Source organism: Budorcas taxicolor, chromosome 22 (assembly GCF_023091745.1).
Source record: "Budorcas taxicolor isolate Tak-1 chromosome 22, Takin1.1, whole genome shotgun sequence".
Taxonomy (NCBI): Eukaryota; Metazoa; Chordata; class Mammalia; order Artiodactyla; family Bovidae; genus Budorcas; species Budorcas taxicolor.
Window position 1 is genome coordinate 22,338,530 of NC_068931.1, and position 144,179 is coordinate 22,482,708.

At 41.6% G+C, this 144,179-nt stretch overlaps 3 protein-coding genes and 3 pseudogenes across 3 annotated transcripts; 3 read left to right on the forward strand and 3 right to left on the reverse strand.

The window, feature by feature from the left end:
• The first annotated feature begins 5,799 nt into the window (after window positions 1-5,799).
• Window positions 5,800-11,628, forward strand: LOC128067259 (zinc finger protein 396-like; annotated as a pseudogene).
• Window positions 11,629-30,761: 19,133 nt separating this feature from the next.
• Window positions 30,762-37,482, forward strand: ZNF24 (zinc finger protein 24). Its single transcript, XM_052660491.1, has 4 exons — window positions 30,762-30,824; window positions 32,687-33,185; window positions 33,418-33,565; window positions 35,485-37,482. Exons 2-4 carry the CDS (start codon window positions 32,766-32,768, stop codon window positions 36,021-36,023), a joined length of 1,107 nt encoding a protein of 368 aa, XP_052516451.1. The 5' UTR covers window positions 30,762-30,824; window positions 32,687-32,765; the 3' UTR covers window positions 36,024-37,482.
• A 12,785-nt stretch (window positions 37,483-50,267) lies between these two features.
• On the reverse strand, window positions 50,268-69,992 carry LOC128067261 (zinc finger protein 271-like; annotated as a pseudogene).
• Window positions 53,929-95,185, forward strand: ZSCAN30 (zinc finger and SCAN domain containing 30). Its single transcript, XM_052660490.1, has 4 exons — window positions 53,929-54,133; window positions 86,449-86,976; window positions 87,252-87,390; window positions 93,999-95,185. The coding sequence occupies exons 2-4, from the start codon at window positions 86,569-86,571 to the stop codon at window positions 94,928-94,930; spliced, it is 1,479 nt and encodes a 492-aa protein (XP_052516450.1). The 5' UTR covers window positions 53,929-54,133; window positions 86,449-86,568; the 3' UTR covers window positions 94,931-95,185.
• Window positions 95,186-98,712: 3,527 nt separating this feature from the next.
• ZNF397 (zinc finger protein 397) lies at window positions 98,713-107,559 on the reverse strand. Its single transcript, XM_052660488.1, has 4 exons — window positions 107,522-107,559; window positions 105,464-105,956; window positions 105,054-105,195; window positions 98,713-102,329 (listed from the first exon to the last, which is right to left on the reverse strand). Exons 2-4 carry the CDS (start codon window positions 105,875-105,877, stop codon window positions 101,284-101,286), a joined length of 1,602 nt encoding a protein of 533 aa, XP_052516448.1. The 5' UTR covers window positions 105,878-105,956; window positions 107,522-107,559; the 3' UTR covers window positions 98,713-101,283.
• Window positions 107,560-139,762: 32,203 nt separating this feature from the next.
• On the reverse strand, window positions 139,763-141,779 carry LOC128067262 (high mobility group protein B3-like; annotated as a pseudogene).
• Window positions 141,780-144,179: the final 2,400 nt, after the last annotated feature.

A 144,179-nucleotide genomic window follows, 5' to 3' on the forward strand; every position in this document is an offset into this window, starting at 1 on the left:
TGACACCTAGGATCTCTTTTCATCCCCTCTTGGGAATTTCCTTAATTTCACCTATGTTGAATCCCATATCCATATCTTCTTACTTGGTTTACTCTCCGTTTGGTAGACTTCCAATAGTCTCCTGAAAAAGGATGCATGGGAGGTAAACTTTTTTATATATTCAGCATGCCTGAAAATGTTCTTTTTCTCACTTTGAATAATGATTCAGCAAAATGTTTATTTTAATTTATTATTATTTTAGCCACATCATCAGCAAAGTCAAGGACCTTTAGTTCCTTCTCAAGGGCTATCAATATTCTGAGCCGTCTCTTGTGAGCTGGAACCCCTACCAGGTGGAAGAAGTTAACTACATGAAGACCAGAGTGTACCCATGACATAAGCTGCCACAATTCTAAGAATTTGCCTCAAGGAAATGGAAACAAACTGACCCTGGAAGAACTGTACCTAAAATAATCAAGATGATGCTGGTCAGACCACCAGTGACCAATTTCAAGATCACTGAGCTGTGCTGTGTCTGCATGTAGCCCCCTCCCTCTGTCTTTAAAAGCTCTTACTCCCTGCTTGTCAGGTGGGGAGTTGGCTTCTGGATAGATGTCCACCCTCCCCCTCAGTTGCCTGCACCTGAAATAAAGCAAGTTTTCCTTTCCATCAATCTGACCTGTTTATTGGCTTTTGGGCAGCAAGCAGCCAGATCCCACCTTTCGGTAACGTATCCACCACTCTCTGGAAATCGTAGTTCCACTGGAAGCAAATTGCTTTTTATTTCTACAGCTAAATATCTTGATCTAACCCTTACAAAAATATGGCAGCTTGTCTCTCACATACCTGGTTAAGAAAAAAAGCAGGTATGTTCACAGATGGACACAGAGCCACACCACTAAAATCTCCTAACCAGGTAGAAAGCAAATATTCTGGGATGAAGGACTGTCATGATGAAGGCAAATAGGACGCTGAGGAGTGACTGTCTCTAAATGTTACTATAAAGGGATTTCTCTCTTCCTTCACTGTGTTTCAGTTCAGTTCAGTCGCTCAGTCGTGTCCGACTCTTTGTGACCCCATGGACTGCAGCATGCCAAGCCTCCCTATCCATCACCAACTTCCGGAGCTTACTCAAACTCATGTCCATCGAGTCGGTAATGCCATCCCACCATCTCATCCTCTGTCATTCCCTTCTCCTCCCACCTTCAATCTTTCCCAGCATCAGGGTCTTCTCAAATCAGTCAGTTCTTCGAATCAGGTGGCCAAAGTATTGGAGTTTCAGCTTCAGCATCAGCCCTTCCAATGAATATTCAGGATTGATTTCCTTTAGGATGGACTTGTTGGATCTTCTTGCAGTCCAAGGGACTCTCAAGAGTCTTCTCCAACACCACAGTTCAAAAGCATCAATTCTTCAGTGCTCAGCTTTCTTTATAATCCAACTCTCACATCCATACATGATTACTGGAAAAACCATAGCTTTGACTAGACAGACATTTGTTGGCAAAGTAATGTCTCTGCTTTTTAACATGCTATCTAGTTTGGTCATAGCTTTTCTTCCAAGGAGTAAGCGTCTTTTAATTTCATGGCTGCAGTTACCATCTGCAGTGATTTTGGAGCCCCCCAAAAAAGTCTGTCACTGTTTCCATTGCTTCCCCATCTAATTGCCATGAGGTGACTGGATCAGATGCCATGATCTTCGTTTTCTGAATGTTGAGCTTTAAGCCAACTTTTTCGCTCTCCTCTTTCACTTTCATCAAGAGGCACTTAAGTTCTTCTTTGTTTTCTGCCATAAGTGTGTCATCTGCATATATGAGGTTATTGATATTTCTCCCAGCAATATTGATTCCAGCTTGAACTTCATCCAGCCCAGCATTTCTCATGATGTACTCTGCATATAAATTAAATAAGCAGGGTGAGAATATACAGCCTTGACAGACTCCTTTCCCGATTTGGAACCAGTCTGTTGTTCCATGTCCAGTTCTAACTGCTGCTTCTTGACCTGCATACAGATTTCTCAGGAGGCAGGTCAGGTGGTCTGGTATTCCCATCTCATTCAGAATTTTTCCACGGTTTGTTGTGATCCACACAGTCAAAGGTTTTGGTGTAGTCAATAAAGCAGAAGTAGATGTTTTTCTGGAACTCTCTTGCTTTTTTGATGATCCAAAAGATGTTGGCAATTTGATCTTTGGTTCTTCTGCCTTTTTGAAATCCAGCTTGAACGTCTGTAAGTTCACAGTTCAGGTACTGTTGAAGCCTGGCTTGGAGAATTTTGAGCATTACTTTGCTAGCATGTGAGATGAGTGCAATTGTGTGGTAGTCCGACTCTTTGCGACCCCATGGACTATATAGTCCATGAAATTCTCTAGGCTAGAACACTGGAGTGGGTAGCCTTTCCCTTCTTCAAGGGATCTTCCCAACCCAGGGATCGACCCTAGGTCTCCCGTACTGCAGGTGGATTCTTTACCAGCTGAGTCACCAGGGAAGCCCAAGAATACTGGAGTGGGTAGCCTATCTCTTTTCCAGGGGATCTTCCCAACCCAGGAGTTGAACTGGGGTCTTCTGCACTGCAGGCAGATTCTTTACCAACTGAGCTATGAGGGAAGCCCTCATTGTGTTTATCGGTAGCTTATGAAATTTATACGGAGTTTAATATATTTACACATGAGAATCATTCAGACATAGAGTACATTTGATATTTATTTTCACATAATCTCACGAAAGGTCCAATTTTGTGCTGTATGATTGTATGGTATTGATTAAAGCATCTCATTTAGCCTCACATTCAGTCTACTGAAAATACCCCTCAAATGTCCACATAAGCCACTGTCAAACCTACCCATACTGTTTTCTTTAAAAAAAAAAACAAACACAAACTTCCCCAATGACACACTATCCACTCTTGTTAACATCCTCATTCAACAAGCAGCAGCCTCCCAAATGTTTCCTAAATCTGCCTCCATCCTCTCCCACTCTGCATTCGTTTATTCCTCCATCAGTTGCAGCCTGGATCCTTGCAATAGCTTTAGACCTGTGGTCGCAGTATTTTGAGTTTGGTCTCCCCACAAACCATCTTTCACCTTGCCATCAGAGAGGTCTGTCTGATTTGCAGATATGTGTGAGTCACCCACTCAAGACCCTGCTTAAAATTTTACCTGGCCTGCCAAGTCTTTAAAAACTAGACCTCTGCTGACTCCTTTATCTGCATCCTCATTCGTCACTCACACTTTAACATCCTTCAATCCAACAAATTCTGCTTAGGGGAATTCCATGGTGGTCCAGAGGCTAAGACTCCATGCTCCCAATGCAGGAGGCCCAAGTTCAATCCCTTCTCCTTAATTAGTTCCTAAAGGGAAAGAATCTGTACCTTAAAAAAAAAAAAAGTATATATGTGTATAATTGAGTCATTTTGGCATAACTTTGTAAAGCAACTATACCTCAATAAAAAAATAAAAAGAGTCTGTATCTTACATTTGAACTTTCAGTGTTCACCATGCATCTGCTATATAGTTATGTTGCAGGAAGGGGGACCCCTTCCAGGGCCCAAAACTGGGCTCTTGTCTAACACTCGGAAATGAATTGTCTGAGGAGACACATGTGCTGGCAAAGCAAGAGATTTTATTGGGAAAGGGCACACGGGTGGAGAGCAGTAGGGTAAGGGAACCCAGGAGAACATCTCTGCCACGTGGCTCGCAGTCTCTGGTTTTATGGTGATGGGATTCGTTTCCGGGTTGTCTTTAGCCAACCATTCTGACTCAGAGTCCTTCCTGGTGCTGCACACCTTGTTCAGCCAACATGGATGCCAGAGAGAAGGATTCTGGGAGGTGGTCGGACAGGTGGTGTCTGCTTTTGAGTTTTCCCAAACCCTTCCAGTTGGTGGTGGCTTATTAGTTCCAAGTTCCTTACCAGGACGTCCTGTCCTAAAACAACTCATGCAAATGGTTACTATGGTGCCAGGGTGGAAGGTTTCAATCAGTGTGCTTCCCCTAACAGCTTGCTCTACTGGGACATTGTTCTTATTCATTACTTTCTACTCTACCCCCAAATGTTAAAAAAATAAAAGGCAAACAAACAAAAAACCCCTGCCCCTATCAAGTAAACTATTATCAACAATCTTTTACATTTGTTCCTTTAAAAAAAAAAAAAAACCTTTAGCTTCTTGGATCCGGCTATTTGGTAGAATCCTAGCTGATGAACTCACAGCTGACTTCCTGCCAAATCATATGGATTTTCACAGTTTCTTATTCTCCTTGCAGCTTTTGACTGCTGTTCATTTTCTCCTTAAACCACCTTCTATGACTTCACACTATTGCCAAGCACTGCCCTTGAGGAATTGATTCAGAGTCTTCATTGCCTTGAGTTATTTAACCTACCTTCCACCACGATAAACACATCCCCTTGTACACTTTTGGGTTGTCTTTCTATTTGTGTTAGCAGTTATCTCAGCAAAAATCTTATCCCCTGAAATAGCCCTGGAGACGCAGGAATTTCTTCCAAAACATAATTCTTCAAATTTAGTATCACAGTAGGTTAATTAAAATGCAAGTTTCAGAAATTCCTTGGTGGTCCAGTGGTTAGGACTCTGTGCTCTCACTGCCAAGGGCCTAGGTTTGATCCTTGGTCAGGGAACTAAGATCCTGCAAGCCCCATGGAGCAGCAAAGGAAAAAAAGGGAAATTTCTCCCTAAACCCCCTAGATTTGGTATAGATTGAGTAAACCAGCCTTTTGTTCAAACTCCAGTACTAACATACCTTTCTATTTTCTTTTTATTGGCAGCACCAATACCACTTGTGGATCTTAGTTCCCTGACCAGGGATTGAACCCAGGCCCTCGGCAGTGAAAGCCCAGAGTCCCAGCCACAGGATTGCTGGAGAACTCTCAGGTTTGTTTATTGTAATTGCTGTTTTCCTCATACCAAAAGGTTTTTGTCATTTATTTTCAAGCATTGCTGCCCTCTCTCTAATTCCCCACTTCCTTCTACAAGTATACTTCCAAGAGTCCCTACAGCAAGTGGGTGGAAGAGTGAGCCAATAGGTGGGACTATCGCCTTACAAGGCTCATTTAGCCTGAAATTCATTTTTAAATTTACTCAAGATTATCTGAGGAAATATATACATATATATTGATGCCAAAATATGTATGCGCCTGCACGGGTTCTCACCTTTTCAAAGGCCATTGGGTTCTCTTGTCAAAGTGCTACCAGGTGAGGCAGGGAATACGACTTTATTCCAAGAGGCAGCTGACCCAGAAGATGGCAAACGAATGTCTCAAAACAACCATCTTGTTGAGGGCTGGATGTCAGTTTCTTTTATAGATCGGAGATTGGGGGACGTGAGGAAAGGAAGTGAAAAGGCCATTAGTCTTGCAAATATTTCCTAGAAGGGCAAGTGTCAGGCAGGGCATGTGTTAATTTCTTCCTTCCTACCACCTACAAATGGACAGGGATCTGAACAAAAGCCCTTTAGTTTAACAGTCAGGCAGAGGGCCTATATTCTCTGAGGCAGGCCATTATGTATGATTATAATAACAATTGTAAGGAAAAGCAAGTCAAACAATTCCAACAGGGAGTCAGAATTGGTTCTTCTCTGCAAACAAAAGCCTAGGTTGAAGCGGGGGTGGGGGGTTGTCAATCAAACCGATTCCTTACCGGGATGCTTCGGAGAAGGGCATGGCAACCCAATTCAGTATTCTTGACTGGAGAATTGCGTGGACAGAGGACCCTGGGGCTATAGTCCATAGGATCGCAAAGAGTGGGACACGACTGAAGCGACTTAGCATGAACGCACCAGGATATTTAGAGCGCAGCCAACCTCAGGCGCACAGATGGCGTTACAGAAAGTTGTGCGTAGCGCTGGAACGCACAGGAGTCTCCTCTGTGACCTTGGCCAACTCGCAGAAATTATAAAATGGGAATAACCCTACTGGGTTATTGAAGAGCAAAGGAAATGATGTAAGTAAAAGTACTCTAAGAAGTAATAATGCTGGCTTCTTTGAACCGGAGTCCTGAGCAGCTGGGTTCCCACCAGCTGGGAGTTTTGCTCTTCCCTCTCTGGCTGCCGGAGGCGGGGGCCTTCGCTTGTCTCCATGGCAACCACTCCGCATCCGGAGCTCCACCCCATGTCCACCTCGGGACCGGAAGCAACCAGTCAGGCGCTTCCCCGGCTTCTCCCCCAAAACGCAGGGCAGTCTTTCCCAGACCGGAGGTTAGAGTTGAGGTCTCTTCGCGCTTCGAGGTTTCGAGAAGCGACCATCACCCAGGGGGCGGGGAAAGGTCGCCCGCGGGCCTTGGCGCCACCTCCAGACAGCCCCCACCCCCACCCCTCCCACCCGCTCTAACCGGTCACTTCCTCTTCATACCCTTCACAGCCCAGTGTCCCCGGCTACTCCTTCACGCCGCGCTCGCTTCCCCGGGGCCCCCACCGCGTCCCCGCGCTCCCCCTCTTCTTGTCCTCCCCCGGCACCCTGGGGCGCCCGACCCCCGACCCCAAAGCTAGACCTCCTCTCATTGTTATACCCAAGTCGCGAAATCTCCCAATGACCACCAGGGAGCCGGTATCCAATGCAAAAGCAAGAGAGTTTTTATTACCAAGCTCGAGCTGGGGCTCCCACCATTACCCGAGCAGCAGCTAAGGAGAGGAGCCCCGAGTTTTGGGTTACACTGCTTATATAGGGAATATTCAGGTGAAAGGGTAACAAAGGGGGTGTTCAGGCTGAAGGACTACTGATTGGTTACCCTCTTCTATAGGGTTGTGTGTGGATTTCTAATTGTTTTTTTTTTTTTACTTCCACGGTAAATCATTACTTCCAAGGTAAATCACAAATGTAACTCATTACTTCCAAGGTAAATCACAAAGGTAAATCATTATTTCCAAGGTAATCGCAGTGTAACTCATTACTTCCAAGGTAAATCACAAAAGTAAATCATTACTTCCAAGGTAAATCACAAATTCTTGAACTTAAAGTCAGGAGGTTTAACCTAAGGGCTGATTGGCTCGCGCACAGTGGAGCAAGTTTAGGCAATATCCAAAGTCTAAGTCTGTTTGCCTGGTACCTTTGCAAAATGGAGCTCTTTCACTAGAGGGAGTAGCTTAGGGCTCTTCATCATTACCCACCGCCTGCTTACCCGCCTTCCTGCGCACCCTTTTCCCCTGAATCCCCCTCTTGTGACCTCACCGAGTTGGTCCCCATCCGGGACAGGGGAGGAAAGTGTCCGGGGACCATCGGGAGCCGGTTCATTAGAAGAGCTGTTTCCAAGAGAGAGTCGGTCCCTTTGAAAAAGACCCCCGGATCTGGGGCTTTGGGCGCAGCCTGCCCTCCAGGGACCGGGTGTAAGGTATAGTTCAGGCCGAGGCAGGAAAAGGAAAGACGACCTCAACAGAAGTAGGTTACCTTTATTGAGGCAAGGAGGGGCGACAGTCGGTCTAACGCCCAGGCTGAGCGCAGAGAGGGATCAGGGAGGCTCCATATTTGTAGGGAGGTTTGTGTAAGCGGTCAGGGAAACGTTAATCAGGCAGGATGTTTGGGGTAGACTTTAGTTGAGATGGCATTTGTAGTTGGGCAGGGGGTGATAAGTCTTCTGGGCAGGTGTAGGGGGTGGAAGGTTTCCGGACAGGGGGTAAGTCCCAGATAGATGCAACTGGCCTGGAGCATCAGGGCGGGACCTAAAGTTCTGTTTTGTTTTCTCCGAAGTTAGATGATTCAGCAAGGGCCTTTGAAACTGTTGTTTTCTTTTCTAGGCCCAAAAGACTCCTTCACCGGGTTCATTGGGGACCCTTGCGCTGTGCTGAGGGTTTGGTTTCCCTGGTGGAACTGAGAGCAACTGCGCATCTGGCACAGATTCGGCTCCTAGTGCAGGAGACGCAGGGTGCGTCCCAGTGGCCACGCCTTCGACTTCCAGAGGATGCTTTAAGCTTAGGGCCTTCCCCTAGATGGCGCCTGACACGTGGCCTCTAACGCCTCCTGTCGCTCAGGTCTCGACCCAGTTCTGTTCCGGCCTCGTATCATCTGAGCCTGCCGCTCCTTCTCTTCGCCGGGACCTTGGCCACGGGCTCTGGACCCCGCAGCACCGCACAGAGTGTGGATGGCCTGAACTCAGCCCCCAGCCTTGCTCCTTTGCTTTGGTCTCTGTTACCTACCTGAGCTTGCTCTGGCAGGTTCCTCATCTACCACTTGGAGATGAAAAGAACCTTACGGGGCTTCTGTGGGGATTTAAATACTGTAGTTGTTTAGTTGTTAAGTGATTTCCGACTCTTTTGCGATCCCAAGAATTGTAGCCCGCCAGGCTCCCCTGTTCATGGGATTTTCCCGGCCAGAATACTGGAATGGGTTGGCATTTCCTTCTCCAGGAGATCTTCCCAACGGAGGGATGGAACCCAGGTCTCCTGCATTGGTAGGGGGATTCTTTACCACTGAGTCACTGGGAATTTTAATGAATTGGTATTTGTTAAGATTTATTAGAAGAGTGCTTGGCACCTAGTAAATTCTCTGTCATTGTTACCCTTTGGGGTGGGGCATTTCACTGTGTAAGGTTGTATTATTTATTTGGTAACCTCCTTGTCTCTCTCCTGCTAGAGCATAAGCTTTATGTAGCCATACCAGAGGCTTTGTTCAGGTGACTGCCATATCTTGAGTGCTTAGAAGAGTTTTCGGTGAAGTGGGGGAAAAATGGTAAAGAGAAAAAATAGGGGCACATATAATATTTCTAATTAGTCGTCAGTTACTAGTGATACATAGACTAAAATACTACTAAGGAAAGTGTCTCCCCACCCTCTTCCTGCTAACAGGCTAGTGATACTTGGAGCAATTGTTGCTCCGCATACATCACTATGTTGCCAGCAACCTTGTGATTTGATGCATTGTTTTCTATAATTTATTTGATAAAAAATTGTGAGATATTTTGCCACTCTTCCTTTGACCCCAATAAGTCAAGTCCTTGGGACATCTTTGAAGGAAATAATTTGAAAATTAGCATGTTTTTGGAAAATAGGCTATTTTTCTGAAAATGTGCTTCCCAGCATTGTTTATAATAGTAAAAATTAGAAATAATCTATAATAAAGAGATTAAGTAGATAAGACATATTACAGATGAGCAGTACACATGAACATGAAAATACATTAAGATGGAGGAATATGCTTTTTTCCTCTGAATGATTCCTTTAATGCCAAAGTAATATTGTTTTAAAAGTTAGTAACATCAAAAAAAAAATCCATGCAAGGTAATCTCATGAGTCTCTTCCTTTAGCAGGCTAAAAATAATTATTTGGCCCTTTGAGCCTGTCCCAGAGTCATAAATTACCTCAGGCTTTCCTTATTTCTCTTCTCCAGGAGTTCCTTTGCAACCCTGAGTGATCTCTTATTGTAATATGTTGTCAGCCTCCTGGGTATGATTTTCAGAATAAATTGCAAAGTATTCATGAAAGTGAATGCCTCTGAGCCCTTTGATTCTCTTAAAGAAGGAAGTATTCTTTGAACGCGTGGCTTCTGTTAAGATTAAAGATACTTTTGGTACAATCTTAACGTTTCTAATCTTAGCTGTGATGTTCTGAAAAGCATTTATCTTGTTTCCACTTGTTTCTTGAATCATATTGACGGAGTGTCCGTAAGGAGAGTTTTACCTCCTTGAAGATTAAAGCCTAGCGGTCCCGAACTATTCCCAGTCCAGATGTCTGCAAAATTGAGAGTCGTCAAAACTCTTTCCACAAACTTCAGGGGACCCTGACTGCCTTGTGTTAATGAAGGCAGGCCTGTAATATGGCCTCCGGCCGCCACTGGAGCAGCTTCTCCGGGCCCTGAGCCGGCTCCGCGAGCTTTGCTGTCAGTGGCTGAGGCCCGAGGTGCGCAGCAAGTAGCGGATCCTGGCCCTGCTGGTGCTGGACCAGTTCCTGGCCATCCTGCCCGAGGAGCTGCAGGCCGTGAGTAACGCGCAGAGAGCAGAGAGGATGCTGTGCAGATGCTCGAGGAGCCGGAGAAGGAGCTCGATGGGGAGGCTGAACACGTGAGAAGGCGGCTTTGGGAGGGCGGGGCGAGGCGCATCTCTGAGGGCGAGCTCCCAGACCGTACTCCACTCGGCACAACCCGGTGTAGAGTGTGGTGAATGGACTCCCGGCTGTGCCCGAAATCAGGAAGTGCCTCTACTTTTTTCCTTCCCCTTTCCGGTGTCCCAAGATAGTTTCTTCTATTATTTTATCCTCAAGTCCCAGCCAGATTCCCTTCTTCAGCCTCAGTAATACCAAACTGTTTCTAGGTCTTTTTTGGACAAAATGAGGACATGCAAAGAAACTACCAACTTGTGAAATCCCTCAGGAGATACCATGTCACCAACCCAAGCCCGCAGAAAAGCAGCTGTGGTGGGCGTTGAAGAAGCTTTGCTCCTTCAGGTGAAATGGCGAGGGGGGTTGAGGCCCCATCATGTGATTAATTTATCATTCTAACTTCTGTTTAGTGATACTTGTACTAAATCTTGCTTATTGCTACCACCATATTGAATTCCTCTCCTTCAGTGGCTCCTCTGTTCCCATAATTTCTTGTCTTTTAGGCCTCTCTTTTCTTCCACACTTTCCTCAGTCTAAAGTATCTTTTCTCCCCCAGTCACCATTCTACCTTTTGCACAGAGCTTTTCATCTTCATCACTGACTGCCTCATTAGTATGTAACCCTCTTTTGCCTTGTGATCTTCTCAGTGTTTTTTGCCTTACCTTCTCCATCCTCTAAAATCTCAGGTGGCTGCGCAGTAAAGAATCTGCCTGCCAGTGCAGGAGATCTAAGAGACAGGGGTTCCATCCCTGGGCCCGCAAGATCCCCTGGAGAAGGAAATGGCTACCCACTCCAGTAGCCTTGCCTGGGAAATCCCATGGAGAGAGGAGCCTGGTGGGCTGCAGTCCTTGGGGTCACAAAGAGTCAGATATGACTGAGCATGCATGCACAATGTCATGCTCTACATTGATGTTATATTGCAAACATGCTCTCAAAAATAATCCATGCTCCATTCAGATCATTCTATTTCCTTTTCCTTCCCACTGAACAAAAAATGATTACATTTTCTTTTCTGTGTACTATTTCAGATAGAGACACCAGAACTAAAAATGTGAAATCTGCTTTAAGACAAAAGACTTATTCAGGCAAAGAACTGCATTACAAAGTTTCTAGCACTCTTCAAGTGAATGCTCCTCAGAGTTTCACATTTAGAAGAACATGTGAACAAGACAGAAAGTTTGAAAGAAGACAGGGAAACTGTCCTTGAAAAAAACAACACTAAAATGTGAGGTATGTGGCAAAGTCTTTAGTCAGAGCTCAGCCCTTAATCTACATCAGAGAATCTACAGTGGAGAGAAACCTTATACATGTGAAGTGTGTGCAACGTCTTTCAGCTGAAGTACAGTCCTGATTCAGCATCGAAAAATCCATACTGGGGAAAAACCCTTCAAATGTCATGAATGTGGGAAAGCCGTTAGTCAGAGCTCAGTCCTTAACATTATACATGTGAAGTGTGTGCAGAGTCTTTCAGCCAAAATACAGTCCTGATTCAGCATCAAAGAATCCATACTGGGGAGAAGCCCTTCAAATGTCATGAATGTGGAAATCCTTTAGTCAGAGCTTGAATCTTTTCAGACATAGGAAGAAACATGCTGGAGAAAAAGTCCCATCCGAGTTGTGAGGGAATCAAAGCATTTATTGAGAAATTTTTCTCTGAGGGAGAAGGCGCAAGGCACCTATGCTCCTTTAGTATAAATCGGTAGTTTCGGTGGGCACCAGTTTCCTTTCCAAGGTTATTAAAGCCACAGGAGAGAAGGTGGAATATTTTCTGCCAGCAATGTTTACTTCCCTGCTTTTCAGTACAGGGTCAGTTCAGATGTTTGAGATTCTAAAGCTATAGAATTCCATCCCTCAGTTCAGTTCAGTTCATTCGGTCAGTTGTGTCCGACTCTTTTTGACCCCATGGACTACAGCATGCTAGGCTTCTCTGTCCATCACCAACTCCTGGAGCTTGCTCAAATTCATGTCCATCAAGCAGGTGATGCCATCCAACAGTCTCATCCTCCATTCTCCCTTTCTCCTCCATCTCTAGTGCAGCTCTTGAAAAGATACTCTCAGTCACATCCGACTGTTTACATTATTAACACAAATAATAAACTAGTACGTTCCTTTTTAGACAAGTACATTTTCCTTGTTGAGAAGGAATGTGTGAGTTGGCATATAAATGGATATTCTCCATTTCATTACTTGAACATTGGTGTTGTTAGACCAAAGATTAAAACAAATTCCCTGGCCATCAGTGGTTAGGATTCACGTGTTCAGTGTCATGGGCCTGGCTTCAATCCCTGATCAGGGAATTAAAATCCCACAAGCCACACTGTGCAGCCAAAATATACAATAAATGTCCTATTCTATTTTCTGTTTTTGAATTGCTCAGACAGTCATGTCTGACTCTTTGTGACCCCATGGACTATATATAGCCCACCAGGCTCAAGGAGACCAAAAAGAATATGTACCTCAAGACCTACGCTGAAATGTCCAGGGTCGTTGTTAGGAAGCAGGTGAGTAAAGGGACTTTAATCATCTCTTAAGAAAATTCACAAGAACCTACATACTGTTTTGTTTACATTTTAAAAATTGAGATATAGTTCATGTATAAAGAGCCTACATACTGTTTATGATACTAAGGGGTGCTAATATGCTAATTTTTATCAAGTTTAGCCCAAGTCATATTAATTCTCTGGTTAGATAAACTAGCACGTCCTACTTATTAGGAGACCTAATTAAGTGCAAGATAACTTAGTATCCAGTGACACCCTTTAAGGATTTGTTATTCTAAGATAATTCACATCACTGTTGTGGAGAAGTTCCAATTAATTACAATGGAGAGGATGTAATCTTGCAAAGTCTATGGCACAACCAAATGAAGAAGGACACTTCCCTCAGAATACATGATTAGAAAAAAATAATTGTGTAGAATTAAATATTTTTCTTGTGTAGAAAAAATAATTATCTCCTTTACAATTTATATTGGAAATATCTCAGTGAAATTATTAAGATAGCGCTACATGTCTTCAGGGAGTGGCATAACCATAATGAGTGTTCTAATAATGAACAGTTTTCTGTGTGTGCTTCTATAAAGTTGATGATCACCTTAACATAAAAAATAAAGATGAAGAAAAGATGGTCCCAACAAGGCTGACGTACACCCCCGGAAATGGGAACTGTTAACAGCTGATGGCTACCCTGCAGAGTTCTTAATGACCTCTGTTCTGGCCTGAATCAGCTGTGAACGTGTTTCAGGCATCACAAGACAACCTTTTCTGGGCCTTTTTCATCATTCTTAGTAAGATGAGTTTCTAGACAATTTATCATGGTGTAAGACCTGGGATTTTTATGTTCTTGTACAAATGAGGAAATCACTGAAGTTCAATTTAAAGAGTCCATTGAGATATACCACATTTAATTCAATCAGAGTCTCTTGTTTAAATGACAGATATGTTTATTAAATTATTATTCTGACAATATATAAGATAATGTCCCCCTTTCCAGGGATTCCTGATAAAATTCTCTATACATTACAGGAATATATGGACTGGGACTTCCCTGATGGTCCAGCTGGTTAAGAATCCACCTTCCAATGCAGAGAATGTGGGTTTAATCCCTGGTTGGGGAGCTACCGGGATCCCACATGCCACACGCTGCCGGGGCAACTAAGCCCATGTGCCACAGCTAAGACCCAACACAGCCAAATATAAATAAATATATTTTTTAGAAAATACGTGGATTATTTTGTCTCCCATGGTGCCACAGTTACCAACTATGGAGACAACCATGAAAAATAAAAGTCTTTGGAAGGGGAAGGGAAGAGAGGGCTCATGGGGAACTTCTTTGTTCCTCATTAAGTGTAAATGTTTCATTATCAGAAAATCCAGCCATGTTTAGTGCTTGGAGTAACTCTGGAAACAAATGTGGGAGTACCTGCTCTGCTTAGTTAGAATATTGATAAATAAGATTAGTAAGGGGAGAGGTGAATATAAATTTTAATTTTAGAATTTTCTGTTAGGGTCATACTTTGTAGCTCTAGTAAATATGCATAAATACTGAGTTTGTATATTTCCATTTATTAAAAACATAGGAATCTTTATTTGGGTCTCATGCTTTTTGTAATTAAAGAGAGGAACAAGCCATCTATTAAAGCACTGCTTAATCATAAAAAGAGTTTTTTGTGAATAGTACTCATAGAAAGTACTCATAGTACTCATAGAGTACTATGTGAATAAAAGGACAGACTCTAAATCAAGTATTCTGAGGGAAGTGTCCTTCTTCACTTGGTTATGCCATAGGCTTTGCAAGATTACCTTCTTTTCATTGTGAATAATCCGAACTTTTCCACCAGAAAAGTGAGGTGAATTATATCCTCTTAGAATAATGAATCTTTAAAGGGTGTCACTGGGTTCTTTGAGTTACCTTGCTCCTATTTAGGTCTCCTAATAAGTAGGAGGTGCTAGTTTATCTAACCAGAGAATTAATATGACTTGAGCTAAATTTGATTTAAAAAATTACTAGCATCCCCATCAAGCTGATTAATTCCCATAGATAGTAAGCACTCCAAAATGAAATTGGATGTTTTTAGAATTAATTTCACTTCATCTGAGCCTTCATTATTATCTATAATCCTATGTTCCTCCTTCTCCTCTCCACTTCTCTTCAGCGACCAGCTCAGATGTTTGCCACTGCCCTTGAAACTTTCTGTACCAGGAATGCTGGATACAAAATCCAGCAAATCTTCTGGTGGCTTAAACAAATTAGAGTTCGCAACCAGAAATCTGGAAGCAAGCTGCTGCTGGCTGTCAATCAGCCGCTGAACAATGACTTCTCTGGCTGCTGTCTCTGCACTTTGGGCCTTTCCTTCAAGCTTACTTTCTCAGATTAGAGGGGTGCTGTCCCAGCTCTGGAATAGCATCTGGAGTCAAGTCAGGGAGAAAGAGGAAAGGGGGCTCCAGCCATGGCCATCTCCATTACTAGAAAAAAATTAGCTTTCTAAGACGCCCCAACAAAATTCCACGTATGTTCCCCTGTTGCAAGTATGTCTGGTAACGCAAGTGTTTTCAACCCCTAGGATTGAAGCTCCAATACTTTGGCCAACTGATGCAAAGAGGCAACTCATTGGAAAAGACTGTGATGCTGGGAAAAGATTGAAGGCAGGAGGAGAAGGGGACTATAGAGGATGAGATGGTTGGATGGGATCACCGACTCAGTGGACAAGTTTGAGCAAGTTCTGGGAGTTGATGATGGACAGGGAAGCCTGGCGGTTGCTGCAGTCCATGGGTAGCAAAGAGTTGGGCAAATGGGAAGATAGCATGGTAGCTGGGGGTTGGGAACCAATAGTGTTGAAACAGTGTCCGCCATACTCCTCCTTGGCCACTTAACTTTTCCTGAGGACGTGGCTATGATTTTGCCTCCTTCACTACAAAAAAAAAAAAAAAAGAAGAAGAAGAAGAAGCCCATCAAGGTTGTCAGCTTAGCTGCATCTCCCCCATCATCTCCTCTCCCCTTCTTTCAGGATGAAGGAGGGTGTGCTCTCTTCTCTGTTCCCTCACCGTTCCTCCCCACCTCTGAAGGATGTTGGTTGCCATCAGTCATTTTCTCTTATTTCTTCACCCTTTTGCCCCCCCTCTTCTGGATCCATCTCTTCAACATTGAAAACATGCTGAATGAACTCTATACTCCTCCAATGTAATCTTAAAAAGTCAAGATGGTGGCTAATCCCTGGGTGACAGGGAGCAAAATGGCCTTTAGTTTTGTCTCCTTCACGTGCATTCATCTCTTTCAGCCACAGTGATCTTTCTAAAATATAAATTTATGTCCCTTTTTTGCCTAAAACACAAGAATCCCTTTGCTTTATTATAAAGTCAGAACTCCTAAACAAAGTGTTTGAGGCTCGTCATGATCTGACTACCGCTTATCATTTCTGCTTTCTCTCTCTCTCGTTACTACGTCTTTAAATCTCTATGTCAAACACATTTTTTAAAGTATTTATTTTAATTGGAGGCTAGTTACTTTACAATATTGTAGTGGTTTTGCCATACTTTGACATGAATCAGCCATGGGTGTACATGTGTCCCCCATTCTGAACCCCCCTCCCACCTCCCTCCCCATCCCATCCCTCAGGGTCGTCCCAGGGCACCAGCCCTGAGCACCCTGTCTCATGCATCGAACCTGTACTGGTGATCTATTTCACATATGATAATATACATGTTTCAGTGCTGTTCTCTCAAATCATTCCACCCTTGCCTTCTCCCACAGAGTCCAAAAGTCTGTTCTTTACATCTGTGTCTCTTTTGCTGTCTTGCATATAGGGTCATTGTTACCATCTTTCTAAATTCCATATATATGCGTTAATATACTGTATTGGTGGTTTTCTTTTTGACTTACTTCACTCTGTATAACCAGCTCCAGTTTCATCCACCTCATTAGAACTGATTCAAATGTATTCTTTTTAATGGCTGAGTAATACTCCATTGTGTATATGTACCACAGCTTTCTTATCCATTCATCTGCTGATGGACATCTAGGCTGTTTCCATGTCCTGGCTATTGTAAACAGTGCTGTGATGAACATTGGGATACATGTGTCTCTTTCAATTCTGGTTTCCTCGGTGTGTATGCCCAGCAGTGGGATTGCTGTGTTGTATGCCAAACACATTTTGGATTAGAAGTCTTTCTCCTACCTCTGGGCCTTTGTATGTATTCCTTTTAAACTCTCATCCAGCCCTCTATACTTTATCTAACTCCTGTATGTTCTTCAGATTTTAGCTCAGATGCCACTTCTTCCAGGAAGCTGTGACACCTTAAGAGTTGGTTGGGACCACCTCCACACCCTTCTGTTGATTCCATAGCAATCTGTTCTCACTTTGGCATCACATTTATCACATGAAATAAAATATTTTTAAAATATTGAAATGCACTCAGGGGCTTCCCTGGTCATCCGGTGGTTAAGAATCCACCTACCAATGCAGGGGACACAGATTCGATCCAGCTTCTGGGAAGACCCCACATGCCATGGAGCAGCTTAAGCCCTTTTGCCACAACTGCTAAGCCCACACTTTAGAGCCTGCAAACCACAACTAATGAGCCCCTGCCCCACAGCTGAGGCCCGAAGGCCTCGAGCCCACACTCTGCAAATAGAGAAACCACTGCCGTAAGAAGCCCATGCACCCCAACTAGAGAGTAGCTCCCGCTTTCTGCAACTAGAGAACGCCTGCGAGCAGCAAGAAAGATCCAACACAGCCCAAAAAATCTTTTTTTTTTTTAAATGCACTTAGCCATGAAAAAAGAACAACAATGCCATTTGCAGCAACACGGATAGACCTAGAGATTGTCACACTGAGTGAAGTCAGAGAAAAATAGGCATATGAGATCACTTCTATGTAGAATCTAAACAAATGGTACAAAAGAACTTATTTACAAAACAGAAAGAGTCACAGATGTAGAAAACAAATGTGGTTGCTGGGGAAAAAGGAAGGGAGGGATAAATTGGGAGATTGGGATTGACATATATACTTTACTGTATACATTAATAAAACATAACTAATGAGGGCCTACTGTGTAGCACAGGGAACTCCACTCATTACTCTGTAATGATCTATATGGGAAAAGAATCTACGAAGGAGTAGATATATGTATATGTATAACTGATTCACTTTGCTGTCCACCTGGAACTAACACAACTTTGTAAATCAACTGTACATCAATAAAATATTTTTAAGTAAAATATCAAACTGCAAAGATAGCCCAAGGCAGAGGACAGTGAATGATACTTTGAGAAGAAAGAAAGTTGTGAGAGAGCAAAGGAAAGAAAAACTAGAAGCCCTTCTGATCCTGGGAGTGGTGAGACAAAGAGGTCAGACACAGATGTTGTTTCACTTCTGCAGAAGTGCTGGAGGGGGCTGGGAGAGAGCTTGAAAGGGTAGGAAGCTGGTCTTGTCACTGAGTGCACTGGGAAAACAATTGCCCAACAGACTTCCTGTGCTCCAAGGTTGGAACACTGTAAAACAGCCCGTATGGAGTTAGCAAAGGGTCTCTGCCAGCTACCATGTGATTTAGAAGATGTGTTACCATTCCCCATGCCTGATGGGGACCTTGGAAATTAGCTGATCGAAGCACCAAGAGAGCTGAGATCACAAAGTAACTTTGTGGAACCTGTACTCAGAGCTGTAAGTCTGAGCCACTCCTTAGAAGGGTGGCTAGGACCCAAGTGAAGGCACACCACCAAGGAAGAGGTACTGGTCTCCTGCCTGGCCTGAGGAACAGAGCACTTGCTGCTGCAGTTTTGATGAGCAAGCACCACAGCAGACCAGCTGCCCGGAACAGAAGCCAGAGAAAATGGGGAGGACAGCAAGGCCCCCGAGACCCAACCCATAGCATCACCTCTACACAGACCTCCAGATGGCAGAGAAGGGCGGAGGGAGAAATGGCCATGAGAGGGAGTTGAATTTAAAATGGACTGAATAATTTAATTCAACTCTCACCATCACACTCCCTACCCAGTGGGGTGGGGATTCAGGAAGCAAAAACATCAGCTATAAAAGATAAGCTCCATTTTTTTTTTTTGCAATGTGATAGACTTTTATCCACTAAATGGATACTATATCTACTCCTGTATTGACTTCACTATTTTACGTTTCTTGAGAACATGAGCTACTTCATTCACTGGTGTTTCTCAAGTGTCAGACAGAATGCATGGCCCATAATAGGCACTCAAATATTTGTGGAATGAAAATATTTGAAAATCATATATCTGATAAAGGATTAATATCCAGAATGTATGAAGAACTCCTACAACTCAACAGAAAAAGAAAATAACCAAACAACCCATTTCAAAAATGGGCAAAAGACATGAACAGACATTTCTCCAAAGAAGATATATAAATGACCAATAAGAACTGGAAAAGACGTTCAGTATCACTCGTCTTTTGGGAATGCACATCAAAGCCTCAATGACATACTATTCGTACCCATCATGATGGCTGATTAAAAATACCAAAAAAAAAAAAAAATAACAAGGGTTGGCAAAGATGTAGAGAAATTGGAACCCTGGAGCATCGCCGATGGGAATGTAAACTGGTACAGCTGTTGGAAAACAGCTTAGTGTTTCCTCAAAAAGCTAAACATAGAATTACCATATGATCTGGCAATTCCACTCCTAATATAGACTCCAAAGAGTTGAAAGCATGGACTCAAACAGATACTTGTACACTTATGTTCATAGCAGCATCATTCACAATAGCTAAAAGGGGGAAGCCACCCAAGTATTTGTCAGTAAATCAACAGATAAGCAAAAGCATACTATATACATACAGTGGGAAGACTCTTGAGAGCCCCTTGGACTGCAAGGAGATCCAACCAGTCCATTCTGAAGGAGATCAGCCCTGGGATTTCTTTGGAAGGAATGATGCTAAAGCTGAAACTCCAGTACTTTGGCCACCTCATGCGAAGAGTTGACTCATTGGGAAAGACTCTGATGCTGGGAGGGATTGAGGGCAGGAGAAGAAGGGGACGACAGAGGATGAGATGGCTGGATGGCATCACTGACTCGATGGACGTGAGTCTGAGTGAATTCCGGGAGTTGGTGATGGACAGGGAGGCCTGGCGTGCTGCGATTCATGGGGTTGCAAAGAGTCGGACACGACTGAGCGACTGAACTGAACTGAACTGAAAAAGCAATGAAACTGTGACACAGGTATCAAAAGTTTACTTTACATGACTTCACTTTTACAAAAGACCTACATCAGTACAGGTTTCTCCCGCTATCTGAAAGAAGAGTGCTCCTCTGAAAACTTTTCATAGGCTGAAATGGTGTAAAGCAAAGAAGTGGTTACCTTAGACACAGTTCAAAGTTACAGTAGCTTGATGCTGAGATGCTGAGGGTAGTTCTCCAGGAAGGAGCTTCGTGGTGCCACTCTCGCTACTTGGGTTGCTTGCGGCAAAGCAAATGCTGAAAGCTATCACTGCCTTTTTCCTTGAAAGTAAAAATCCTCCTCAGATTTATTTCAATTAGTAAAAACAAGTACAGGTAGCCTCTGTGTTCTGAAAGTTCACTTTATATCACTTCACTTTTATGAAAGACCAATGTTACTACCTGTTCCCTGGTGGCTGGTAAAGAATTCGCCTGCAATGTGGGAGACTTGGGTTCGATCCCTGGGTTGGGAAGATCTCCTGGAGATGGGAAAGGCTACCGACTCCAGTATTCTGGCCTGGAGAAATCCATGGACTGTGTAGTTCATGGGGTCACAAAGAGTCGGACATGACTGAGTAACTTTTACTCACATGGAGACAGCATGCATCCTGAACAGCAAGACTGGCACTGCTGAGCCCCTTCCCTGGAACTATACTCAGCATCTCAGAATCAAGCTGCCATAGCCTTGAACTATGTCTGTGAGCATCTGTGCTTTATCTTGATTGAGTTCATGTATCCCTGGTGGCTCAGTAGTAAAGAATCTGCCTGCAATGCAGGAGACCTGGGTTCAGTCCCTGGATGGGGAAGATTTCCTGGAGAAGGGGATGGCTACCCACTGCAGTATTCTTTCCTGGAGAATTCCATGGACAAAGGAGCCTGATGGGCTACAGTCCATGGGGTCGGTCGCTCAATGTGTGATTGAGCACAGTACACCAAATCAGCTTCCAAAAGATTTCACAGAAGCTCCCTGCTTTGGGGTAGTGGAAGAAATCTGTACATGCTGCAACAGTGCTGAACCTTGAAAACACAGTGAATGAAATAAGCCGGATAAATAAAGATGAATATTGTATGATTTTATTTATATGAGGTATCTAGAATAGGCAAATTCATAGAATAGTGATTACCTGGACTGGGAGGGGGGGAAGAGGATTGAGGAGTTTTTAACGGGTACAGAGTTTCTGTTCGGGGTGATGAAGAAGTTCTGGAAATGGATAATTGTCATGGTTGTACAGCATTATGAATGTATTTAATGCCACTGAACTATACACTTAAAAATGGTTAAAATGATAAACTTTATGTTTATTTTACCACAGGAACATTGGAGGAAACAAAAGGGAAAAGGCTTTTCTATATTTCTGCCCTAATAACATTTATAGTTTATCAAAAAAAAAAAAAGAAGAAGGAGAAACTGTAGATTGTCAAAAAGTAGATCATCTGGCAGATAAAATCCAGACAGGTGTTTGGTGAAGGGACTGACAAAGTGCTCTTTGCCACTAACACTTAGGACAGGCCATGAGGAGACTGTTCCAGCAGTCCTAAAAGATTTGTTTTTACTTGTTTGACCACTCTGTGCGGCATGTGGGATCCTAGTTCCCTTGGCCAGGGACCAGACCTGTGCCCCTGCATTAGAAGTGCAGAGCCCTAACCACTGGAGTACCAGGGAATTCCCAGTCTTGGAAGATCTGAATGGATTATATAAGCATTGAGTCCTGAATGGCTAGTAAATAATATTGGTTTATAATTTCTATCTTGGATACCACATGCTTCCTTTTATAAAGCTATATGCTAAATACCTATAATTACTATTATATGCTAATTATTTGGGCTTCCCAGGTGGCTCAGTGAGGAAAGAATCCGCCTGCAAGGCATGAGATGCAGGAGACGCGGGTTCAATCCCTGGGTCAGGAAGATCCCCTGGTGGAGAGCATGGCAACCCACTCCAGTATTCTTGCCTGGAGAATCCCATGGACAGAGGAGCCTCGTGGGCTACCGTCCACAGGGTTGAAAAGAGTAGGACGTGACTGAAGTGACTGAGCACATGCTAATTATTTACTTTATTGATTCCTGACATTTTAACCTCATGGATGTGTCTCATTATCTGGATCTCTTAATCGTACTCAAGTTTGAATTTGAAGATTGGCTAAGATTAACTTGTTTGTCTTCAGATGGGAGACTGATTTTATTCAAAGTCTATAATGACATGGGGTGGCAGCTAAAATAAGGAACTCTATGGTCAGAGCTAATGATCAGCTGGATAGACATCTACTGTCTTTTCCTATATAGTTCTGCTGGCTCCATTCTATTGAAGAAGGACTTGTCAGGATTGTAGGTAGAATATCTCCACTTGGACGTGTCAGTGAGGCTGAATCAGAACTGAATTAGTCCATTAAATGTTGCTTTTGATTCATTTGACTCTTAGCAGTCTTGCCACCCAGGTGGTTTTAGTTTGATTTCTTGATAGTCATTCAACCACAAATGATTAGTATAGGCCAATAATGATAATTCCATTCCACCTGCAAGTAATTTTGATTTTGTTGTTGTTGTTCAGTCCCCAAGTCATGTCCAACTCTTTGTGACCCAGTGGACTGTAGCCCACCAAGCTCCTCTGTCCCTGGGATTTCCCAGGGAAGAATACTGGAGTGGGTTGCCATTTCCTTCTTCAGGGGATCTTCCCAACCCAGGGGTCAAACCTGCATCTCTTGCATTGGCAGGTGAATTCTTTGAGCTACCAGGGAAGCCCAGTTTTGATTTAGGCACTGGCATATCACTCAATTTAGGCCAATGAGACATTAGGGAAAGCCTGCTGCCTAGCTTCTGGAAAAGTTTGCTTTCTTCTAAAAAAGAGACATAAAAAAGAGACGATACTTTTCAGTCTCCAGATGTTCTTGTGACTGGTTATGATAGCAGGCAGTCCTGCAAGAGCTGGAGGATGCAGCTGACCCAGGTGGAGAGAGGAGCTAAGAATACTACAGATAAGCAGGACTAAGCCCTAAGGTACCACTTTTCATATACTTACACTAGAAGAGACAAAAGACTGTCAGGGTAAAAACCAGAAGATCAACTTAAAACCGAAATAAGTAGAAGAGAGAGAATGATAAAAGTAACAAATAGAGGCTCTGGTTCTAGGCAAGATGGAGTCAGCATCCTCCAACCCTGTCTCTCCCGAGAGAGTCCCACAGTTGTTGTCCAGTCACTCAGTCGTGTCTGACTCTTTGCTACCCCCTGGACTGTAAGCACATCAGGCTCCTGTGTCCTCCACTATCTGCCAGAGTTTACTTAAATTCAAGTCCACTGAGTCAGTGATGCTATCTAACCATCTCATCCTCTGCCACCCCTTTATCCTTTTGCTTTCAGTCTTCCTGAGCATCAGGGTCTTTTTCAATGAGTTGGCTCTTCCCATCAGGTGGCCAAAGTCCTAGAAAATCCCGGACAAAGATCACAGAGTAGCTCCCTGAGGACTCCTCAAAGTGAATAACAGAAAGCAGACTGGGGAAGAAGACTAGAATTTCAAGTTCCACTGAATTTTACCCTTTTTTTCCTTTTTGGTATCACCTGGCCTAGACTCAAAGGAAGCCTGAAACCCAGAAGTGCCCACAGAGAAGCCCAAGGGATGGGAAAGGGGTTCTTCAGGGTCAGAGAGCATAAGGGAAGTTCCATATCCTTCTTTCTTCACTCAACTCCTCTCCCTGTGACAGCGGAGTGATAGGAGCACAGCAATGACACAGGACATGGGGCAGGCACTTTGAGAGAGAGGGGAGCACTTCATTCTGCTCGGAGGAGCTTTGGTCCCAGAAGCTTGGTGCCAATCCCCACTGCTTTTATTTATCTTTAAAATATTTATGTATTTGACTGTACTGGGTCTTGGTTGTGGCACACAGGATCTTTGATCTTCTTGAGACGTGTGGAGTCTTTAGTTGCAGCATGCGAACTCTTAGCTGTGGCACGACGGATCTAGTTCCCTGACCAGGGATCACACCCAGGCCCCCTGCACTGAGAGCTCGGAGACTTAGCCACTGGACCACCAGGGAAGTCCCAAGGAATAAAATTTAAAAATGAATAAATTGGAGTTCATCAAAATTAAACCTTTTTCTCTGTCAAACATTCTATTAAGATATAGAGATATAATTTTTAATCATGATTTTCCAGATTCATTCTTTATGTACAAAATGTTGGTTTTAGCTCAATATTTTTTTTAATTAAAAAATTCAATTTATTCAAACTAAAAAATCATATATATTAGCTCCAGCTGCTATAACAAAATATCATACACTGGTGCCTTAAATAACAAATTTGTTCTTACAGTTCTGGAATTTGGAAAGTCCAAGGTAGAGGTGTCAGCTAATTTGGTTCCCTGTCACCCTGCTTATTAACTTATATGCAGAGTACATCATGCAAAATGCCGGGCTGGATGAAGCACAAGCGGGGATCAAGATTGATGGGAGAAATATCAATAACCTCAGATATGCAGACGATACCACCCTTATGGTAGAAAGTGAAGAGGAACTAAAGAGCCTCCTGATGAAACTGAAAGAGAAGAGTGAAAAAGTTGGCTTAAAACTTCAACATTCAGAAAACTAAAATCATAGAATCTGGTCCCATCACTTCATGGCAAATGGATGGGGAAACAATGAAAACAGTGACAGACTTCATTATCTTGGGCTCCAAAATCATGGAGATGGTGACTGCAGCCATGAAATTAAAAGATGCTTTCTTCTTGGAAGAAAAGCTATGACAAACCTAGACAGCATATTAAAAAGCAGAGACATTCCTTTGCCGACAAAGGTCTGCCTAGTCAAAGCTATGATTTTCCAGTAGTCATGTATGGATGTGAGAGTTGGACTATAAAGAAAGCTAAGCGCTGAAGAATTGATGCTTTTGAACTGTGGTGTTGGAGAAGACTCTTGAGAGTCCCCTGGATTGTAAGGAGATCAAATCAGTCAATCCTAAAGGAAATCAGTCCTGAATACTCTTTGGAAGGACTGATGTTGAAGCTGAAACTCCAATACTTTGGCTACCTGATGCAAAAAACTGACTCATTGGAAAAGACCCTGATGCTGGGAATGACTGAAGGCAGGAGGAGAAGGGGATGACAGAGGATGAGATAGTTGGATGGCATCACCAACTTGATGGGCATTAGTTTGAGCAAGCTCCAGGAGTTGGTGATAGACAGGGAGGCCTGGCATGCTGCAGTCCATGGGGTCGCAAAGAGTTGGACACAACTGAGACACTGAACTAAACTGAATTTGGTTCCCAGGTGGGGGCTCTCTTCCTGGCTTGCAGATAGCCATCGTTATCCCTTGTCCTCACATGGTAGAGAAAGAGAGGAAGCAGCGCTGTGTGTCTCTTTTACAAGGGAACTAATCCCACTCTCATGACTACATATAAACTTAATTACCTCCCAAAGTGCCCAGCTTCGAATACTATTAAACTGTGAATTAGGGCCTCAGCTAGTGAGTTTGGGAAGTGGGCACAAACTTTCAGTCCATAAAATTATATGACCTAGCAATTCCACTTCTAGATATTTACTCCAGAGAGATAAAAACTTATGATCACAAAGCCTGTCCATTAATATTTATAGTGTGCATGTGTGTTAGTCACTCAATCGTGTCCAACGCTTTTGCAACTCCATGGACTGTAACCCCATGCAAACTCAGGCTCCTCTGTCCATGGAATTCTCCAGGCAAGAATATTGGAGTGGATAGCCATTCCCTTCCCCAGGGGATCTTCCTGACCCAGGGATCAAAGCCAGGTCTCCTGCATTGCAGGCAGATTCTTTACTGTCTGAGCTACCAGGGAAACTTTATTTAAAATTGCCCAAATCTGGAATTAACCCAAAAGTCCTTCAATGCTTAACTGGATAAACAAACGATACTACAGTAAAATCTTACTCAACAATATGCAGCAATAAAATGAAATGAACAATTGAGACAGGTAACACCACCACAAATGAATCTCAAAGCTTTTATACTTAATGAAAGTTATATGAAAGGTTAAATACTTTATGATTCCACTTATATTACACTCTGTAAAAGTCAAAACTATTTTGATGGATAATAAACCAGTGGTTCTTGAGGAGGGCATGGCAACCCACTCTAGTATTCTTGCCTGGATAACCCTATGGATAGAGGAGCCTGGTGGGCTACAGTCCATAGGTTCACAAAGAGTCAGACATGACTGAGTCAACTTAGCATTCACACATGCAAACCAGTGGTGCCATGGGTTATGGAGTAGAAAAGTTGTAAGTACATCTTGAGGGAGATTTGTGGAATGATAGAACTAACCTATATTATGATTTTGGTGATAGTTTCATAATTTATACATGTATTAAAAATCCTAGAGCTATCTGCTAAAAGCAGAACTAATTTTACTATTAACTTATTTTAAAACTTATTTAAAAAGAGAAGAACCCCATGAAATAAAAAAACAATAGAGAAAACAAACAAAGCGAAAAGTTGTTTCCTTGAAAGATAAATAAAATTGACAAACTTCAAGGCAACACATATACAGAAAAATAAATAAGACTACCAATTTCAGGAATGAAAAAGGGGACATCACTACTAATCCTGTAGACAGTATATTAAGGGAATATTATGAACAACTTTATGCTAATACATCTGATAGCTTATATGAGTTAGATAAATTTTTTGAAAGACACTTTCCTTTATATCTCATTGAAATATAAATGAGACTACTTTCCCTTATATATCATTGACCATGAACTGAATCATATGACCATCTCTAGCTAGGCAAAGTGAGTTCATGGCAAAGGGAAACAGATAAGTCATGAATGGCTTAGCTCAATCACAACTGATTACCTATGGCTGAGCACAGTGTTGTTGTTCGGTTACTCAGTTCAGTTCAGTTGCTCAGTTGTGTCTGACTCTTTGTGACCCCATGGACTGCAGCACGCCAGGCCTCCCTGTCCATCACCAACTCCCAGAGCTCGCTCAAATTCATGTCTATTGAGTCAGTGATGCCATCCAACCATCTCATCCTCTGTCATCCCTTTCTCCTCCTGTCTTCAATTTTTCCCAGCATCAAGGTCTTTTCCAATGAGTCAGTTCTTCATATCAGGTGGCCAAAGTATTGGAGTTTCAGCTTCAACATCAGTCCTTCCAATGAATATTCGGGACTGATTTCCTTTAGGATTGACTGATTTGATCTCCTTACAGTCCAGGGGACTCTCAAGAGTCTTCTCCAACACCACAGTTCAAAAGCATCAATTCTTAGGGACTCAGCTTTCTTTCTGGTCCAACTTTCACGTTCATATGTGACTATGGAAAAACTATTGCTTTAACTAGACGGACCTTTGTCAGGAAAAGAATGTCTGCTTTTTAACATGCTGTCTAGGTTGGTCATAGCTTTTCTTCTAAGGAGCAAGCATCTTTTAATTTCATGGCTGTAGTCACCATCTGCAGTGATTTTGGAGCCCCTGAGAATAAAATACGTCACTGTTGCTATTGTTTCCCCATCTATTTGCCATGCAGTGATGGGACCAGATGCCATGATCTTAGTTTTTTGAATGTTGACTTTTAAGCCAGCTTTTTCACTCTCCTCTTTCAGTTGCTCAGTAATGGCCAACTCTTTGTGACCCCATGGATTGCAACACAGAAGGCTTCCTTGTCCTTCACTATCTCCTGGAGTTTGCTCAAGCTCATATCCATTGAGTCAGTGATGCCATCCAACGATCTCATCCTCTGTCATCCCTTTCTCCTCCTGCCTTCAATCTTTCCCAGCATCAGGGTCTTTTCCAGTGAGTCAGTTTTTGGCATCAGGTGGCCAAAGTATTGGAGTTTCAGCTTTAGCATCAGTCCTTCCAATGAATATTCAGGACTGATTTCCTTTAGGATGGACTGGTTAGATCTCCTTGCAGTCCAAGGGACTCTCAAGAGTCTTCTCCAACACCACAGTTCAAAAGCATTAATTCTTCGGCTTTCATCCTTCTTTACAGTCCAATTCTCACATCCATACAGGACCACTGGAAAAACAATAGCTTTGAGTATATGGACTTTTGTCAGCAACATAATGTTTCTGCTTTTTAATACACTGTCTAGTTGTCATAGCTTTTCTTCCAAGGAGAAAGCATCTTTTAATTTCATGGCTGCAGTCACTGTCCATAGTGATTTTGGAGCTCAAGAAAATAAAGTCTGTGACTGTTTCCATTGAAAGTTAAAGTGTTAGTCAATCAGTTGTGTCTGACACTTTATGACCCCATCGACTGTAACCCACTAGGCTCCTCTCTCCGTGGAATTCTCCAGGCAAGAACACTGGAGTGCGTAGCCATTTCCTTCTCCAGGGGATCTTCCTGATCGAGGAATCAAACCCAGGACTCAGAAGATGGGGTTTCAAAACCAAGGTTTATAGTCCCTGCTCTCAAAAGAGTAAATTAGAGAAGAAAAACTCATTGTGATTTTTTTTTACTCTCTCAGAAAGAATGAAGAATGATAGAATGAATCCCAGGCAAAGGGTTTTGTTAAATTTTAACATTTTTAATCTGCCCAAGTACTTCTGTTTGATGTGTATGTTTTTAGTTTTCCAGCATTAATTAGATGTAAAAACACTTAAAGCAAGACAAAATAAAACAAAAATGCCTTGAGCTAGCTTTTATTTATTTATTGCTTTTTAAAACTTTATTTCGACATAGCTATACTTACAGAAAACCCAACTGCCAGTGCAGGTGACATAAGAGATGCAGGTTCAATCCTGGGTTGGGAAGATCCCCTGGAGGAGGACATGGCAACCCACTCCAGCATTCTTGCCTGGAAATTCCATGGGCAGAGGAGCCTGGTGGGCTGTGGTCCATAGGGTCACAAAAAGTTAGACAAGACTGAAGCCACTTAGCACGCATGCAAGCATACTTACAGAAATACACTCATACTGGTTAACAGAATGCAATTTAACTTATACTACACAATTTGGACCAAAAAACTTGGTACATGGCTTGCTTTTAAAAAGAAAGAAAAAGGATTTTCAATCTGGTTTATTTTTTATCTATTACAAATGTATATACAAGATCCTCCATCAAATTCTGCTAAAGTACACAGCATGAACCTTGAGAAATTAAATTTTGGTTTGTCTCTGAAAAATAACATGAGCTAGCTTTTTAGAGTCACCAAAGAGAGAACAGTTGGGAAGAGCAGCCAAGTAGGTTGGTGGCAATAGCCAAGTAGGAAAGAAAAAAGTAAAGATTTCAGAAACTTCCTAAACGAAGAGAGACGAGTCATCAGAAGTAGCAGGGGTTTGGAGGGGCAAAGCTCCAGTCAGAGGAGAGGAGTGCTATCCCATCGGCTGCTGACTCGTGAGCTTTCTCACTCACCAGTCCAGCAGACTGAGGGCTCTCTGCAAAGGGAACTTTCCCAAAGAGGCAGAGAGCTGAAGCCTGAGGATCTTGGAATGCTTCTGAAAGGCCGGACCTGCACTTCTAACACAGACCTTAAACAACAGGGCTCTTTCTTGGTGGTTTCTTAGGCCTGACATGTGACTTAGCAAAAGCAGTAATCTGAGCAGCCCACACTTTATTCATTTATTCAACAAATATTTACCGAGTTCTCTAGTCATTCCTAAAGGAAATCAACTCTGAATATCCTTTGGAAGGACTGACACTAAGCTGAGGCTCCAATACTTTGGCCACCTGATTCGAAGAGCCAACTCATTGGAAAAGACCCTGATGCTGGGAAAGATTGACGGCAAAAAGAGAAGGGGGTGGCGGAGGATGAGATGGTTGGATGGCGTCACTGACTCAATGGGCATGAATTTGAGCAAACTCCAGGAGACAGTGAAGGACAGAGGAGCCGGGGTGCTGCAGTTCATGGGCTCACAGTCAGAGCAGACTTGGCAACTGACCAACCACCATGTACCAGGCAGTCAATATCCTGGGATTACTATGTGGAGATACTGTGGTGAATAAGGCAGGCACAGTCTCTGCCTTTATGGGTCTTACGGACAAAAGCAAAACAAACAAACAAAAAAATAGAGAAGTGAATAAATGAGATCGCTTCTACCCAGTGCTATGAGAGAGAGGAGGCTTCCAGGAGGAAAGGTGGTCAGGAAGGCTGAGGATCCAGACCACAATGAGCCTATAGAGCTGGAGAGTAGGGGTGGGGGCAGGGAACAGACTAGTGGGGCCTTACAGGAAAATGTAAGGAATTTTTATGTCATAATTAAGACAGTAGGGGAAGATTCCCCTGAAGGAGGAAATGGCAACCCACTCCAGTATTTTACCTGAAAAATCCCAAGGACAGAGCAGCTTGGCCGGATACAGTGGGTGGCATACACAATGAGCAACTGAGCACAAGCAGGAGTAAGGCAGTTAGGGATCCATTAAACGTCTTTACATAGGGGAATTAAGTTGTCTGATTTCTGTTTTTAAACGATCACTTTGGCAGCTGCTTTGTAATATAAACTGTCAAGCCTCAAGTCAGAAAATGACCATGCATTCTGCAAATTCAGTGTGAGCTCACTGCCAAAGCTCTTGGTTAAAAGTCTCATCTTGTTTCCCTGACAAGTAAACTGGTCATAATAAAGTTGTATGGCGTAGCAAGTAGGAGGCAAAGGTGAAAGTCATGCCTTGGTTTCAAATCTTGCTTCCCACTCACCAGTTATGAGCACTCCGCAAGCTATTTACTTGTGCCTCAGTGATCTCAGCTGTGAAATGGGAATAACAAAAGTACTTACTATCTCAGCGTTGTTGTGAAAATGAAATTACATGTAAAGCACGGTGACAGTGCCTGGTACAAAGTAATTAACATTCATAAATATTCATAATACTTCTTTCAGAGAACTACTGTGACGATCACATGAGATAATGCATGTGAAAAGGCTTATGAAACCGTAAAGACTGTCTTAGTGGCAGAATTCTTTCTTTTCCTTGTCTTTCAAGCGGAACCCAGAAGGCTGGGATACCGGGGGAGGAAGGCGCGAGGCCAAGCGCAGCCTCAAAGCAGTCATTGTCGTCGGACAGCCCTTCCCCCGGCCCAGAGCGCATCTCCATGGCAACGTGGGGCTTCGCCTCCCCCCCGCCTCCTGGGGCCCACAGACCGGAAGCAGTCCGCGCTGGGGGCTGCTGGGAAACGGCTCGTGAGCGGCGTTTCTGCGTCGGCCGAGGACAGCGAAGCGGCTGTGGTTCCCGAGCCCGAGGTTTGCGCGAGTTGGGGGGAAGGGTGTGAGAGACGCTGGCCTGGGGGCTGCAGACTGCTTAACAAGAGTCAGCGAAGAAGCCTGGCGGGAACCTTCCTCGGCTTCTCCCAGAGGCGTGGGGGACAGGCCGCGGTCTCCGTGCCCGGCAGTTGTGGGACGGGCAAGGGAAGACGAAAAGCCAGATCGGGCTTTCAGCACCGTCGAAGAGTCCTCCATCCCTTGTGTCCTTCGCGACCCCCGACTTCCCCTCCCCCATCGGCCGGTTTTGTTCTATTTCGAGGCCCTGGCATCTCGCGGAGAGTTCTGGGATTCTTCTCGGGCGGAGGTGGGAGTGGGCGGGCCTGGCGCGGGGCCTGCCGGGACTTGTAGTTCAGCTGGCCGCGGGCGGAAGTGCCGCGGCTCGTTTGCTGTTGTGGCCGGGTGGCATTCGGTCTGAGGAAAGCCGCCGCCGCGAGTGCAGGGAAAAGGGGCTGACGTCGTTGGGGTGGGGGCGCGGTTCGAAGCGGCACTCTGCAGGAGTGCGTGGGGAGGTCACTTGGGACCGGGCTCTCTGCCCAAAGACGGTCGGGACCGCGGACCTGCGCTCCTCGCAACTCCTCACATCCCACCGCCAGAGTGCTGTTTGAGAACGTAAAAGGAAGAGAAATTTCTTTTCTGTAGAATGCTTGAGCCGTAGAAAGGTAGGGTCTTGGAATAGAAACAGATCTGTAGGCCAAAGCTACGTGTTTATAAGGCCGCCACACTCCAGAGTATTTAATTAAACTTGTGTGTATGTTACCTGATAAGATCTTTTCTGATTCCTAGTTTTGGTAGGGTTACAGGAAGTTTTTGGAAATTAGCTTTCGTATTCTGGGGCCTATATGGGTACATTGAGCAGCTGCGTGGCTCATTCTTAACGGGTGTTGTAGAAAATGGCATGGGCATGACTGTGCAAATACCAAGGAAAGGATCAGAATAGCACAAGGTTTCCATGAACGTAGTAGCTGGGGAGATTGAGTCATTCAATGTCAACGGAAGAATCTGCACCACAAAGGTGTTACGAGAGTTCTTTTTTCCCCTAGAATTTGCTGATTAATGCCTGTCGTTCCTAATTTAAAGGTATTTATAGTGTGGAGGGTAACTGAAAAATAATTAAATTTTATGGCACATAGTGGTTCCTTTTTTCCAACATTATCTATTCCTGACCAAGTGAATTTTTTTTAACGTATATCTAAAGTCCTAGGAGTTCTTAAACATTTAAAAAATAACTGTTAAACGTTTTGTGAAAAAAAATTTTTTTAACAGATAGTAAAAAAGCAGTCCCTGCTTTTGAGATGACCTAAGTGTGTCAAGGAACACCAATATTGAATTGTAGATAATGTGTTCAAGGGTCAGATGCATTTAGATAACACTGAGAAGGGCTGGTTCTTAACTTGGATTCTTTTGATTGTTGAAATAGGTTTTGTTGATCATAGGTTGGCAAACTTTATCTCTAAAGGACCAGGGTAAATATTAGGTTTCTCATGCCCTATAGTGCCTATTGCAACTACTCAGCTCTGCTATTGTAGTGTGAACAAATGAGTAAAATTATTTATGGAGACAGACGATTTAATTTCATGTCATTTTCACATGTCATGGAGTGTTCTTTTGATTTTTTTCCAACCATGTACAAGTGTGAAAACTATTCTTAGTATACGCATTGTACAAAAATGGGCAGTCGGCCAGATTTGGTCATGAGCTGTAGTTTGCAAACTTCTAGTTCAGGTTATTGATTGGAATTTTTAATCTAGTAAAAGAATACATTTTTATTTCCTTTAATCAGTCTGTGTCCAGGTTCTTAGAATATTTAGTCATTTATATATTTTTCATTTCTTGTGCCTCAGGAGTGCCTGTGAAGAAAACTGGGTATTTCCCTAAGGTATCTCGACTTGATTGTCTTTCCTTGAAGTATTACAAATCAGGATGTCTGCACAGTCAGTGGAAGAGGATTCAATACTTATCATCCCAACTCCAGATGAAGAGGAAAAAATTCTAAGAGTGAAGTTGGAGGAGGATCCTGATGGTGAAGAAGGGTCGAGTATCCCCTGGAACCATCTTCCTGACCCGGAGGTTTTCCGCCAGAGGTTCAGGCAGTTTGGATACCAGGATTCACCTGGGCCCCGGGAAGCTGTGAGCCAGCTTCGAGAACTTTGCCGTCTGTGGCTCAGGCCAGAGACACACACAAAAGAACAAATCTTGGAGCTGGTTGTACTGGAGCAGTTTGTTGCCATTCTCCCCAAGGAGCTACAGACTTGGGTTCGAGAGCATCATCCAGAGAATGGAGAGGAGGCAGTGACAGTCCTGGAGGATTTAGAGAGTGAACTAGATGACCCTGGACAGCCAGTAAGTTTCCTGTGTTAGGAGCACTGGCGTAGCACTATTCACAGCTTCTGAATTAGTTCCACTCAACTAAGTTAGAATTATGTTTATGCTTCCCCTCCCCCCCTTCATTATTTATGCTGCTTTGCTCTCTAGGCCTCTGCAGCATATGTTTTGTATGATTTCTTTGGTGTGTGTTTTAGTTTTGATTCTCATCAAATTTCTTCTCAACTGAACCAATTCCTATCATTTCCAGGTTTCTCTTCGTCGACGAAAACGGGAAGTGTTAGTGGAGGAGATAGTATCTCAAGAAGAAGCTCAGGGATTACCGAGTTCTGAGCTTGATGCTGTGGAAAACCAGCTGAAGTGGGCATCCTGGGAGCTCCATTCCCTAAGGCACTGTGGTGAGGACCGGAACTCCCTGTGGGCTGGAGAGTGAGAGTGTGGATCTTTTGTCCAGAACTCTGCTTATTTTTACTGGGAGCAGGGAGGGAGAATAATCACCTTCACCTGATTGCTTAGACATAGACACATTGTAGGATTTCTGTTCTTATGTGATAACAATTGGTTTGCTAACCTTGAGTCTTTTATTCTTCAACATAACATCATCAACCTTTTCTTTGCTTTTATGTCTTTCTTTGAAGGCCTGCCCATTTCTGGTGGGCATTTGACTTACTCTGAGCCATAACCCACTTCTTGGGACCAAGTCCCTCTGTTTTGCTTATTTGCCACCTGTTTCACATCCTTCCAGTCTCCTACCTCGTCTCTCTGGTATAAAAAGCTTACTTCTTCAAATCTAGTTTTTTTGTTATCACCAGAATCTTTTCGTATTTTCAGCCTTTTTGTTTTTTTCTTCAACATAAGTACAGAAAAATTAAATGGAAAGATCGTTCACTAATGCCATTCTTTCCCAGCATCTTGGCAGTTAATGCCACATACTTATTTGATACAATCCTGTATATTCCTAAACCTGCTAGATTTCTTTTTCATTTATAGAAATTAAAATGAAATTTTGTTTGTGACTGCTTTGGGCATCATTTCTTGAGGTAGTTGAAGGTAATGCTAGCACAAGCCAGATGAGTTCTGAGTAGGCTGCCCCTCTGAATTATGGGGTGTTCTTCTGTGCAGTAAAGTTTGAGAAGCAGTATCTTTGGTTGTTGGAGGTGGCATCTTCCTGGGTGGCAAACTTCTCCCTTGCCTGAACTATAGAATAGACTTAATTCTTGCCTCTAAACTGTAGAATAGAATAAGTCTCACCTCATTTTAGCGTTCTGGTCTTTACCACACTTGGGAACTAAATTCTTTCTGTGCCATTTGTCACCTTCACACTCACTCCTCTGTTATTCAAGTCTCCAGACCTCACTAATCTCCTCTGACTCTTCAGTGTCTCTTTGTCAGCCTTCTTTTCTATCTCTTTCTTAATCATTTGTTACAGACTTTCTCACTATGTACAAGTTTTTGAGTGCTTCTGTTCACCCTTTAGTAACTGTTTATTCATCAAAGCTTGAAGTTTCAGGAAGGTCTTATATGAGACTTGCTCATACCACTCCAGCCTATAGGTAGATGATGGTACCTCATGTTGGTAATTCAGGCTGTTTCACTGTGTACATCTAACAGGCCTAGAAGTCACAGCTCATCGTAATACCATGACAAATACCAAATACAGCAAGTTGCTTTTACAGGAAAACTTCAGTCATTAAAAGAGCCTTGAATCTGGAAGTGTCGTGTCCCAAGTTAACACAGGATGCTCCCGGCTTACCTTCAGCTGCTTCTTGTCAGGACTGCTGTATTCTCCTTGTAATCTAATCTTGGCTTTGACCTGCCTTGTCTTGCTCATTTTAGAAAAACTACTGTCTGACAGATTGGTTACTTACACTTTATATTTTGATATAATTTCTCCCTTTTTCAAAGCAAAACAATGTGATTTCCTGATGGCAAATTTTGATTTATTTTTCTCCTGACCTTAGCTGCATCTCTGTGTCTCCTAACAAACTTAGACTCTCTGAAACATCTGTGGTTTTTCCGCACTTTGATTTTTGACCACCATTGTGTAACCTACTCCCTGTGCTACCACTTACTAGGATACAGCCTTTTAATTCCTCATATGTTCCCATGCTCTCATCTCATTAACCTCATAGTCAGTTGTTTTCATTTTTTTCTTTTTTGAGACTAGGCAGTATCATCACCAGTTTCATGGTGCTGTTTATAGACATATATAAGCTATTTATTTATAGTTCATTTTTTTAAAATATTTTTTTTTCTTCTGTTGTCTGTCCTCCCAGAATAGGAAGTAAGTGATATCTACATTTTCTGTTTATTTCAGATGATGATGCTAGGACTGAAAATGGAGCTCTAGCTCCAAAGCAGGAGATTCCTTCAGCAGGAGAATCTCATGAAGTTTCCGGCACTCTCAATATAGGTGTTCCTCAAATCTTTAAATACGGAGAAACCTGTTTCCCTAAGGGCAGGTTTGAAAGAAAGAGAAATCCCTCCCGAAAGAAACAGCATATATGTGACGAATGTGGGAAACACTTCAGTCAGGGCTCAGCCCTTATTCTTCATCAGAGAATCCACAGTGGGGAGAAACCCTATGGATGTGTTGAGTGTGGGAAAGCATTCAGCAGGAGTTCCATCCTCGTGCAGCACCAGAGAGTCCACACTGGAGAAAAACCTTACAAATGTCTCGAATGTGGAAAAGCTTTTAGCCAGAATTCTGGGCTTATCAATCACCAGAGAATCCATACTGGGGAGAAACCTTATGAATGCGTTCAGTGTGGGAAATCCTATAGTCAAAGCTCAAATCTTTTTAGACATCAGCGAAGACACAATGCAGAAAAACTTCTCAATGTTGTGAAAGTTTAAGAAATTAAAAAAAAAAAGTCAGCACTCAGGTCTTTTTCTTCTCAAATGAAGACAAAATTAAAAACATGAAATGACATAGTTTTCCTATAGACTGTTAGAAAATCCACTGGGAAATGTAGAAAATCTTCACCCATTATTATTATCTTGAAAGGAATGGTGTCATACCTGCCTAGAAACTGAAATTTTAAACTTAATTCAGGTGTTAATGCCTAATCTTCCATGTGATATTTCTTATTATTTTTCCTAATGATGAACTACCTGATCTTTGTCCCTTTGTTACAAAGTTTGCTTCTTAGACAGATACATTATTTGTGTTGGTCATCAAAATGTTCTTTGCAAGGATACATTCCCTTCTGCATTGAAAAGCAACATAAGAATTACAAAATCTGAAAACTGAAACCACTTTTTCCAAATTTACCTGTTTCCTTTTACCTAATTTGAATATGAATTTTTGAAAATAGAAGATAAAAGGTGACCAAAAACCAGAGTGAAATGAGCCTTAAAACTCAGATAAGAAGTGACGGTTGATAAAACGTCAAAAAGTCAATGGGACACCTAGATTGGGGAAGACTGACAAATACTTTGATCCAAGAATTGAAGTGTATCAAGAATTTATTCTAGGTATAATTATCTGCCTGCTGGAAAACTCAAAAATAGCTCATCCTACCTGTAATTGAGAAGCAACCCACTCATGAAAATAATGTCTTCTCATGTATCATTAGAAAGTGAACAGTCTAAACAAACAGTTGTAAAGCTTTGAAGGTAGAAATTATAACACTAGGGGAGGACCTGTAGTGAATGGCAGTGTTGAAGGGCAAATGTAAACGAGTAATGGTCTGTCTTGGCTTTTAGAAAACAGAAGACTTGAAGATCTAAGTCGTCGTTATTTTTCCTTCATTTTTGTTGAGGACAGGAAAATCCCTGATAGGTGAGGAACAAGGTATCAGGGTTTTGATTTTACTCTTTTGGTACAAAAGGGTTGAACACCAAGCTAACAGAGCAGCCATGCGTTTATTATTAAATTTTCTACCAACAAGGCACTGTGCTAGGTACTGTAACCCTGCCATGGGGAGGTAGGTATTCTTCCACTGTAAATCACTGGGGATTGGTATAAAGCTGTTTCCTGTGAGTTAGCCTCTCCCCCCCGACCCCAGTCTAAGCAGTCCTGGGATGGGGGGTCACCTCTGAGATTTCTAGAGCCATAGTTCTCTTACCAGGGTGTTGTATTGGGGAAAGGAGGACTCAGCTCAAAGAGCTAGCCAGCTTGTCAGCAGTCTTCAGAGGTGAGTCCAAGATAATATCACAGTTTGGAAGTTTATGGGTCTTTTATTAAAAAAAAAAAAACCTAATCAATCTCTAGTAGTATTGAGGTTGTACTTAACATATTAGGTTGAATGGATTGTTCTATTTAAAAAAGAACTAGGCTATTAACAACTAGTTTATTAATTGTCAGAGTTGGTGGAGCTTTTTTTAATTTTAAGTCTTAACACATTAAAAAAAATGTATAAAAGTAATAACATTGTAGTAGTAGGATTATATACTCCTTGGTTGAGAATCCCAAATACTGTGGTTCTGTTTAGTTGAAAACTCTGGAAGTTAAAATATATAGAATATGAGGAAAGGCTTTTTTATAGTGGGCATAATTGTGTGGAAAATGACCCATGTGAATAAAAATATTACGTATTTCCAGAGTTTTGGGTTACATCTGGTGCTTGGATCAAATTAAAAAATGGAAGGTGTGATTTGCATGAGCCTGTTAAAAAGCAGAGTAATAAATGCAAGGCTAGCTGGTGGAGAAGTGAGGCAGAATGGAGCTTGTTTATAGAATTTTTTGATAATTATAAGAAATGTGCTTTATAGATTAAGATTTATTGAAGTATAAATATGTAGTAATGACATAATTATTTTAAGTTATACAAGAATATGTAGGGACTTTTGTTTGGGTCTTTTTCTCTTTGTGGCTGAGAGGAAACAAGTCAGTGTCCAATAAAGCTATGAATTCCTCTGCTCTAAGATAAAACGATCTTGGGTTGGTTGATTTATTTATAACTGGCTTCTTTCCAAGTAGGTTCTGAAGTGGCATATTTGGAATACTGCTGGGATGACAGAATTCTTTTATCAGAGTAGGTAAGAAAGGAGTAACCTCTTGGTGGCTAGAGTTTCATGGTTTTTTAGATCTTCTGCTTTTCCTGTATACAAAGAAGCTTCCCTGAGGTACATTTGTCATAAATGCCAAAGATGTTTGGTGTAATGTGCGAACTTAGAAATAAGTATTAGAGTTGGCAAATGTGAGTTTGTCTTGTCATCTCTGATACCTGTGTGTTGTTTAAGAAGGATTCTGAGACTAAGGCAAGGCTCTGGGGGTTAAATGGACTGGACCCCAGAAAACTGAGTGATGATACACATTAAAAGGAAATGATTGTCTTTGTAGTCCCCATCTCTGGTTATCTATTCAGTGCTTTATGATTTCATCTGGACTTTCATTTATGTCCACTCAGATGATCATAGTTGGCAATTCTGGGGGGTGCCCAGCCTTTGATGAAGTGGTGATCTAGCATTGCCAAGCAGTGGCATCTGTTGGGTTAGCAAATGAGCAGTCATTATTAACGGCAAGCAGACTGCTTATGCCTGACCAGTAGCCACTGAGCACTTGCTCATTACTGCGAAATTTTCTTTTGATTTTCTTGGAGGTTGAACTCTGCACATTCACACCCAGTTGGCACTTGATCATTTAGCAGTAGGTCTGTCACATTTGTGTAAGTTGCAGGGAGGGTTCTATGTACTGAAATAATCTGCATGCCAGTCATTGGGTTAGACACTACCCATCTCCCTTAGATTTGTAGACTAGGAAAGCAAGATTTAGAGATCGTGTGGCTTGCATGTGGCCAGTTAGAGCTAAAACTCAAATCTAGTTCTGTGAACTCCAGGGATGTATTTTTTTTAACAATGCAATGAATGATGGCTATTAAACCTTGACTGGTAAATTTTATGCTTTTATCTTATGGTTAGCAAATATAAAAGCTATTAAAACATACTTGTTTGACTTTTCTACAGTTCAAAAACACAAAATGAAAAAGGACATTTCTTTTTATGGTCTAAATTGACAAGTAATAATTATTTGGTTTGCTCTTCTTCCAGACTTAGGCAAATACATAATTAAGCAAAAACTTGTTAATAGCTGACACTTGTCACTGTACACAGATACTGTTGGAAGCGCTTTACCATGGATTAACTCTTATTCCCCACACCGACCATATGAGGTAGGTACATACCCCCATTTTACATGTACTGCACTGAAAATTGCCTCCTCTCCCTCCCACTTGGATGTAGACTTTTATTTTTTTATGGCTACATACTAACCCATTGCATCAATAACGCTATAACTGGGACTTCCCAGGCAGTCCAATGGTTAAGACTCGGCACTCCCAATGCAGGGGGCACAAGTTTGATCCCTCATTGGGGAACTAAGATCCCACATGCCACACAGCACAGCCTAAAAAAATATGCTGTAACTTATTAGACAACCCCTATTGGTAGGTAATTTCATTAGTTCCATTTTTTTTTTAATTACAAAGAAAAGTAGAGTTAACATCCATATATATTTTGCTGCCTATGTGGGTATTTCTGTAGCGTAAATAGCCAGAAGCAGATCTGTTGGGTCAGGAAATGTACATATTTAATGTTTGGAGAAATACCATGAGAAAATATTGTACCACTTTGCAACTCCATCACTAGTTAGAGTGCCTCTTTGCCTATATTCCCAACAACCCTGAATCCTTCAATGTGTTTGCTTTTTTTGTTGTTAATAAGGAGAATTATCTTTTTATACTTAACTTGCAATTTGCAAATATACTTTTTCCAGTTGTGAATTGCATTTTCCCATTTTTAATTATGAAAATACAAATGACTACCATCTCAGTGTACAAAATTTTATAAAGGAGCGAAGAGAGACCCTTTTCTCCAGCATTTCCTATCACATTCCACTGCCCACAGTTGAGTATGCATTTATCTAATCTCCTTTACATAATTCCCATGTGAATATGCATATACATATAAATGTCATTTTTACATAAATAGGATATATATATGTATTGTTCTGCAGCTTGCTTTTTTTGTCTCGAAAACCAATCCTGAGGTCTTTAAATCTCCTTAATGGTTGAATAATATTCAGTACTATGAAAATACCATTATTTAACTGTTCCCTTATTTTTTCTTTTGCTCTTACATTGCCAAAGTAAACATCTCTTTCATATCTTTATGCATGTGTGTGAATATTTTTTTAGAATGGAGTAGAAGGTAGATTGTTGGATCTATCAGATTGTTATCAGATTGTCTATCAGGGAACAATCAGATAGTAGACCCACCTTAGCCTTCCAAAAGGCCTTCATGACTTTCTGTTTTCACCAACTGTATGGAAAGTGCTCATTTCCCCATAAAGCTTTACCTGCACTTGATGATTTTTATCCGATGGGCAAAAAAGAAAAAAAGGATCATTTTACATTTTCCTGATTAATGGCAAGGTTAAGGTTATTTTCATATATTTATTGGCCGTTTATAGTTTTATCATAGATAGTTTGTATCCTTCACCTGCTTTTCTGTTGAGTTATGTGGATATATGTTGTTTCTGTTCAGCATCTCTTTCCCCGTCTTGTGATAACAGAATATATATTGTGGGGAACCCATTCCCTGTGGCTTAGGTGAGTACATGACCAGGTCAGGCCTTCCTGAGTCCCACAGCTCCTTAGCGACAGTGATTAAAGAATGGGCATGTAACCCAAGTCAGGCTAAAGAATGCCCTCAACGGAACTTCTGCTGGAACTCTTGGAAAGAACGCTCAACAGAGATCCCATGAACTAAGGACTGTGTAAGCCTGAAAATTTGTACTATGTGGAAAGAGTCTGAGGGGAAACTCAGAGGCTAGCAGAAAGGAATGAGAGCTAAGTTCAGATGTCATTTTTCTGGAGGCCCTAGATCCAGCTGTGCCTAAAGCCTGCCCTACCTCTGGACTTTAACGTTTTGTGAGCCAATAAAGTCCCTTTCTTGTTTAAAATAATTGAATTGGGTTTCTGTCCTGATTAATATAGGTTATTTGTATTTTCTTACTGATTTGTGGGAAAACCTTTGTAATTTTAAATTCTAGACTTATACTTTATGCACTACATAAGTTAATAAAATTAGCATGGCCTTCCATGATTTGGCCTCTGTCAACCTCTGCCATTTGTTACTCTACTCTTGTCTACATCACACAGCACATAAATATACTTTAAATTCCAACAGTAACTGAACACTGGTGTTGGGAATGTCTGTAGATAAAAAACGTCACACAGTCAAGTCCTTGGCATTTCTCTTCCCATCCTTCTTACAGATTCATTAACTTGGGACCCAGACTGGGGATTACACTGCTGAGTGTATGCTCTACTCACCTCCAGCCATCACTCTTAGGGTGTTCCCCACAAGCACCCCCTGTATGTGACTTGGAATGCCTTCCCATGTCCTCCATTCCCCCTCCTCCCCTCAATGTGGTTTTCTGGGGTCCTTTTTAAAAAATTTTCCGGCCTGTGGATTTGAAGTTGCTCAGGCCCAAGACTGCCCTGGTATTTATATCTGTTGCTTTTGGAAACTACAGATGGCAGTAGGAAAAAGAGAAAGCATGTGATAAATGGTAAGGAGAAAATACACTAGGTGAGAAGAGACCACAAAACATCAAGCAGGAAATGGATTGCAATTTAGGTCATATAGGGAAGACTTCGCTAATAGTGAAGTTTGAGAAAAGATACCAGTAAATCTAAGGAAGCACTCAGAGACTCTGGAGGAAAGATATTCTAGGCATGGGAACAGCAAGTGTGAAGAACTTGATGTAGGAGCAATGCCTGATTTGTTCAAGAGACAAGGCCAGTGGGGCTAGAGCAGAGTGAACATGGGTGAATGTAGTGGGTGAAACCAGAGAAAGTAGTTAAGGGTGGAGAGTAGGGCCAGATCATGGAATACTTGGTTAGCCATTGGCGAGAACTATGAATGAGATGGAAAACTCACAGGTTTTGGGCAAAGGAGTGTAGTGAGTAGGTGCTGAGACTAAAGTGTCCCAACTAGTTTCTTTAAATTCGTAAAAAATGTTTCTCTACATATTTTTATGTAAATCTATAATAGACTATTAATATAAACTAATATATAGCTACATGGGAAAAGTGTAGAAATAAAAAGCATTCCAAAAGTAACCCGAGTCCACAACCCTAGTATTATCCCAGTAACAATTTTATGTTTTGTCTACACCTATAAAAATGCACTCTATATACCTGTCCCTGTCTCTACCTATTGTACTGTGTTTACAACAGAAGGAAAAATCTAGAAAGCAGTAAACGAAGTCCATATCTTGGTTTCTTAATCTTAGTGCCACTTTTCCTCTTGACTGTGGATCAACTGTACTTCTGCCTGAGGCTGCCATCTCTGTTGGGTCTAAGCCACCCTCTCAAACCTCAGACATACTGTAGTAATCCTTTCCTCTTGCATTATGAAGTTTTCCTCTCTGAATTTTTTGAATTAGCATGTAAATATCCTTTTATAAAACCATCACAAAATCCTTCAGACCAAGATGACTAAATCTAACCTGCTTGAGCAAGTACAATATTAGACAAAGCAAAGAATAGGAGAGAGGAGATCCCTGAAATGGGAAATGTGAGGCAAATTTGGGGCTTCCCTGGTGGCTCAGATGGTAAAGAATCTCCCGTGCAGGAGACCTGGGTTCGACCCCTGAGAAGGCAATGCAACCCACTCCAATATTGCCTGGAGAATTCCATGGGCAGTCCATGGGATCCCAAAGAGTGGGACACGACTAAGCAACTAGTCACTGCGTGTGGCCTTCCAGGCCACAGCACAGGGAGGGAGAACTCCAGCAGAACCTGGCAGTCTCCCTCAATGAGAAGATGGAGCAGGGGGCCCTGAGAGGTCAAGGGACTAGCTTTTGCAGGGTGGAGTACCAAAGAGAAGTAAACGTTGGAGATCTGCAGAGGGTCCTTCACAAGCATTCAGCTGAGTGAAAACTATCTGAGGTGGAGGAAAGAACCATCCAGAAGAATTAGTGGGGGAAATCACTGGAACTCACAATGGCCAGGAATAGTACCATCAGGCAGAGCAGAAAGCCTTAAAAGTGACAGGACATCTGTTAGAGCTGTGGTTCTCAAAAGAGGGCAGTTTTGGCGCGCACACACCTTCCCTGTCCCCCCACCCCCCACCCCGCAATCTCACAGGAGGCAATTGGTGATTTCTGGAGACAGTTTTGGTTTTCACAGCCAGAGGAGATGAACCTATACCGGCATCTAGTGAGTGGAGGCCAGAGATGCTGCTGCTGCTGCTAAGTTGCTTCAGTTGTGTCTGACTCTGTGCGACCCCATAGACAGCAGCCCACCAGGCTTCCCTGTTCCTGGGATTCTCCAGGCAAGAACACTGGAGTGGGTTGCCATTTCCTTCAATGCATGAAAGTGAAAAGTGAAAGTGAAGTCGCTCAGTCTTGTTCGACTCTTAGCGACCCCATGGACTGCAGCTAAATGTTCTATTATGAATCATCTGGCCTTAAATGTCAATAGTGCTGAGGTTGAGAAACTCTGGGTCCAAAATGTAGTCTTACCTCCATAGGAGAAAAATGAACCCTAGACAACACTGCCTGAAAGATACTTAATAGCAAGACCTAATAGGATAAAACTGTTTAATTTAAACACATCCAAGAACAAAGCTCAAGAATATATATATATTAAAAATACTTAGCACCCAATAGCATACAATACACAATGACTGGCATCCAATAAAAAGTTGGGTAATTCATGTCATGCAAAGAAGCAGGAAAACGCAACCATAATAAAAACCACTCAAATTGATCCAGAAGCGACAATTAGACAAGCTCATTAAGACAGTTATTAAACTGTATTCCATATGATCAAGAAGATAAGGAAATATAGAACATGCTCAGTAGCGACATGAAATCTAAGAAAAACAACCAAATCAAGCTTTTGGAGATGAAAGCTACAATATCAGATTTTTTTTTTTTTTAAAAAAAGCACAGATGGGATTAATTGTGGATTAAACATAATAGAAAAAAAAAATTACCGTAGGTAAGACATAGCAAAAATCACTCAAAATGAAAAAAGGAAAACACAGAAAAAATGAACAGAGCTACAGTACAGTATTGGAAAAGGCAATGGCAACCCACTCCAGTACTCTTGCCTGGAAAATCCCATGGACGGAGGAGCCTGGTAAGCTGCAGTCCATGGGGTTCCTAAGAATCGGACACAACTGAGTGACTTCACTTTCACTTTGCATTTTCATGCATTGGAGAAGGAAATGGCAACCCACTTCAGTGTTCTTGCCTGGAGAATCCCAGGGACAGCGGAGCCTGGTGGGCTGCCGTCTATGCGGTCCCATAGAGTCGAACATGACTGAAGCGACTTAGCAGCAGCAGCAGCAGCACAGTATCAAGCAGCGTAGTATGTACAACGGTAATCAGAGTTCCCAAAGGTGAGGGGAGAAAGGAACAAAGAAATATTTCAACAAACTATTTCTGGCACACAGGTTTTACAGGTAAATTTTTAGCCATTACATATATTAATAAAAGAAAAAAGTCTCGATTTAATTACTTCAGTTCCACTTTAAGAAACCACAATAAGAATAAGCCCAAAGTAAAGAGAAGAAAAGAAAGACTAGATTGGAAATCAATAGAATAGAAAACAAAAATAAGAAATCAATCTCTATACTCTCTTTAAACCAAAAGCAACTTTTTAAAAAGAACAAGATAAACTTCTAAGCCAAACTGATCAGGGGAAAAAAAAAAGATGCAAATTATATCAGGAATGAGAGGTGTGACATTACTGAATATTAAGCTAATTCTCCACACACAGAGTAGTAATGAAGTTTGCTAAACTCCACATGCTGGTTCCAATACCAACTTATTGTTTGAGCTGTCAGCAGTATTTTGCATAATTGACATTTTCATTTGGCTTCAGGAACAACACACTTGGTTTTTCTCTACCTTGTGGGACATTTCTTCTCAGTCTCAATGGTGGTATTTCCTCAACTCTCTAGCCTTCAGTATGTTGGAGTGCCTGAGGGGTCAGCGTTCAAATCTCTGGTTTTCTACCTATGTTCTCTTCCTAGGATCTCATCTGGTCTTGAAGCGAAGCCGCTCAGTCATGTCTGACTCTTTGCGACCCTGTGCACTGTAGCCCGCCAGGCTCCTCTGTCCATGGGATTCTCCAGGCAAGAATACTGGAGTGGGTTACCATTTCCTTCTCCAGGAGATCTTCCCAACCCAGGGATCAAACCCGGGTCTCCCGCATTGGAGGCAGACGCTTTAACCTCTGAGCCATGCAGGAACCTCTGGTCTTAGGTCTTTACAATTAGTACCTGGGATTCCAAAATCTGTATTCCAGCCTTGACCTCTTCTCTGAATTACAGGTTCATAAATCCCTTTGCCTACCAGATATCTCCACTTTGATGCCTACTTTAATCTGGGTTCCCAAGAAAACAGAGCCTAAAATTAAACCTTATTGTTAATTCTTTATTGCATGCCTTCGTGCTCAGCTGTGTCCGATTCTTTGCAACCCCCTGGACTGTAGCCAGCCAGGCTCCTCTGTCTTTGGGATTTCCCAGGCAAGAACTCTGGAGTGGGTTGCCATTTCCTCCTCCAGGGGATCTTCCTGATCCAGGGATGGAACCTGGGTCTCCTGTGTCTCCTGCATTGGCAGGTGGGTTCTTTTCCTTTATTGGGGTGGTGCGATCTCAGAACATGATGACTGAAGGTAAATGGGTAGTGAGGCAGGGAAAAAGAAAGGTACAAGTGGGTGTCACTCTGTGTCTACAGTCAAGGCACAGCTGTTTGCATAGTTTCACTGTCTTCAGAGTGCATGTGGTATGAACTAGGTCATCTCACCATGGGGTGGGAGGAAGGAGATGACTTTTCTTCAGGCTCCCCTCAGTTTCCACCAGAGAACATCAACGCCACACTCCCAGGTGGTATCCTTGAGCCCCTCCAGCAGCAGCCACTGAGAAGTCAGGGTCCAAGACAGCACAGCAGCACAGGGGGAGTGTTGGGCCAGAGATCCAGGGGGAGTCAGTTGCTCCCTCCACTTGCAGCCTGGCGCTGCAACCGCAAGGTGGATGGTGCAGGCAGTCTTCTTAGAGGGTCATCAGTATCAAAAAGCAGAAACCCTGGCCCTGCAAATAGGCTTATAAATGGGGCTTGGAACAGTGATTCATTAGGCATCTTCAACCTAACATGCCCCAATCAATCTTTCAATTTCTCACCAAACATGTAGTTTTCTTGTATCTTATATTGCCATCTTATAAAGTGGCAATTTTATCCTCCCAGTTGCTCAGGCCAGAGCCTCCTCATCTCCCTGCTTTCCTCAGTTCCCCACAAGGCAGCCAGATCACAGAAACCAGACTATACCATTTCTCTGCTCAAAATCCTCTTTCTCCTTGCTATGAATGTCAAAGGAACACTGTGCCTGCAACTTCAGTTCAGTTGCTCAGTCGTGTCTGACTCATTGCAACCCTATGGACTGCAGCATGCCAGGCCTCTCTGTCCATCACCAACTCTCAGAGTTTACTCAAACTCATGTCCATTGAGTCAGTGATGCCATGCAACCATCTCATCCTCTGTCGTCCCCTTCTCCTTTTGCCTTCAATCTTTCCCAGCATCAGGGTCTTTTCAAATAAGTCAGTTCTTCCCATCAGGTGGCCAAAGTATTGCAGTTTCAGCTTCCTTCTCATCCTCTTTTAATTACATGGCTGCAGTCACCATTTGTAGTGATTTTGGAGGCCCCCAAAATTAAGTCTGCCACTCTTTCCACTGTTTCCCCATCTACTTGCCATGAAGTGATGGGACCAATGCCATGATCTTAGTTTTCTGAATATTGAGTTTTAAGCCAAATTTTTCACTCTTCTCTTTCATTTTCATCAAGAGGCTCTTTAATTCTTCTTTGCTTTCTGCCATAAGGGTGGTGTCATCTGCATATCTGAGGCTATTGATATTTCTCCCGGCAACATTGATTTCAGTTTGTGCTTCATCCAGCCCAGCATTTTACATGATGTACTCTGCATATAAGTTAAATAAGCCGGGTGACAATATACAGCCTTGACATACTCCTTTCCCAATTTGGAACCAGTCTGTTGCTCCATGTCCAGTTCTGACTGTTGCTTCTTGACCTGTATACAGATTTCTCAGGAGGCAGGTCAGGTGGTCTGGTATCCCCATCTCTTTCAGAATTTTCCACAGTTTGTGGTGATCCACACAGTCAAAGGCTTTGGCATAGTCAATAAAGCGGAAATAGATGTTTTTCTGGAACTCTCTTGCTTTTTCCATGATCCAGCGGATGTTGGCAATTTGATCTCTGGTTCCTCTGCTTTTTCTAAAACCAGATTGAACATCTGGAAGCTCACGGTTCACGTATTGCTGAAGCCTGGCTTGGTGAATTTTGAGCATTACTTTACTAGCATGTGAGATGAGTGCAATTGTGTGGTAGTTTGAGCATTCTTTGGCATTGCCTTTCTTTGGAATTGGAATGAAAACTGACCTTTTCCAGTCCTGTGGCCACTGCTGAGTTTTCCAAATTTGCTTGCATATTGAATTCAGCACTTTCACAGTATCATCTTTCAGGATTTGAAACAGCTCAACTGGAATTCCATCACTTCCACTAGCTTTGTTCGTAATGATGCTTCCTAAGGCCCACTTGACTTCACATTCCAGGATGTCTGGCTCTAGGTAAGTGATCACACCATTATGATTATTTGGGTCATGAAGATCTCTTTTGTATAGTTCTTCTGTGTTTTCTCGCCATCTCTTCTTAATATCTTCTGCTTCTGTTAGGTCCATACCATTTCTATCCTTTATCGAGCCCATCTTTGCATGAAATGTTCCTTTGGTATCTCTAATTCTCTTGAAGAGATCTCTAGTCTTTCCCATTCTACTGTTTTCCTCTATTTCTTTGCACTGATCACTGAGGAAGGCTTTCTTATCTTTCCTTGCTATTCTTTGGAACTCTGCATTGAAATAGGCATATCTTTCCTTTTCTCCTTTACCTGCAAAGTAAGTTGTCTGCAACTTACTCCTAAACAATCCAGGAAAAAAAATTTAAAAATATATATAGATATATCTGGGTAGATAGAGTAGGTAGGTAGATAATGATAAAACAAATGTGATAAAATGATATTTGGGGAATCTGGGGGAAGCACATATAGGAATTCTTTGTACACTTCTTGCAACTTTTCTGTAAGTTTGAAATCTCAAAATGCAAATTTAGAAAAAACAGTAGCCCTGAAAGAGAGAGAGCAAATTACTAAAAGGAAGTCAGGTAAGGTGCTATTATTGAGAAATTTGGGGGCAGGGAGAGAGAGGAGGAATATTGAGAAAGCAATTATAAATATCCCTTATAGCCGTATTTAAAATGAAGATGTTAGAGCTATGTTTATGATAAAGGAATATTTCTGGTACAACAATGGAAAATTTTTCATTTGCCACTGTCAATATGATTTTTAGAACAAAGTACACATATATGTAGTATGGCACTCATCAAAATACTCGGTCTACTCTTCTCATCAGGTGGCCAAAAGTATTGGAGTTTCAGCTTCAGTATCAATCCTTCCAGTGAATATTCAGGGTTGAGTTCCTTAGGGTTGACTGGTTGATCTCCTTGCAGTCCAAGGGACTCTCAAGAGTCTTCTCCAATACCACAGTTCGAAAGTATCAATTCTTTGGTTCTCAGCCTTCTTTATGGTCCAACTCACATCTGTACATGACTACTGGAAAAACCATACCTTTGACTATACAGACCTTTGTCAGCAAAGTGATGTCTCTACTTTTTACTATGCTGTCTAGGCTTGTCATAGCTTTTCTTCCAAGAAGCAAGTGTCTTTTAATTTCATGGCTACGATCACCATCCTCAGTGATTTTGGAGCCCAAGAAAGTGTCACTGGTTCCACTTTTTCCCCTTCTATTTGCCATGAAGTGATGGGACCAGAGCCATGATCTTAGTTTTTTGAATGTTGAGTTATAAGCCAGCTTTTTCACTCTCCTCTTTCACCTCATCAAGAGGTTCTTTAGTTCCTCTTTGTTCTCTGCCATTAGAGTGGTATTATGTGCATATTTGAGGTTGTTGATTTCTCCCAGCAATCTTGATTCTAGCTTGTAATTCATTCAGCCTGGTATTAGTGTAAGTGATAAATGATATTGTATAGATTCAATCTGCCTGCCAGAGAAATGAAATGAAATGAAAGGGCTTCCCTGGTAGCTCAGAGGTTAAAGCATCCATCTGCAATGTGGGAGACCTGGGTTTGATCCCTGGGTTGGGAAGATTCCCTGAAGAAGGAAATGGCAACCCACTCCAGTATTCTTGCCTGGAGAATCCCATGGACAGAGGAGCCTGGTGGACTATAGTCTGTGGGATTGCAAAGAGTCGGACATGACTGAGCGACTTCATTTCTTCATTCAGCCTGGTATTAGTGTAAGTGATAAATGATATTGTATAGATTCAGTCTACCTGCCAGAGAACTGGATCCCAATTCTTTGAAAGATTGCTTTTAATGTGCCTTGGAGGCTCAGCTGCAGCTCCTTGACAGCTGGAATGATCAAAGGCCTGAAGGGTGTTCCAGCAAGATGTGGAGAGATGGGTGTGTCAACATTCTTGGGAAAGCTGGCCTCTTGTTCTAATTTCAGAAAGGAAATCTTCCTCTGTAAGGAACATAATCCACAGCTTCCATAAAGTTAGTTGGGTAATGTATGGTCTATTACCTTAAAAAGATTGTGTGAGATTGTTTTTTTTTTTTTCATTTACTGTCTGGAAGTATTCCCTGCTGAGATGTCTGGCTTAGAATATTCTTTATAGGAAAATTTTAAATTACAGATAATGTCCTTAATAGAGATAGAGCTATTCAAATTTTATATTGTTAATTTTAGATTAATTTTATTTTCAGGTAAAATTATTAATCATATCCTTCATATTAGCCCTGTAATGGCTGTAGATCTGTGCTGACGGCCACTTTTGCATTCCTCACATTGACATATGGGACTTTTCTCTCTTTCTTGATAAGTTTTGCTGGGAGAATATCAGATCTATTCTTTTCCCAAAAATGAGCCTTTGGCTTTATTTTCTTTTTAAAGTGTTTGCTTTCGAGTTCATTAATTCATGTTCTACTATTTCCTTCCTTCTTTTTTTTTTTAAAAAAACTTTATTTTCCCTCAACTTAATTTCCATGTTCTATTTAAAGTCTATGAGAGAGTGGTTTAAAACCACTCAGTGGTCTTCCCTCCTCATTCCTGAGCAGTGGGAGCTGTGTACTCCAGTCTTCAGGAGGGATTGCTGAGTAGGCACCCATGGCACCTGTACGCTGCAGACCAATCTGGGATCTCAGGTTGAGCAGCAGTAAACTCAGCAGCTAGAGCTGTCCATTCACACTGAAATGCCTCTTTGGTCACAGCCTTTTCAGCAGCAGCCTGCTCCTCCTCTTCAATCTCTTCTGGGTCTGTGTGGACGCTGAGATCAGGTGTGACCTCCTGTGGGTGTTCATGAGAGATGGTGCCATGCATGTGTACAACTTCCTAGGCCAGCACCCGTCACAGACCCACTGAGTGAGCTCCCTTGTTGTTGGAGGAAATGGCAATGCCCACAGAGTGCAGAGTTGAGTCTGAATTACACAGAGCAGTGGTAGGCAGGTTAACATAAGAGGCCTCTGTGAGGCTAGTGCGTGGCCCTAGGATCAGCAACCACTGGAAGTCCCCACTCCCAGAAGACTGCCTGGATCTGGTGAGTGAAATCTCCAGGACTGACACAGTCAGCAACAGGAATGGCCTTGGGGCAGCAGCAAACTTCAGCACAGCTTGGTGGCCAGTATATCTGGAGGACAGGACACGGACATTAGCCGAGTTTTCAGTGGGATCAACGGCATGGCACAAGCTGCCAGAACTTTCTCCCAGATTCTCTTCAGATTTATGAGGTAGACACCATCACTTTTTCCTTCTGTAGATTCACTGTTCCATTTGGAAGTCAACCTAAGTGCCTCCTAAATGGGTTCCTTATGTAAGGATTTTTCTTTTTAAAATAGTTTAATTTTTATTTGGCTGCACCAGATCTTTGTTGCGGTGGCATGCAGGATCTTTAGTTGTGGCATGTGGGATCTAGTCCCCTGACTAGGGTTTGAACCCAGGCCCCCAGCATTGGGAGCATGGTATCTTAGCCACTGCGCCACCAGGGAATTCCCTATGTAAGGAATTTGAGGACCTCTTCTTCTTTCTTTTGCAGGACATAAAGGGCTCTGGATATTGTCAGTATTTTTCTTTAAATTATGATGAGAAACCAGAACAACCCATATGAATCTCTATTTTCCTTTGGGGCTTCCCAGGTGGCTCAGTGGTAAAGAATTCACCTGCAAAGCAGGAGATGCAGGTTCAACCCTGGGTTGGGAAGATCCCCTGGAGAAGGAAACAGCAACCTGCTCCAGTATTCTTGCCTGGGAAATCCCATGGACAGAGGAGCCAGGTGGGCTACAATCTATGGGGTCACAAAGAGTGACTAAACAGCAATAGCTACTTTCTTTAGATTTACTTGATATTCTTTTTCTAACTTCTGGTGATAGAGATTCAAACCACTAAATTTTAGCCTTTCCCTCTCCCCCTAAAACATGCACTGAATGCTATACATTTCTTTAATCAGGACTTTAGTTGTATCTTACTTTATTTCTGTGGATAAAGTTGTATTTCACTTAATCCAGATAAAAATACATTCTAATTTCCATTGTGTTTCTTTTACCCATGGGTAATTTGAATTGTTTTTCTTAATTTTCAAAGATTTGGGAATTTTAAAAATGTTTATGCTGTTGATTTCTAGCTAGTTTTATTGTTTTATGAAAACATATGCTAAGTATATGCTAATAAGTAGTCACTAACCAGATGTAACTGTATAAATTAATTAAAATAAATACAATACAGTTCATTAGTCACATAATTTAAGTGCTCAGTAGCCACATGTGGCTAGTGACTACTGTATTGATTCTGGTGTCTATTGTATTGAACAATACAGATGGAACACAGAAAATTCTGTTGCACAGCCCGACTCTAAATGATTTCGATCTGACCAAATTTGTTGAGGCTTGCTTCACAAACCAGCATATGCTCAGTTTTGGAAAATGTTCTCGGTGCACCTAAAAAGAATCAAGTTTCCTGCCATTACTGGTTGCACTGTTATCTATATGTCCATTAGGTGATTTTATTAATCATATTGTCCAAATATACTATATTCTTGGACATTTTTTCCTGCTTGTTCTCTTTTACTAAGAGATTTGTGTAAGTCACCTACTAAAATTGTAGATTTACCTTTCGCATTTTAGTTTTGTCAATTTTAGCTTTATATACTGTGAAGCAAAATTGTTAGGTGTATACACATTTAGTATATTTCTGTTTTCTTGGTAAACTGACTCATCAACAGTCTTCCGGGAGTGGAGACTTACGGTGGTTACTGATCCTAGGGATGCCCACCAGCCTCTCACAGAGGCCTCTGTTCATTTTATCTCTAGTAAGACATTTGCTTTACAGTCTACTTCTTGTCTAATACTGGTATAGCTATTAGCACCTTCTTTTGGTTAATGTTTGAATGAAGTATCTTTTTCCGTACTTGTATCAATATTTCAAATTTCCTGGATTTTGATAGTTGTGCTTGTGTGTGTGCTAAGTTACTCCAGTTGTGTCTAACTCTTTGCAACCCCATGAACTACAGCCCTCCAGGCTCTGTCTATGGGATTTCCCAGGCAAGAATACTGCAGTGGGATGCCATGCCCTCCTCCAGGGGATCTTCCCAACCCAGGGATCAAACCCTGCAGCGTTTATCTCCTGCATTGATAGGTAGGTTCTTTACCCACTGAGCCCCTTGGGATCCCCTTGATAGTTGTATCTCAAGTAATATGATTAAAAACAATTCTAGTCAAGAATGTTTGTCTTGTGTCCACTTGCATGTAACATGGGCTTCCCAGGTGATGCTAGAGGTAAAGAAACCAATTGCCAATACAAGAGATGTAAGAGACATGGGTTCAATCCCTGGGTTAGGAAGGTCCCATTACTGGTGTATTTGGGCTTACATATCATGCTCCCATTTGTTTTCTATCTATATTCTTTTTCTCTTGCTGCCTTCTGTGGGATTAATCAATAGTTTTTATTACTCCATTTTACTTTTTGTTAAATTCTTAGTTATATTCCTCTTTTACTCTAGAGATCACAACACGCATCCTTATTTATTGGAACCTAATATAAATTAGTACTTCTACCATTTTCCTGAGAATGTACTTAGATCCTGACTTTAGGCATTCTTACCTTTTCTTATAGTCAATATTTGTTTAGATTTACCTTCAGATTTATACTTTCCATGGCTCTTCATTTTTCCTTAAGTGTTCTTCTCTTGTGCCTGAAGAGCTTCTTTTAGTATTTTTTGAGTCTGTGAGCAACGAATTCTCTCCTTTTTATTTGTCTGGAAATATCTTTACGTCGTCTTTACTTTTGAAAATTACACTTCCAAGATATCTCACTATCTTCCGGCTTTATGTTGAGAAGTTAAGCCTCAGTCTAGTCGTTGCTTCCTTGAATATAACGGCTTCCCCCCTTCTTAAGATTTTCTCTTTTCTTTGGTACTGTTAGGTATGATGATATCCCCAGCTATACTTTCTTTGCAGTTTTTGGTGTCTGCGGTGCTCCTTTAATGTATGACTTGATTATTCATGAGCATTGGAAAATTCTTGACCAGTCTTTAAATACAGCCTTTGTACCATCATCTCTTATTTCATTGAGATTCAAATTTTGTGTGTTAGGACTTTTTGATGACTTAGTAGCTAGCTCAGTTCAGTCGCTCAGTCATGTCTCTTTGTGACCCCACAGCTTAGTAGCTAAGTTGTGTCCCATTGGAAAAGACCTTGATGCTGGGAACGATTGATGGCAGGAGGAGAGGGGGTTGACAGAGGATGAGATGGCTGGATGGCATCACCAACTCAATGAACATGAGTTTGAGCAAACCCCAGGAGATACTGAAGGACACGGAAGCCTGGCGTGCTGCAGTTAGCAACTGAACAAGGCCTTTTTACCATAGCAGGTATGATTCCTATGCTCTCTTCTGTATCTCCTATAACTTTTTTTTCTTCCATGTTTCAGCCTTGGTGTTTTCTACTTATGTATCTCTCACTAACTTCCATTTCAGTGTATCCAATCTGCTGGGTACACCATGTAAATGGGATCATAAAATATCTGTCCGTGTCTGGCTTATTTCACTTAGCATGATGTCTTCAGTGTTCCTCTATGACATAGTGTCTATCAAAATTTCCTTTCTCTGTAAAGCTGAGTAATATTCTACTGTATTTATATACCACATTGTGTTTATTCAATGTCTGTCCATGGACATTCAGATTGTTTTCAGCTTTTGGCTATTGTCAGTAATGCTGCTGTGATCAGTGTACAAATATTTGAGTCCCTTCTTTCAACCATTCTGTGTCTATACCCAGAAGTGGAATTACTGGATCATATTGTAGTTCAGTGTTTACTTTTCTGAGGACCCACGATACTGCTGCCTACAGTGGCTACACCATTTTACATTCCCATCAGCGTTGTGCAAGAGTTCCAGTTTCTCACCAACAATATTATTTCCTTACTTCCTTCTATCCCTCCTTCCTTCCTTTCTTAATGGCTATCCTAATAGGTATAGAATATCTCACTGAGGTTTTGGTCTGCATTTCCCTAATGATTAGTGATATTGAGTATCTTTTTATGTGCTTTTTGACCATTTTTATAACATCTTTGGAGAAATGTCTATTCAAGCCACTTGACCAATTAAAAAATCTGGTTAATTATTGTTGAGTTGTAGGGGTTCTTTATATATTCTGAATATTAATCCCTTATCTGTAAATCAATGGTTGTTTCATGTTGATGTTTGGTAGAAATGAATGCAATACTGTAAAGCAATTATCCTTCTATTAAAAATAAAAAAAAATTTTAAATCCATCTGTATATGATCTGCAAATATTTTCTCAAATCCTAAGGATTTCCTTTTTCATTCTTATAATAGTATCCTTTTATGCATAAGTTTTAGATTTTGATGAAATCCACTTAATTCATTTCCTCTTATGTTGTCATATCCAAGAAATCACTGACAAATCCAATTTCCTTCATGTTTTCTTCTAAGAGTTTTGTAGTTTTAGCTCTTATGTTTAGGTCTTTGATCCATTTTGAGTTAATTTTTGTACATGGTGTAAGGCAAGGGTCCAAATTCATTCTTTTGCTTGTCAATATGCAGTTTTCCCAACGTCGTTTATCAAGAAAACTGTCTTTTTACACATTGAATGGTCTTGACACCCTTGTTGAAAATCATTTGAGTATTTATGGGAGGGTTTATCTCTGGGCTCTCTATACTATTCCTTTGGTCTATGCATTTGTCTTTATGCCAGTACGACACTGTTTCTATTACTGTAGTTAAGTTTCAAAATCAGAAGTGTGGGACTTCCAACTTTGTTCTTCCTCAAGTTTGTTTTGGCTATTGAGGGCTCCTTGATATTCCATGTGAGCTTTAGGATGGATTTTTCTGGGTCTGAAAAAAATGTTAGGGTTTTGATAGGGATTTCACTGAATCTGTAGATTTCTTCGGGTAGTATTTACTACTCTCTATTACTTAATGTATTTAACACCATGGAATGTCTTCATTTGTTGGTGTCTAATTTCTTTCAGAACATTTTGTAGCTTTTAGTGTATAAGTTTTTTGTTTCCTTGGTTAATTTTTTAATGTACCTAATACCATGGGATGGCTCTTCATTTATTGATGTCTACTTTCTTTCATATGTTTTGTAGATTTTAGCATGTCTTTTGTTTCCTTGGTTAAGTGTATTCTTAAGTATTTTATTCTTTTTGATGCCACTGTAAATGGAATTGCTTTTTTTCAGGTTGTTTATTGTTAGTGTATAAAAACACAACTGATTTTTGTATGTTGATTTTGTACCCTACAACTGTGCTAAATTGATTTGAGTTCTAACAAGTTGTGTGCGTGAGACTTTTAAGGATTTTCTGTAATAAGATCATGGTATCTACAGAGAGATATCATTTTAATCCCTCCTTTATTTTTCTTGCTAGTTGCTGTGGCTAGGAGTTCCAGTGCTATATTAACATGGCAAAAGCAGGCATTCTTACTCCTCTCAGAGGAAACGTTTTCAGGGTTTCACCACTGAGTACATGTTAACTATGAGTTTTATATGTATGGCCTTTATTATTATCCAGGTATTATTCCGAGATTGTTGAGTGTGTGGGTTAAGTCATGAAAAGGTGTTAAATTTTGTCAAAGAAATTTTTTTTTGCATTGAGATGATCATGTGGTTTTTACTCTTTACTCTCATAATATGATGCATTACATTGGTTGATCTTCATATGTTGAACCATCCTTGCATGTCAGAAATAAATTCCACTTGGTCTTGGTGTATAACCCTGTTAATGTGCTATTGAATTCTGTTTGGTAATATTCTGTTGAGGGTTTTTGCATCAATATTTATAGGAGATATTGATCTGTAGTTTTCTTGTAGTATCTTTGTCTGGCTTTGATATCAGGTTGATTCTGACCTCATAAAATGAGCTTGAAAACATTCCCTCCTGTTTTTTTAAGGAGTTTGAGATGGATTGGTGTTTCTTTAAATGTTTGGTAGAATTCAACAGTGGAACCATCTGGTTCTAGGCTTCTCTATGTCGGGAATTTCCTTACTAGCTATGGTTATATTCAGATTTCCTATTTCTGATGATTCAATTGGTGATTCAGACTGTGATAGTAGATATCTGAATCTTCCAGGGTCCTCTGGTTAGATTTCTTGGCCTTTTGTCTCGCCAGCTTGAGAATCAGCAAATGCCAGGGGAATCAACTGGCATAAAATAGCAGGCCTAACTCTGTTTTCCTTCCTTTTTTACTTTATATACTTCACTACTGTTTAAATTTTTACAAGTAGTATTATTTTTGTAACTCAGAAATGACCTAGTGAGCAAGTAGATTTAGAAAACTGGGGGAGAATGAGGGATGTAGGTTGGCTACCAGTTATTTTATCTGGATGGCAAGGTGTTTAGTAAGGAATTTAGGAGGATGATATCATGTGTGTCAAGTTTATGAATTTTAAGTTTACCTGTAGAACACTAGATAGTAAATGTGTAGTAAGCAGCTGGTTCTTAGTGTTTATCCTCAGGAAAAATAGCTAACCGTCAGATATAAATTTTATCATTGTGTTTTTCTTAACTTTTAAAACTCCCCCCAAACTTCCCCTCCTACTCACTTCTCACTTCACCCCTACTCATTCTCAACCTATCATCATGTCTATGCCATTTAGCTCCTCTACTTCTGGACCTCGTGGTTGTATTTCTAGACTTCCAAAATGGTTTTCCTTTCTGCTCTTCCTTTTTAGACTTTTCTGAACGCAAGATGACGATCATGCCATTCCCTGCTTCATAGATCTTTATAGCTTTTCACTACCTTGAGAGCAATATGCAGAAATATGAAATCTATTCCAACCATACCCACTTTTGTTTTACAGATGACACCAAACTCCAGAAAGTTGAAGTGTCTGCTTATTTAGCATCACACTTGACCGTCTTTTCTCCTACTTCATTTTAATTTCCACTTTATTCTTACTCTTTTAAGTACATGTTTCAGTCATTATTTTCTTAAACACTTAAGCACAAGAGCATCATTCTTTCTTCAGTAGCACTCACTGCAGTGTCTGACACTGAATATTTATTGAATTAGTGACTAAGCACCATACTCTACATCATTTTTTTGTATTTTCTCACTTCTGTGCCTTTCTTGACTATTCCCTCCCAGCCCATATGCCTCTACTCCCATCCTTCAAAACTCAAATCTTGGGAACTCCACAAAGCTTTTCCTTTTTTTCCAATCACAATTGAACCCTCCCTCCTGTGAGCTCTTATAAGCGTCTTGTCTACCTTAATGATTCTATTGAGCCATGTTTTCTACATATGTCAGCCTTTATCACCATACAATTCATGACTTCTGGGGACAGTGTATTCTTTGTGTATACTAGAAAACCTAAAAAAAAAAATGTCTTGCACATAATAATTTAACAATGTGTATTAAAATATTAATTGGATAATTATGGGGGATAGTCAAAGTAAATAACAGTAGCAGAATTTTAACAAATGGCTAATACCAGAAAGACAGCTTTTCTTACTTTTAAAAAACTATTTTTCAGTTGAAAATATCAAGTATACATAGCCTATTATCAGTATGTATGTCAGAAATCAACAAACAAAACAAAGTCTGATGAATGTTGCCATTAAAAAAAGATCAACAGATCTTTTTACTTGCAGACAGAATATGCTATATGAATTAGTCATGAAGGTTATTACTTTAGCCAACATTTTGCTCAATCTATAGATGACAGGATAAACACAGTAGTAATCTTCATACTTTAACATATGGAATTTAAAACAATTATTTCATATATTCAGAAGCTGCCATTAAATGATAGTGTTGAAATAATTTCAAACCTCTACAGTTTATGGATGGGCTGAATTAAGAGGAAAACAAATTCACGTTTGCTGTGAACATCACAGAAACTTGAAAACTTGTGCTCACTAGGAAGAACAAAACTTAGCCACGAAAAAAAAAATCTTTCAGAAAATGGGGCACTAGAGTTTTGTAGTTAAGTTTAATATTAGAATAGCATAGCATGTTCACACGCAGGGAATTTAATAGCTAGAATTAGCCTAAAGTAGAACTCTCCAGCTGTCAGGAGATAAGTGGTATGCCAATTAGCAGAGTGAATGACAAGATAAGGGAAGGGTTTAAGTTTTCCCTACATTCTCTAAAATAACTTCTCTGCCACTGGTGATCTGGGCTCACTAAAGGTGTGAGATTATAACACTAATTAAAACATTTCTTTTTGAGCTCTGATTACACATGCCACCACACTGATTTTTACAATATCTGGTAACATTCTGCATTATTACTGTGAGACATTTCTTATAATGATAAAAACTTTCCTCTTATGGATTGTATTTGATTCAAAGACTAGAGCTTTTCTTACATTACAGCAGACAGAAATTTTTTTCCATTGTTGCTGACATTCAGTAAATTTTTTTCACATTAAAGATTTTCCCTCTACCCACAGGATTTGTTCTCAGAATTTTTTAGTAATGTCTGAGCTCTGAGTTAAACTTTTCATTACAAAAATTGAATGTTTTCTCTCTAGTGTGTGTGTTTTTTTAATGTAGCATGAGAGCTGAACATTGATTAAAACCTTTTTCATAATCAATAGCATTCCTAAGATTTTTTTCTGGCAGAGCATCTCTACGACTGAATAAAGTTGGGGTATACACTAAAGGTTTTCCCACATTCAAAGCGTCTTCCCCAGCATGAATTTTCTCATGATGATTAAGATCAGCGAGCTGGCTAAAACTTCTACTGCATTGAACGCACCTGTGTGGTTTCTCTCTCATGTGGATTCTCTGGTGTTCAGTAAGATCAGTGCATGTGCTGAAGGCTTTTCTACACACATCACATTTATATGGATTTTCACTCGTGTGGACTCTTTGATGGTTAATGAGATCTGAGCGCCGACTAAAGCCTTTGCCACATTGATCACATGGGTATGGTTTCTCCCCAGTATGGATCCTCTGATGTAGGACAAGAGCTGAACACTGACTGAAAGCCTTCCCACACTCATTACATTTATATGGTTTTTCCCCAGTGTGGATCCTCTGGTGCTTGATAAGGTCTGAGTTCTGACTGAAACTTTTGCTGCACTGTGTGCATGGATATGGTTTTTCTCCAGTGTGAATTCTCTGATGAAGAATAAGGTCAGAACTCTGACTGAAAGCTTTCTCACAACAATCACAATGATAGGGTTTTTCTCCAGAGTGTACTCTCTGATGTTTAGTGAGGTCTGAGCTTTGACTAAAACTTTTATTGCACTGATTACATGTGTACGGTTTCTCTCCAGTGTGTATTCTTTGATGTTTCACAAGGTCTGAACGACGACTAAAACTTTTAGTACAATCACTACATGGATAGGGTTTCTCTCCAGTGTGGATTCTCTGATGCAAAATAAGGTTTGAGCTTTGACTAAAGGTTTTCCCACACTCATCACACTCATAGGGTTTCTCACCTGTATGAATTCTGTAATGTTTAATAAGGTCCGATCTTCGACTAAACATTTTACTGCACTGGTTACATGGGTAAGGCTTCTCTCCAGTGTGAATTCGTTGATGATTAATAAGATCTGAAAGTCTACTGAAGGTTTTGCTACACTGATTACATGGATAGGGTTTCTCTCCAGTGTGAATTCTCTGATGCAGAATAAGAACTGAGCTCTGATTAAAAGCTTTTCCACATTCATTACATTTATAGGGTTTCTCTCCAGTGTGGATCCTTCGATGTTTAATAAGGTCTGAGTTCTGACTGAAACTTTTGTTACACTGATTACATGGATATGGTTTCTCTCCAGTGTGGATTCTCTGATGTAGAATAAGATCTGAGCTCTGACTGAAGGCTTTTCCACACACATCGCATTTATATGGTTTCTCACCAGTGTGGATTCTTTGATGTTTTATAACATCAGAACTCTGACTAAAATGTTTGTTACACTGGTTACATGTATAAGGCTTCTCTCCAGTATGGATTCTCTGATGTTTAACCAGGTCTGAGCGCTGGCTAAAACTTTTACTACAATGACTACATTGATAGGGTTTTTCTCCTGTATGGATTCTCTGATGTATAATAAGATCAGAGCTCTGACTGAAGGCTTTCCCACATTCATCACATTTGTAAGGTTTTTCACCAGTGTGGACTCTTTGATGTTTAATAAGGTCTGAGCTCCGACTGAAACTTTTAATGCACCAATTACAAGGATAGGGTTTCTCTCCAGTATGAATTCTCTGATGCAGAACCAGGGCTGAGCTCACATTAAAGGCCTTTCCACACTGATCACATCCATAGGGTTTCTCCCAGTGGGTTCTTCGATGCCTAATAAGGCCTGTACTACAAGCAAAGCTTTGCCCACATTCATCACAGTTGTGCTGTCTTCTTTTAAAGAGGTTCTGATCCTTTTCATTGAATTTATCCCCAAGTCCAGAGAATTCTTTGCATTCAGAATCCTGGAGAACATCGTTTCTAGGGTTGCCAGACTCTTCAGTCAATGGTTCAATTTTTGCTGTAATTTCCTCCTTGGAAGCCATCTCTCCAACACTGGCCTTAGTCACACCATCTAAAACAATAAACAAAATATAGATGGAACATGTTCTCCATACTGTAAGAAACTTTAAGGTGAAAAAGATTAGTATTTTCCTATGAAATGTCACAGTGTAGGAGTACTCCAAAACACTGAAAATTAATAAATAATGAATAACTGTTTATTAAAGTGGCTTCTCAGATATGTTCTGTATGTTTGTCACAAGAAGAGATCTGTGAATACTGAAATCTAATTACAGTAATTAGCAAAGTTTGACTATTTGGAGCTAATACATAAGCAACTTACTGATATATGTAAAGTAGGCAGTATGAATGAAAACTTCAGTGAGGGAGTTGGAAGGAGGTAAAAGGGAAAAAGAGGAGGAGGCAGTGGCAGCCGTCACTGTGAGTGTATACCAACCAGGCTGGTCATGTGCTGTCCAGGGGAAACAAAGAAGCCCAGGAAAGAAGCCTGAATTTTTAAAAATAGGTCTATGTAGTCCTCTACCTCTTTTGTCTTGATTATTAGAAGAAAGTGACCAAGAAAACATGATCCTTTTGAGAATAGCTATATTCAATGACCAAACTTCCTTACTAAGGTGTGTAAACCAGAAAAAGTTTAGGGAGTAGGATCAGAAATCGCTTTGAGTTGCTTTTTTTAGGAAGTTATTCCTATGCTCAACAATACCAGATGTCTGTAATGGTAGACAACATGAGAGCTCCACCCAAATTCTTGAGACTATCAGCTCATTCTTAAGAGGTGTTTACTATAAAAGGTACATCACTGTCAGACTGCAAATGGTCTGTAGAGCTAAAAACATGACAGAGGTTAATTTCAAGGGCTAAAATCCAAAATCCCAAGCCTCCAAGTGGAGGTTTATCCTCTTTGCCACAGGCAAGTGAAAGTGAAGTCATTCAGTCGTGTCCAACTCTTTGCGACCCCATGGACTGTAACCTACCAGGCTCCTCCGTCCATGGGATTCTCCAGGCAAGAATACTGGAGTGGGTTGCCATTTCCTTCAGGCAAAAGGTACTAGAAAAAGTGAGGTACTGGGGTAAATCTAAATGGGCATGATGTCTCATGGAGTTTACAATATATATGTAGAATTAAAATATATGGAAAAAATAGCATGAGAGGAGGAAGGTAAATGGAACCAAAATATTACAAGGTCTTTGGATTATCCTAGAAATAGTAAACTAAGATAAACTGTAATAAATTAAATACATATATTGTGATTTCTAAGGCAGCCTTTTTCAAACATGGTTCCACAAGAAAATATTATGAGTGACTATTTTCTTAATTCTCCCAAAGACGGTAGAGAGCTAGTACATCAATAGATGTATAGGAGAAACATTAATATGTTACAGTGAATGCTTTAGAGCATTTTCTCTTAATCTTCTCACAGAATCACACTTGAGAAAGCCTATGAGGTGAAAGCTATAAGGTGACAGGTAAGTAACAATACAAGGATGTATAAACAATAAGCTGATAGAGAAAAAACGGAAAAACAAAAAAACCTGGTAACGTAAATAACAGGCACATGAAGAGAAAAAAAGAAAAACAAAAAAGAAACAAAAGATGGGATAAAATAAAAACAAAAAAATAAGATGGTACATTTAAATCCTAACATCAGCTATGCTATATGTAAATTAACTACTTTAATAAAAGGCAAAGAAAAACTAATAGCTAACGTCATACTTAATGGTTAAACATTACATGGTTTTCTCCTGGGAAGAAGGGAAGAAAACAAGAACATGTTACCACTTTATTCGATACTGTATAACTTCTATTCACTATTCATAGACAATGCAATAAAACATGAAAAATAAATGAGATATACAAAAAAGAAGTCAAACTGTATTACAGATTATGCAATCACATATACAGAAAATCCTAAAGTGTCTTTAAAAAGTTACTAGAACTTGTAATGGGTTTTATTGCAATACACAAAACCTGACTGCATTTCTGTATACTAGCAATGAACAACTAGAACCTATAATTAAAAAGATTTTCTCAGTTGCACTAAAAACTGAAATACTTAGAAGCAAATTCAACAAGGTATGTGCAATATCTGCATAATGAAAACTACAAAACACCCCTAAGAGAAATTAAAGACTTAGAAATATATACCATCATCTACAGACAGGAAGATTTTATATTAAGAAGATAAATTCTTCCCAAAGTGATCTGTGGATTCAATGAAACCTCAATCAAATTCTTAGCAGGCCTTTTTGTAGAAACTGACAAACTGATTCTAAACTCTGTGTAGAAAGTCAGAGAAAGGTCTAAACAATTTTGAAAAAGAACAAAACTGGACAGCTTATACTACTCGATTTCAAGCTTTATTACAAAGCTATAGTAATCGAGGCAGTGAGATACTGGCAAGGATAGACATATCCATTAACTGAATAGAACAGAGTCTATAAACAGATCTAAATATGTATGTACAAATGACATTTAACAAAGTTGCCAAGATAATTCAATGGTGAAAAAGTAGTTTCTTTTCAAAAACAAGTGTTACAAGTGGATATCATAATAACAAAAATTAACTCTGACTCTGTTCTTTACCTATTGAGCCACCAGGGAAGCCCCTCCTTATATTATACACAAAAATTAACTAGAGAGGCTTCCCTGGTGGCTCAGTGGTAAAGAATCTGCCTGCCAATGCAGGAGACACAGGTTCAATCCCTGAGCCAGGAAGATCCCACATGCCTCAGAGCAACTAAGCCTGTGCACCACAACTACTGAAACCCGTATGCCTACAGCCCATGCTCCACCAACAAGAGAAGCCATGGGAATGAGAAGCCCATGCAACGTAACTAGAGAGTAGCTCCCACTCACTCTAACTAGAGAAAAGGCTGTGCAGCAACGAAAACCCAGCACAGCCAAAAATAAATAAATAAAATTATTTTAAAAATTAACTAGAAATGTAATGTAAACCTAAAGCTGTAAGACTTCTAGAAGCAAAGTAAAGCATATATGACCAAAATTAATACATACAACTGAGAAAATACATTTGTATTGTTTATGCCACCCACTCTATGGTTCTGGTATGGCATCCCTAGCAGCAAAGACAGCATGTTTTTGAACTTTATACATTTATGGAATCATACCACATATATTCTATGACTGTTTTTATGCTCAACATCATGTTTGGAAGATTCACCCACAGTGCATTCATGTTCACCACTATAATGTGACATATACCACAAGTGATCTATCCATTCTTCTTCAATGGATAAGAACATTTTTCTATTTCAAACAATGCTGATATGAATATGCTAGTGTGTCTATCTTGGTATACATACACAAGTGTTTCTCTTGGTTATATAAATTTAGGGTCAGAACTGTTGGGTCTTCAACTAGATTTTTCCAAAGTGGTTAAGCCACTTCACACTTCGCTCAGGTATGTATAGTTCACATAGTGCTATGTTCTAAGCAACATCAAGTCTAGTCTTTTTTAAACTCACTGCAATCAGGCTTTTATCTCTGTAACTCCACCAAAACCATACTTATTAAAGCCCCTAATATGCTCTATCTTAAGAAATCCAATGGTCAATTTTCAGTCTTATTCTTGACTTGACATAGTTGATTATTCTCTTAAATCATTTACTTTCTTTATGCTAACTTACTTTTCTCCTATTCTCCATATAATGGTTAGTGATCTTTACATGTTATCTTGTGCAAAGAGTTCCATTGGTTTCCCGTTTCACTGGAAATAACTTATGATCTGGTCCCTTTTTTTCTCTCTGCCCTCATTTCATTCTATACCACCCCTATCACCTGTCTACCCCAGGCTTGCTCTGTTCCTGCTATATTTATGGGGCTCTGACTTTTGCTATTCCTTCTTCCTGGAAGACCTTTCTCTGTCACATGGCTTATTCTCTCACTTTGGTTATACCTCTAATCAATTCTTACCACCTCAGAGAGGCATAATGCTTGGTGGGCCTGCATTTTCTAGGGAACAGATACCATAGTAAATGAGCTGAAATAACCAATCTAAGTAATTTGTTAAGGTTGCTACTTTTGAGAGAGACTCAGTACTCTTGCCTGGAGAATTCCATGGAGAGAGAAGCCTGGTGGGTTACAGTGCATGGGGTCACAGAGTCAGACATGACTGAGTAACTAACAGTAGAATAAAAAAAGGTTCTACATAAGGACCATGTTGCAATGCAAGCTGTCCTGTCACATGACCTCATTAACCAGGATAACCAACGGTACTGGAAGTGTCAGGAGCAGTTATGGTTGCTGTATGGAGACTCTTGAAAGCCTCTGTAAGAGAACCACAGTGAAGGGACTTCCCTGGTGGTCTAGTGACTGAGACTCCATGCTCCCAATACAGGGAGTCTGGGTTCGATCCCTGGTCAGGGAACTAGATCCCACATGCTGCAACTAAGAGCTGGCATGCCACAACTAAAGAGCCCACATGTTACAACTAAGACCTGGCACAGCCAAATAAATAAAAATAAATATTAAAAAAAAGAACCATAGTGGAATAAGGCCATACTCCCTTCTACCAACAATTTTCTAAGTGAAAAGCAGATCTTGGCTTGCTCTTGAGCACTATTAGAGACTTAATGCTTGACCACAGGGTACCAAATAACTATTATAAAGTGACCACTGTGTACTAGTTGGTATTTGATCCATCAATTCATAGAACTGAACATATAAACCAGTATTCCATTATAAAAGCAAATCTGAAAGTAAATTCCATGTGCAAGTGACTCAGATTCCCATTCCTGTTCCTATTTCTCCACTACCACGCCCCCTCAACCTATACTCACGGTCCCATGGGAGTTCCCTATGACCAGTTAACAGAAGAGGAAAATGCACAGATGGGTCTGCCCAGTGTATGGGCACCAGCTTATACCTCTACTCAGGGGTTGCCTCAAACACGCTGGAAAAGGCAAATCCTTCCAGTGGGCAGAATTTCAGGTATATACCTGGTTGTCTACTTTCCATGTCTACTTAGGCAACATAGCCTAAGATACATGTATTGACGATTCGCAGGTAGTAACTAATGGGTTATCTGATTACTCATTGTAATTTAGTCGCTAAGTTGTGTCCAACTCTTTGTGACCCCATGGACTGTAGCCTGCCAGGTTCCTCTGTCCATGGAATTTCCCAAGCAAGAATACTGGAGTGGGTTGCCATTTCCTTCTCTAGGGGATCTTCCCGACACAGGGATCAAACCCACATCTCCTACATTGGAAGGTAGACTCTTACTGATGAACCACCAGGGAAGCCCATCTGATTACTTAGGTACCTGGGAAGAATAAGACAGAACAAGATGAGAAATAAAGATTCTGGAAGAATATTATGAGGATGAACCAAAGCATGAACCACTAATAAGTTAGTGGCCCATGTGAATCCTACCAAAGGGCATTTTCTGTGGAGAAGCCTCTCAATCAGATGGACACAGCGATCCATATTATGATGTCAATCAGTCTTTTTACCAGTGCAGTGTTTGCCCAATGGATTCATGCACAAAGTGGTCACGGCAGCACAGATGGAGGCTATATAAGGGCTCAACAATACGGACCTCCACTTATGAAGATTGATATGCCTAGAATAATTTCTATGTGCCCAAGAGGCCAACTGCTAAGGCCCTAATAAGGTACCATTCTCTAGATAGAAACTAGGTAGCCACTTGGGGACATATTCAATATACCCTTTTATTATGGAGAGGGCAACCATTTGTTTTCAAAGGACTATATACACAGTCCAGATAAAAATTTACATTGACTTAAGAGAATGCTATATTTCTTATCACAGTATTCTATATAGTATTACCGCCAAAGGAGTCATTTTACAGAGAAGGAAGTTCAGCAGTGAGCTCATACACATATAACTCATGGGCCTTATCATATGTCCCACCATCCAGATTTAAGTGGATGATGATAATGGTGGGATGATTAAATGAAGGTTCAGTTATGGTACCAGCTGGGCAACAACACCTTGATAAGTTTGCAGTTCTGTCATATGGGATGCAATATATGCAATAAACTAGAGGATGATAAATAGCGCTATATACTCCCCATGGCCATAACACATGGATATAGGAGCCAAGGGCAGAAGAGAAAGTAGTAATGTCTCTTACTCTATACCTTATAATTCACTTACATTAGTTTTGCTTCCTATCCCTACAATCTGGGGCTTGGTGGGCTTAGGATTCTGATTTTCAAAGGAAAAATACTTCTACCGTGGGACAAAGTCATAATTTTATTAAATTTGAAGTTGAGACTATTTCCTGCGTCTGTATTTTGGGCTCCTCAAACTGCCAAACCAGCAGGCAGAGATGGGCCACTCTGCTGGCCAGAATGACTGATACCAATTACCAGTAGGGAAATGGTTGCTGCTACTGGAACTCAGAGGACTTCATGGGGGTGCCCATTAGTTCTCTCATGTCTAATAGGCCCTGTCAATGGTACACCAAAGTAACCTGAAAGATCATCTAGGAAAGGCTTATGTTATTTGACTAGATAAAGAACTCTGTGCCACTGAGATGCTGGCAGAAGATAAGGGCGATGTGGATTGGGTGACAGAAGATAGTTCTATCAGCTTAGACTTTGTGTAGACTCTTCTCCATCCCTTGTTGATTTCTATAATCCTGCCCAGCCTCTTCATGAAATCTGAATTATCCAGATTGAATGAGCTATCTGTTTCCTGCCAGAATTCCGATACATTCTCCATAACCATTATCAGTATCTGATACTATACTGTGAAAGTTAAGTAAAAGTGAAAGTCGCTCAGTCGTGTCCAACTCTTTTCGACCCCATGGACTATATGGTTCATGGAACTCTCCAGGCCAGAATACTGGAGTGGGTAGCCTTTCCCTTCTCTAGGGGATCTCCCCAACGCAGGGAACGAACCCAGGTCTCCCGCATTGCAGGTGAATTCTTTACCAGCTGAGCCACAACGGATACTACACTGTATATTTACATATTTCCTTTCCCTGCAACTAGAATATAAACTCCTTGAGGGCAAAGGCTTCTTTGATTAGTTCACAGGTAGTATCCCCCAGGGAAATACAGAATACTGACAGCTTGGTGGTGAGGTGATTATAATGGGAAAAATGGAGGAGAGGAAGGAATGCCAGGAGAATTCGGTTGCAAGAATGTACAATAAAGCCAGGAGCCTGGAACACAAAAGAATGTTTTTTCTTTTGTGAAAAAAGAGATGGTACTGCCTAATACAGGGAAGGGTATTGGCAATGAGAAATACCAACAGCACCGGAAGATACTAACATAGTAAGGTAACCCCAAACCACCCCCTCCCCAACCATTAAAAAGATACACACTGCTTCTCACCTGACAAGTGTTCTTAAGACTCTGAACTGAGTCTCCATAGACTGCAACTGGACATGACACCTCAGGGAGCAACTGAAGAATTACCATTTCCTCAGTGAGCTTTTCTTGTTCACAGAGAAGTCTGGGGCCTGGAGGCAACTGGGCACCATTGGACTTGGAAGGGAATCATTGCAGAGACTGAAGATATAATTTCTGAGACTAGACCAGCAAAAACATCCTCTGGATATAAAAGACGTTAAGGAGAAAGTAAAAGCTCATTTAACTTTCAAGTGCTTTTCTTTCAAATTTACTATGCTTCCTCCCTCATCATCCAGCAGACAGGGTTAGTTAGGGAAGTCCCTTTTGGACTTCCTTTCCATATAGGTTACCACAGAGCATTTAGAAGAGTTTGCTGAGCTATGTTCTCATCACACCTAATTTTTTATTAGTTATCTATTTTACACACAGTGTATCAACAGTGTATACCACCCGTCTTGGACGTGTAATCTCCATTCCAAGTCCAGAGGTTTTAAAAAATAATTCGGGGGTTAATGCTGCCAAACTAAGGATATAATGGGAAACATAAGGCAGGGGAGGGAATTTCAGAATTCTGTCCTAGCGGTTAGCTCTCTGTTATTCGCTGCCCTTCCTACACCCAAATGACACTACTGAGACATCACACTCACACCTCCGTCGGCTGATTCGTGCGGCTACATCCAAGCTTCTGGATTCCACTTGCTTCCAAAGTTTCTAATGCTCATTCAGTAGAACCCAAGCCCGGTCAACGACTGGCCGGGTACCCAAAGCACACCAGGCCAAGCACCGATCAGCTTGCTCCCAGCGCCCAGGAGCCGCGCCTGGGGGCCACGGAGGCAGCCTCGACTCCCTATAGACTCAAGGAACCGTACACGGTACCCTGGCGGGTACCCCAGGGTACCCAGACCGCCCGAGTTCCTCTGCCATCCGTGAGCCGACATCACCCATACCTTGATGTGTTCTCCAGGTCGCCGTCAAGCCTCCCACCCGGTAAACCCGCCATCGCGTCGTCCGCTCTAGGAATCTGGGAGGCTTGCTTAGCTCTATGGCCCGAGGCCTCGCACGCGCGCACGCGCGAGGCGGGAGCGGCGAGGTGGGGTGGGGTGGGGGCGGGGAGTTGCCGAGATTTAACCCCTGAACATCCGCGGAACTGGCCTCAGCTAGGGCCCTGTCTGCCAGTTCCTGGCGTACATGTCGGAAATCAGCTTTCGAGAGAGCTCTCTGGGGCAGGGTAGATTTTCTGACTACATAATGAGCTCTTCCTTAATTATCTCTTTCTCCTTTGTTAATGTCTCCCTACCCCCCCGCTCTCCCCCAACCCCACAGCCTGTCTGGAGTTCCCAAATCTGTCAATCAGATACGCACGGTGAGCTTCCAATCTTTCTTCCTGTCTCTCAGGTTTCCCTCCGCCCCAGAACACTGACATGCCTCTATTAAAATTGATTGCTGGGCCCCACCCCAGCTTCCGACTCAGAAGGTCTGCCGTGGGGGCGCAGGTTCTCAGGTGATCCTGGGGCCACACTTTGAGAACTGCTGCCTTAAAAATAGACAGTGCTCAGGAATTCATCCCTGACTTGCTAGAAAGCTGGAGTTGCATCTACTTTGCTGTTAAGAAAGGCCATGAGTGTCTCTTTCTAAATTGTTTGCTTGCCAACACACTCCTCGTTGTGGCTGAAGGATCAGGGTGAGAAGGACCTGACAGGGGGCGGGAGAGGGCATCAGGGTAGGAAAGGATATTGCTGTGTCCTTGGAAATATCTTGGGAAGTAAGGGCGAGGGCGGGAGGAGGGGGGGATATAGAAATAGGAAATAATAGAAGTATTGGGACCGGTGAGATATGCGAGTTAAGATGTCGGAAGAAAAGGTATAGGTTTGGGAAAATGGTGGTTGGCTGAAGTGATGCTTGAGGTAGAGGAAGAGGACTTTGTCTTTCACCCCTAGAACCTGTTCCAATTTATGAAATCTTAGGGATGTGAATGATGGCAACCCACTCCAGTGTTCTTGCCTGGAGAATCCCAGGGACAGAGGAGCCTGGTAGGAGGCCGTCTATGGGACTGCAGCGACTTAGCAGCAGCAGCAGTGATGTAAATGAGACCCTGATGAAATGTAAGGAACATTATGTAAGAACAAATGTAAGGACTCCTTGTTTGGGTCCAGCACTTCCAAATGTAAGGACTCCTTGTTTGGGTCCAGCACTTCCAAGTAGGGAGTGCAGATGCTTTAAAAAACACACACACACACACACACACACACACAGTGAGGTATAACAGGCATGCAATAATCAGCAAATATTTAAAGTATACAATTTGGTGAGTTTTGTCCTATGTATACAACCATCACCATAATGAAAATTATGAACATATTCCCAAAAGTTTCCTCCTTCCCTTGGTAATCTCTCCCTTTGTTGCCACAGCCCCCAACCACTATTCTGCTTTCTGTTATTATAGTTAGCATTTTCTAGAGTTATTTACGTGGACTCAAACAGAATGCACTCCTTTTTGCACTCAAACTTCTTTCAGTAAGCATTATTATTTTGAGATTTAGCTATATTGCTGTATCAGCAGCCCACTCCTTTTTGTTGCTGAATGATATTCCATTGGATGTACACACCACAGTTTGTTTATCCATTCACCAGTTGATAGGCATTTGGGTTATCTATAGTTTTTTTCACCATTAGGAATAAAGGTGCCATGAACATTTGCGTACAGGTCTTTGTATGGACACAATCTCTTTAAGGCATTCTAGACTTGGTATCATCAATCTCAGGACTCCAGCTTCTGGTCGTTTCCCAGTTTGAAAGCCACATCTACATTTTTAGGTGTTTGTTCAGCACCCCATTTCTAGTACCACAAACTGAGTGGCTTAACCCCACAAAAATTTTCTCTGTCACAGTCTGGAGCTTAAAACTCAAAATCAAAGGTGTTAGCAAGGGCCATGATCCTTTGAAGGCTCTAGGGAAGGACTGGTTCCACCCCCGTCTTCTAACTTCAGGTGGTTGCTGGCATTCCTTGGCCATGCCATGCAGCATTCAGGACTTTAGTCCCCTGATCAGGAATGGAAGCCATGCCCCCTGCAGTAAGTGCAGAGTCAACCAGGAGATGGCCAGGCAAGTCCCAGTCCTTGGCGTTCTCTCCCTATAGAGATTGTTGGTAGAAATATGGACATTAACAGTGACTCTGGCAAGCGCTCAGAGGAAACGAAAAGCTCAGAAGCAGAATCCTCTGTCATCTTAGAGAATACATATATTGTCATGAACAGAATTTTGCTAGAAATAACGAGCATTAAAAATACTTCTGGTGGGGGCAAATTCTCTGGTGGTCCATCCGTTAGGACTTGGCACTTTCACAGCTGGGGCCTGGGGTTCAATCCCTGGTCTGGGAACTAAGATCTCACAAGCCATGTGGTGTGGCCAAAAAAAAAAAAAAAAAAAAACCCAAAACAAACAAAAACTTCTAGTGACATCTCAGAAATGAAGAAAACATTATTGGAAGCTGGAGAAAAAGGTGATACTGTTTATAAAGTAGCAGGAGCTTGACTGAATCATATTCTACTGTTGGACAGAAAATAAAACTTGTAAGTGATGAGCTTGGGTAGTTAACTGAGGATATTATCAAGCAAAAGGTGTAAAGTGTAGATGGATGATTTTCCCTTGCTGATTACAGTAAAAATCTGAGAGGAAAGAGATAAATCGTAAAGGAGTCAGTACTCAAAGAGCTTGTGTGCCACAACTAAGACCCGGTGCAGGTTGCTACCCGGCCCCCCCCAAAATACCAAAATTTTGTTCTTTGAAAATACCAACAAAAATTGGTATTTTTGTTAGTATATAGCTGGCCTTTACTAGATCAACTAAAGAAAAAAAGAGAGATTAACAAAAGCCAAGAAGAGGGGACATCACTACTAACCCTATAAATATTTCTCTCATAGCTCAGTCGGTAAAGAATCTGCCTGCAATGCAGGAGACCTGGGTTTGATTCCTGGGTTGGGAAGATCCGCTGGAGAAGGAAATGGCAATCTACTCCAGTATTCTTGCATGGAAAATCCCATGGACAGAGGAGCCTGGTGGGCTACAGTCCATGGTGTTGCAAGAGTCAGACACGACTTAGCAACAAAACCAAACCAGGGATTATTATAAACAACTTTATGCAAACACATTATACAACATAAGTGAAATGGACAAACTACTTAGAATTATATAAATTACTAAAACTGAAAAAGAAAAACAATAAATATATGAAAAGTAAAGAAATTGAGTTCATAATAAAAATTTTTCTAACAAGGAAAAGCACAGGCCTAGATACAAGTGAAATCTATCAAACAGTTTAAGAATATTGAACGTCGCATCCGAGTCTTTGGGACCCCATGGACTATACAGTCCACCCAATTCTCCAGGGCAGAATACTGGAGTGGGTAGTCTTTCCCTTCTCCAGGGGATATTCCCAACCCAGGGATCGAACCAGGGTCTCCTGCATTGCAGGTGGATTCTTTACCAGCTGAGCCATAAAGGAAACCCAAGAATACCAGAGTGGGTAGACTATCCCTTGTCCAGCAGATCTTCCCGACCCAGGAATTGAACTGGGGTCTCCTGCATTGCAGGTGGATTCTTTACCAACTGAGCTATCAGGGAAGTAAATATTAATCCTTCACAATCTCTCCCAGAAAATAAAAGGGGCCATTAATTACTCTGATACCAAAGTGAGACAAAGATATCACAGGAAAAGAAAACTACAGATGAATACCTCTAATAATATGGACACAAATATTCTCAATCAAATATGAGTAAATTAAATCCATCAATATATTAAAAATTTATACATCATGATCAAGTGGAATTTATCTTAGCAATACAAGGTTAGCTTAACATCCAAAAATAATGTATTTAGAGAGTTAAATACTTCACTCTCAATAATGTTCACCAATAATAGAATGTCTGAGTACTGGCATAATCACACAATATATTCTTACTAGAAATGAGAATGTACAGTGTACATCTACAGAAAGCAATATGAATTGCATACACAGTGTTGAATGAAGGCTGAATTAAGAGAGTGCATATCGAGTTCCATTTACATAAAGTACAAAAATAGGCAAGACTAACCTATCATGTTAAGGGTTTAGTGTATGTATGCTATGCTATTGCTCAGTCGTGTCTAACTCTTTGCAACCCCATGGACTGTAGCCTGCCAGGCTCCTCTGTCCATGGGGATTCTCTAGGCAAGAATACTGGAGTGTGTTGCCATGCCCTCCTCTAGGGTAGTTTCTATCTTTTAGGGCCAGAAGAGGGTAGTGGCTTGATGAGACTGCAGTAGGCACTTCTGAGGATGGATAATATTGTTTCTTCATCTGAGTGCTAGTAACACAGGTGTGTTCAGTTTGTGACAATCCAGTAAACAGTGCACTTATTTACTTCTAAAATGAGCATCACCTACTGCTACTACTTGGTTGGTCTACATTCACAGCATGACAACATAGACTAAATGTACCATCTTTTGTTATAGTGTTTCATCTTACTTCCTGAGACCTATCCAGTCTTATTCTCTCCCCATCAACTATTCCTCTATTCTTCTATCTTCAATTTTTCTCCCCACTCACTCTTTATTCTACAAATATAATTAGGTCTCTAATCTCCTTAGAAAACAAACTCCTTAAAATCCTGTTGCCTCGACCAACGAGTTTTCTATTTCCTTCCTGCATTATCACATTTCTTGAAAGGAATTATTATCTATTCTCAGGGCCTTACCATATACTTCTTAACCCCAGGCAAGGACATTCCATAGGTAACATCTCTTTGGCTCTTCTTCTGTCCTTTGCCTTAATTCTAGCATCATCTTAGCATCTTCTCCAGCTCTCTGTAGCATCTCCTGGTCACTTGTTCCCTCTCCTGAGAGCTCTCCTGGCTTTCATGATGTTTGAACTAGCTGGGCCCAGCTTCCCTGAGAAGCTCCTCTTCTCTACCAGCTCTACCCCTTCATTCCCTCAGATACTAGTATTTTATAATTCCTTGTTTCTTTTCCCACAAGATCTCCCTTGGTAATGTCTCTTCCCTATCTTTAGTCATATTTTCAGATATAAATCTTGCTAAGTTTACATTTTTAACCGCCTGTCCTTTTTCATCTCTTTTGTCCTTTAATCCTGTCTACAAAGCACTGTCAGATACTACCCCAGAATTACAATTCTGGCCATGTCACACGTAAATGGCTTGCACCGCTAACTAAATGCATTCCTGATTCCTTAGCAGGGCATTTGAAACTCTCCAAACCCGATCCCAACCCATCCCTTAGCCTAGGATCCAGCCAACCAAGATGCCGGGCTAATTCCCCAGCGGGCCCTGAGCTCCCCACCGCTGTGCTCTCGCTCCTGAAGCTCCCTACGTGGTAGGAAACACTGAACTCCTAAATCTCCATTTTACTCTGTCTGCGGCAAGGCTCAGCTTGAGTACCGCAGTCTTTGAGAAAATTAGTGACCTTCTACTGCTGAGTCCCGGATCCCCAAGCCCTTGCAGTCGACAGTGGGGTGGTTCTGCACTTTACACTCTCGCCACGCTGGGGTAAGACCCCTTCCCCTACTCTCGCCCTGTAGCTTCGAGAACTGTCCTTGCAGACAGCGTGTTCGCGGTGTGCGAATGTGATCTGGTCCTCTGCCCCAGATTTACAGATGGTCCGTTCTATTTTTATCTCCTTGATGCTACACTAAGCTCTATCGCTATTTCTATCTCTATTTTTCTCTTTCAGTCTCCAGTCAACCGTTTTCGATCTGGGGCTGTCCCCACCAGGTCCCACCCAGAGACCCCTCCTTCTCCCCGGTCCCCTTAATGGTTCTCTGAACCCCGCCGCGCGCCCGCCACAGAGCTGCAGTCCTCCCGGCGGCCTAGAGGGGCGTGCCGCCCCCTACTTCCGGCGCGCGCCGCCCGAGGTCATTCTGCCCTTCACCTGGGGTCAGTCTCTGCCGCCCGCGGAGCGAAGGGTGAGTGAGGCGGTGCGGCCCCCCCGGCCCCGGGTGCGTCCTAAACCGCCTTATGCGGCCTCGGCCTGCCTAGGCCCCAGGCAGAGCATGCGGTTCTACCAAGTGGCCGCCCCTCAACGGTACCGTCTGGCCGCCCGCCCTTCCGTCCGTCGGCGCATCCGTCGGTCGGTCCGTTCTTTCATGGGTTTGTCCGCTTGCGGTTCATCCACCCGCCTTTGCATCCCTGGACTCCGCGAGCACTAACCGAGCGCTTCCTGTGTGCCTGGCCGCTGACGGAGGAGTCACAGGGGCACAGATGGAATCCTTCCCTCCATTTCACTCGCCCAGAGTTCGTTCTTGTGTCCTGTCTCAGCCATCCTTCTTGACTTCCCCAGTCTAGGTTAAATTTATAGGTTAGATTTTTTTTTTTTTAAACCAGCCACTCTCAGAGCACTTCTACTCTCCCCCTTGTAGTTTTTTCACGATTAAATCAGGTAATTCCGTGCTCTTTTTTTTTAACATCTGCCTCTCCCTACTGTATTTCAGTCCCGGGTGGCTCAGTGGTAAGGGCTTCCCATGTGGAGCAGTGGTAAGGGCTCCATCTGCCAATGCATGAGGTGCAAGAGACGCTGGTTCCATCCCTGGGTTGGGAAGATCCCCTGGAGAAGGAAATCCCATGGATAGAGGAGCCTGGCGGGCTACAGTCCATGGGATGGGTGGGGGCGGGGCGGGGGGTGGCCACAGGAGTTGCAAAAGTCTGACACGACTTAGCAACTCAACAACCACAATGCAAGGACATTGTCTTGTTTATACCTCTTTCAGTGCCTAGCCCAGTGCCAGCACAAAGTAGGAACTCAATAAATGTTGTTAGAAAAATGTATGAAAACACAGGCTGTCCTCAAAAGTGCAGTTGGTTTAGTGGAGAAGGCAGATGTGAAAGGGCAGTTCAGCAGGGTACCGGTCTACGAGTATGGACTCGAGTCAGACCATTTGGTTTCAAAATCCAGACTACTTACTAGCCTTGAGACTGAGACAAAGTACAAAACTTCTCTGTTTTTCTTTTGTAAAACTAGAATATAGAGTGCTATAAAGATGAATGAAGACACTAGAACAGGTAGCTGATGCTTGACACTACAGTGAAAGCTCAGTTAGTGTTTTCTGTTACAGTTTAAGCAGACAAGGTAGATACTTTATACTGCAGCAAGCAGGAATGTCCAAAAGTGCCCTGGACTTCCTTGGGTTTCTTGGACTAAGAGCTACTTGAGACCAGGATTTCATCTCCCAGAGGTGCTTCTGGCCTGCAACTGGGTCCCTTAGACAACTCCAAAAACAGCTGACACTTAAATTCACACTTCTGGTCCAAAGGAATCGACTTTTATGCCCCTTGCTGACAAGGCTACTTTCTCATATTTCAGTTCAGTTCAGTTGCTCAATCGTGTCCGACTCTTTGCGACCCCATGAATCGCAGCACGCCAGGCCTCCCTGTCCATCACCATCTCCCGGAGTTCACTCAGACTCACGTCCATCGAGTCCATGATGCCATCCAGCCATCTCATCCTGGGTCATCCCCTTCTCTTCCTGCCCCCAATCTCTCCCAGCATCAGAGCCTTTTCCAATGAGTCAACTCTTTGCATGAGGTGGCCAAAGTACTGGAGCCTCAGCTTTAGCATCATTCCTTCTAAAGAAATCCCAGGGTTGATCTCCTTGCAGTCCAAGGGACCCTTAAGAGTCTTCTCCAACACCAGAGTTCAAACGCATCAATTCTTCGGCACTCAGCCTTCTTCACAGTCCAACTGTCACATCCATACATGACCACTGGAAAAACCATAGCCTTGACTAGGTGGAGCTTAGTCGGCAAAGTAATGTCTCTGCTTTTGAATATGCTATCTAGGTTGGTCATAACTTTCCTTCCAAGGAGTAAGCATCTTTTAATTTCATGGCTGCAGTCACCATCTGCAATGATTTTGCAGCCCAAAAAATTAAGTCTGACACTGTTTCTACTGTTTCCCCATCTGTTTGCCATGAAGTGATGGGACCAGATGCCATGATCTTTGTTTTCTGAATGTTGAGCTTTAAGCCAACTTTTTCACTCTCGTCTTTCACTTTCATCAAGAGGCTTTTTAGCGCCTCTTCACTTTCTGCCATAAGGGTGGTGTCATCTGCATATCTGAGGTTATTGATATTTCTCCTGGCAATCTTGATTCCAGCTTGTGTTTCTTCCAGTCCAGCATTTCTCATGATGTACTCTGCATATAAGTTAAATAAGCAGGGTGACAATATACAGCCTTGACGTACTCCTTTTCCTATTTGGAACCAGTCTGTTCCATGTCCAGTTCTAACTGTTGCTTCCTGACCTGCATACAGATTTCTCAAGAGGCAGGTCAGGTGGTCTGGTATTCCCATCTCTTTCAGAATTCTCCACAGTTTATTGTGATCCACACAGTCAAAGGCTTTGGCATAGTCAAAGCAGAAATAGATGTTTTTCTGGAACTCTCTTGCTTTTTCCATGATCCAGCGGACGTTGGCAATTTGATCTCTGGTTCCTCTGCCCAGAGCACTCCCTTGAATTACCTTCCGTAAATTCCCTGGTGGTTCAGTGCAAGGGGCATATTGGATCCCTGGTCAGGGAACTAAAACCCTGCATGCTGCACACAGCCGAAAAAACACAAAGAACAAAAGCCCAAAACAAAAGGAAAGGGGGAAAAAAAACCCCACCAGAATTCCTTTCTATGGGATAACTGGAGAATCAGGGGACATATGCTCTTTTTACTCACCACTCAGCAAGTTTCCCCAGTGAAGCCTATTCTGTAACCCATGCCTTCTGACGTGAAATTTGCGTTTCCCTTATCCACTATGTTGAGTGCTGTATGCACGATGTGTTGAGAATCTCCTCTGGGCCAAGTGTTTTAAAATGCAACTTTTATTATTATTTAGTTATGGGGCGGTCAACAGATCAGGAGATGATTGGTGAGAAAAGGTGGTTTGTTACAGGTCCCAAAAGAACAGGGGCATGCCTGGCCCACAGAGCCACTTGGGTAAGCACCAGGGTCAGTTAGGAGGTGATATGAGCAGAAAGTGGGCAGGAGCCTTTATTGTGTCTTGTGTGGCAAGAAACAGGGCAAGGTCATCAGGTTTAGGATTGGCTACTTTGAATAATTTCAAAGTAGGGACAGGGCTCTGAGGCATAGGGGTTGTCCCTGATTGTCTGATACCTGGTCCTGGGGTGATTAGGGCAGGGGAATGGTGGTCCTGGATGAGAAAGCCCCCTGGAGGAGGTGGTGGGTGTGTGGGGCTCTGGATTGGTTGCTTGGTATGTAAAAGGCATACCTGCAGGCAAGTTTGCTATCTCTTGAAATCTGCTAGCCCTGGAAAGGACAGTCCCTCCAGTGTTGACAAGGCCCTAGGTGTCAAAGCATCAGAATTTAAAAAATGCTTAATATACCAAGCAAAACTAAATGTTTATGTTATTCCAATTCCTGTAATAACTCTGATGAAAGCATTGTTGACTCCATTTTTAATGGAGAAGAAATGGAATCTCAGAAAGGTTTAGCTGGCGACTAATATCATAGCTTGTAAGAGGCTGCATTATGATTCCACATTGTGGGGTCACCTGATTCCAAAGCTGGTGCTTTTCCTGTGAGCTAAGTTATCTCCTTGCAGTATGAAAAATGGGGACTTTTTCAGATCTAGTTAGGCATTTAACAATGTTGACCACTGCCTGTTTTAAACTCTCCTTTCTTAACTGTAGTGACACTCTTTCTTTTATATATGTAACGCCTACTATGTACCACACATTGGACTGGGTGATGGAGACACAGTTCAGTTCAGTTCAGTCGCTCAGTTGTGTCCGACTCTTTGTGACCCCATGAATCGCAGCACGCCAGGCCTCCCTGTCCATCACCATCTCCCGGAGTTCACTCAGACTTACGTCCATCGAGTCCGTGATGCCATGGGGAGCAAAAATCTTGATGTGGCTTATAATCTCATTGTGGAGGATGATAGGTATTGCTTGAGCTTCCTCGGTGGCTCAGCAGTAAAGAATCCACTTGCAGTGAAGGAAATGCAGGAGATGCCACTTCAATCCCTGGATCTGGAAGATCCCCTAAAGGAGGGCATAGCAAAGGAGGCTGGCAGGATACAGTCCACGGGGTCGCAAAGAGTTGGACATGGCTGAAGCAACTGAGCACACATGCATGGGTATTACTCAAATAACCCACTGAAGTATCAGTTCAGTTCAGTCCCTAGTCATGTCCGACTCTTTGCACCCCCACGGACTGCAAGACACCAAGCTTCCTGTCCATCACCAACTCCCAGAGCTTGCTCAAACTCACGTCCATTGAGTCGGTGATGCCATGCAATCATCTCATCCTCTGTTATTCTCTTCTCCTGCCTTCAATCTTTCCCAGCATCAGGGTCTTTTCAAATGAATCAGTTCTTTGAATCAAGTGGCCAAAGTATTGGAGTTTCAGCTTTAGCATCAGTCCTTCCAATGCACACCCAGGACTGATCTCCTTTAGGATGGACTGGTTGGATCTCTTTGCAGTCCAAGAGACTCTCAAGAGTCTTCTCCAACACCACAGTTCAAAAGCATCAGTTCTTAGGTGCTCAGCTTTCTTCACAGTCCAACTCTCACATCCATACATGACCACTGGAAAAACCATAGCCTTGACTATGGACCTTTGTTGGCAAAGTAATGTCTCTGCTTTTCAATATGCTGTCTACGTTGGTCATATCTTTCCTTCCAAGGAGTAAGCGTCTTTTAATTTCATGGCTGCAATCACCATCTGCAGTGATTTTGGAGCCCCCCAAAATAAAGTCTGACACTGTATCCACTGTTTCCCCATCTATTTCCCATGAAGTGATGGGACCAGATGCCATGATCTTTGTTTTCTGAATGTTGAGCTTTAAGCCAACTTTTTCACTCTCCTCTTTCACTTTCATCAAGAGGCTTTTTAGTTCCTCTTCACTTTCTGCCATAAGGGTGGTGTTATCTGAGGTTATTGATATTTCTCCCGGCAGTCTTGATTCCAGCTTGTACTTTTTCCAGCCCAGCATTTCTCATGATGTACTCTGCATAGAAGTTAAATAAGCAGAGTGACAGTATATGGCCTTGATGTACTCCTTTTCTAATTCAGAACCAGTCTGTTGTTTCATGTCCAATTCTACCTGTTGCTTCTTGACCTGCAGACAGATTTCTCTGGAGGTAGGTCAAATGGTCTGGTATTCCCATCTCTTTAAGAATTTTCCACTGTTTGTTGAGATCCACATAGTCAAAAGCTTTGGCATAGTCAAAGAAGCAGGAATAGATGTTTTTCTGGAATTCTCTTGCTTTTTCTGTGATCCAGCTGATGTTGGCAATTTGATCTCTGCTTCCTCTGCCTTTTCTAAATCCAGCTTGAACATCTGGAATTTCTTGGTTCACATACTGTTGAAGCCTAGCCTCGAGAATTTTGAGCATTACTTTGCTAGCATGTAAGATGAGTGCAATTGTGCGTTAGTTTGAACATTCTTTGGGATTTGAATGAAAACTGACCTTTCCAGTCCTGTGGCCACTGCTGAGTTTTCCAAATTTGCTGGCATATTGAGTGCAGCACTTTCACAGCAGCATCTTTTAGGATTTGAAAGAGCTCAGCTGGAATTCCATCTTTGCATTCCAACTTTGCATTCCAGGATATCTGACTCTAGGTGAGTGATCACATCATCATGGTTATCTGGGTCATTAAGATCTTTCTCTTATAGTTCTTCTGTGTATTCTTGCCACCTCTTCTTAATATCTTCTGCTTCTGTTAGGTCCATAACATTTCTGTCCTTTATTGTGCCCATCTTTGCATGAAATGTTCCCTTGGTATCTCTAATTTTCTTGACGTTTCTAGTCTTTCCCATTCTATTGTTTTCCTCTATTTCTTTATATTGGTTACTTAGGAAGGCTATCTTATCTCTCCTTGTTATTCTTTGGAACTCTGCATTCAGATGGGCATATCTTTCATTTTCTTCTTTGCTTTTTGCTTCTCTTCTTTTCTAAGCTATTTATAAGGCCTCTTCAAGCAACCATTTTGCCTTTTTGCATTTTGTTTTTCTTGATCACTGTCTCCTGTACAGTGTCACAAACCTCTGTCCATAGTTCTTCAGGCACTCTATCAGATCTAATCCTTGAATCTATTTGCCACTTCCACTGTATAATTGTAAAGGATTTGATTTAGGTCATACCTGAATGGTCTAGTGGTTTTCCCTACTTTCTTCAATTTAAGTCTGAATTTGGCAATAAGGAGTTCATCATGTGAACCACAGTCAGCTCCTGGTCTTGTTTCTGCTGACTGTATAGAGCCATCTTTGGCTGTGAAGAATATAATCAATCTGATTTCAGTATTGACCATCTGGTGATGTCCATGTGTAGAATCATTTCTTGTGTTGTTGGAAGAGGGTGTTTGCTAAGACCAGTGTGTTCTCTTGGCAAAACTCTGTTAGCCTTTGCCCTGCTTCATTTTGTACTCCAAGGCGAAACTTGCCTGTTACTCCAGGTATCTCTTGATTTTGTATTCCAGTCCCCTATGATGAAAAGGACATTTTTTTTTTCTTGTTTGGTTGGTTCTAGAAGGTTTTGTAGGTCTTCATAGAACTGTTCAACTTCAGCTTCTTTGGCATTAGTGGCTGGGTCATAGACTTGGATAACTGTGATATTGAATGGTTTACCTTAGAAATGAGCAGAGATCATTCTGTCATTTTTGAGATTGCACTCAAGTACTGCATTTTGGATTCCTGTTAACTAGGAGGGCTACTCCATTTCTTCTAAGGGATTCTTGCCCACAGTAGTAGATGTAATGGTCATCTGAATTAAATTCTCCCATTCTGGTCCCTTTTAGTTCACTGATTCCTAAAATGGCGATATTCACTCTTGCTGTCTCCGCTTTGACAGCTTCCAGTTTACCTTGATTCATGGACCTAACATTCCAGGTTCCTATGCAGTATTGTTCTTACAGCATCGGACTTTACTTCCATCACCAGTCACATCCACAACTGGGTGGTGTTTTTGCTTTGGCTCAGCCTCTTCTTTCTGGAGCTATTTCTCCACTTTTCTCCAGTATCATATTGGACACCTACTGACCTAGGGAGGTCATCTGTCAGTGTCAAATCTTTTTGCCTTTTCATTCTGTTCATGGGGTTCTCATGGCAAGAATACTGAAGTGGTTTGCCATTCCCTTCTTCAGTGGACCATGTTTTGTCAGAACTCTGTTCCATGACCCGTCCATCTTGGGTGGCCCTGCATGGCATGGCTCATAGTTTCATTGAGTTAGACTAGGCTGTGATCCATGTGATCAGTTTGGTTAGTTTTCTGTGATGTGGTTTTCATTTTGTGTGCCCTCTGATGGATATGGATAAGAGGATTGTGGAAGCTTCTTGATGGGAGGGACTGGCTGTGGGGAAATCAGGGTTTTGCTCTGATGGGCAGAGCCATGCTATTTGTAAGGCCTTTATGGAAATCTTTAATCTAATCTTTGTTCATGGTTAGGGCTGTATATCGTGATCCACAAAGTCAAAGGCTTTGGCATAGTCAATAAAGCAGAAATAGATGTTTTTCTGGAACTCTCTCGCTTTTTCCATGATCCAGTGGATATTGGCAATTTGATCTCTGGTTCCTCTGCCTTTTCTAAAACCAGCTTGAACATCAGGAAGTGCACGGTTCACGTATTGCTGAAGCCTGGCTTGGAGAATATTGAGCATTAATTTACTAGTGCGTGAGATGAGTGCAATTGTGTGGTAGTTTGAGCATTCTTTGGCATTGCCTTTCTTTGGGATTGGAATGAAAACTGACCTTTTCCAGTCCTGTGGCCACTGCTGAGTTTTCCAAATTTGCTGGCATATTGAGTGCAGCACTTTCACAGCATCATCTTCCAGGATTTGAAACAGCTCAACTGGAATGCCATCACCTCCACTAGCTTTGGTTGTAGTGATGCTTCCTAAGGCCCACTTGACTTCCCATTCCAGGATGTCTGGCTCTAGGTGAGTGATCACACCATCATGATTATCTGGGTCGTGAAGATCTTTTTTGTATAATTTTTCTGTGTATTCTTGCCACCTCTTCTTAATATCTTCTGCTTCTGTTAGGTCCATACCATTTCTGTCCTTTATCGAGCCCATCTTTGCATGAAATGTTCCCTTGGTTCTCTAATTTTCTTGAAGAGATCTCTAGTCTTTCCCATTCTGTTGTTTTCCTCTATTTCTTTGCATTTATCACTGAGGAAGGCTTTCTGATCTCTCCTTGCTATTCTTTGGAACTCTGCATTCAGACGCTTATATCTTTCCTTTTCTCCTTTGCTTTTCGCTTCTCTTCTTTTCACAGCTATTTGTAAGGCCTCCCCAGACAGCCAGTTTGCTTTTTTGCATTTCTTTTCCATGGGGATGGTCTTGATTCCCGTCTCCTGTACAATGTCACCAACCTCTGTCCATAGTTCATCAGGCATTCTATCTATCAGATCTAGTCCCTTAAATCTATTTCTCACTTCCACTGTATAATCATAAGGGATTTGATTTAGGTCATACCTGAATGGTCTGGTGGTTTTCCCTACTTTCTTCAATTTGAGTTTGAATTTGGCAATAAGGAGTTTATGATCTAAGCCATAGTCAGCTCCTGGTCTTGCTTTTGCTGACTGTATAGAGCTTCTCCATTTTTGGCTGCAAAGAGTATACTCAATCTGATTTCAGTGTTGACCATCTGGTGATGTCCATGTGTAGAGTCTTCTCTTGTGTTGTTGGAAGAGGGTGTTTGCTATGACCAGTGTGTTCTCTTGGCAAAACTCTATTAGCCTTTGCCCTGCTTCATCCCGTATTCCAAGGCCAAATTTGCCTGTCACGCCAGGTGTTTCTTGACTTCCTACTTTTGCATTCCAGTCCCCTGTAATGAAAAGGACATCTTTTTTGGGTGTTAGTTGTAAAAGGTCTTGTAGGTCTTCATAGAACCATTCAGCTTCTTCCGTGTTACTGGTTGGGACATAGACTTGGATTATTGTGATACTGAATGGTTTGCCTTGGGAACAAACAGAGATCATTCTGTCATTTTTGAGATTGCATCCAAGTACTGCATTTTGGACTCTTTTGTTGACCATGATGGCTACTCCATTTCTTCTAAGGGATTCTTGCCCACAGTAGTAGATATAATGATCATCTGAGTTAAATTCACCCATTCCAGTCCATTTTAGTTTGCTGATTCATAGAATGTCGACGTTCACTCTTGCCATCTCCTGTTTGACCACTTCCAATTTACCCTGATTCATGGACCTGACATTCCAGGTTCCTATGCAATATTGCTCTTTATAGCATCAGACCTTGCTTCTATCACCAGTCACATCCACAACTGGGTATTGTTTTTGCTTTGGCTCCATCCCTTCATTCTTTCTGGAGTTATTTCTCCACTGATCTCCAGTAGCATATTGGGCACCTACCGACCTGCGGAGTTCCTCTTTCAGTATCCTATCATTTTGCCTTTTTATACTGTTATGGGGTTCTCGAGGCAAGAATACTGAAGTGGTTTGCCATTCCCTTCTCCAGTGGACCACATTCTGTCAGACTTCTCCACCGTGACCCGCCCATCTTGGGTGGCCCCACATGGCATGGTTTAGTTTCATTGAGTTAGACAAGGCTGTGGTCTGTGTGATTAGATTGACTAGTTTTCTGTGATTATGGTTTCAGTGTACTAAACTAGGAGTCCTTGAAAACAGACCTTCGTACTCTGAGAATACTGATCAGTACAATGCCTAGCATAGAGCTCAAGTATTGTTGAGATAATGAATGAAGGAATCCATTCCTCTTTTCTTTGTGTTGTCTCAGAACCTTGTGATTTAAGGTCAAGAATAAACCTTCCTTTTATGTACATCACCGTGGCCATTCTCCATGACCTTTCTTTAACAGTTTCACCCTCATTCTTAATTTAGTGTCAACCTAGATTGTCCTGGGCATTAACCCATTCTGTAATTTTAAAAAGCCAGTGCATCAGAGTTGGCTATTCCTAGGTTCATGTCTTGACTTTGCTGTATACCAGTTTGGGACCTTGGGCAAATTACTTGGCTTTTGAGAACCTCAGTTTCCTCATCTGTAAAGTGGGGATGATAATGCATACCTGTTACTGTTATTTATACTTTCTAATAAAATTGTATTTGTAAAATGCCTGGCCCAAGGTAGGTTTATTAAGTGCAGATTCTCTTCTTTGGGGAGTTGTTGTTTAGTCGTATCCAACTCTTTTGTGACCCCATGGATTGTAGCCCGCCAGGCTCCTCTGTCTGTGGGATTTCCCAGGCAAGAATAAATGGAATGGGTTGCTATTTTCTTCTCCAGAGGATTTTCCCAACCCAAGGATTGAACCCAGGTCTTCTGCATTGGCAGGCAGATTCTTTACCACTGAGTCACTCAGGAAGCCCCACTTTGGGGAGACCCCATGGCTTAATAGAAAGAGCTAATAAATACTCTGGTTGCTGAGCACAGTTGTGCTGCTTACTGGTTTGTGTGTCTTGGGTCCCTTTATGATTCTCAGCAGCCTCATTTGGAAAATGGGCACAATTATGATTGTCCTTGCAGAATTCTTAGGGAAGTTAAATTATGTTGAGTATCTAGCAGGTGCTTGGCATCTAGTAGGTGCTCAGTAAAATGGTGCTTGTTATTCTGAGGAGTAATAACACACTAGAGTGTTTTTCCTGCTTTCCATGATCTATGAGCACTACTTACTGTCTCCAATGTTGTCTCTAACATGGTCACCAAAAGTTGAATTTATTTCAGTGATACTTAACATTTTCTGTTTCACATCCTAGAAAAATCCTGAATCATCTATGAATGGATCATTTATACGAAAGCTCCCTTCTCGTCAGTTTTCTTTACAGTGCTATGCTCTGTGGCACCTGGTCTTCAAATAGCTGAATTTATATTCTAAACACATTTTTTCCCCCTGTGTGACATTAGCATCGTCCATCTCAGGAGCTCCCTGGAGCATCAAGAACTCAGAAGAAATCTTGTTAGACACAGACCTCCATCTTTCCACCACTTCGGCTAGGCAGCCTCTTGAGGTTGTCTCTGCCCAGAATGGCAGGGAAGTCTACAGCCTTGGTCTACTGTGCTCCAAAAGGGCAGGAAAGACTCACGGTGGTGAAGGTTGAAGAGGAAAACTGTGTTTGGGGGCAGGACTTTGACTGTCAGGGAAATGCCTGTAGCCAGGAGGGCTTCCGCCAGCGGTTCAGGCAGTTTGGCTACTCTGACTCCGCGGGGCCCCGGGAGGCGCTGGGCCGACTCCGTGAGCTTTGCTGTCAGTGGCTGAGGCCCGAGGTCCTCAGCAAGGAGCAGATCCTGGAGCTGCTGGTGCTGGAGCAGTTCCTGGCCATCCTGCCTGAGGAGCTGCAGGGCTTGTTCCGAGAGAACCGACCAGAGAGTGGAGAGGACGCCGTGGAGATGTTGGAGGAGCTGGAGAAGGAGCTCGATGAGCCAAGACAACAGGTAAGGAGGTGTTTTGTTGGCTTGTTTAACTGTTTGTAGGTTAATGAGAAAGCCATTCTGAGTGACTTGCCTGGGCTACCAGAGAATGATAAAGATTTTTGCCTTTTGGCTTATTATTAGTCTATTAGGATCAAGTCACTAGAGCTATTAGCCTTCTTGTTCTCTACCTAATCATTTGTTTGAGTTTCTGACTCTGGCTGGCCTGCCCTTTTATTCTAGGGGTTTTCCTCTTGTAGGTCCTCAGAATCATAGTGTTGGTACTTGATTACTCCTAGGACACAGCTCATGGCCAGGGAATGACCTGGAAGGAAATGACATCTGTGGGAGCACTGAAGTCACTGAGTATCCAGCTCCAGCCCTTGGAAAAGCGAGGCAAGAATGAGACTCAGGAGTGCCAGGCTTTCTGTGAGAGAGGTGAGGGGCCACAGTCCATGTGGGGTTGAGGATGGAGGTGAAGGTGTAAATGTGTGGCATGGGGCATTTTCTTAATGACTGCTGCTTGTGACTGTCATTAAATGTTGTGGAAAAGCCCCCTTACCTAGAAATACTCTTCCTTTGGCTCTGCCTAGAATCTGAAATTCCAACATGGTTTCTAATTCTGGGTTAAAAATTAAGGTCTCAGCACTTCCCAGGTGGTCCAGTGGTGAAGAATTCGTCTGCCAGTGCTGAGGACACGGGTTCCATCCTTGGTCAGGGAAGATGCCACCTGCCTCAACTAAACCCGTCTGCCACAACTACTGCAGCCCGTGCTCCACCACATGAGACCCACCCCAGTAAGAAGCCTGTGCACTGCGACTGGAGAGTAGCTCCCTCTCACGGCAACTAGAGAAAGCCTACATACAACAGCGAAGACCCAGCATAATAAAAAACAATTAAAATTACTTTTAAAAAAACTAAAAAAGAAACTTAGAAAGAATTAAGGTCTCTAATAGAATTCTCTAATAATACCCATAATATTCAAAGACTAGTATTCTGGTTTTTTAATATTATGGTCCTACTGTCAAGGCAATCCCTAAGATGAAGATGAATAATGTATCAGTAAGAGAAATTACATGGTAGCTTTAACAGGGAAAGTTTAGCATTAAGAATTATTAACTATGACAGGGGATTAATTACGAATTAGTTTTTAAAATCCCCAGTAAGTATACAGAAATAACACATGTAGGGAGTCTCCAGGATTGAGGTAGAGCACCCCAGAAAGGAACCAGTCTGCAAGAGGGTGCCACATCCTCTCCCTCCCCTGGCAGAGGTGAGGTCCAGACCTTGTTGAAGAGGGCACAGCTGTGGCCCGCTGAGATGTTCCCAGAAGTGCTTGCTGGCAGGCTTGCTGGGACACTGCTCTTTGGGGTTTGAGGACAGCCATTCATGGCCTGGGGGAGAGTGTTGTGTTCTAGGGGGCAGAATTCACTGAGAAGCCACCCTTTTGAGTGCCAGGAGCCCCCCATGGGGAGGTGCCATGACACGGAACTTGCTGGAAAGCCACCCTGAGGGATGGTGCCCTGCACATTGCAGGGAAACAGAGAGAGCACACCAGAACCAGGAAGGGAAGCCCCTTCCTCCTCCAGTGTCTGTTTGGCCCCCTCTACTGTTAAAGCTCACATCGTGTCAGTTGGCCCGGGAGAAGTGTGTCACAGGCAGGGCATCGAAAGGTGGGTTTGAAGCTGACCAGGGGGCTTTGATTATGTTACTGGCAAAGGCGTCCCTATGGGCAGCACATACATCAGGCTTATTAACTTGTTTTCATAAATAAGTTTGTTACACCTACCTACTCTTCTGATTTCATCTTTACCAAATAATCTTATTAAGTTCCCATGAAACTTAGCTATAATAAAAAAGTACATTAGTCTAGTCTGGTCTGTGTGACAGTTACATTACTCATTCATTCTTATTGTGGTTTTCCTGCTCAGTTTCATGAGCTTGGCTAATGAGAGTTGACCCCAAGAGGTAAATCTATTCATTGTATGATGATAAGGTTAGGTTTATGAGGCCACAAGGTCAAGGGCTAGCTCTCAGATTTTGGCAGTTCACCAAAGGAACTCATGCATCTATACATTGAAACCTGAGAAACTCCCTTCCAGCTCCCCTGACACATCATTTGCCAAGTGAACCATCTTCTGCATCCAGTAGGAACTACATTCAAGTGGATTTTAATAATCATCTCCTCGAGTCCTCTGCCTTAAAGGAGGTAAATATCTAAATTAGTTAGAATAGATTATTTCTATTTTAAGGTCTTGAGGAATGAGACTGTCCTGTAATTTTTAAAGTCCTTCTTGGTTTTTTCATTCTGATATTTGTTGTGGGCTGAATTATGCCCCCCTGCCCCCAATTTCTGTGTTGAAACCTTAGCCTCCAGTACCTCAGAATATGACTGTGTTTGAGATAGAGCCTTTAAAGTAGTAAATAAGTTAACATGGGATTGTTAGGGTGATCTCTAATCCAATATGATGATGTCCTTAAAAGAAGAGGTAATTGGGACATAACACAAATTGAGGGACAACCATATAAGGACACAGTGGAAAGAAAGCCACTACAAGCCATGGAGAGGTAGACCTGGGGGGGAAAAAACCTGTCAACACATTGATTTTGGACTTCCAACCTCCAGAATTGTGCGAAAGTAAATTTCTATTGTTTAAGCCATCCAGTGTATGGTATTGTGTTATGGCAGGCAGACCAGCCAACTAAAACAATCTTAAACTTCTTCTCTGGGTCGATATAAACTACTTCCAACTTTAATTCCATTTTATTTTATTTGTTCAGCAGAGTCCTCATAAAACAACCTATTCTTGAAGGCAGTGAGTACACCTCCCTTTAACTTTGTTTTAACTAAGTGTCTCACTGCCTCTGACTCTGTGTTCCATCTTTCTGGTCATTCCCCTGGACATGCTTCAGGTTCTCCACATTCATCTGAACTACAGGGACAAAAAAATAAAATACCCTAATGAAGATCTGATTAATTTATAAGGTAGATTCACACCCCTCTTATGTGTTGCAGTTCACATCTTTTTATTGTTTGCTCTTTCACAGTGGTATTACATTGTTGACTCAATCAACTTATAGCTACAATGATTCCATCTTCCAGCCTTCCTCATCCTCCGTTTATGCCTGGTCCCTAAGTATATGGCCTTGAATGGCCTTTACTGGATTCCCGATGAATCTCATTATGCTGATCTCTTTTTCAGTCATGAGGGTTTCACCTCCACTTCTGAAGGATTAATGTGGATCATTTCACATCTTTTACCTAGGTCCTGAGGTACATTGGAGAAATCCACTCTGCCAGGATTGTTAGAGTCATCACGTCATTTTTACAACCTTACACCCTCATTATATAATATAATTTTCCTGTAGCTTCTTCACTAGCCTAATAGTATGTCTTGCAAGAAGAAAAATCTGAGTTGGAGATTTGAGTGCAGGTGGTTTGCTGAGAACATGCTCTTCAGGAGAACTCTGGATGGAATGAGAGAGGTAGGGTTAGAAAGGAGGTAGGGTTAGGAAGGGGCAAGATCAAGAAACATAGCCTTGGCTTAATCCATGTGGTGGGGCTTTGGAGGGATCCCCCTGGAGCATAATTGTACTGCGGAGTTGTCCCTTCTTGAGTTGGGGTAGAGGGTGGTGAGGGTGGAGTAATTTCCTAGGCCGGGTGGCTTTCATCTGCCAGGGAAAGTCTCCAGAGAAAGGGACAGCTGTAGGTCATTAGGAGCCAACAGTTGCAGCAGCTGAGGGAAGGAGGCACCATACTGGTGAAGGTGATTTGGTGGGCAATGGAGCATCATCTTTATAGTGTTCAGTTCAGTCACTCAGTCGTGTCCACCTCTTTGCGACCCCATGAATCGCAGCACACCAGGCCTCCCTGTTCATCACCATCTCCCAGAGTTCACTCAAACTCGCGTCCATCGAGTCCATGATGCCATCCAGCCATCTCATCCTCGGTCGTCCGCTTCTCCTCCTGCCACCGCCCCCCGCAATCCCTCCCAGCATCAGAGTCTTTTGCAATGAGTCAACTCTTCGCATGAGGTGGCCAAAGTACTGGAGTTTCAGCTTTAGCATCATTCCTTCCAAAGAACACCCAGGACTGATCTTCAGAATGGACTGGTTGGATCTCCTTGCAGTCCAAGGGACTCTCAAGAGTCTTCTCCAACACCACAGTTCAAAGGCATCAATTCTTCGGCGCTCAGCCTTCTTCACAGTCCAACTCTCACATCCATACATGACCACAGGAACCCTGTGCAATTAAGGCTGAGTCCCTAGGTAAGAGGATTTTAGACCATACAGGGTATTGAAAAGATAGGGAAGTAGTGGGGTGGGGTGAAAGGGATGTTACATAGAAGAGCTTTTCTATAGGGAAACCTGTGGCTTATTTCCCTTCCAGAGTGCCTCCTATAATCTGTACTCTGCTCTCCAGCCTCTGGACTTTGGGCTTGATTGTGAATTATCATTCATTCCTGGGAGATATTAATTAGATTATTTGGCTTATTTTTGTACACATATTTCTAAATATTCAAGTAGTCATTTGTTATTCTACTTTCAATCTTTCATTTCCATAAATTATTCTAGTTAACTGTTTATCCTAATATTTTTATATAATAAACATATATAGTTGAAAGAATAAAAGTCTTGATATTTTTCCTGATCTATACATCTAAGGTCAGGACTTTTTACTGGTCTCATGATTTGACTGCATGTAATTACAGAATTTGAAGAGGTATTTTCAGTTCAGTTCAGTTCAGTCACTCAGTTGTGTCCGACTCTTTGCGACCCCAAGGACTTCAGCAAGCCAGGCCTCCCTGTCCATCACCAACTCCCGGAGTTTACTCAAACTCATGTCCATTGAGTCAGTGATGCCATCCAACCATCTCATCCTCTGTCGCCTTCTCCTTCCACCTTCAGTCTTTCCCAGGACCAGGGTCTTTTCAAATGAGTCAACTCTTCGCATCAGGTGGCCAAAGTATTGGAGTTTCAGCTTCAACATCAGTCCTTCCAATGAATATTCAGGACTGATTTCTTTTAGGATGGACTGATTGGATCTACTTGCAGTCCAAGGGACTCTCAAGAGTCTTCTCCAGCACCATAGTTCAAAAGCATCAATTCTTTGGCACTCAGCTTTCTTTATAGTCCAACTCTCACATCCATACATGACTACTGGAAAAACCATAGCCTTGACTAGACGGATCTTTGTTGGCAAAGTAATGTCTCTGCTTTTTAATATGTTGTCTGGGTTGGTCATAACTTTCCTTCCAAGGAGTAAGAGATATTTTAAATCCTGTAAATTATGTAGCTGTTCTAATGTTCACAGCCCTAATTTTGTCCCTATAAAATTTTATTGCCACTTTATACTCTTTAATAATTTGATCTATTTACTACTTTCAGAAAATTTCTCATTCGGTTGTTACTTCTCTGACTTTAACCAATAATAAGCACTATTGGAGTTTCAGCTTTAGCATCATTCCTTCCAAAGAACACCCAGGGCTGATCTCCTTTAGAATGGACTATGCTTCCTTCCAATAAGGAAGGCATACGACATGGAGGGAAAACTGTAAACCTTGATATGAAGCATCTTTGGTTGAATCCTAACTCTACCAATTATTTATTCTGTGAGCTTACATCAGTGAACTTCCTTGGTGGTCAGTGATAAAGAACCTGCCTGCCAAGAAGGAGATCTGGGTTCCATCCTTGAGTTAGGAAGATCCTCTGGAGAAGGAAGTAGCAACCCACTCCAATAATCCCATGGACAGAGGAGCCTGGCAGGCTACAGTGCATGGGGTCTCAAAGAGTCAGACACAACTTAGCAACTAAACAACAGCAACAAGACATATCAATGATCTAGCCTCTCTGAGACGTCATTTCCTGATCTGTAGAATGCATATAAGTTTAGAGGACTTTGAGGAGGTGGAAAGTAACTTTAACAGTTTTTCAGACCTTCTCCATGCAAAATAATTCAAGTTACCTTAGCCATCATTTAGTAGCCTTCTGTTTTGAGTTACTAGAAATCTAGAAACGAGAGGGGCATGTTGTGTGAGAGCTGAAGGTTTGGCACCAGGCAGTCATATCTGCCTCTCCTTTCCAACATTCTCTGACCATTTATCAATAAAAAAGTGAACATGGAAGACTCCCACCAGACCCTGAGTGAGTCAGGAATTCACAAGATTCCTTTTATTATGCTCTGTGTATCATATTCTCTTTGTTTGTAATTATTTGATCAACTAAGAACTTGCCAGAATCTGCTGGTTAACTTTGCACCGCCTGTGTGTGTGCGTGCTTAGTTGATTCAGTCGTGTCTGACTCTTTGAGACTCTATGGACTGTGGCCCTCAGTCCATGGGATTCTTCAGGCATGAATACTGGAGTGGGTTGCCATGTCCTCCTCCAGGAGATCTTCCCAACCCGGATATCGAACACACGTCTCCTGCATTGGCTCATGGGTTCTTTACCACTAGCACCACCTGGGAAGCCCTTGTACCGCCTACCTCTGTTCAGTTCTAAACCTTGAAGTGTTTTCTAATTGCATCTTCTCCTCTCCTGTTTTTCTAGAAGGACTAGATTCAAGATTCAGACATCTTTCTTTAGCCTAGTTGTTCCTATCTTCTCTTTTCCTTTCCCTCATTACCTAAAAACACACCTCCTCCTCTAACCCAGGACTGTCTCCCAGCATCCTGCTCTCTCACTGCTACTCCTGTTTACCACCATCTCCTTTAGCTAATGTCTTTCACTGTTCACTATCTCTTCTTTCCCAGGCTGACTCATTCTAGTCTATATTACTCTCTGGGGACAGGTACCTCTCACTACCCCAAGTCACTTCTCTGTTTTTTTTTTTTTTTTTTTTTTTACCATTTTCTTTTTTATTTAATAAATAAAACTGAAACCAAGTCACTTCTCTTAATTCTAGGTTTGGAAGCTAATTTTTAAGAGTTTTCCTTCTAATAGGTAAATACCTATTTCACTTGATTTCTTTTCTATTCTCACTATAGTAAGTTTTTTCTTCCAGCATGGGGAGCAAATGACACTTGCATTTTCTATTCACATTTTTAGATGGCAAGCTGGTGGCTGACAGAGTATTGACAGCAAAGCAAGAAATTATTGAATGTGTTGCATCAGCAACCACAATACCTCCAAGACGACTCCCTGGGGAAACTCCTTCAGGACAAATACTTGAAGAAGCTTTAGGAGGTCTGGACAATTTTGAGAAGCTGAAAGGAAGTGCTTCTGGGAACAAACTGAGTCAGTTCCCTTCCCAGGAAAAACATTTTAGCCTGGCAAGCTTCACCAAGAAAATCTCCACAGAAAAGAGTTTCCTGGAATGTAATGAAAGTATAGGAAGTCTCAGCCTGAACTCAAATGCTATAACACAACCGAGAATTCTTGCTGGGGGTAAGCTCTATGAGTGCTTGGACTGCGGGAAAGCCTTTTGCCAGAGCTCAAAGCTGATCAGACATCAGAGAATTCATACTGGAGAGAGACCTTATGTATGTCAAGATTGTAGCAAAGCCTTTACTCTGAGCTCAGACCTTGTTAGACATCGGAGAATTCATAGTGGTGAAAAACCCTATGGATGTTGTGAATGTGGAAAAGCCTTCAGGGGCAGCTCAGAGCTTATCCGGCATCGGAGAATTCACACTGGAGAGAAGCCTTATGGATGTGGTGAATGTGGGAGAGCTTTCAGCCGGAGCTCAGCCCTTATTCAGCATAAGAAAATTCACACTGGAGACAAAGGCTATGAATGTACTGAATGTGGTAAGGCTTTCGGTAGAAGCTCTATCCTTATTGAACATCAGCGAATTCACACTGGAGAGAAACCTTATGAATGTAATGCATGTGGAAAATCCTTCAATCAAAGCTCAGCCCTCACCCAGCATCAGAGGATCCACACTGGGGAAAAGCCTTATGAATGCAGTGAGTGTAGGAAGACCTTTAGGCATAGATCAGGCCTCATGCAGCATCAGAGAACTCACACCAGAGTGTAACTCTTTGGGTAAGAGCTGTACAATTGTGAAATGCTAGGAACTCACTTTGGGGGTGAGACTCCGCAGAAGTTAAAGGTTTTCTGAGAGCAGAACTCTTGTCCTTCCAGTGCAATGGACTGTTGTAAGAGTAGATCCACAGAAGGATGTTTGCTGACGTGTCGAATGGGCACCTTCGCAGTAAATCTGGGGTTAGGGAAGAGATCCTGAGAGAGCTCCTTATAAGATGGTCTAGGAGGCGATGCCTCCAATGGCAAGGATCCCCGCCCAGGCAAGTGCATTTGTGTTTGGCAGGTGAAGGCACATGCCAAATTGTCCAGTTCTCCGAAATGTTCTGTTGTGAGGTTGTGAAATGTTGAATTATGCCCTGGGTCAGTTTAGTAGTATCTGGGGAATGGTGACTCATTCTCCTCCCATGTCAGTTCTCTCCTCAGCCCTGGCCTTCTTGGTGAGGTCTGCTTGTTTACTGAGCGCCTGGTATGTGCCATTCATCAGGGGCAGACATGGCCATTGCTCTTGAGTTAAGGGCTAGTGAGTTTTATATATATATGCATGCGTGCATGCTCAGTCGCTTCAGTTATATCTGACTCCTTATGACCCCAAACTCCTCTGTCCATGGGATTCTCCAGGCAAGAATACTGGAGTGGGTTGCTATTTCCTTCTCCAGAGGATCTTCTTGACCCAAAGATCTGACCTATATCTCTTGCGGCTTCTGCATTGCAGGCAGATTCTTTACCACTGAGCCACCAAGGAAGCCCTTACATACATATGCATATTCAGAAACATATATACACATATTCATATATGTGAGTATATGTATATGTGTGTGTGTGCATATATGATTCTGTTGAAATGCATGGATGGCAAGGGATATCTAACCAGGTCCATGAGTCACCAAAGGCTTCTTGGATGTGATGAAATCTCAGACATAAAAGGTGGGTAGAGGTTAGCCAGAACAAAGCGAGAAGGAAGAGAATGTTACATGCAGAGGTTATCGCATGCTCCATGGCATGAAGAGAGGATCTGGAACCATCCCTTCTTCTGACTTCTCTCTGGCAATAATTTGTTCTTGTGGCCCCTGGTTCAGAAGCCAGGAGAGGTGTTGGTTCCTTGCTTCCTATTTAGTCACTGAGTTGGGTGGCCAATCCCAATCTCTTGAAGTACTCAGAGAATTACTGTGATGCATGAAAAAGACATGTTTGTACATCTAGGAAGGAGTACATATTGGATGCTAGAGGGACAGTGCGGACTGGACTGTTTGTGTCTCATGACCCTGGGGCCCAGAAATGAGAAGCTGACAGGAACACGGAAGTAGGAGGTCTTACCAGGCTCCACTATGTCTCATTCCCTGCTTGCCCTCCTCTTCATCAGACTCACAGATGCTAAGCTACTTGAGGTCAATGAGTATTTGTTGAATTACCCTCTCAGATTCCTCAAAACTCTACTTCACTAATTTTTGTCAGTTGTAATTAACTCACCAGTAATTGTTGAGGGCAGTTAATACCTAAGAGAAAGTCTGAGTCCTCTTCTAGGATACCCCAGTTTCCCTTCCTGATGCTGTCACTTCTGAAGAAGACATGGTGATCAAAGCTGTTGTGGGTAACAGGGGAAGTGGGATTGAGGGGACAGCCTTTGTGTCCAGAGGCTGTAGGATCACTAGTGAGGTCAAGGGATATCTAAAAAGATTTTTCAGATGGATAGAGCTGCCTTTTCCTGTAGGTGACAATCAAATGATTTCATGTTTTTAATACCATTGAATATCTTTTCCTGATTGTGAACTGTAAATGTTGATAGTATAGAAATGAGAAAGTATAAATCACCCAGGATCCCATCATCCATAGAAACATTGTTAACATTTTAGAGTACTTTCTATTCATTTTTTTTAACCCACCAACCCTCATATATATATATTTTTTCTTGGTAATAATCTTGTCTGTTGAATCATTCTTAGTAACTGATTTTTAACATTTATCCTTTTGAATATATGCTTCAACTGTTCATTAAAAAATTTTTGGTAGTTGATTTACAGTATTGTTAATTTCTGCTGTACAGCAGTGATTCAGTTATATATCTATATATTCTTTAAAATACTCATTTCTATTATGATTTATCTCAGGACATTGAATATAGTTCCCTGTACTATACAATAGGACCTTGTTGTTATATTTCAGCTATTTAGTATAAGAATGTAATGCAAGATGTCTTGTAATAAAATTTGAGTTTCAAGTTTTGCTTTGAAATTGATCACTCAGTAATAAGCACAATAAGACAAGTGGAGACATGTTGGGGGAACAGGGGAAGGCGCTGTAGAAGGCTGGGAGCTGGTGATCTCACCTTCGATTCCATGGCCAAAACATGTCTGAGACCCTAGCTAGTCCCTGGGGATGCAGTTCATCAGGTGAAGCCACAAAATTGAGGGGACATCTGGGGCTGCACTGTGGTTGAGAGAACGTGGGAATCAGAGCAAGTCCCCTCTGAACACACATGCCCTGCATCCACCAGAATCAGGACACTTCCCCACCCGCCTTGGGAGCAAGAGTCTGGGAGAATGCCACAGCTTTCCCCTCTCCTCTCAGCAGGTCCTTAATACAATCACATGTGAAGGAAAACCCCATGACCCTCTAGATCTGCCATCATTCATGCCTGCCAAGGAGACAGCTGTGAATGATAAAGTTACTGAGCAGCAGTGTCTGGTTCTGGCCAATCAGAAAGCAGGGGGTGGGTCTAGCTGCTCACCCTCCCTCTTGACTTTGCAGAAATGCTCTCCAGATGAGTTCCTTCTGTACGGAAATGACTGGCAAGTCTCCCTGCTCTGAGGATTCACTTCAAGGGGTAAAAGAAGCAAAGCTATTCACAGGGGAGTTAAGACCAAGGTCAGATGTGTTTAAATTTCTAATTCTCTCATCTAGACAGTGTTAACTAGCCTGTGGACATGAGGGAGAGGTAGAAAATGTATTAAGCACTGTGCCTACGTTCCACATCTTTTAAAATCCAAGAATTTGTGCAGGAGCTGTTTAGGGTAAACAGTGGATTGCCTCTCCACCCCAAGAAATGAGGGCTCTGAGCAGAAAAGAAACAGATGGGTTACTTTTCCTCCAGCAATTCTGATGAAGGAAAAAGCAATTACCTTTGGCATCTACCTTATTTAGTGCCCATCCCCCACCATTTCATAAACATAAGACTGTTGAAGCTTTAACTCTTAAAGAGATCACCTGCTTCAGCTCCTTTGGACTAAGGGTCCAGAGTTATGAGGTGACTTGCTGGTGGTGCAGAATTCATGGAAAAGCACCAATGAGAACAGAAGTCTTCATGTCAAGGCTACTGTTCTTCACAGAAATTTACAATTTGCAGACTTTTTTGTACACTAGTGAGGTGAACACATCTGCCATTGTCATTTACCAGTGAGGAAGTCACAGATAGTTAATGAGTTAACTAACCTCCTGGGACTCAGAATGTACAAAGATGCTATAGAAAGCACGTGCTTTTCTTGGTGTTTTTCAACCATCCTAGGCTTCCATTCCCTTTTAAACCTTTTTTTCCTCTAACTTTAGAAGTTTGAGATATTTATTGTAGGAAATGTTGGAAGACACAAGCACAAGAAAAAATTAAATCACCTATAATCTTATTACTCAGATGTAACCAGTATGGCAAATCAGTCTATATATATTTCCAGTATTTTTAATGCATAAATGTACTTTTTAAAATGAATCATATTGTACACAGTCTTGTGTTTTTACTTAAGATATGCTTTGTCATTTATTATTAATCAGCATCATTTTTTTTTAACAACTCTGTATACATTCATGATGGTTTCTGAAGCATACATTTCCAGGTAGAATTTTAACAAAAGGCAACGTTTAAGGCTTTTGGTATTGATTGCCAGACAGCGTCTATTCACACCTCACCAGCAGCATCAGAGTCCCAATTTCCCTGAATCTTTGTTAAGTTTTATGACAGGGAAAAAAGTGCCACCTCAACTCTTGCTTTAATATGCATCTTTAATTCTAGCAAGGCTAACATTTATTGTCCATTGGCATTGATACTTTTGTGACTTGCCTATTTCAGTACTATTTCTTCTACGGGGACCTTTTCATGGGGAGATGGTACAGAGAAGTGGCTCCATGGACATGTTCTGGATTCCTACTGCCTAGGTTTCCAGTCTGACCTCACCACTCTGTAGCTACATGATCTTGAGTAAGCCATGACCCTAAGCCTTCATAGATCTCATCTGTAAAATATGGGCTGTCTGAGAAGTAACACTTCTATACAAAGCCTTTGCACGTACCTATTATGTTTCTTACCAATATACGTTAAGAACCCTATGAAGAGTATCTGCCTTTTGTAATATATGTTGTAGCATTCCTACTTAGCATTTGTTCTACCAGTTTCAGTTTGATGGGGTCTGCCTCTGAGAAGAGGAACAGGAGCTGAATCGCTTTATCATGCTATTCTGTTACATGGAACTGATCCTTTTTTACATTCTTTCCAAGCCTGGGCTGTAGCCCTCCCACCATTCTTATTGGTTAGTACAAGCTCACGCCCCAGTAGGAGCATTACTTCCCTATTTATCCTCATGAAAACCCTCCTTTTTCCTATGTACAGGACATGAGATTCCCAAAGGTTTGTATCTTTGGTTAAGGTGTGTGATGTGCTTAAGTCACATCAGTTGTGTCCACTCCGTGACCCTATGGACTGTAGCCCACCAGGCTCCTGTCCATGGGATGCTCCAGGCAATACTGGAGTGGGTTGTCATGCCCTCCTCCAGGGGATCTTCCCGACCCAGGGACTGAACCTGCATCTCATGTCTCCTGCACTAGCAGGCAGGTTCCCTACCACTAGTGCCACCTGGGAAGGTGTGTTATACCTCTGACCTATTAGAAGCTTTAAGCAACGTCTTCCTGTTGCTAACTACTCTACCCTTCTGCATTGTGCTGAGAAGCACCTGTCTGAGGAGACATTTCCTGCTGGGTCCCTCAAGAGGGCAGTCTCTGGATGGACCATGACTGGTACTGTTACTTCCCTTTAGCATGGTCTTTGACAAACTTCCCAAGACTTTGAGATACATCTGATAAAAAGACAGAACTGAACACATGTGAGGTGCTTGGAGAAGAAAAAGAGACCCTCAATGGACAAATATTTCTTAGCACCTGAGGCGGGCGTGCGCACTATTGTGGAAGCACAGCCCGAGACAACAGGGCAACATGGCAGCTTCTGGCCCAGAGCCTTGGGAGCTAGAAGCTGAGGTCTGACCAGAGCACCAAAGAAGTCCTTACGCCTGCAAGGGAGAGCTGAAACTCAGGACTCTGCTAGACTGGGCTCTTTCTGGCCCCCCGATGGACAAGGAAACGACCTATTAACCCTTACCCCGAGATCACACAAACCAAGACAAAGCTCCTTACCGCCCTGTGTTCCAAAGACTCCAGGTTTTATTGACAAACTTTTCCACTGGTTCACGTTTTAACTGCAGGCACTGTAGTAAAGACTGGCTACATCCATGTTTCTTTTATAGTCAGGAAATCTACTTCAGAAGGAACCCAACAGCCATGCTTTACTTAACACAGCCTTTTCCTTTTCTCAGATGTGCCAGACTTTCTTCCTGGTGGCCTACCTCCCTGGCTAACTCCCACTTATCCTTCAGGTAATTTTTTTCAGAGGCCCTCCCTGATCCAAGGTTGGGTCAGGTACTCCTTAACATCACACAAGCACTGATGGAACCAGTATCACTGCCTATTTGCCTTGTCCATGAAACTGCAGACAGGCTTACTGTCTACTGTACCCCTTGTGCCTGATCGCAGCCACTCAAAAAATAACTGCTGGGATAACTTAACTTGTATTTTCTCTTCACTGTCTCACTTCCGGCCTGCCCTGGGCTCAATAAGTCACTGATGAAACTGTTCCCCATGACTTGCTGCCCTGCCACTGGTCTTAACTGGTCAGTAAAACCTTTTGCATTCCTGAGAAAATGTCCCTCATACTCTCCACGCCATCCCCCAAATCTGGCCCGTGGATCATTAGATGCATTGACAAGAGTTTGGATTGCTGTGCCCTCTTTAAGTCTCGTGGAAAATGAGATTTAAATGTTATAATCCCACTTTCCACATTTCCTGAGGATTCCTAATGGCAAGAGAAAAGCTGGAAGCAACAGTTCTTCTGCCTGCTGTTCTGATTAGTCACAGGAAAAGCTTTCAGGGGACAATGTGCATGAGCACTGGGAAGTGCTGTGTAGTCAGATGACTTGAGACCTGGTACTTCATAACCACCTCCGTGGAGTTTTACTCCAAAGTAAATGAAACCCTTCTGACAAACAAAGATAGAAGCCTGACTGAAATATTTACAGTATTCAATGTATTCACAAGTCACTTTACAGTGTGGACTCTCTGATGGCGCGTGAGGACTGATCTGTGCCTGAAGGCCTTGCCGCACTCACTACATATGTAAGCCTCTTCCCCGGAATGGATTCTCTGATGCTGCACAAGGGCTGAGCTCCTTTTGAAGGTTTTGCCACATTCGTTACACTGATAAGGTTCCTCTCCACTGTGAATTCTTTGATGTCTGATGAGGTTTGAGCTCAGGCTGAAGGCTTTTCCACACTCATTACACTCATAGGGTTTCTCTCCACTATGTATTCTCTGATGGGTTATCAGCTCTGAGCTCTGCCTGAAAGCTTTTCCACACTCGTTACATTCATAAGGTCTTTCTCCTGTATGAATTCGCTGGTGTCTGATAAGCTTTGAGCTTTGGCTAAAGGTTTTCCCACACTCATTACACTCGTAGGGTTTCTCACCAGTGTGAATTCTTTGATGGATAATGAGATAGGAACTCTGACTGAATGCTTTGCCACACTCGTTACATTTACAAGCTTTCTCACCGGTGTGGATTTTCCGATGTCTAATGAGGGCTGAGCTCTGGTTGAAGGCCTTCCCGCATTCGCTACATTCATAAGCTTTCTCACCGCTATGGATTCTCTGATGAATAATAAGATAGGACCTCAAACTAAAGGCCTTCCCACACTGGTTACATTTGTAGGGCTTTTCTCCAGTATGGATTCTCTGGTGTTGTGTTAGAGAAGAATGCTGTTTGAAGCTGTGCCCGCAGATGTCACACCTGTAAGGTCTCTCTTCTTTAGGAAATTTCTGATACGTTACAGAGTTTGTGCTTAGAATCAGGTTTCTCTGGGGCTCAGGGTGGTCTCTGTTTCCTAGCGATTTGTGTGTGAAGATTACTGGACTAAAACTGGCCCCCTGGGAAGGGGATCTTCTCAATGTCTCCCCTGGAGCACTCCCTTGCTGCCACTCTAAACTGCTTTTGTGTTCACTGAATCCTCCAAATGAAGGCTCCTGGGAAAGTCTCTGTGATTTCTCTCCTGAAATGTCCTTTGTTGCCAATTCATTATTCTCACAACCTGAAATGGTAATAACAAAAAATAATGTTTTATTTCTCCAGTCACTTTCAATACTCCCTTTCTACGTTAGAGAAAATAGATGCTCCTGCCCACAAGATATAGCTGTCTGCATGCACCTTTTCTTTACTGGTCAAAATAGGGTCCCTCCTCCATTCTAATACTAAGGCCTACATCCACAGTTTGAAATTTATCCTTTCCTGCCTCCTCTGAGACTTCAATAAATCAATTATCCACTATTTCATGCCCATTGTTTTGATCTTTCTCCGCTGACTCCTGACCACTTATATAAATTCAAGTCTCTCTCATCTTTTTAAATCAAGCTCCTTGCCTATACATCTCCCTCATGCAACCTCACTCCCACTCAGAGTAAAGCTTCTTCAAACAACAGTCTGTACTGGTCTGCATTCTGTAATCTGATGTCTGCCTTACCTATGCACCCTCCACCCTGCCCTTGTCAAAATCACCAACTTCATAGCTGCTAAATCCAATGGCTACTTTCTGGGTCTTCCTTAGCTGGCCTTTCTGTAGCACTGATACTGCGGACTACACCTTTCCAGAGACACTCTCTTTTAAACACATTAGCCTGATCTCTATGGCTGTTCCTTCTCAGATTCAAGGTGAGTCACTTGAACACGAGTTCCTCAGAGTTCTGTCCTGAGCTCTCACATGTCCTCAGTCCACCAACTACCTCCTCATCGTCAGTCACTACTTAGGCTACATATTAATGTCTCCCCAGATCGCCAATTCTAACCCAGTTCTCTTAAGCTCCAGACTCTCATATCCAATGCGAGTTGGCCATGTTACTTATAAATAATTCACAAACACCAAAATGTCCCAAACTAAACTATATCATCAGATGTATTTTTTCAGCTGTGATGTTCCCCACCTCTCACCCTATCCTCATTTATTCCCTGTGGCCACTTGGATACAACTGTCTCTAACCAGACTCTGCATTGCCCTTCTCAAATCCATTCTCCTCTCTGCAACTGAGTCTTAAAACACAGGTCTGATCATGTCACTCCCTTGTCTAAAACCCTTCAGCTGAACCCCACTGCACTGTATAAACCAGTTATGATGACAGACACATTTTCACAACCTGTGTGCCAATTTCCCCTCTAGTTTCTCTCTCTTCCCTAGGAATTCTCTCTTCAAGTTAAATCAAATTACCTGAAATTTCCAGAATGGGTTGTCTTCTCTCATCTTTAGGACTTTGTGGCCCTTGCTTTTGTGACATTATAATGTGGGAAATATATATTTGGCCTCAACCCCAGTTCCTGGCACAGAGCTTTTAAAACCCCTGCAGTTTGGTCTGTGGTGGAGAAGAGAGGATACTGGAGCTTATACTAATGAGTTGACTCTTAGAGGGCATGGAGGGCTGGTTCCCAAAGGTTTTCCAGTTTGACCAGAGGGTCAGAACTTTCAGTCCCACCCTGAACACCAGAGAGAGGGGCTGGAGACTGAGTTAATTAATCCCCAATGGCCAATGATGTAATTAATCATGCCTAACAAAACCTCCATAACACATTAAATAAAGGGGTTCAGAGAGCTTCAGGGACAGTGGCACATCCCGAACTCCAGGAAGAGAAGCACCTGTGCTCAGGCCCCTTCTGGACCTTGCCCTGTGCGCCTCTTCATCTGGCTGGTCATCAGTATCCTTACAATGAACAGGAAATGGTGAAGAAGGTGTTTCCTGAGTTCTGGGAGCCACTACAGCAAATTATGAAACCTCAGGATGCAGTTGTGGAATCTCCAATCTGCAGCCAACCTGGACAGAAGTGTGGGTAGTCTGGGGATTCACTACATGTGAGACTAGTATCTGATGGAGGGCAGGGGAGGGCTCAGTTTCTTGGGGCTGAAACCTTAACCTGTGGGGTCTGCACTGGTTCTGGGTAGTTAGTGTCAGAAGAGCTTAACAGGAGGGAAGACCCCACATATCCGGTATCGTAAGTGTTGTGAGCAGAGAAACAGTTTTTCCCTTTAGTGTGGAAGCTCCTCCTCCCACTTATTTACCCAGCTTATCTCTACTCACAGTTCATGTCTTAGCTGAGATGTCTCTCGTTCCAGGAAGTACTCCTTGAACCTCTAAAGTTGACTTGGGTGCCTTTATATGTAGTAGGACCCAGTATCTACTTTTATTCTATAATTTACTACCTGGCACTGTATTATAATTGCCTTTGTGCTTGCCAACTACCCCATCTAGACCCAAACATTCCTTGAAAATAGAGAACCACTGCCCACCACAATACAACATGTGATGGCACCCCACTCCAGTACTCTTGCCTGGAAAATCCCATGGATAGAGGAACCTGATAGGCTGGTCCATGGGGTCGCTAGGAGTCGGACAGGACTGAGTGACTTCACTTTTACTTTTCACTTTCATGCATTGGAGAAGGACATGGCAACCCACTCCAGTGTTCTTGCCTGGACAATCCCAGGGACGGGGGAGCCTGGTGGGCTGCTGTCTATAGGGTTGCACAGAGTCGGACATGACTGAAGCGACTTAGCAGCAGCAATGAAGGAATAAATGAATAAAGGACAGGCAAACTGACACAGGGAGGGCTAACTGTAATTTACCAGGACCGCTGAATACAAAGCTGCAAAAGTGAGCACCTCCTTTCTAGAATAAAGATGAGGTTCTCGTGGAGTGTGCTGTAAAATGTATCTAACTCCCTATCCTGGAGACCAGAGGCCTGATAAGTTTCCAGATGAGTTTCTATTTCTTACCACTCTTGGGGGAAAGGCAAGGTTCCCAGGGTTTCAGCTGTTTCTTTAAAGGCTGGCGCTGAATATGTGTAAACTCCTGGGCTGCTCCAAGACAGGTCAAATCCTTCCAAGGCATTGCTGGTCCCTGTGGACTAGCTGGGACCTGAAATCAGTAAAATATGGTTAGCTCTGTGAGAAAACCCCTAGGGAAAATGCTTAGTAAAAATCTTTCAGGGGTTAACAAAGACATCTCCTGGGATGAGGGATAGGGACAAAAGAACTACGAAGGACAGAGACGGGTATGGCCCTAGTAGTCACTTCAGGGTTATGGTTCAGTGGAGATAAATTCTCGTCCCATTCTTATGATGATGCCACATGCTCGAGTCTGTACATTCCTTTCCCCACAACATATCACATCTCCCTGTTCCCACCTGCTGCCCGGGATCATCGAATTCCCTCTCCAGATCCTCCAACAGAGTCACGGCTTCCTCGCCATTCTTTGGACTATGCTGCTGAACCCAGATCTGCAGCTCCTCCGGCAGGATACTCAGGAACTGCTCCAGCACCAGCAGCTCCAGGATCTGCTCCTTCGTGTGCAACTCAGGCCTGAGCCACTGATAGCAAAGCTCCTGGAGTCGGCCCAGCGCTTCCCGGGGCCCTGGTGTCTCCTGGTAGCAGAACTTTCTGAACTGCTGGCGAAACAATTCTTGGCAGGATCGGGTACTCCCGTTCTGCTTAAGTTTCTGACCCCAAGAACAGCTTTCTTCTACTTTCACCAGTATTAGCTCTTGTTCCTGAGAATTCTGAGGTACTGGGGTTGAAACTGCTCTGGATTCCAGAGCCATTCTGGGCTGAAACAGCTTAGCGTGAAGCTCACTAAAACTGTGTCCTGTACTTCAGTTTGTTTGGTTAATCTCTTCTTTCCTGAAGGATATAAAAGCACTGTTAAAATTACAGTGATGAAACAAAACCTCTAAGAACTTGTAATAATAAAGATCAGTCACTGGCATAACATATGCAGTGGGATCAGGGTGGAGACCGTAACTAATAAACAAGGGACAAAACTAACAATCACTCACCTCATTCAATGTCTCTCATTCTACAGAATTCCTACCACATTTATACTATGAGGAATTATTTTAGAGGCAAAAGAAAGCAGCATTGACTTGAATTACGTATTGGGACATTTCCTCTTCAATTCTCTTTCAATCTTGATTGCATCAGGGAGAACAGCCTGTCTTTAACATCATCTGTAAAACTTGCAAAATCCTCTTTCAAATATAGGCTTCAGATTTCCATGGGTAACCGTATCTAGCTAGGATTTGATACGCTTTTTAAAAATTTATTTTTAGTTATCTTTTACTTATGGCAAATTATGGAGAAGGCAATGGCATCCCATTCCAGTACTCTTGCCTGGAAAATCCCATGGACGGAGGAGCCTGGTGGGCTGCAGTCCATGGGGTCGCTAAGAGTTGGACACGACTGAGCGACCTCACTTTCATTTTTCATTTTCATGCATTGGAGAAGGAAATGGCATCCCACTCCAGTGTTCTTGCCTGGAGAATCCCAGGGACAGCGGAGCCTGGTGGCCTGTCGTCTATGGGGTCGCAGAGTCGGACACGACTGAAGCGACTTAGCAGTAGCAGCAGCATGGCAAATTATGGTGCTTTTCATCTAAGGCAGTAATAAAACATTTTTAAAAATTCATATTAAACATGAGTTGATTTTAATGAAAACATCGTTGGACGTTTGCCATTTGATCAAATTTATTATCTCATGCACTTCCTCAACAAACACTGAGGCACTTATTATGGGCTCTGTCCTGGGCCAGGTATTGGGATACAAAGGTTTTTACTCCTGACTAGGAGTCTACCCAGGAATTAACCAAGAAGTATTTGTTAAATGCTTACCACGTGCTCAAAAACACGTCAGATATTATGAGACACAAAAGCAAAAACGTTAATCTAAATTCTCAAAATGCTTAGAACTCATAGGGGAGTAAACATTTTAAAAAGTGAAATATGGCAACTAATACTTTGTGTTTTAAATTTCATAATGTAGCTCGATCATGATCTGATTACTGGATGAAAGAATTTCGATGGAAGGGTATGCCCTTGAATTAGTTAGGACAGATCAGTACAATTTAACCCTAACCTAACCTACAGTTAGGTTCTTTAGAGAACAGACTATTTAGCCTACCAATCTGTAGTTTATTTACCAGCCCCGTCGCACTAGTCTATTTTTATACCTCGCTTAAATCGCAGCATCTTAAAAGCCACCGTGGAGGGGGAATAATTGCTCTTTCTGCCGAAAGCAGAGGCTAGATTGCTGGCCTCCCCTGCGTCCCCAGGACACTTGGCGATGCCGCCCCAAAATGCCGAGACCCAGGGATGGGCAGGCGGAGCACCGGAGATCCTCCACCCCGCGCCTGCCGCCGGGGCCGAGTGCCCTCCACGCCCTCCCTCCGCCTCGGGTCCCAAGTCCCTCACCGCGAAGCCCGGGAGCGGTCAGGGCGCGAGCCGCGGACCTGCAGCAGAGAGCCACAAAGACCGGAAGTGCCCGCCCGCGGCCTTCCGCTCGCCGGCTCTCCCGAGCCTCCGTCCGCCCCGCCCTGTGCTCACAGGCAGCCAATCAGTGCGTGGATCTGGTCCTCCCGCCGCCTTCCCGTGGTGGCCTCGGGACCCGAGGAACGTCGACGCCCGGTCAAGGATGCTCTAGGGGCGGGGGTCGCCGTGGGAAGTCGGCACCGCTCGTCGCCTCGGTCATCTCCGTACTTGATGTCTTGTCACTCCCGAGTTATCTCACCTCCAGTTTTTCAGAAAATAATTCGAATTTTCCTGTAATTCCTGTGCATTTCCAGTACTGCCGACAGAAGTGAACGTGTGAATGAACTGAGCTGAACAAAAAGTAACAACCATTTATAGTGCTCTTCCCTGTGCGTATCGTGTGAGCCTTACAACCGCTTTGTGCGGTAGCTGTTTCTGCCCACATTACAGCCGTAGACTCTCCCCTAAGTCAGGGAACTGGTGGCCAGAGATGCCGAAGTCGCCGTATTTCCAGGACAGGGGTCCCCGACTTGGCGCCTCTAATAAGGAACTTTTTCCGTTTTTCACTGGCTTTAAGTCTTAGTGTTTAAGTTTTTCTTTGGCCATGCAGTAGATTAAAAAATGATGCCTCTTTGTTGATGTTTGGTAGAAATCAGCACAACACTGTAAAGCAATTATCCTTCAATTAAAAATAAAATTTAAAAAAGATACCTCATGTTTTCATTTGCATTTCTTTTAAATTAGTGAGCTTGAGTTAATGTATTTTCCTCATATGTATACTGACCATTTGTAGTTCTTCAAAGAAATGGCTTTTCCCATTTTTAAAACTGAGGTGTTGCTATTTTTCTTTTGTATTTGTGAGAGAAGGATATCAACTCATTTGTCACAATTATTTCCCCTTTTATTTGTATTTGTTTTGTAAATGTTAGTACAAGGTGATACATGGAGAGAAACAACTCTTGTGAGCTAAGACGAAACACATATTTGAAGAAAAAATACTCATTAGCTTTCAGAGTGGCTCGCTAAATAACTCCTAATCATAGTGCACAAACTAGAACAATTTTACAAAGCAAGAGAACAAATAATACAGCTTTATACTTCAGCTGTTGCTGCCTAACAAACTACTCCAATACTTAGTGACTGAAATAGCAGGTGTTTTATTGCTCACAATTCTGTGGTCGGGACTGCAGACAGGGCTTAGCGGAGATGCTTTATGAGGTGTCAGTCCACTTAGCTTAATTGGGACTGGAAGGCCCAGGATGATGTCACTCGCCTTGTTGTGGTCTTGGTGCTGCTGCCTTTTGGCTGGAGTCAATTGAGTCTCCTCCATAAAGTTTCCTCCTAGTGGCCCACCGTTTGGGAGTTAGCCTAGACATTCTTACCTGGTTGTAGGGAAAGAGCAGATTAGTCAAGATGGCAGTGATCAGGCTCTCTCACCCCACATTTTGTAAATAATAACTTTGCATGTTTATCTAACAGCTGAAATTGTTTGTAGCACTGCATGTGTGCATCATGCCTATATAAGCACCACCTGAAAAGCCCTTGACATGCATTACAGCTGTGTCCGCTGGGTTAACCATGAGCGAATGCAACATGTCTGCTGCTGCCTTGCTGCTGCCGTGCCAATCAGAAGAGAATAAGCTTATCTGCAGCTCTTACGACGCATCAAATCTTCTTTCAGGTTCCCCGCTTGTGCCTTGCCTATCGTATGTTCAGCGAACAGGGAGACAGGGGTCCTGGTTTCCAACAGTGTGAACAAAGATGGTAAGATGCTTGCTCTCTTAAGACCTAGGTCTGGAACTGACATTATATTACTTATGTATTCTGTTGGCAGGACTAGACTCATGGGAAGGCTCTTGAGATAGACTCTGCATTTTAAGAGGAAGAGTAGCTTGAACCTAGGAGAAAATATAGGCAGTTATCATTGCATTGTTATGCATACCTGAGAAGCCTACTATTTAGGAGGACAACTATTGAGAGAGAAGAAATACTCTTAGTTGCAGTGATAGAAAACCTTACTAAATATCCTGAATGTTTAAGCCTTTTTATTACCTAACATAGCTAGGTATATGGAGGTCAGGTCATCCACAGGGTTGGTTAATTCAATGGCTTGACAACATTGACAAGGACCCAGGTCCGTTTCTTCTTTTTGCTCCTCCTTGTTTAAGCGTGTTGGCATGCTCTCCAGTCTGGCTTCCCTTTTGGTCCTAAAGCGGTCTCTGTTCCAGATTATAGATGACATCCAGGGGCAGGAAAAGGGGTCACCCTTATATTTTCTCTTTTTAAGACTAAGGAAAACCTTGCCCCCCACCAGCAGATTTTCGCTCATGTTCAGTTAAGTTCAGTCGTGCAGTCGTGTCCGACTCTTTGCAACCCCATGAATCGCAACACGCCAGGCCTCCCTGTCCATCACCAACTCCCGGAGTTCACTCAGACTCACGTCCATCGAGTCGGTGATGCCATCCAGCCATCTCATCCTCTGTCGTCCCCTTCTCCTCCTGCCCCCAATCCCTCCCAGCATCAGAGTCTTTTCCAATGAGTCAACTCTTCGCATGAGGTGGCCAAAGTACTGGAGTTTCAGCTTTAGCATCATTCCTTCCAAAGAAATCTCAGGGTTGATCTCCTTCAGAATGGACTGGTTGGATCTCCTTGCAGTCCAAGGGACTCTCAAGAGTCTTCTCCAACACCGCAGTTCAAAAGCATCAGTTCTTCGGCACTCAGCTTTCTTCACGGTCCAACTCTCACATCCATACGTGACTACTGGAAAAACCATAGGCTTGATTAGTCGGACCTTAGTCGCTCACGTTACATTAGTTAAAATTGCTTCACCTGTCTATGCCTATTACTAACAAGGGAGTGAGGCCTCCAAGATGAGTGTATGCATGCTAAGTTGCTAAGTTGTGTCCGACTGTTTGTGACCTTATGGACTGTAGCCTGCCAGGCTCCTCTGTCCATGGGATTCTCCAGGCAAGAATACTGGGGTGGGTTGCTATGCCCTCCTCCAGGGGATCTTCTTGATCCAGGGATAAAACCCATGTCCTTTTATGTCTCCTGCATTGGCAAGCAGGTTCTTAATCACCAGCAACACCTGCAGCTTGAGCCCTCCAAAATAGGCTTGGCTGATTGAGATTCATTTCCCAGAACTGAGGAGAGGCCAGCCTCTCCTGAGAGATACAGTCTGGGGAAGGTGAATAAGATTAGGTTTATGTTACAAAACAGAAAAAGGGGACAGATAGATGAGTGCAAAAAGAACATCTACTTCAGTAGATAATCTTATGATAAGTAATGGGCCTTTATTGGTAAGAAAGTGAGACCCTAGGAAAAAAATTCAAATCCCTATCATTCCTTACAAGATGGCACAGACATTTAAAATAAAAACCAATGACTTAGTTGCAAGAGATGTAGGCTAAGGATTTACAAGAAATTCCCAGGACTTGTTTTAAATGCCCAGTGGGATGGCAACTGATCATTTTAAGAGTTTTGGTTGACAATCTCCACTTACATTGTGTCTTAGTCCATTTTGCTGTAACAAAAATACCATAGACTCAGTGGCTTATAAACAACAAAAATGTACTTCTTACAGTTCTGGAGGTTGGAAAGTTATGGCCACAGCATCATCAGATTCAGTGTCCTGTGAAGACCCACTTGTTCATAAACTGGTGATTGGTGAGTAAAGCTGTTCATTCAGTAAAGTCCAACTGCTTGAATTATGTGTCATTTAACCGTGCTATACTTTATGATCTTCATCAAGTGAGATAAACTTAACTGTAAACCACTCTTCAGTCATAAAGATGGAGAAAATGGCTTCTGATGCTTAAAGGAAAACAGATCATTCTTTCATTTAGCAAATGATTATTGAATATTGTTATATGTGAAACACTGGTAAGACAAGTGAGAGATTCAAATGAAATAAAAGGTGAGCTTCCTCACTTCACTTATAACTGTAACTCTTAGAGTATAAACTCAGTGAGGGCAGGGGTTTTGTTTTTCCATTGTTGTCTCATCAGTAATGACTAGTATAGAAATACGCAAGTGAGAATATTGGTGCTGGTTAAAGTAATTAAACAGGGATTTTAAAATTTGTATAGGTGGTGTTTGGTTGAGGTGGCTCTAATGCCTTGGTAGCCTATATCAGTTCAGTTCAGTCGCTCAGTCGTGTCTGACTCTTTGCGACCCCATGAATCGCAGCACGCCAGGCCTCCTTGTCCATCACCAACTCCCGGAGTTCACTCAGACTCATGTCCATCGAGTCAGTGATGCCGTCCAGCCATCTCATCCCCTGTCGTCCCCTTCTTCTCCTGCCCCCAATCCCTCCCAGCATCACAGTCTTTTCCAATGAGTCAACTCTTTGCATGAGGTGGCCAAAGTACTGGAGTTTCAGCTTTAGCATCATTCCTTCCAAAGAAATCCCAGGGCTGATCTCCTTCAGAAAGGACTGGTTGGATCTCCTTGCAGTCCAAGGGACCCTTAAGAGTCTTCTCCAACACCAGAGTTCAAACGCATCAATTCTTCGGCACTCAGCCTTCTTCACAGTCCAACTCTCACATCCATACATGACCACAGGAAAAACCATAGCCTTGACTAGATGGACCTTAGTCTGCAAAGTAATGTCTCTGCTTTTGAATATGCTATCTAGGTTGGTCATAACTTTTCTTCCAAGGACTAAGCATCTTTTAATTTCATGGCAGCAGTCACCATCTGCAGTGATTTTGGAGCCCAAAAAAATAAAGTCTGACACTGTTTCCACTGTTTCCCCATCTATTTCCCATGAAGTGATGGGACCAGTTGCCATGATCTTCGTTTTCTGAATGTTGAGCTTTAAGCCAACTTTTTCACTCTCCACTTTCACTTTCATCAAGAGGCTTTTTAGTTCCTCTTCACTTTTTGCCATAAGGGTGGTGTCATCTGCATATCTGAGGTTATTGATATTTCTCCCGGCAATCTTGATTCCAGCTTGTGTTTCTTCCAGTCCAGCATTTCTCATGATGTACTCTGCATATAAGTTAAATAAGCAGGATGACAATATATAGCCTTGACGTACTCCTTTTCCTATTTGAAACCAGTCTGTTGTTACATGTCCAGTTCTAACTGTTGCTTCCTGACCTGCATACAGGTTTCTCAAGAGGCCGGTCAGGTGGTCTGGTATTCCCATCTCTTTCAGAATTTTCCACAGTTTATTGTGATTCACACAGTCAAAAGCTTTGGCATAGTCAATAAAGCAGAAATAGATGTTTTTCTGGAACTCTTTCTTTTTCCATGATCCAGCGAATGTTGGCAATTTGATCTCTGGTTCCTCTGCCTTTTCTAAAACCAGCTTGGTAGCCTATATAGGCAAACCAAAACCTAAGCCAGAGTTTATTTTTGTAAATGCCTCAAGATTAAGAAACAAACTGAACAACTCATCACAGCCAGCCAACTAGGCTTTCTCAAATGAGGCCATCACTTAAGCTTAAGCATCAATTTCCGTGAGTTGCTTCCACATCTGCTCGAAAGCTCCCAGCCATTTCCAGGTGGTGCTGCCTGATTTGCTTCAGTGTTTGCACAAAGAAGGGCTTCCCTGAGAGCTCAGTTGGTAAAGAATCTGCCTGCAATGCAGGAGACCCTGATTCAATTCCTGGGTCAGGAAGATCCCCTTGAGAAAGGATAGGCTACCCACTCCAGTATTCTTGGGCTTCCCTTGTGGCTCAACTGGTAAAGAATCTGCCTGAAATGCAGGAGAACTGGGTTCAATCACTGAGTTGGGAAGATCCCCTGGAGAAGGGAAAGGCTACCCACTCCAGTATTCTGGCCTGGAGAATTCTACAGACTGTATAGTCCATGGGGTCACAAAGAGTCAGACATGACTGAGCGACTTTCACTTCACTTGCTCAGTGAAACTCTTCAAAATTTTCAAGAACCTCACTCAGTTTACCTTTTAACAATACCACAACTAGTGATAGTAATGGAAGGATTCAAAGACACATTCAGAGAGGAACATTTTGAATAATGTACTTGGACTATTTAATCCAAGATTTATTTTAATCAAGTTTTGACAGACACACAGACAGCAACCGTTCAAAGAAGAGTTTACTGCTCAGATACCCAGAGGATGGGAGGTGTCGCATCCCACAGGGGGCCACATGGGGTCACTTACAGGGAGAAGTAGTGAGAGTTGGGACTAAACCTTGTTATAGTGCTGAGAAGCAGCCAGCTAGGTGGGGCTGTCTCCTATTGAAAGTGGGAGTGGGAAACAGAACAGACAGTTGATGCTTTTGATTGCAGAATTTGTGATAGATTTCTGAGTGCCTGGAGGTGTTTGTTAAAACTTTGGGTTATTAGCGTGGCTCCATGACTCCAAGATGCCAAATTATTAATACAGAATATCCAGAATAATTGTTACACTATTAAATTCTATTACTGTTACTATTATATCACCAACTTAGCATTGCATTCAGTGTTTTTTAGAGAACAAGACAGTGCTTATTTGTAGCATCCAAGACAGTAAACAAAAGCCTTATTTACTGAGTTGTTTCTCTTTGCCTCTATATCGGAGCCCTTGAGGTTGCACCTTCTTGCATTTACCATGCCCGGAACAGAGTTAAAGCCATAGACAGGCTCTTACTGTTGTTTTATGTTTGTTTCCCTTTACGAATTATCCACAAAGACAAATCTTATCCTAGCTCTTAATCCTGCCAGCCACTTCAGAAGTATCTTCCACCAGGATTCTGTTGTGCCTTAGGGGTGATTCAACAAAGAAAGACACATTCTAAGATTAGGAAAGAAAAAGTGCAATGACTTTATAAATGAACGGATTCAGTTCAGTTCAGTCACTCAGTTGTGTCTGACTCTTTGTAACTGACATGGACTACAGCACACCACGCCTCCCTGTGCATCACCCACTCCTGGAGTTTACTCAAACTCATGTCCATTGACTCAGTGATGACATCCAACCATCTTATCCGCCGTCGTCCTCTTCTCTTCCCGCCTTCAATCTTTCCCAGTGTCAGGGTCTTTTCAAATGAGTCAGTTCTTCACATCAGGGGGTCAAAAGTACTGGAGTTTCAGCTTCAGCATCAGTCCTTCCAGTGAATATTCAGGACTGAATTCCTTTAGGATGGACTGGTTGGATCTCCTTGAAGTCCAAGGGGCCCTCAAGAGTCTTCTCCAACACCACAGTTCAAAAGCATCAATTCTTTGGTGCTCAGCTTTCGTTGTAGTCCAACTCTCACAGCCATATATGACTACTGGAAAAACCATAGCTTTGACTGGAGGGATCTTTGTTGGTAAAGTAACGTCTCTGCTTTTTTAATATGCTGTCTAGGTTGGTCATAACTTTTCTTCCAAGGAGCAAGCATCTTTGAATTTCATGGCTACAGTCACCATCTGCACCAATTTTGGATCCCCCCAAAATAGTCTGTCACTGTTTCCACTGTTTCCGCATCTATTTGCCATGAAGTGATGGGACCAGATGCCATGATCTTAGTTTTCTGAATGTTGAGTTTTAAGCCAACTCTTTCACTCTCCTGTTTCACTTTCATCAAGAAGCTCTGTAGTTCTTCTTCACTTTTTGCCATAAGGGTGGTGTCATCTGCGTATCTGAGGTTATTGATATTTCTCCCAGCAATCTTGATTCCAGCTTGTGCTTCATCTGGTCCAGCATTTCTCATGATGTGGTTTCCCTGGTGGCTCAGACCTAAAGCGTCTGTCTACAATGCAGGAGACCTGGGTTCGATCCCTGGGTCGGGAAGATCCCCTGGAGAAGGAAATGGCAATCCACTCCAGTACTATTGCCTGGAAAATCCCATGGACAGAGGAGCCTGGTAGGCTATAGTCTATGGGGTCACAAAAGTCGGACACGACTGAGTGACTTCACTTTCCTTTCCTTTTCACTCTGCATATAAGTTAAATAAGCAGGGTGACAATATACAGCCTTGACATACTTCTTTCCTGACTTGGAACCAGTCTGTTGTTCATGTCCAGTCCTAAGTGTTGCTTCTTGACCTGTGTACAGATTTCTCAGGAGGCAGGTCAGGTGGTCTAGTATTCCCATCTCTTGAAGAATTTTCCACAGTTTGTTGTGACTTTGGAGTCAAAGGCTTTGGCATAGTCAATAAAGCAGAAGTAGATGTTTTTCTGTACTTCTCTTGCTTTTTTGAGGATCCAACGGATGTTGGCAATTTGATCTCTGGTTCCTCTGCCTTTCCTAAATCCAACTTGAACATCTGGAAGTTCAGGAAGTAACTAAAAGGACAACTCTGCTAACTAAGCTGAATGAAATATTTTCTAATGGTTTTATGGGTAGGAAACTTTAGAATGAAGGGGAAGCTTTTCTTTTTTAAAGCTGTAGGTCTTGGGTGTTAAAAGACATTCATGTCATTTCATTATAACCATTATCTGTGTTAAACTGGATGTGTTTAAAATCTAATTTGGTTGTCTCAAACTTGTATTATTTGCCTAAATTCTTTTGTTGTTGTAGTAATCATTATTAGAAAGAAATTGAGGGTTTAATTGAATTTTTTGTTTTTACAAAAGAGTGAACTTATTGAATATTCATTTTTTTCTGTGGCAACATCTAATGATAAAGTAATTTCTTTTAATTTTGTTAGGCAGCATGATGGGAAATGACTGATTTATATACTACCTCTGGGGAGGCTTCCCAGGTGGCTCAGTGGTAAAGAATACACCACTAATGCAGGAGATGCAGAGATGAGGGTTCAGTCCCTGGGTCAGGAAGATCTCCTGGAGCAGAAAACGGCAACCCACTCCAGTATTCTTGCCTGGAATATCCCATGGACAGAGGAGCCTGGCAGCTCCAGTTCATGGGGTCGCAAAGAATCGGACACAACTGAGCACAGGCGTGCACACACACACATTACCCCCAGGCTTTCTGAACGCCAAAATACACTTTTATGTTTAAAACATCTTCAGGAGGCCCAATTCAATTTGCTTTCTTCTGGATTTGTCTTGCTTTTACAATTTCATTATTTTATATTGTGTTTTTGTGGCTGGGATTATACCACTGCAGATAATAACTTTCCTTATAAATGGCTATTTCTTTTGGTTATACTAAAAAAGCCAATTGAGTGCCTTTTGGTGGAATTATTTTTATTTTTATAATCTATCAGTTTGAGATTTGTGGCACAATGATAAAGAACCCACCTGCCAAGTCAAGGGACGCAGGAGACCTGGGTTTGATCCCTGGGTTGGGAAGATCCCCTGGAGGAGAGCTTGGCAACTCACTGCAGTATTTTTGCCTGGAGAATCCCATGGATGCAGGAGCCTGGCAGGTTGCAGTCCATGGGACTGCAAAGAGTAGGACACGACTGAAGCAATTTAGCCCCCACACATGCAGAGGGTACAACCTGACTTTCATTACCAGATGTGGAAGTGTTACCCAAAGGAAACCAGCACTTTGGGGAGGTTGGGACAAGTGGGTATATGCAAAATACTGTAATGGTTATGAATTCAGCTTCTGGAGTAAGACTGGGTTCAAATCCCTGCTGTCTCAGTGATTAACTCTGTGACCTTGTACAAGCTTCTTAAATTTTCTATGCCTCCATTTCCTTTTCTGAAAAATGGGTATAGTTAAATTACCTACCTCATAAGGCTATTGGAATACATTGAGAACAGTGCTCAATGAATGTGTATGGTTGGTATTTGGGGAAGGAGAGATTGACTTGATAAGCAGTGTGGAAGCTGGCAGAAGAAACATTTCTGCGGGTCTGGATTTGCCTGATTTATGTTTTGTTTTGTTTTGTTTTTTTTTTTTGACCACGAGGCACGAGGGATCTTATCTTCTCGACCAGGGATCAAGCCCAAACTCCCTGCTTTGAAGGCAAAGTCTTAACCATTGGATTGCCAGGGCAGTCCCTAGATATGCCTGCTGGTAATAATTATTTAGGGTCTTTATTAAAAATACATATTACTAGGCCTTCAATTAGAATACCTTGGGATGATTCAGGGTGCTAAACCTTGTTTGGATTCCCAGGTGGCTCAGTGGTAAAGAATATGCCTGCTAATGCAGGAGTTGCAGGAGACATAGGTTCGATTCCAGGGGGAAGATCTTCTGGAGGAGGAAATGGCAACCCACTCCAGTGGGTTGGAAAATCCTGGAAAATCCCATGGACAGGGGAACCTAGTGAGCTGCAGTCCATGGGATCACAAAAGAGTTGGACACAACTTAGCGACTGAGCACCATGCATAGGGATGATTCAATGAATTTATACTTTTGACAAATATGACAAATGATTCTCATGATCAAATTAGGTTGGGAAATTGTGATGTGGCAGATAAGAGTGTAGACTTCAGAGTCAGACAGATGTGGATTCTGATCCATTAATTAAACTGTGTCCAGATTTCCACCAGGAACTACTTTAGTTTCTGGGTGGATCAGTTCAGTTCAGTTGCTCAGTCATGTCCGACTCTTTGCGACCCCATGAATCGCAGCACGCCAGGCCTCCCTGTCCATCACCAACTCCCGGAGTTCATTCAGACTCACGTCCATCAAGTTGGTGATGCCATCCAGCCATCTCATCCTGGGTCATCCCCTCCTCCTCCTGCCCCCAATCCCTCCCAGCATCAGAGTCTTTTCCAATGAGTCAACTCTTCGCATGAGGTGGCCAAAGTACTGGAGTCTCAGCTTTAGCATCATTCCTTCATAATCTCTCTGATTTTTGTTCTCTTAGATCCTAGAGTCTATTGGGAATGTCAACTGGAGGCCTGGCTGAGTAACTTGAATGAATAATTTAAATAATAAAAGCTTTTCTGTCCCTTGTCACAAAAGCATTGAGTTCATTAAAAGAGAAAATAAATCAGAAATTATAAACTGTAGTCCAGTGAACTCATGTTGGAGAGGGAAATCCTTAGCTGTGCAGGGGCCTGATATTCATATTAAGTAAAAGAATTTAGAATAGAAAAAACCAAAAATGGTGGCATTGGTGATTTGGTGGTGGTGAAGATGACCAAGTGGTCTTACCTTTAAATGGGAAATTGAGCTACTTAAACACAGAAAAGCAATTATGACCAGACTGAGTTTCCTTTGGTTTCGGGCTTCTGTTTGTGTTGTCTGGTTGGTTAGTTGCCAAGCCTAATAGATTGACAAATCCCTTCAAAATTGCCCTTTGAAAGGGAAATAATGGCAGCTGAATCAGTTTTCTCTTTCTCTAGGACAGTATGATCAAACCCAGGAATATTTTCTTTTTGTTGATGGCTTCTTCTAAGAGGATATATTTATCCTTGAAAATAGTTCTGCTGTTCTTATGTCAGGGGATACCAAAAAGTACTTGTCAGTGGTCTGAACTGGAGCTCGATTTAACACAGCTGGTGGCCTGTCTCCCTTTAGGGTCAGGGCAGAAGCAGGGACTCTATTTTGTTTAGTTTGTTTTTCAGTGAAATTAAAGAAAACTAGGGTTATGACTCATGTAAAAATGTTATTTACTTCTGTTAAAAAAAAAAACCCACACATATTAAAGGTGAAGTATTGCTTTCTTTGAATCTCTTGAGTGTCTCTGCTATTATCCCTTGATTTTTCACATTTGGCATTTATCCTGCACTGGACGAAGTGGCTTACTACTCTTTCTACTTTTTGTATTTATGCTTTATGTACAGTGCAAAAAACAAACACTGAAAGCAAAAATGTTTTGGACATTACTCTTGGGGCAATGGGGGCATTCTTTACAGTGACATTTAAGACACCTAATGCTTACCCATTCAAGAGCCAAAGTTATCACATTTTTACACGTCCCAAAATGAGTTGCACATTACAATAACCACGGAAAGAGGGCATACTGAAGAATTTTAAAGCTGTAATTTACTTTTATGTTTAAAATATTGATATTTTAGTACAATTTGGAGGAATTATGGAAGCATGGAGATAAGGATACATCCTTATCTATTAATCCAGTTTTCTCTTACCATTTCCATGAAGTTGAATCTTAGAAGACAGCGATCTTATAATCACCAAATTCAATGACTTCTCAATCCTTATCCTTCCTGAACTCTAGTATTTTTGTCACTGATAGCCTATCCTTTTTTATTTTTATTTATTTTTTTAGTTTATAGGATATTATTTTTCTCTCCTGCTCCAGCCACACTGTGCCTGGCTGGCCCCTCTTCACTGCCTGCTTCCTGCCTCAGGCTTCTGTTGAGCTCCTCTTCATCACTTTCCACGTATATCCTTTCTGTTGGGAGAATGATCTCATTCTTCTTGTACATAAATGATCCCCCAATTTGTATCTTCATTCCTGTCTTGTTTACTAAAAGAAAACGGTTTCTCCATTCATGACACTTTCAACACCAAATATGTGGGTTTCCCACACCAAGCAATTCTCCAGTTCTCTGCGAACATTAGTTATTAACAACTTAATACAATCGAATTCAGTTCTGACCCTAACTACCCAGTTGGCACAGATCCCACAGGTTAAAGGTTTGAGTCCCACAAGACTGCCCCCACCTTGAGACGACAATTTTAAGCAGTGGGTTCCCAGCGTATCCACATTTCTGTCTGACTTGGCTATAAATTGGAGGTTTGCACAGCTCCCCCTCAGGTTTAATAATTTGCTCTAAAGGCTCACAGAACTCAGGGAAATACTGGTTTATTATAATGAATACAAGTGAAGAGCCAGATGAAGAGGTATTTACAAGGAAGTCAGGAAGGGTCTTGAGTGTGGGAGCTTCTGTCCCCATAGAGGTTGGGTTGTGTTACCTGCCAGTAGCTCTCTGAACCCATCATTTAGGGTGTTTATGGAGCTTCTGCTACATCAGTCAGTTCAGTCACTCAGTCGTGTCTGGCTCTCTGCGAACCCATGGACTGCAGCACACCGGGCTTCCCTGTTCATCACCAGTTCCTGGAGCTTGCTCAAACTTGTGTCCATCGAGTCAGGGATGCCATCCAACCATCTTATCCTCTGTCGTCCCCTTCTCCTCCCACCTTCAATCTTTCCCAGCATCAGGGTCTTTTCCAATGAGTCAGTTCTTCACATCAGGTGGCCAGAGTTTTGGAGCTTCTGTTAATAGGCACAACTGATTACGTTATTGACCACTGTCAGTTATTAATAACTTAATCCCTAGTTCCTCTCCTCTCCCTGGAGGTCACTGGGTGAGGCTGAAAATTCCAGTCCTCTGATCATGTGGTTGGAATTAGCATAAACTCAGGTATAGTTGAAAGGGCATATTATGTAACAAAAGGCACTCTTCTCACCCCACCACTTGGGAAATTCCAGGGGATTTAGGCATTCTGTGCCAGAAACTGGGGATGAAGACCAAACATGTATTTATTATATCACAAAATTATATATGTGCTGTGCTTAGTTGCTCAGTCGTATCTGACTCTTTGCAACCCCAAGGACTGTAGCCCGCAAGGCTCCTCTGTCCATGGGATTCTCCAGACCAGAATATGGAGTGGGTTGCCATGTCCTCCTCCAGGGGATCTTCCCAACCCAGGGATCAAACCCAGATCTCGTACATTGCAGGCAGATTCTTTATGATCTGAGCCATCAGGGTAGTCCCAATATTGTATCTACCAAGCCCAAAATCTTTTTTATATATTTATTTACTTGGCTACATCGGGTCCTACTTGTGGCAAACGGGATCTCTCTTACTTGCATAGTGTGAACTCTTAGTTATTTCATGTGGGATCTAGTTCCATGACCAGGAATTGAACCTGCGCTCTCCTGCATGGGGAGCACAGAGTCTCAGCCACTGGATCACCAGGAAAGTCCCAAGCCCCAAATCTTAATTTCCAGCCTGCGAGGTGTGAGGACATCCGTCATGGACAGTTCACCAGTGCTTTTACATTCATATAGCCAAAGCAAATTGCACTACCTTCCTCCATTTTTATTCTTATTAAAATCAGTTATTATATTGTGGAATTTTTATAGTAGAATAATTACTTCTTGCATTTTTTTACCCTCACATATCATGAGTAAGTAGAAATTTTAGGGTCAGTGGAAGGGAGTGGGAAAAATCAGTCATTTAAAAACTTTGGTCATATCGACTCATCATTTGAAATAGCTCAGATTTGTCATCTTTTCCTTTTTACTGTTTTAATTCAAGCCTTTATTATCTTTCTAGTAATAGCTTCTTAATTGATCTCCTTGACTCACATCTGCCCTCTTATTCCCATGTGTCTTGCAGGTTGGTGCCAGACTCAACATGAATCTGATGTTGTAATCATCCTCTTAATTTCTTTTTAAAATTAAAAGTCCTTATTTTTTAGGAATGATCCTTAAAAGGAGGTTTTCATTACCCTTTATTTTTATTTTACTTTAAAAGGTAAATTTCCTTTTTTTTTTTTTTTAGCAAGCTAAACTAACATCATCACTACTGTCATCATCACTTTGACAAACATGTAACATGTCTAGACTACTTGCACACAATTAGGGTGCAGGAAGATTTAACAGTTGTCCTGCCCTCACTGGCTCAGGCAGCTGTATAGTAGCCCTGGAGTGATGTGTGATTGTACTTCTTCCAGTTCTGGGCTACCATACAGTCCACGGTGAGTCCGAACTGCAACTGCACACGGGAAGATAATGTGCCACAGAAATCTCCAAGTTTCAGATGAGATTCAGGTTCTAGCCTACCTCACACTTGACTCATTTCTAGGCTTAGTGGCTACCCTCTTATATAATTTTAAACAGGTCTCAAGTCAATTTTGCAGTTAAACAAGTATAGTCAGTTTAGCTTTGTGTTTAAATAGCAACAGATTTCTTAGTCTCCTAGGAAACTGGGTGGTAACTAGGAACTCAAATAATAACTTTAAATAGAGAGCATGTCAGGATCTCTTACATCTTTAAAAGCAAGGACACTTAATCAACAGCTTATGTAGGTAAGCATGATGATGATATGGCAGAATGAAATAAAGTCTGCTGATGACTGAATCTAACCACACCAAACCAGACAAACCCAAACAAGTAATTGTTTATCCTTATTATCTAACTTGCCCAATATTTTATCATAATTTTATTATTCTATAAAAGGGTCATATGCTAGTAACATCCTACAAGTATAATAAAATATATGAAAATGTTGAATGTCAAACAGTACTTACGCTATAGGATAAATTCTTCTGTTTTTATCAAATCATATACTTGTACAAAAAATGAGTAGTACATTAATCAACCTTAAAACCCTCACTAGTTGTTTGCAGTTGTTTGATCATATTATTATTGTTAGTCTCTATGTTAACAATATGGTTATATAAAAAGGGTTAGTATCATAAATGTAAAAATTTATCACATATTAATCATGTTTATTATTACAGACTGAAAACTCATCACAAGTGTTTATAAGAGGTGTTCCAGAATATTCAAGCATTGTTTGATTTCTTTTATTTCAATTGCTTTCCCAAACTCCCTTGTTCTTTACCTCTTTCCTCTCTGGCTTGGCAGGAACCTTGCTAGTTTATGTTATGTTACACCTATTGTGAATTAACAAGCAGGTGATAGTTAGCAACAGTGGGGGTACTGGATCTAGCTGTAAGATGGTTGAAACCATCCAGTGACCTCTACCGTTTGGGGCGTCCAGTTGGCTGGAACTAATAAAGTAGCTAAATCTTTGTTTACTCTCCTGTAAAGTTCTTCAGTTAGTCAGTCAGTTCAGTCTGTCAGTAGCGTCCGACTCTTTGCGACCCCATGGACTGCAGCACACCAGGCTTCCCTGTCCATCACCAACTCCTGGAGCTTGCTCAAATTCATGTCTGTCCAGTCAGTGATGCCATCCAACCATCTCATCCTCTGTCATCCCCTTCTCTTCCCACCTTCAATCTTTCCCAGCATCAGGGTCTTTTTAAATGAGTCAGTTCTTCGCATCAGGTGGCCAAAGTATTGGAGTTTCAGCTTCAGCATTAGTCCTTCCAGTAAATATTCAGGACTGATTTCTTTTACAATGGAATCTCCTTAAAGTCCAAGGGACTCTCAAGAGTTTTCTCCAACACCACAGTTCAAAGCATCGATTCTTCAGCGCTCAGCTTTCTTTATAGTCCAACTCTCAAATCCATACATGACCACTGGAAAAACCATAGCTTTGACTAGATGGACCTTTGTTGGCAAAGTAATGTCTCTGCTTTTTAATACGCTGTCTAGCTTTTTTAATATGCTGGTCATAGCTTTTCTTCCAAGGAGTAAGCGTCTTTTAATTTCATGGCTGCAGCCACCATCTACAGTGATTTTGGAGCCCCCCAAAATAGTCTATCACTGTTTCTCCATCTATTTGCCATGAAGTGATGGGACTGGATGCCATGATCTTAATTTTCTGAATGTTGAGTTTTAAGCCAACTTTTTCACTCTCCTCTTTCACTTTCATCAAGAGGCTCTTTAGTTCTTTGCTTTCTGCCATAAGTGTGGTGTCATCTGCATATCTGAGGTTATTGATATTTCTGCCAGCAATCTTGATTCCAGCTTGTGCTTCAGTCCGGTGTTTCTCATGATGTAATCTGCATATAAGTTAAATAAGCAGAGTGACATTATACAGCCTTGATGTATTCCTTTCCTGATTTGGAACCAGTCTGTTTTTCCCTGTCCAGTTCTAACTGTTGCTTCCTGATCTGCATACAGGTTTCTCAGGCCAAATTGTCTCTTTAAGAATTTTTCAGTCTGTTGTGGTCCACACCGTCAAAGGCTTTGGCATAGTCAATAAAGCAGAAGTAGATGTTTTTCTGGAACTCTCTTGCTTTTTTGAGGATCCAGTGGATGTTGGCAATTTAATCTCTGGTTCCTCTACCTTTTCTAAAACCAGCTTGAACATCTGGAAGTTCACGGTTTACATATTGCTGAAGCCTGGCTTGGAGAATTTTGAGCATTACTTTGCTAGTGTGTGAGGTAAGTGCAATTGTGCGGTAGTTTGAGCATTCTTTGGCATTGCCTTTCTTTGGGACTGGAATGAAAACTGACCTTTTCCAGTCCTGTGGCCACTGCTGAGTTTTCCAAATTTGCTGGCATATTGAGTGCAGCACTTTCACGGCATCATCTTCTAGGATTTGAAATATCTCAGCTGGAATTCCATCACCTCCACTAGCTTTGTTTGTAGTGATGCTTCCTAAGGCCCACTTGACTTCCCATTCCACGATATCTGGCTCTAGGTGAGTGATCACACCATTGTGATTATCTGGGTCATGAAGATCTCTTTTGTATAGTTCTTCTGTGTATTTTTGCCACCTCTTCTTAATATCTTCTGGTTCTTTTAGGTCCATCCCATTTCTGTCCTTTATCGAGGCCATCTTTGCTTGAAATGTTTCCTTGGTATCTCTAATTTTCTTGAAAAGATCTCTAGTTTTTCCCATTCTATTGTTTTCCTCTATTTCTTTACACTGATCACTGAGGAAGGCTTTCTTCTCTCTCCTTGCTATTCTTTGGAACTCTGTATTCAGATGGATATATCTTTCCTTTTCTCCTTTGCCATTCGTCTCTTCTTTCCATAGCTATTTGTAAAGTTCTTCCGTGGTTCTAAATGCTCAGGAGAAATAGGCACAGGATTTTTGAGACACTGTCCTGTTGCATGCTGCCACCTCTCGGCCAGATAAAGTAGGGCACCTTTTGTATGATCACAGAGGAATCTGCCGTGAAATTCCTCATTCCCACTAACATTTAAGATTTTCAGAACATAGTAATTTGGATTTTCAACATCTAGAGGATTCATTAAATATTTAAATTATAAAGAAAAATTTTATAACATCCAAAGGAGCAAAATAATCTGAAATGCTTTCCATGGAGTCATACAAGGATGCTGTAAAAGAGTTAACTCTGAGTTATATGAACAGAAAGAGAATTAGCCTTGGAGAATTTTACAATGAAACTCTTAAGCTTCAATATGTGTTATGCTTGTTCAGTCTTATAAGTTTGTAATCTCTTTTTAAAAGTCATGGATACATAAACCCAAAGAACTTTGGCCTAAATGAAAAAGTGGGCTATGAAACAACATCATTAATATAGTGAATATGTGCTACAACACCTAATTTTTTAATATTTAATTAACAATATTTATTAATCATCAGCAAACTAAACACTTTACTAGATTCTGTGTAACTACTATAATAAATAGAAGACACAGGGTCCTCCTGCCTACTGGAAATCTATCTAGAGACTGATGTGGAGACACCAACAGGATTCTAGAAGACAGTAAGGTGCAGTAAGCATAGAGAATTTTGGGAGCAAGGAGGAGGAACTCTAAACCCCAAATTGGATTATGGGATATAACAGACAGAGCAGATTAATGTCCATAGTCTTTTATCAATGTGCTAGTTTGCAGCTGACAAATACAGGCTTAAATTTATGTCTCCATAACAAAAATGGTTTAACCCCCAGTTTTAATATATTGTCAGATTTCTATCCAAAGTGTATGTTATTCACTATAAATTTTCCTTCATTTTCTTCTCTCAAGGAAAATATTTAAATTTGGAAAAGTTGTGTGCTCTTTCTGTAGTTAAGAGTAAGTCATTTAATAACTAACACTTAGCCAGAAATGACTAGAAGCTATGAGTGCTGTTTACTTATAACCTCTCTGTCGTTGTTTTAGTCACTCAGTTGTGCCCGACTCTTTGCAACCCCATGGACTGTAGCCCGCCAGGCTCCTCTGTCTGTGGGATTTCCCAGGCAAGAATACTGGTGTAGTTTGCCATTTCCTTCTCCAGAGGATATTCCTGACCTAGAGATCAAACCCGCATCTCCTGCAAGTCTTCTGCATTATAGGCAGATTCTTTACTGCTGAGCTACCAGGAAAGCCCTATAATCTCACTTGCTTTAATATTTAGTGTTTTAGGAATGATCACTTTTTTATGATCACTTACCAATACTGTAATCATGCTACCCTTCCATTTTATAATTTAGGTTACTGTTCTGTAAAAAATCCCTTCTTTAAATTGATTTTTAGCTCTATAGGTCTGTAAGCTTTGAGAATGTCATGCCCTTCAGCCTTTTTATTTATGTGGCTTCCCCATGCAGCTTGCAGGATCTTGGTTCTCCGACCAGGGATTGAACCTGGGCCCTCAGCAGTGAAAGCAAGGAGTCCTAACCACAGGACTGCCAGGGAATTCCCTCCCTTCAGCTTTTAAATTTGTTTTGTTTAGAATGAAAGGACAAGTTTTGCCAGTCCAGAATGAATGGACAAGTGAATGACTGAATGAGTGACTAAATGAATGACTAAATAAGTAAATGAATAAATAGATAAATAATCCCACACAGTACATATGTATATAGACAAAAAATTGTTGGAATATTTCCCTCAAATTTGAGTTTGCTGCTGTAATGAGCTGCAACTCTTTGGTATTTCCCACTCCTTATCTTCTATTGCAAAAGTTGCTTCCCCCCTCTGCCAATTGCCTACCTTCATTGTTGTCTTTTTTTAAAAAATTTGTCTCTTTAAGTAGTGTGGCGTTTCTAGACTTCAGAATTTTATAAAATTCAGTTGTTCATGTCTTTAAAATTTGCTAAATACTTTTATTATTGTCCCTATTTTTTAAATATTTATTTTTATTTATGTATTTGACTGCACCAGGTCTTAGTTGCAGCATGTGGGATCGAGTTCCCTGACCAGGGATCAAACCCTGCATTGGGATCATGGAGCCTTAGCCACTGGACCACCAGGGTAGTCCCTATTTTCCCTATGTTAAAGTAAATTTAATTTCTTAGATTGAGTGAGAAATGAGTGTGACATCTTCTTTTGGCACTTTGATCCAGGGGCTCTTGGTAGTATCTTAAGACTCCCAGTCTCTGATTAGGTGTTTATCAGAATATTTTCAGTCTGTATGAGTTGCTTGGCATGCTTTTTAATGGAGGTTAAAATCAATAAAACAATCCTTTCTGAGTCTGCTTAAGAGTTGTTTTTAATCCAGTCTTTTGAACAGATTAATTTTTGAGTAATTCAAAACAGTAGCAAAAAGTATAAAATGAAAATGTTTCTTTATCTACTCATTTCTAACCTATCTGCCTACCTTCTGGATAGCCAACATAAGTGGTTTGTTATATGATCCTGGGAAATATTGAAGGCGGGAGGAGAAGTGGACAACAAAGGTTGAGATGGTTGGATGACATCACTGACTCAGTGGACAAGAGTTTGAGCAAACTCCGGGAGATGGTGAAGGACAGGGAAGCCTAACGTGCTGCAGTCCATGGGGTTGCAAAGAGTCAGACATGACTGAGCAACTGAAAAACAACAGCAGTGTCTCATTAGAGTTTCTTCATGCATATAAGCAATATATTTCTTATTTTACCCCTTTTACTCAAAAGGAAACACACTGTATATTCTGTTTTCACTTTGCTTTAAAAAAAACTAATACTAGTTTTAATAATAGAGATTTGTCCGTATTAGCTAAAGAACTTTTTTCCTTTTTCACAACTGCATAATATTTTGTCATGTAAAAATGTACTGAACAACTTAATCAGCTTTCTACTGATGTTCCCAATTTTTTTGCTCTTATAAACTGTGCTATAGGAATAACCAGATATAATTTTAAATATGATTTTTGATCTTACTGTTCTCTGTGAATATTTTCCCTCATTTACTCTTTTTTTTTTTTGAGTTTTTTTAATTTTGTTTTTGCCGTGCAGAACTTTTTGATTTTATGTAGTCAACTTTGTCAGTTGTTCTTCTGTGGCTTCTTTGGCATCATGGTAAGGAACTGAGCAACTGAACTGAACTGAAGGAAAACCTTCCACACTTCGAGGTTAAAAAGAAATTTCTGTTTTCTTCTAGTAATCACACTGCTTTATTTTCACATCTAAGTCTTTTATCCATTTAGAATTTTCCTGATACAAAGTGTGAATGTAGCCTTTTATTTCCAGATGGCTGTCCAATAGCTACAGCACAATTTATTGAATAGCCCATCTTTCCCTGACCAATTTCAGATAACATCTTGTTCATATACTAAATTTTCATGTGTATTTGATTCATTTCTTGACTCCCTATTCTGTTCCTCTGGATTTGTCTGGCTATAGATGTGTCAGGTTTTCTAATTGGCTTTTGATTTATTAAACAGTATGTGTTTTTCCTTTTGTTCAGTGAATAATGTGCTGTGCTGTTGTGTTCAGTCGCCCAGTTGTATCCAGTTCTTTGCAGCCCCATGGACTGTAGCCCACCAGGCTCCTCTGTCCGTGGATTTTCCCAGGCAAGAATACTGGAGTGGGTTAGCATTCCCTTCTCCAGGGGATCTTCCCGATCCAGGGATCGAATCTGCATCTCTTGCATCAGCAGGTGGATTCTTTACCACTAGTGCCACCTGAAATAAGATTTTTTTCTTTTGTTCAATGAATAATATGGACAGTAAACATCTTGTGCTTTGGGAGGTGTAGTTTGATTCTCCAGAAGAGACGGTGAATAAAGTCAGAGGGTAGATCTGTCCATGCTTAGTTGTCCAGTTCTTTTGCTTTCATCCTGCAGGCCAGTGTTTTCTTAGATGTGTTGATGAGATGCTTAAAACATTTATTTTATTAGTCATAATGGCTTCTTAACAATAGCTGTATAATTTGGACATGAGATAGATCATGTAAATAATCAAAGATAAAAAGAGGACTTGATCTTGCCTAGCTCTACAACAAAGGAAAAACTAGAAATATGTGAATAATCACTAGTACTCATACAGTAATTTTTTAAATAATGTATTGTTTCAGTTATTTCTTGCTGTAACTTTGTAGATACTGTTGTTGCGTTTTATGGATGAACAAACCCAAGGCACAGATTAGTTGATGAGCTCAGATTCATACAGGGAGTGGTAGAGCCTGGATTTGAATTTAGGTAGAGCTTTTTCTTTGTTTTGCTTTTGAGATAACTAGATTCACAGGAAGCTGCAAAATCATACAGAGAGGACCTGTGTACCTTTTACCCAGTTCCCTCCAATGATTACATCATTTCAGTTCAGTCACTCAGTCGTGTCTGACTCTTTGCCACCCCATGAATCGCAACACGCCAGGCCTCCCTGTCCATCACCAACTCCCGGAGTTCACTCAGGCTCACATCCATCGAGTCGGTGATGCCATCCAGCCATCTCATCCTCTGTCGTCCCCTTCTCCTCCCGCTCCCAATCCCTCCCAGCATCAAATTCTTTTCCAATGAGTCAACTCTTTGCGTGAGGTGGCCAAAGTACTGGAGTTTCAGCTTCAGCATCGGTCCTTCCAAAGAACACCCAGGGCTGATCTCCTTCAGAATGCACTGGTTGGATCTCCTTGCAGTCCAAGGGACTCTCAAGAGTCTTCTCCAACACCACAGTTCAAAAGCATCAATTCTTCGGCGCTCAGCTTTCTTCACAGTCCAACTCTCACATCCATACATTACTACTGGAAAAACCATAGCCTTGACTAGACGGACCTTTGTTGGCAAAGTAATGTCTCTGCTTTTGAATATGCTGTCTAGGTTGGTCATAACTTTCCTTCCAAGGAGTAAGCGTCTTTTAATTTCATGGCTGCAGTCACCATCTGCGGTGATTTTGGAGCCCAATATCCACTGGGGAAACTAGATACATATATTAAGTTTTACATATATATATATTTGAAACAAATTGAAGGTTTGTGGCAACCTTGAATTGAGCAGGTCTATTGGCGCCATTTTCCCAACAGCATTTGCTCACTTGGTGTCTCTGCATCACGTTTTGGTAATTCTTGCAATACTTCAAACTTTTCAGTATTACTGTATTTTTTGTGGTGATCTGTGATCAGTGATCTTGATGTTACTATGGCAAAAAAATGCTACAACTCGTTGAAGGTTCAGATGATGATTAGCATTATTAAGCAATAAAGTATTTTTAAAATTGAAGTATAGCTGATTTACACTGTGTTAGTTTCTGGTATACAGCAAAGTGATTCAGTTATACATACATACACATATTCTTTTTCATATTCTTTTCTGTTATGGTTTATTACAGGATGTTGAATATAGTTCCCTGTGCTATACTATAGTACCTCGTTGTTTATGTATTATATATAATAGTTTGTATCTGCTAATCCCAAACTCCTAATTTATGCCCACTCCACCCTCTTTCCCCTTTGGTAACCATAAGCTTGCTTTCTGTGTCTGTGAGTCTGTTTCTGTTTCATAAATAAGTTCATTGCATCATATTTTAGCTTCTATATATGTGACATCATATGGTATTTGTCTTTGACTTACTTCACTTGGTATGATAATCTCCAGGAATATCCATGTTGCTGCAAATAACATTATTTCATTCTCTTTTTTTTTGGCCAAGTAATACTCCGTTGTATATATGTACCGTATGTTTGTCCGCTCATGTGTTGATGGATATTTAGGCTATCTCCATGTCTGGGCCGTTGTGAATAGTGCTCCTATGAATGTTGGGGTGATGCATCTTTTTGAATTAACTTATCTTTGGATATATGCCCAGGAGTAGATTTGCTGGATCATATGGAAATGTTTATTTTCCATTTTTTAAGGAAGCTCCATACAGGCTATACCAATTTACATTCCCACCAAAAGTGCTGGAGGAGTCCTTTTTTCTACGCCCTCTCCAACATTTGTTATTTGTAAACTTTTTAATGATGGCCATTCTGACTGGTGTGAGGTGGTACCTCATTGTAGTTTTAATATGAATTTCTCTAATAATTAGCAAAATTGAGCATTTTTTGTATGCTTTTTGACCATCTGTCTTCTTTGGAGAAATGTCTGCTCAGGTTTTCTGCCCATTTTTTGATGGGTTGTTTGGTTTTTTTATTATTGAGTTGTATGAGCTGTTTATATATTTTGGGAATTAAGCAAGCCCTTGTCAGTATCATTGGTTGAAAATATTTTCTCCTAGTTTATAGGTTGTTTTGTGTTTTGTCTATGGTTACCTTGGTTGTGCAAAAGCTTATAAGTTTGATTAGGTACCATTGTTTATTTTTGCTTTTAGTTCTATTACCTTGAGAGACTGACCTAAAAAACATTGGTTTGATTTATGTCAAAGAATGTTTTGCCTGTATTCTCATCTAGGAGTTGTACACTGTCATGTCTCATATTTAAGTCTTTAAGCCATTTTGAGTTTATTTTTGTGAATGGTGTGAGGGTGTGTTCTTAATTCATTGATTTACATATGGCTGTCCAGCTTTCTCAACGTCAGTTGCTGAAAAGACTCTTTTCTTCATTGTATATTCTTGCCTCCTTTGTTGAAGATTAATTGACCATAAATATATGGATTTATTTCTGAGCTATCTATTCTACTCCATTGATCCATATTTCTGTTTTTGTAAACAATAAAGTATTTTAAAATTAAGGTGTACATTAAAAAATAATGCTATTAATAGACCACAGTATGGCATAAACACACCTTTTATATGTACTGGGAAACTAAAAATTTTGTGACTGTCTTTGTTGCCAGTATTTTATTGCAGTGATCTGAACTGAACCTGCATTATCTCTGAAGTATGCCTATGAAAGGATTATGTAACCATGGTGGTGGTTTAGTGGCTCAGTCATGTCTGACTCTTATGACCCCATAGACTACAGCCCACCAGGCTCCTCTGTCCATGGGATTCTCCAGGCAAGAATACCAGAGTGGGTTGCCATTTCCTTCTCCAGAAGATCTTTCCAACCCAGGGATCGAACCCGGGTCTTCTGCATTGCAGGCAGATTCTTTGCCGACTTAGCTATGAGGAAAGCCTCAAAAGCTAAGATTGGTTGGAAGTTGCAGAAACTACTGGTGGTTTTATGTAACCATAATATGGTATTAAAACTAGAAAACTGACAATGGTACAATGTGTGTGTACAATTCTATACCATTCTATAACAGGTATAGATTTCTGTAACCAGCACTACAGTTAAGATACAGAACTATTACTTTGCCATAAAGACTTCCTTCATACTGTCCCTTTACAGGGAAGATCTCCTGGAGAAGGAAATGGCAACCCACTCCAGTATTCTTGTCTGAAAAATCTCATGGACAGAGGAGCCTGGCTGGCTACAGTCCTTGGGGTAGCATCCCTTTAGAGTCACACCCACCCCAACCCTAACCCTGGTAACTGCTAGTCTGTTCTCCGTATTTTTAATTTTGTAATTTTGAAAGTGTTATATCAATGGAAAGATATAGTATGTGGACTTCTGAGGACATTCTTTTCACTCAGCATCATGATCTTGAGTGCCATCCAAATTGTATGCAGTTTTGGTCATGGTTTTTATCCACTCTGCCAATCTCTGTATAAGTGGTGAATTTAGACTGTTTTCATTAATGTAATTGTTGATATGTTAGAGCATAAGCACTCCATTTACTTTTCATTTTCTGTTTGTTCTCTGTTTCTGTTTTGCTTTCCTGTGGGTTACTAAAACATTCTTTGGAATTCCATTTTAATTTATCTATGGTATTTTGAGTGTATGTGTTGGTATACGTTTCTGAGTGCTTGCTCTAGGCTTTGTATTACATATATGTAACCTATCATGATCTACTGTTACTGGTCTTTGTAGTTTGAAACCTTACCTCCTCCATTATAATGTAATTGTCAACTATTTCCTCTACTTGCGTTAAGAACCACATCAAATAATAACTTTTTTGCTTCAACCATTAAATGCAATTTAGAAATCTCAAGAGGTGAAGGAACATCTATTGTATTTACCTAAATTTTTATTCTTTTTTGTTCTTCTTCCCGATGGTCCAAATTTCCTTCCTTTATCATTTCCTTTCTGATTTAAGAACTTCTTTTAGCCATTCTTTAGGGTAGGCCTGCTGGCAACAAATTATCTTACTTTTCTTTCATCTGAGAATGTCTGATTTTCCCTTTATCCTTGAAGGATATTTTCATGGATATAGAATTCTTTTCTTTCACTACTTCAAAAATATTTAGCATCTTTTTATGTGTTTTTTTATATATAATGGCCCAGGATTTTAGTGGTGGTTAGCAGAAAGAATAGGGAGGGGTACATTTATGCCATATTGTCCATAACCAGAGACCCATGGGACACTTTTTAGTATTTAATATTGTTTGTATTTGAATTTGGAAAATGAAGACTCCAGGAGTTACCCAACATGTAGTTGATTTTTTTTAAGTATTCTAGAATTATTGTCAGTGATCCTAAAGTTGTATCTCCTGAAGCCACCAGAAAATGATGTTGAGAACAAAGCTTAAGATATTGGATGCAAACTCTAGATGCATTTCTAGGAAGTGTAAAATAATTTATTTATCAACAGAAAAGACACTAGAGTACAAATAAAAATGCCAGCTGAATATGTCCAGTGTTTGTCGCTTATTCTCTTTTGGACTGAGTACTTTCTAGGAGCTTAATGAAATAGCCCTTTGTGAAAGGAAAGGACTCCTTTCCAAAATTACACGTGCAGGGTTTTAGTGAGACACAGTCATTAGTGTTGATTGCATTTATGTAACTCATATTACCCAGGGTATTTAGCTTGCTTTGTTAGTGTCTAATCTAGTGCCAGACTCCCCAAAGTCCCTGAATTTGGCAAGGCCACAGTAAGATGAAATGCATAGCTGTTTCTTAAAAAAAAAAAATGCAGTCCAAGCTGTTCTCTAAGTTTTAAGCTTAGATTTAATCAAGTACAGCCAAAATTATTCCACCCAGGAGCTATTATCACATTCTTCCTTTTGAAAGCATCTGAAACCACGAAATTGTTGGCAGTTGCAGCCAATCCTTTAGAAACAAAAAATTCTTATAGCCTCCCAATTCTTAACTCTCAACTTCCTTTTCCTGTTTAACATCTTTATGGAGTTATTTAGGAAAAAATAAAAAGATTTGAGTTTTAATTTGTAAACCTTCAATTTAATGCAAAGTAACTTTCTGCTAATGAAAAGGATACTGAATCTACAAGATATAGTAATTGGAAAACTGGCTTATAAAGGATTAATACAGATTTCTCTCTCTCTCTCTCTGTCTCTTTAGTTAGAAAAAGAAAACATAAGAATGAAACCCCAAGACACAATGGCAGCAACCTCTTTAAGAGCTGACTTTAAGACTGACTTTAAGAGCTATCAATTTTTATATATTTAAATGTTTTTTGAGTTGAAAACTAAGCCATATTCCCCCTCCCCCATCCGTGTCTCTTTCTTCACTTTTTTAAGAAATATGTTTGCATGAAAGAGGAAACACTTAAAGATGTATATGTTCTACTTAAACTTTGTCAGAACTATACATGGTGTTTGAGATCTTTCTGTTTTATAGCCACCTGCAGCCTAGTAAACAGATACTTTTTACTTGGTTGGACAGTTCCTTTTAGAGCTGATCATAAGTGGTACAGGATGTGCTTATTCTAAACAAAGTTGAGAAATACATAGAAACATGCTTTTGGCTCCGTCTTACATCAGTACCATTTCTATTTCCTGACTTCACCATTTCTACCTGTCCTGAGGCCTGGTTCTACTTTCACATGGCAGTCAACAGAGTTTTGCTAACATTGGCTTAAGGTATATATACAAAATGATTTAAGTAGGGTATGAGTCCTCCCAATGTTTTTTGCTTCTTAAACAAGATCTTTGGAAGATAAAAAGATGCTTTTCCTCTTTGACTCTGCCTGCCTGAGGCTGATGGAAAGAGTTAGTTAGCATGCCATGTTGAAGGAGTGTGGACTCCTGGTTTGTGCTTGTTTGATATACACGTTAGACATTTTATGAATTATGGAAGCAGTCCTGGGAGGAGAAGGGCTCTGACCTGAACAAATCACTGGAGTGCAGCCATCCAGGGCTCTCAAGGGAAGAGCTTAAGCTAAAGGCCTTCCCTAGTTGGGCCATCAATCCAAATCAAGCAGTAAATTGCAGGTGGCCATCTGCTTGCTTAATCATGGGCTTCTTTTTTCCTTTGGGTTGGTTATCATTGTCTGGTCTGGCCACTTTTACTGATTAGCTGAAGCTTGATCATTAGGTGAACCACAGGTTCATTTTATCCTGAATGGAATATGGGTTTAATTATTCTTCCATTTGGTTTAACCATTTGAGGGAAAATGTTAAAAAACAGTTGTTACTCTATAAAGTTTACAAAGACCGGTTATTTAGAATCTCGGTTGATAGTTCACTTTTGCTGAGTCCATTGGAATAGTCCCAAATGAACTGCTTTATTCCTTTTCTCAGCTTGGCAGTAAAATGGTTGTGTTTACATTTACTGGTTTTTGTTTTCGTTTTTTCAGAGCTAGATAGTATTCTTTGATGTTTATTAAGTTTATTAAATAATGCATGTATATCACAAAGGATCTAGTTATATGGTATAAAGGCAAAATTTAGATAACTGGTGAAGAGTTTGCTTTTCACCCTTTTACTATATTTATACAAATATGAGTATAAGATGAACTCAGAATTTAAATGTAACAGATGAAGCTCTAGGGGAATGTTTCTATAATGTGTTGGGATGGAATATGGGAGTGAAGAAGGGAAGCTTTGAAGGCAAAGTGGAAAACCTGGAAGCTTAAAGTCAGATTTGAGCTACATTAAAAGTTGAAATTTCTGAAGACGATAACCAGTTTGGGAAACTGTTTATAGTTTTCAAACAATTGAAGGTTCACTTCACTAAGTATAGAGTTTTCAAGGTCCATCCATATTGTAGTATATGTTATGCCATTTAGGAAAGGAATTCTAGGGTCATGGGGACCTGGAATTATTCTAGAGTGAGGATGCCTTGTGTGAAGATAAGTGGAGAGGAGGGCCAGAGTCAGGGCTCAGGTTATGATGTGGTGCAACAGGAAGGGCATTGTATTACTTATTGAAACAAGTAATGAGAAATGTTGAACTGCATAATAATAGAGGGAAGGTTGAGTGTCTCCCCTTAATAAGAAGCTGTAAGGCACTGAAAAGTTTAATCTTGGAGGCTATATAGCAACATGGAAAATATTTATTGTGTATAAAATCCAATGTGATGTGTTCAGGCTGTAAAATTGAATGGACACTGTGACTTAAAGTACATAAAACATCAACTCAAGAATATCCATTTCTAGGAATTTATCCCATCAACATACTTTCATATCTACATAAAGTTGATACCAAAATGTTTGTTGTGGCAGTCTTTAGTAACAACAACAACAAAAAAATGCAAACAAGTGACTTAGTATTTTATAGGGACTAGGTAAATAAATTATGCTACATCCACACACTGAAGTAACATGCAGTCATTAAAAGAATGAGACAGCTTTAAATACCAGTATGAATGCATCTCCAAGAAGTATTTTGGGTGAAAAAAAAGCAAGGTGTCAGGGTTGTGTGCGATGATTTTTCTTCATTTTTCCAAACATTCTTTAGTGCTTTTGTAACTTAAAAAAGAAGACTGAGGAAAATGAATGCCTAAGCAGCCCTGGGAGAGGGGTTTCATAAGCCCTAACCACCTCTTCTTATGTTATTGAATTCTGGCACTCCTTAAATTTCAGCACACTTGTTCATATCACAAGAGTTCATTGTCCCTGTTATGTTCAGAGGCAGAGTGCTATGATTTGGCTTCTATGAATACAGTCATTTAAACTGACCATGTCTGTACATTATCAAATGATGAAAAATATGGTTTCTGAACCTCATTATTAGATTGCATGATATAGCTAGACTCTAGAGAAGACGGAATTGTAGTGAAATCTATGGCCTTGGCTACGATTTCCCAAATGATTCATTTCTGTTAATGATTTCTGGCACAGTCTTATAAAAAAAATAAGGCACCTGGATGCTTTTTTTGGCTTTTCTAACTGAGCCTTAGCTTGCAGTGTTTTACCTATAGGTATTATATTCCCTTTTATACCAACCTTTCTGACTCTTGATGACTATTTGGTCCTAATAGAAAAACTAAGGCAGATGATTCCTAAAACAAAAGGATCTGGGATTATTTTGAAAAGCCTGGGATATTGAGGTGATAAAATCAATTGAATCTTCTGAGTTTCTTCATTCTCTGTGTTCTGCAAGATTCAGCAGACTCATAAATATCTATCATTGGTCTGCTGGGCTATGTAGGGTGTTTCAAGGGCTCCGCTGGTATCATTTCTTATTAGTAGCACCTATGGAAGTATCAAATTATTAGTCCATGTTAGATATCCAGTTTGAATTTCTCCTAGTTCTTGCATTTCAGTGTTTTTTATTTTTTCCAAATTCTTGATAATAATTACATAAATTACTTTTTCTGCACAGATGAAAAGGAAATGCTCCTAGCTTGATTAAATTTTATTCCAGGCACAGACAAATTGTTTATGATTATAGCTTCCTTAATTGGCACATAAACTAACTTTTAACTGTGGCTTATCTCTTAAAAGATATGATTCATTAAAATTGGAGAAATTCCCTTGATTTATGCATCCAGGTTTCATGTGCTTTTTGCTGATGCTTCATTCAAATTAGCAAGTAATCAAATTGCTAACTTATGCTTACTAATTAGAACAGTATTTTAATTAGTTTGGGATGGCAGCTCTCTCATATGAATCCAGATAATAAGCTGGAAAAAGGGTGTTATATTTTTGAATTGAATTGTTGTCTCAGACCAGAATTCTGTTGCATTTTTTACCTTCTATTTTTTGAGTTTGAAATCTTTCTATTCTAGAAACAGTACATTCTGTATATTTATTCTGCAAACTTTGCCATTTTTTCCCCTCCAGAAGGTTGTCTGATTGATAATGGAGAGAGTAAGACGATTTTATAAGCAGAGGTCCTGACTGGTTTGAAAATTATGTCTTTTCCCTTGTAAAATTTGGCAGGCAGCAGAGTATGGTGAAAAAACAACAGGGGTTTGAAGTTAGGCCAAGGTTGGAATGCTAATGTACTAATTACTAGTTATTTTCACACAAGTTACGAGATGTGTACATTGGCAAATTAAAGCTTCCTAACACAATTGCTTCAAATATAGAGTAGGCTTATAATCTTTGTCATGCTAGGAAATTATGAGACATAATCAGAGAATACATGAAACTCTGGCATCTGTGATTTTCAGGTTGACCTTCATTCAATAAATACAAACCACATTCTCAATATCTCTTAAAAATAAATCTTGATGACTTCTTATTTATTTTTTACTGCTCCACTGCTGCATGCAAGATATTATTTGCCCACCCAGGGATCAAACCCATGCTCCCTGCAGTGGAAGTGAAGAGATTCTAAACACTGAACTGCCAGGGAATTCTGCTTGATGACTTCTTAATAAAAGGCTACATCACAGAATAATTGACATTTTCTCATCTAAAACCCTCTCTTATTCTGTAATTTTGCATATCTGTTATATAATAATGATGATTTACGGTTATTTGTGTAACCCTGAGTCTAGAGGATCCTCCCAAATTATTAAAAACAGGGACTTCACATGATTTCCTCTTTAAGCATTTTCACTATATTCCAATTCCTAAAAAATAAGTAATCCAGTTGATTGGGTTTCCTTTTGGTTTCGGGCAAAAATTCCATGGTTTAATACTGCATATTTCAACAATAATAAATACATATTTGAAAACTATCTGTTGATTAGAATATAAACATCCATAATTGTGCTAGAAAACCAGTTTATTGAAAAATACTAAGAATAATATAGTAACATCACCCATTATCCAGTACTTACTATATGCCAAAGTCTTGCATGTTTCTTTTTTTTTAGTGTAATATTGTTTATTTAATTTCAAAAACGTTTCAGCATTCTAAACATACCAAAAAAAAAAAAAAAAAAAAACCAGAAGATTGCAGATTGTGTTTAGTACAGAAGGTTCTTGAACTTTCACTGGTACAGTGGCTCTTGGCTTTGCTGACAATGAAGAGTTCTATGGTTTGTTTAAAAAAAAAAAAAAACAGTTTAAAACTACCGCACTTCAACTAAAAAGGATCCAAAACACTTCTCATGCTAGCTGACCCCATCCCCCCTTTTCCACAGCTAAGAATGGCAGCGGGATGCTATGTCGCTATATACAAACAACAAGACAACCCGAAGCTGAATGGATGCCCACTGCATTGTCCACAGGTCCAGCCCTGCAGTGCATACCCTGAGCTACGGCGCCTTCAGCAGGCATCACCCCCACAGCCTCCACACTAAGCAAGGAGCATCAAGAGTGTGTCTTGGTTGCTTTGTTCTTTTTACAAACTATAGATATGTACAGTTGAGAACTCGGGATTTTTAGTCAATGACCATAGAATTAATACACCACCTTACAAATTAAAACAAAAATGCTAGAAACGTCTTTAAATGCCTTGTCACACCAACAGCAAAGTGCACAGGCTGAGGGGAACACAAGAGCCTTTTCATTTTAAAAATGTTTGGAAATATGTACAGCTTTGATACAGTTTCCAGGTGCTCCAGACACCCATGGCCACTTTCTGTAAACCACTGACAACTGCTAGGGTGCTTTTAGAGACTACCATATGATCATGATCCAGTTGGGTAATTAAACCTAATGAGGGCAACAGACACATCTCGGGTGAGAGGTGTGTCAGTCACGGCACTCCCTACCCTAAGGTATTCACAAGGAGACAGATCCACAGTTGTTTTCAATTCATCCTCCTCCTCCCCTCCTCTTCCTCCTCATCCTCTCTGTCTTCCTCTTCCACCTTTTTCCTGGCAACTTTAGCAGGACCCTTGGCGCCATCAAACTTCCCTCTAGACTTAGTCTGCGACACCCTTCTCATACTTCTTCAGCTTCGCTGCCTTCTTGATGTATGGCTGCTTCTCGCTTAAGTTATTCCACATCTCGCCCAGCTTCTTTGCCACATCTCCGATAGAGATGCCAGGGTGTGTAGACTTGATCTCGGGGTGGAATTCAGAGCAGAATAGGAGAAATCCAGACAGCAGTCTCTTGGGGGCCTTAGAGTCCTTCTTCTTGCCTCCCCTAGCTGGTCTGTAATCCTTCATTTCCTGATCATAGTGCACTTTACATGCCTTTGCCATTTCATCGAATTTAGACTTCTCTTTCCTGGACATGGTCTTCCACCTCTAGGAGCATTTCTTGGAAAATTCAGCAAAATTGACAGGGACCTCTGTGCCGGGGTCCAGCCCCAGTGGATCTAGGGTAATTCGAAGTGGGGACAGAGTCAGCGTCCTAGGAATTAATTGCTTAGTTAAAGATATAGAGGGAGATTAGAAAGGAATAGTGTAGTAGGAAAATTAGTGGAGAAAAAGAGGCTGAGTAACTTGGTTTACATGGGATACCCATAAAGTTTCGAGACAAGAAGCTTGCACCACCTACGTAGGCCACCGGCGCCCACTTGAATATCAGAGGGTGCCCCTCCTTGGGCTCCCTCTTGCGTGGATCTTAAAAAGCCAGGGCAAAATTAGCAGGCTTGGCAAGCACCCACGCTCCAGATGGGAATTCAGCCAGAAAAACAGAACAAGAAAGAATGACACGGGGGAATCAGTCTTTCCAGAAACTGATCCGTTTTCTTTATTTTCAGGTTCGCTTATGTACCTTTTTTTACACATAAAGACAAATGGAAATTTTAAAGTCACACGGGGGTCAGCAGTCCTGACCTTTATCAAAATCAGGTGCTTCATATAAATGTATACAAAAAGGTCTTTAGGGGTTTTACATCATCTTCAGGCCAGGGGGCCTATTAACATTTTATGATCCTTTCTTTCTGATAACGGTCAGTCAACCAAAAAACTTATTTTCCAAGGGTGATTTTTCTTAAACCAGGCACCACCCTCTGAAGGTACCAGATAAAGTTGCATTCCTATATAGTGAGGGTGTAGTGGGTTACAATTAAGAAAGGAATTTACTTAGCCTAAGGTTTAACATGATTAACCTTAAAGGTTAATACTTATTTCTCCTATATGCTAGTTATATATTTATTAACATGTATAAGGGCAGGGGATTTAGCAGCAAACATTGGCCTAATAAATGAAAAACCCTTCACCAACATGATTTTTATCTTTAGAAAAACCCAATGCTAACTAAGACTTTCAAAATACTCCAAACTCTCTGTGCTGTTTATGGTTGAAAGGTTGTAAACAATCATGTACATAGTAGCAAGAGTGTGGATAATCCTGTCACACAAGCTAGTGTGCCAGCAGAGAGGTATGACCTGAGACACCATTGTCACGCCCAGGAATTTTTATTAACTGGAGCTGTAGGTTAACTCCTTCTCCGAGAGAGGTGGGGGACAGCCCCCCATAAAGTCAGAGGTGTAGGTGAGAGCATAAAGCAGTAAAGTAGGCAGACTCTGGTTTTGGGGGTAGATGCTCGGGAACAGGGGGTTTCCTGAGGCTTGATCCTGCCTTTGTGTATGCTGAAACCTCCTTCCTCATGACCTTTGCCATGGGCGGAGTTCCTCACGCTGGCTCCTGGCACCTCTGGGTTTTTCTTCTTATGTTCCTCTCTGCACATCTGCACAAAAAAGGAATCCGCACACATCTTGCCCTTTGGTTTCTTGGGATCACCTTTAGCCATCTTGACTGTATTGTTCACTAATCTGGGCAGCGCAGGGCAGGACGCTCGGCTCAGTGCTCCACAGCCTCGCGCTAGCTGCCTCCAAGAGAGGCCAAAGTCTTGCGTGTTTCTTAATCTGATCTCAGCATCTAATCTTGGCATTAACTTGGAGCACAAGAGATGTGTAGTATTAGACAATTTCACAGATCAAGAAAGTCAGAGAGGTTAAACAAATTGTTTAAGGTCACACAGGAAGTGAGTGGCAGAACAGACTTGAACCTACAGCTGCCTTACTGAGCCACTTTACTCCAAAGCTTGGGCTCTTAACCTCCATGGAACTCCAGACTGTCTTTTATAAATGGCTTCTCCTCAGTCTTTTTCTTATACCTTGTGGTCAAGCCCCATTCTCGGAATGATACTGCGTAGGAAAATGAATTGTGAAAAAATGAGTTATTGTGTGAAAGACCCTGATGCTGGGAAAGATTGAAGGCAGGAAGAGAAGGGGACGACAGAGGATGAGATGATTGGATGGCATCACTGACTCAATGGACATGAGTTTGAGTGAACTCCGGGAGTTGGTGATGGACAGGGAAGCCTGGTGCGCTGCTGTCCAGGGGGCCACAAAGAGTCGGACATGACTGAGTGACTGAGCTGATTATGTGTTCTCATATGCAAGTCAAAAAGACTATTTCAGCAGGAGGGAAAATGTACTGGAAAGGAGCAAAACCATGCCACATCTCTGCACTGATGGGTACAAAGGCCACACCATCTTTAACATTACTGTTGAAGACAAAGGTACTCAACAGTGTGGAAAGTCCACTGTGAGTCATTTCCCTTTGTCAAGGCCAGAATGTAGTAATGGAAAGGGTACCTTTCACACTCAGTAGGAAATAAAATCAAAGAATGGGAAGGCTTGCTGGCAATAACTGAAGAGAGATGACCTGGCCACATAAGCCTGTGACGGAGAAGGATTCTAATCTCCCAGTGGAGACACATTTAAAGTTGACGGCCATCTAGACTGTTGTACGTGTGGTGTGTGCTTTTTCTCCTGGGCAAAGGGTCCAGTTGCTGCTGCTACTGCTGCTAAGTCGCTTCAGTCGTGTCCGACTCTGTGCGGCCCCATAGACGGCAGCCCACCAGGCTCTCCCGTCCCTGGGATTCTCCAGGCAAGAACACTGGAGTGGGTTGCCATTTCCTTCTCCAGTGCGTGAAAGTGAAAAGTGAAAGTGAAGTCGCTCAGTCGTGTCCGACCCTCAGCGACCCCATGGACTGCAGCCTTCCAGGCTCCTCAGTCCATGGTATTTTCCAGGCAAGAGTACTGGAGTGGGGTGCCATTACCTTCTCCAAAGGGTCCAGCAGCACTGTCAAATTCTCTATGGTATTCATAATCAAGATACTGTTAACAGTTAGCTCATCATTTTTAAAAAGGATATAAAGATGGAGTTGAACATACTTTCTGGGGATGTAATTATGTATGGTTTTACATTCACCACTCCAGATAAAGAGCTAAATTAGGCAATATTGCCTAATATTTAAGAGCAGTAAGTTTTGGAAATCAGTGAGTGGGTTTGAATCATTGTCACTGTCGTAGCCATTTTTAACTTCTTAGGCTCAACTTCCTCATCTGTAAAGTGGGAATAAAAAGTGAAAGTGAAGTCGCTCAGTTGTGTCCAACTGTTTGTGACCCCATGGACTGTAGCCCACCAGGCTCCTCCACCCATGGAATTTTCTAGGCAAGAGTACTGGAGTGGGTTGCCATTTCCTTCTCCAGGGGATCTTCCCGACCCAGGGGTCGAACCCGGGTCTCCTGCATTGCAGGCAGACGCTTTACCATCTGAGCCAAAGTGGGAATAGTAATACATATATTTTAAAGTGATATATATATGTGTGTGTATATATATATATCAGTGAGTTGTTATGGGTATTGCATGAGGAAATTTGGATTATCTATGCAAAGAAAAGTATAAATTACCTAAACAGAGCAAACAGGTTCTACACAGGTTCACAGATATACAGTAAATGATTATAGTCAGAGCCCCACAGCTTTTATTTTAAAACTTAAAACAGTTTAGTGAATCTAGCCAGTGTCCAGAACACAGAAAACAGAACAATAAGAGTAACTTAGTTTAAGTCAAGGGAAGTGAATTTTCAGCAAAACTGAGGCAGGAGGTGTGAGAGAAGGCAGCCAGGTTGCTGTGCTTGAAGCAAATCTCCAGGTTACCATGGGAAGGCTGGGTGGAGGATTTAGGAGTCATCTGACTGAGTAGTTGCTGGACATACGTGATGCAGCTTTGCAGTGACTTCAGATGCAAGAGTGGGTTGCACACCACAGTAACCATGTTCAGCTGCTTCAGGGTTTAATTATGTAGACAGCTTCTTGAGGGGATATCCCAACTGCTTGCAAAGCCATGCCTCATTTAT

Bases quoted from the DNA above. Each gene is read 5' to 3' on its own strand.
- ZNF24 (XM_052660491.1), top strand. From the start codon at position 32,766: ATGTCTGCACAGTCAGTGGAAGAGGATTCAATACTTATCATCCCAACT. The intron at 33,186-33,417 runs GTAAGTTTCCTG...TATCATTTCCAG, and splicing joins TAGATGACCCTGGACAGCCA to GTTTCTCTTCGTCGACGAAA. The intron at 33,566-35,484 runs GTGAGGACCGGA...TGTTTATTTCAG, and splicing joins CCATTCCCTAAGGCACTGTG to ATGATGATGCTAGGACTGAA.
- ZSCAN30 (XM_052660490.1), top strand. From the start codon at position 86,569: ATGGCAGGGAAGTCTACAGCCTTGGTCTACTGTGCTCCAAAAGGGCAG. The intron at 86,977-87,251 runs GTAAGGAGGTGT...GATTACTCCTAG, and splicing joins TCGATGAGCCAAGACAACAG to GACACAGCTCATGGCCAGGG. The intron at 87,391-93,998 runs GTGAGGGGCCAC...TCACATTTTTAG, and splicing joins CCAGGCTTTCTGTGAGAGAG to ATGGCAAGCTGGTGGCTGAC.
- ZNF397 (XM_052660488.1), bottom strand. From the start codon at position 105,877: ATGGCTCTGGAATCCAGAGCAGTTTCAACCCCAGTACCTCAGAATTCT. The intron at 105,196-105,463 runs GTGGGAACAGGG...TACTGATTTCAG, and splicing joins TCGATGATCCCGGGCAGCAG to GTCCCAGCTAGTCCACAGGG. The intron at 102,330-105,053 runs GTAAGAAATAGA...TTACCATTTCAG, and splicing joins TTGCCTTTCCCCCAAGAGTG to GTTGTGAGAATAATGAATTG.